Source organism: Callorhinus ursinus, unplaced genomic scaffold, assembly GCF_003265705.2.
Source record: "Callorhinus ursinus isolate GAN/ISIS: 27379988/994484 unplaced genomic scaffold, GSC_fseal_2.0 scaffold5, whole genome shotgun sequence".
Lineage (NCBI taxonomy): Eukaryota > Metazoa > Chordata > Mammalia > Carnivora > Otariidae > Callorhinus > Callorhinus ursinus.
Genome location: NW_027397067.1, coordinates 30,824,738 through 30,935,156, shown reverse-complemented (window position 1 = coordinate 30,935,156; position 110,419 = coordinate 30,824,738). Strand labels below are relative to the sequence as shown.

General features: G+C 38.1%; 3 protein-coding genes across 6 annotated transcripts in view; 2 read left to right on the top strand and 1 right to left on the bottom strand.

Annotated features, from left to right (window-relative positions):
- Positions 1 to 8,602: 8,602 nt before the first annotated feature.
- Positions 8,603 to 47,775, top strand: SNX16 (sorting nexin 16). 3 transcript variants are annotated; one of them, XM_025870778.2, is made up of 9 exons: positions 8,603 to 8,800; positions 10,529 to 10,776; positions 10,864 to 11,003; positions 19,049 to 19,135; positions 22,521 to 22,669; positions 34,951 to 35,020; positions 44,723 to 44,859; positions 45,380 to 45,499; positions 46,635 to 47,775. In XM_025870778.2, the coding sequence occupies exons 2-9, from the start codon at positions 10,629 to 10,631 to the stop codon at positions 46,726 to 46,728; spliced, it is 945 nt and encodes a 314-aa protein (XP_025726563.1). In that variant the 5' UTR covers positions 8,603 to 8,800; positions 10,529 to 10,628; the 3' UTR covers positions 46,729 to 47,775. The 3 variants fall into 3 exon arrangements, with proteins under 3 accessions (XP_025726563.1, XP_025726564.1, XP_025726562.1); XM_025870777.2 differs by having other exon boundaries at positions 8,604 to 8,800; positions 10,529 to 11,003; XM_025870779.2 differs by lacking the exon at positions 19,049 to 19,135 and having other exon boundaries at positions 10,529 to 11,003.
- Positions 47,776 to 62,704: 14,929 nt separating this feature from the next.
- On the bottom strand, positions 62,705 to 89,304 carry CHMP4C (charged multivesicular body protein 4C). Its single transcript, XM_025871480.2, has 5 exons — positions 88,873 to 89,304; positions 71,764 to 71,941; positions 68,838 to 68,952; positions 65,712 to 65,877; positions 62,705 to 65,536 (listed from the first exon to the last, which is right to left on the bottom strand). Exons 1-5 carry the CDS (start codon positions 89,060 to 89,062, stop codon positions 65,475 to 65,477), a joined length of 711 nt encoding a protein of 236 aa, XP_025727265.1. The 5' UTR covers positions 89,063 to 89,304; the 3' UTR covers positions 62,705 to 65,474.
- Positions 89,305 to 100,416: 11,112 nt separating this feature from the next.
- Positions 100,417 to 110,419, top strand: part of ZFAND1 (zinc finger AN1-type containing 1) — a 25,874-nt gene continuing 15,871 nt past the window's right edge. Inside the window, exons 1-2 of one of the 2 annotated variants that reach the window (XM_025870775.2) lie at positions 100,417 to 100,501; positions 109,932 to 109,974. In XM_025870775.2, the coding sequence (XP_025726560.1) occupies positions 100,447 to 100,501; positions 109,932 to 109,974 (98 nt within the window). In that variant the 5' untranslated portion in view covers positions 100,417 to 100,446. The remainder of the gene's footprint in view (positions 100,502 to 109,931; positions 109,975 to 110,419) is intronic. The other variant, XM_025870776.1, reaches the window with a different exon arrangement.

Here is a 110,419-nt window from a genome sequence, read left to right as displayed (position 1 = left end):
ACCAGTCAGAATGGCTAAAATGAACAAGTCAGGAAACGACAGATGTTGGTGGGGCTGCGGAGAAAGGGGAACCCTCCTACACTGTTGGTGGGAATGCAAGTTGGTGCAGCCACTCTGGAAAACAGTATGGAGGTTCCTCAAACAGTTGAAAATAGAGCTACCCTATGACCCAGCAATTGCACTATTGGGTATTTACCCCAAAGATACAAATGTAGTGACCTGAAGGGGTACGTGCACCCCGATGTTTATAGCAGCAATGTCCACAACAGCCAAACTATGGAAAGAGCCAAGATGTCCATCGACAGATGAATGGATAATGAAGATGTGGTATGTGTATATATATATATATATATATGTATATGTGTATATATGTGGTATGTATACACACACACACACACACACAGGAATATTATTCAGCCATCAAAAGGAATGAAATCTTGCCATTTGCAAAGACGTGGATAGAACTGGAGGGTAGTATGCTGAGCGAAATAAGTCAGTCAGAGAAAGACATCTATCATATGACCTCACTGATATGAGGAATTCTTAATCTCAGGAAACAAACTGAGGGTTGCTGGAGTGGTGGGGGGTGGGAGGGATGGGGTGGCTGGGTGATAGACATTGGGGAGGGTATGTGCTATGGTGAGCGCTGTGAATTGTGCAAGACTGTTGAATCACAGACGTGTACCTCTGAAACAAATAATACATTATATGTTAAAAAGAAAAAGAAGATAGTAGGAAGGGTAAAATGAAGGGGGGGAAATCGGAGGGGGAGATGAACCATGAGAGACTATGGACTCTGAGAAACAAACTGAGGGTTCTAGAGGGGAGGGGGGTGGGGGGATGGGTTAGCCTGGTGCTGGGTATTAAAGAGGGCACGTATTGAATGGAGCACTGGTGTTATATGCAAACATTGAATCATGGAACACTCCATCAAAAACTAATGATGTAATGTATGGTGATTAACATAACCATAAAATTTAAAAAGAACTAATGATGTAATGTATGGTGATTAACATAACAATAAAATAAAATTTTTAAAAAAAGCATGATGACTCTTTACTTTTCACAACAACCCTCTGAGGAAAAACTATTATTGTTGCACATTACAGATGAAAAAAAGTTGGAAGTAATCCAAACAAAAGACCAGAGGTAACCCAGATGGAATTGGAGGTATGAAGAGGTAATGAAGCTCACCTACAAGATGAGCAGGAATCCTGGTGCTGATGTATTAGAGACTTACTACTTCTCCCAAATCTTTACTTTTCACCTGAAAACATTTTTATCTTTTTTAGAAGGATCTCTTACATACTGAGATGTTGGGACATGGCTCTAGGACTTCAGAAAACAGAATTCTTTCCCCCATGTTTATACCAGGAGTTGGAACATATCCCAAATTTAATTGAGATAAAGACTTAAATGGACAATAATATCAATTCATTGGTCTGTTGAATTTCAGGAGTTTAGCTTTTTCTCTTTTTTTTCCATTTTATTTTTGCTCAGCCTAATGCCTCTTATAGATCTTAGCATTGCTAAGGCGGTGATATCCATTCAGTTATCTGCTTCAGATTTCAAATGATACACATACATTTATATGACATTAGATCCTCAGTGACCTTAGAAATTATCTATCTAGTCCAGCAGTTTACAAATTACTCTGAACAAACAAAGGAACCCTTTCTCTTAACCAGAGCTGCTTCACTTTGTTTCACAGAGCAGGTGGTATTTCTTTGAAACCAAATGCCACTGAGAATATGTATGCATTTGTCTGTTCACATTAAACCAAGCTGATCCAGTAAGAAACCTTTATTCACACCTTTTCATTCATTGATTCATTCAGTGTGACCCCACATATGCCAGAGTTTCTGCCAACCAGCGAAGAAGAAGGACATGATCTCTGCCTCAAGAAACGTGCGTTCTAGTCAGGAAGACAGACACACGAGGACAACCACATCCAATACGAGGACGGCTCAGCAGACGCCTGTCGGGCATCTGTGAGGACATGGTTGAGAGGGATGAAGACAAGAATGGAGGTCACCTAGAGCTGGGACTCAGGAATGGGACGAGAGAAGTGGATGGTTCCCAGGCAAAAGCAACAACAAATGCCAGCAAGAGAGAAAACGAAGCGCTCAGAACGGGAAATAACGGATATGGCTGGACTGTGAGAGTCACTGCATGTCAGAGGCACTCAATAAAGAGCCGGTTAGTGGATTAATTAATTAAACTGGAGGAAACAGAAGTCAGTTCATGAAGGGGCTCACAGGCTGACCCAAAGAATTCAATTTTATTTTCTAAACTAGGAGTTGAAAAAACAAATGTCTAAAGGGATTTTATAGGAAATGTGAATAAGTAAAGTGGGCCAGGTTAAAAAAAAAATAGTAATCACGGGGACTATACATGAAGTACTTGCCTTATTCGGGTACAATATAAGGTACTATCAGCACACAGATGTCTAATTTATGATCCTGGCCCTTATGTTGCACACATAAATCAGTACCCACTGTATAATGTGATAATTGCCTCCATTCACATACCAAATACAATAGGATCATTGAGGAGGTACTTTACCTAATTCTATCAGATAGACATTACTGATGAGATTGTATCTGAGACAATTTGAGGAATGAATAGGAGCTCATCTTTCTACTTCCAGCTACACACCCTTCAACCCAATCAGGCTGGTCTCCTCACTGACCCACAACACCCTACACTCTGTTATGTTTTCTCTCAAGTCTTTGATTCTGCCTGGTGTGCCCTGTAACCCTTCTCTACTTACCCAATTCCTACCAACTCTTAAAGGCCCAATGCAGGCCTTCTCACGCATAAAATCCAAGAAGACTTCCCAGATATCAAATGTTACTTGAGAATATACCAGAGGCAAGACACTATTGAGAGGCTGGAAGACATTAGGACATAAAAGCATAGAGGTGTTCAGGAAAGGGTGTCTTATTATTATGTGTGGTGAGAAGCTTACTAGTTTGGGACTCAAGGATTCACTGGCTCCGTGATTATAGGCAGATCTTTGAGCCTCTGTTCTCCTCAGCAGTCTTAGCTCTAAAATAGAGGCTTATCTCCATGATCTTCTTGCTCTCTTTCAATTCTAAAATTGTAATGTGATTTTGTGAAAGAATTTGATCTCTTTTTTGTATTTCCAGTATAATTTCCACATATGCTTTCAAAATTTTCCTTATGTAATTTGATGGGTGGAAGTCACGAATCAATGGTAGGAGTACTGAACAGTGTCTTCTCTATACCATTACAAACGCCATATAATTCCTACCATGGATTTAGGAAACTGCAAAGGTCACAGGTTAATTGCAATAAAGTTGGCTGTCAGTGTTCCCCTGTCACTGCTTTGGTCACCACCTGTTACTTTAAGAATAGGTCACCTGTGGTTCTTTCTTTGGACCCTTCCAATTTCATGGCAGTGAGAAAAAGAGAAGGCCGGTAGATTACAGATCCTGAACATGAAGGCAAAGGGAATACAGAACGGGGAGTGGAAGAAGGTAGTTGAACATGAAATCACAGAAACACCACCTGTGGAAAACAACATACACAAATTAGGGAAGCCGTGAGAGTGTAACAAAACAATAACTGAAAAGGAGTTGCTTTTTATATTATTTTAGTTATTATAAGTCACTGAGAAGGAATGTTTACATTTTATCGGCTTTTAAAATTCATATTCAGTTTGCCTCCTTCCAACCTGCTGTAGTAGTTGTACTTTTGGTTATAAGAAGAACAAACTCTGGCTAGGTTTAAGCAAAAAGCAAATCTACTGCAAGTACACTAGGGTATCTCATAACTCCAGGTAAAAGTCAAGAATGGGGAAGGACCAGATCAACTCCAGTGACTTCAGCAGTGGGACTTTATTGACCTTCTTATCACAAAATTTTCTTTATCTGCCTTTACCTCCTGTGACTGCCAGTCTGTATCTTTCTCCCACCCCTTTTAATTCCTAGGAGAGAGCATCCTTTGGACACAATTTAGGTCAAATATCCTCCTCAGGTACAATTAACTGTGACAAAAAACATTTGTTTTAAGACTAATGCATTACAAACATGGCCACCAGGGGCCCAGCCTTATAGAAGACAGACCACCAGTTCCAGGGAAGGGGCAAATGCGGGACTCTAGGAAGCCACCTCAAGAGATGTCTGCCTAAGTATGTGGCACATACTTTTCTTCTGTTTTTTTTGTTTTGTTTTTTTGTTTCTTGTTTTACCATTCTTCCCTCTCTCCCCAAACCCTTCCCCCCACCATTACCAGTATCTATATATCATTGTATAAAACTGTTCCTAGAGTTGGCTCAAAATATCCTGCTAAATGTATATATTTTACATAAAATTAAAATAAAGGACATAAAAATGGTCTACTGTTACTCTACAAATTAAAATGTATACAGTGCCATTTGATTGTGTACACTATACAGAGTCATCCAAAATTAACTAAAATATTCCATAGAGACTAGCCATTACATATTCTCCGTCAAAATGTAACTTTCACTCTGACAACCACAGGTCATTCTTTCTTGATTATTAAAGTTGTTCAGGAGCCCAAAAATAAACCCATAAATACACAGTCAATTAAGTTATAACAAAGAAACCAAGAATATAAGATGGGGCAAGGAGAGTCTCTTCAATAAATGGTGTTGGAAAAACTGGACAGCCACATGTACAAGAATAAAACTAGACTACTATCTTTACACCATACACAAAAATTAACTCAAAATGGATTAGAGACTTGAATGTAAAACCTGAAACCATAAAACTCCTCAAAGAAAACAAAGGTGGTAAGCTCCCTGACCTGGGTCTTGGCAATGATTTTTTTTGGATCCAGCCTCAAAAGCAAAGGCACCAAAAGCAAGAATAAGCAAGTGGGACTATATCAAACGAAAAACCTTCTAAAGAGCAAAGGAAATTATCAATAAAATGAAAGGCAACCTCCTGAATGGGAGAAAAGATTTGTAAATCATGTGGGACCTGATAAGGGGTTAATATCCAAAATATACAAAGAACTCATACAATTCAATAACAACAACAAAAAATCCAATTAAAAATCGGGCAGAGGATCTAAATAGACATTTTTCCAAAGAAGACATATGGATGGCCAATAGGCTTATGCAAAAATATTCAACTGTCACTCATCTTCAGAGAAATGCAAATCAAAACCACAATGCGTGCAGGGGATTGCGGAACCACAATGAGTGCAGGGGATTGGGGAGATGGGTTAAATAGTAATGGGGATTAAGGAGTACACTTGTGATGAGCACTAGGTGTTACATGGAAGTGTTGAATCACTGTATTGTATAACTGAAACTAATATTACACTACATGTTAACTAACTGGAATTTAAATAAAAACTTAAAATTTTTCTAAAAAATTAAAAAAAACCCACAATGAGATATCACCCACCGCACACTTGTCAGAATGGCTATTATCAAAAAGACAAGAAATAGGGATGCCTGGCTGGCTCAGTCAATACAGCATGCAACTCTTGATCTTGCGGTTGTGAGTTCGAGCCACACACTGGGTATAGAGATTACTTAAAAAAAATAAATTAAACTAACTCATTCATCATTTTAAAAAAAAGATAAGAAATAACAAGTGTTGGTGAGGATGTGGAGAAAAGCGAACTTTCATGCACTGTTGGTGGGAATGTAAATCGGTGCAGCCGCTGTGGAAAACAGTACGGAGGTTCCTAGAAAAATTAAAAATAGAATTACCATATAACCCAAAAATTCCACTTCTGGGTATTTATCCAAAGAAAACCAAAAACACTAATTCAAAAAGATATATGTACTCCCATGTTCACTGCACCATTATTTACAATAGCCAAGATTTGGAAACAACCTAAATGTCTATCAATAGACGAATGGATAAAGAAGATGTTTATATATACATATACATATACACATACACACACACACACACACACACACACACAATACTACACAGCCATAAAAAAGAATGAAATCTTGTCACTTGTGAAAACATGGATGGACCTAGAAGGCATTACACTAAGTGAAATAAGTCACAGAAAGACAAATATCGCTTTAGCTGCCATCCTGCGTCCCCGCGTGCATGCACCTAATCTCAGCTGGTCCGTCCGAAACCCCCTGAGCACCAACCCCATTCCCCCGCACGATCCCATTTCTGCTCCAACAAGATGAAAGAAACTATCATGAACCAGGAGAAACTCGCCAAACTGCAAGCACAAGTGCGCATTGGTGGGAAAGGAACTGCTCGCCGAAAGAAGAAGGTGGTTCGTAGAACGGCTACAGCAGATGATAAAAAACTTCAGTTCTCCTTAAAGAAGTTAGGGGTAAACAATATCTCTGGTATTGAAGAAGTGAATATGTTCACAAACCAAGGAACAGTGATCCATTTTAACAACCCCAAAGTTCAGGCATCACTGGCAGCGAACACTTTCACCATTACAGGCCATGCTGAGACAAAGCAGCTGACAGAAATGCTACCCAGTATCTTAAACCAACTTGGTGCAGACAGTCTGACTAGTTTAAGAAGACTGGCTGAAGCTCTGCCCAAACAATCTGTGGATGGAAAAGCACCACTTGCTACCGGAGAGGATGATGATAATGAAGTTCCAGATCTTGTGGAGAATTTTGATGAAGCTTCCAAGAATGAAGCAAACTGAATTGAGTCAACTTCTGAAGAACATAAAACTTGAAGAAGTTACTGGGAGCTGCTATTTTATATTATGACTGCTTTTTAAAATTTTGTTCATGGATCTGATAAAATCTAGATCTCTAATATTTTTAAGCCCAAGCCCCTTGGACACTACAGTTCTTTTCAGTTTTTGCTTATACACAATTCATTCTTTGCAGCTAATTAAGCTGAAGAAGCCTGGGAATAAAGTTTGAAACAAGGTTAATAAAGTTCTTTGCCTAGGAAAAAAAAAAAAGAAAGACAAATATCATATGATTTCACTTATATATGGAATTTAAAAAAACAAAAACAAAACAAGCTCATTGATACAGAGAATAGATTGGTGGTTGCCAGAAGTGGAGGTGAGCAAAATGAATAAAGGGGTCAAAAGGTACAAACTTCTAGTTATAAACTATGTAAGTTATGAGGATATAATGTAGAGCATGGCAACTATAGTTCATACTACTGTATTGACTGAATATCTGAAAATTGCTAAGAAAGTAAATCTTACAGTCCTCATCACATGAAAAAACTTCTGGAACTATGTATGGTGACAGATGTTAACTAGATTTATCGTGATGAGCATTTTCTCAATATATACAAATGTCAAATAATTATGTTTCACACCTAAAGCTAATGTAATGTGATATGTAAATTATACCTCAACTTTAAAAACTCTTGGTCTTGAAGTGGCAAGGATATAGAGAGAAAAGAAAGAAAAAAATGAGCCTTGGAGTATTTCCTTCACTTGTGGACAGAGCTGCAGGTGGTAGCAAAAGATAGTTATAATGAGGAAAACGTGATAGTCCAATATCAAGGAAGCCAAGGCAAATTAAACTTTCAAGAGACAGAAGTGTACAAATACCACAGTTAGGAGGAGGAAGGATCTAGAAAAGTTGAAATTGTCCAAGAAGAACTTCCTTTACAAATTATTGAAAGGAGCATACAGGGTATAGATAGTATATATATTCTTTATCTTGCAGACTACTTGGTATAGATAAATGTCTAGATTTTACTTACAGAAAATGAACTGAACATCTTTTTTTTTTTAAATAAAAGATTGCCAACTCTGAACTGAAAACTACCTCATGTTTTAGTCCACTGTTTCCACAAAATTCTCTTTTTATGTCTCACTCACACAAGAAGGGCAATATCATCAACCAAAACCATTATTATGCCACAAACCAGATTATCTTCCTATGCTCATTTTGAAATTACAACTATCAATTTTTCCCAGTCTTGGGAATGTTCCAAAGCCTTAGAAATCATGGGATGATCTTTAAATCAAAATGCACAATTCTAATGATAAACAACCCTGTAAACTGTCTAAATTTTGGTATTTGACTATCAAAAAACAGCTTTCCCGGTAACTTTACAGGTCTTCAGATGTGCAAGTCTAACAAGCCTAATATTGTATCATTTGAGATAAAACTGCTCCCTGGGCTGTAAAAAAACAAACAATACCACTCAGCAATTTCAATTATCTGCCAATGATAGGGCGAATAAGCTTAAGTGCAGTGTTCTGTCTTCCCAATCTTAGAATCTATTGTCATCCCTTAAAGCGCTAATTCTAGAAAACAATCTATAATCTACTAGAACCAGCCCAAGTTAGTGACGACTACAAGTCCCATGATGCAAAGCAGAGCCTGGACCAGTGCTGGCCGTAGTTCTTCCTAGGAACTGTAATCTTCTGATCACCTGTGCGACAAACTGGGAGTTTTAACCCCCATTTCTCAGTTAGTTTATAAAAATAAAGCTAGGGCAGAGAAGGCAGAATTCTCACCACAAAACAAGGCCCAACCCGGCTGCCAAAGAGCCCTGTCAGGACAACTCCAGTCCGCGCCTCTGGGGTTGGGGGGTTATTGAGCGGGGAGGGAAGAAAAAAAAAAAAAAAATCGCCCTTGCGTGACGTCACTTCCGGGAGAGGCGGCCGGGCTTGGCCCCACCCTCCACCTCGCTAGGATCCGGGGCCGGACGGCCAGGGTAGAACCCGGCTGAGGCTGGGAGCCGCTGCTTTGGGGGCGGAAAGTCACGTGAGACTTCTTGGTCCTGTGGGTGGAGAGGAAAAGCTGCAGTTAAGGAGGGTCGGATTTAACCGTCACAGGGAAGTGCGCTCAAACGGAATCGCGGAGTGGGCTGAGGTAGGGACAAGGCAGCGGGCGCTGTTCTGGGCGCTCATGCGAGTGACACCTGCACCCCCGTGGCTGGCGGGCGGCGGGCGGACTCCACCGGAGGGTGGAGGGGCCCCGCGGGAGCCTCCGGGCCATCCTCAGGCCACCGCAGACTCCGCCGAGCGTGTGGGAGGCGCTGGCCTCGCACCGGGCGGCGGAGGTGGCTCCGTCTTGGGGCTCCTGGGAGCCCCGGGAGCAGAGGGTCTCCCCGTCCACTGAGCCGAAGACCCGTGGACTGCTCTGACACCGACCCGGCGCTCCTAGGGTCGAGCTGCGCCTGGGTTTCTCCACTTTTCTCTCGCCACCCACTTCTCTCTCCTACCGCGTTGCTCAGGCTCGGGCCACCTCACCTGACCGAGCTTTTCCAGTGTAGGACGAAGATGTTAGTCCTTGGAGCATCTCCATGCTAAGGCAAAAGTGAAGACGCTATTAATGATCCCAATACATTTTCTTAAAAGTTTGGGTAGCGCTCACGGCTTTGCACGTCAGTGATTGTATTGATACGCGTCCTCTCTCCCCAGCCCTGGGGCCTCAGGTAGTTGGGTGGCAAGGGCAGGGCTATCCCACAGGCCTTGAAAAGGATAAGATTTCAGACTTTTATTTACTTCTTTTGGGGGGAGGCCACCAAGCAGAACCGAGGAGCAGTGAATCAGCAGTTCAAGTTTCTTGAATCTTTGATGATGAGGAAGGTTGCCGAGAGCCACGTGCTGGATTAAAAAAATCTTACTTCAGCATCTTTCCAAGTCCGGGCGGCTCTGTGCCTACCTTTCTCACCAGCAGAGTTGCCTAGATGTAGTTAAGATAGGCAGGCCCCCCTTGTTATGTGCCATTTCACAGCTCTGTAGTTATTACAATTTCTTAGTTTATTATTTAACAACTTGGTGGTAAACCTTTTCTTCATTGTATAACTATGAGATTCTGAGACAAGATAAACCAGTCCTTTTGACAACAGGGATTACTGGGTATGAGTGATAAGGATTTGTTAAGTTCCCTCAGTTTCTGGCATAGTAGCATTGCTGATGATCTGGAAACTATGAAGAACATTTTAACTTTCAATCATTTCATCTTGTTGGATGTAAGTTTGGGTCTTACTTGATTAATTTAATTTGACCACTTTTTTTCAAATACATTTGATCCTGGGTTTAATAAACTTACCTTAAGAACAATTGATATTTACCTTGTAGCATCTAAGCTTGTGGTTCACTGTTACTACTCTGGGTAATTCTTTAGAGTTTCACTAATTAAAAGGAAATGTGAATAATTCTCCCTTTCTTTTCTCCCCTCCTTCCCTCCTTGTACTGTATGGGGAGCTGTCAGGACCCTAAGTAGACAATAAAGCTTCAGAAAGTCTTTACCACTCTTCCTGTTCCCAACTCTAATGTATAGATGATATCAGATTAAAATGAACATTACAGAAATCTATCACAAGGAAAGAAAGTGAAGATTAAAAAGGATGACATGTAATATGAAGGTCAAGAAAAAGAGTGTGGAGTAATTCTGCTCTCTTTACCTTGCAAATGGGAATCCTTAGAGATGATATCTTGGGATTAAATGAAGAGGTTTGAGGTGTGTTTTCATTCCAAACGAAGTAATGGAGTGTCACAAAATCAAAAGAAATGGATGTGAACATTCTGAGGTTTTTTTGGATAATACTCCAAATTAAAGACTAACCTATCAACATGTTCTTCTCGTTTTTAGATAGTGAATTCCTAAGAAGAAAATAATGGATTTCATATTAGTTGTTCTCTGAGTGTTTGGACTCAGCATTGTGCAGGATTTTTGCAAAGGCCAAAAGAAGATGGCAACTCCTTATGTCCCAGTTCCTATGCCCATAGGGAACTCTGCTTCCAGTTTTGCAACCAACAGAAACCAAAGAAGTTCTTCTTTTGGGAGTATCTCAACAAGCTCAAACTCTTCCAGAGGCCAGTTAGAGGACTCAAATATGGGTAATTTTAAACAGACAAGTGTACCCGATCAAATGGATAGTACTTCATCTGTCTGTAGCAGTCCCCTCATTAGGACTAAATTTACAGGTGCAGATTCTTCCATTGAGTATTCTGCTAGACCAAGAGAAAGTGAGGAACAAAATCCTGAAACAGTATATTTGGAAGATAGACCTTCTACACCTACTATACTAGGTTATGAAGTGATGGAAGAAAGAGCTAAATTTACTGTGAGTATTGACTTCTGCTGTACATCAGTAGAAAGTGAAAAATTGACTAACCTGTGTTCTATATATGAGTTAAATTGTTACCTGTCTTATAATTTCTTGAACATAAAATTCGAGTAGATTTTACACCTGTAAATTCTGTCATGCTATAGTAAACTTCATTTTACTTGAATGAATTTTCACAAACCAGACACATCCGTGAAACTAGCACACAGATCAAGAAACAGAACATTACCAGCATCCAAAAAGCAGCCCCCCACCATGCTCTCTGTCAGTCAATACCCACTCTCCTGATAGCCTGCATTAATTTTGCCTATTTTTCTACTTTATGCAAATGGAATTACAGAATATGTACTCTTGGTTATGGTCTCCAGCATTGTGTTTGTAAGATCCATCCTTAATCTTGCATGTGATTGTAGGTAGCTCACTTTTATTACTGATAGTATTCCTCTATGTGAATATACTACAATTTATCTGTTGTACTGTTGAAGAACATATGGATAACTTCTAGTTTGGGCTCTTACAAATGCTACTGCTATGAACTTTTTAGTATTTATCACTCATTAAACACATTAACACATTTCTGTTTTACATCTGCCTAGGAGTAAAATTGCTGGATCATATACCTAGCTTTAAAAGATACGAACAATGTGTCAGAGTAGTTGTACTAGTTTATACTCCTTTAAGCAGTGTATGAGTGTTCCAGTCACTCCACACCTGCCCAACATGTGGTATTTTTTCATCTTTTTCACTATTATTTTCTATCCCGGTGGGGAGAGTCATATCACATTGTGGTCTTCATTTGCATTTTTATTGACTAATTAAATTGAAGACTTTTTGGGCCATTGGATATTCTCTTTTGTGAAGTGTCTGTTCAAGACCTTTATTCATTTTTCTTTGAAAGAGTTTTTCCCACTTTGATTTATAATTTTCTATGCATTTTGGACAAATTCTTTGTTAGAGCATACATTGTGACTCTAACATTATCTCTTTGATAATAGTCACAATGTATGATAATCCCTGTGGCTTGCCTTTTCACTTAATGATGCATAAGATAAACAAAAATTTATAGTTTTAATATAGTCCAATTTATTAATTTTTCTTTTATGGTTAGCACTTTTTAAAATTACTCCCAGCTTACAAAGATGTTGTCCTATGTTTTCTTCTAAAAGCTTTCTTGTTGGACCTTCCACATTTAGATCTGTAAACTCACTGGAATTGATTTTTGTCCATGGTGTGAAACAAGGGTTAAGATACTTTTTTTCCCTCCATATGGGATCAAGTAATCAGGCTTTTATTGAAAAAAACACTCTCTCTACATTTGCACTGTTGCCTATGTCATAAATCAGGCAACCATTTAAATATATGGGTTTGTTTCTGTGTTCCATTTTTCCCTCATTTGCCAATTCCACATTGTCTTTAATTACTAATGCATTATGAGAGGCCTTGATACCTGCTAGCTTAAGTAATCTAGCTTTGTTGTTCTTCAGAATTGTCTTGGCTATCCTTGACTCTTTGTTCTGGGATTATATTGACTCTATAGACTGATCTAAAGAGATCTGACATTTTACAATACTGAGTCTCTGAATCTAAACCTAATCCATTTACTGAAGTCTTTAACGTCCTTTTGTAGTTTTCAGAGCGGAGGTCTTAGGTTTTTTAGTTAGAGGTTTTTTGTTTTTTGTTTTTTGTTAAGTAATCTCTATACCCAATGTGGGGCTTGAACTCATGACCCTGAGATTAAGAGTCACATACTCTACTAACTGAGCCAGCCAGGGGCCCTCTAGTTAGATTTATTTCCAAGTATGTATGTTGTTTGATGTTCTTGATACTTTGTTCTGTTTTCTGTTTATTCATTGCTAGTTTATATATTTTGGTCTTATGTATCAATGTGTGTTTATGTATCCAGAGACCTTGCTAAATTCTTATAATTGAAATAGTTTGTTCTTCCTCTTGGATTTTCTTGATGTAAAGTTTTTATGTTTAGTTCAATATTTCATGCTGTAAGCCTACAAGCAGTATAGAAGGACCTCTGAGAAAACAATTGTTGAGATAATTTTTGTTGTCTTTAGGGAAATGTTTAATTTTTAAAAAGTTTTTTATCTAAGTATATTTGACACACAATGTTACAGGTATACAACATAGTGATTCCCCTTCTCTATACATTATGCTATGCTCACTGTAGGTGTCGCTACCCTTTGTCACCACATAACGCTATTGCAGTATCACTGACTATTTTTGCTCTGCTGTACCTTTTTTCCCTATGACTTATTCATCCATAACTGAAGTCCTGTATCTCCCACTCCCCTTCACCCATTTTGCACTTTCCCCTACCCCCTTCCTCTGACGGTCACCAGTTTGTTCTCTGTATTTACAGATCTGATTCTGCTTTTTGTTTATTTGTTTTGTTTTTTAGATTCCACATATGAGTAAAATCATACGGTATTTGTCTTTCTCACTCTGACTTATTTCACTTACATTATACCCTCTAGGTTTATTCATGTTGTTGCAGATGGCAAGATCTCATCCTTTTTTGTGGCTGCATGATACTCCAGTGTGTATGTGTGTGTATGTGTGTACACACACCACATTTTCTTTTTCCATTCATCTATCAGTGGACACTTAGGTTACATCCATATCTTGGCTATTGTAAATGATGCTGCAGGAAACCTAGGGGTGCAAATACCTTTTTGAATTAGTGTGTTCATTTTCTCTGGGTAAATACCCGGAAGTGGAATGACTGGATCATATGGTAATTCTATTTTTAATTTTTTTATTTTTTTTTCTATTTTTTTCTGTTTTTAATTTTTTGAGGAAACTTCATACTGTTTTCCTCAGTGGATGCATCAAATTTACATTCCCACCAACAGTGTATAGGGTTGCTTTTTCTCCACATCTTTGGTAACACTTGTTATTCCTTATCTTTTTTTATTTTAGCCACTCTGACAGATATAAAGTGCTATCTCATTCTGGTTTTGATTTGCATCTCCCTGATGATTAGTGATGTTGATCATCTTTTCTTTTGTCTGTTGGCCATCTGTATGTCTTCTTTGGAAAAAATGTCTATTCAAGTCCTCTGCCCATTTTTAATTGGATTATTTGTGGGTTTTCTTGGTGTGGATCTTTATATATTTTGGATATTAACCCCTTATCAGATACATCATTTGCAAATATCTTCTCTCATTCAGTAGGTTGTTTTTTAGGTTTTTTTTTTCATGGTTTCCTTTGCTTTGCAAAAGTTTCTTATTTTTATGTAGTCCCAATAGTTTGTTTTAGCTTTTATTTCCCCTGCCTCAAGAGACATATCTAGAAAAATGTTGCTAAGGCTGATGTCAGAAAAATTACTGCATGTGTTCTCTTTTTTTATGGGTTCAGGTCTCACATTTAGGGCTTTAATCCGTTCTGAGTTTATTTTTGTGTAAGGTCTTAGAGAGTGATACAGTTTCTTTCTTTGACATGTTGCTGTCCAGTTTTCCAAGCACCATTTATTGAAGAGACTATCTTTTTCCCATTGTATATTCTTGCCTCCTTTGTCATAGATTAATTGACTGTATAAGCATGGGTTTATTTCTGGGCTCTCTATTCTGTTCTGTTGGTTTGTGTGTCTATTTTTGTGCCAGTACTATTTGTTTTGATTAGTACAGCTTTGTAGTATATCTTGAAATCTGGAATTGTGATACCTCCAGTTTTGTTCTTTCTCAAAGTGCTTTGACCATGCAGAGTCTTTTGTGATTCTAAACAAATTTTAGGATTATTTGGTCTAGTTCTGTGGAAAATGCTATTGGTATTTTGATAGGGATTGCACTGAATCTGTAGATAGCTTTAGGTAGTATGGACATTTTAACACCATTAATTCTTTCAGTTCATGAGCATGGAATATCTTTCCATTTATTTGTGTTGTCTTTAATTTCTTTCCTCAGTGTTTTATAGTTTTCAAAATTCAAGTCTTTAACTTCTTATTTCTAGGTATTTTATTCTGTTTGGCACAATTGTAAATAGAATTGTTTTCTTAATTTCTCTTTCTGCTACTTTGTTATTAGTATATAGAAACACAACCAAAAAAAAAAAAACCCAACCAATTTCTGTGTATTTAATATTGTATCCTGCAACTTTACAGGATTTATTACTTCTAGTAGTTTTTTGGTGGAATCTTTAAGGTTTTCTGCATACTGTATCATTTCATCTGCAAATAGTGACAATTTAACTTCTTCCTTACCATTGTTTCTTTTTCTCTGATTGCTGTGGCTAGCACTTCTAGTACTTTGTTGAATTAAAGTGACAAGAGTGGACATTCTTGTCTTGTTCCTGATCTTAGAGGAAAAGCTCTGTTTTTCACCATTGAGTATGATGTTAGCTCTGGGTTTTTCATATATGGGCTTTATTATGTTGAGGCACGTTTTTTTCTAAACCTTTTCTGTTGAGAATTTTTATCATGAATAGATGTTGAATTTTGTCAGATGCTTTTTCTGCATCTATTGAAGTGATCATATGATTTTTATCCTTCATGTTGTTGATGTGCTATATCACACTGATTTGCAAATGTTGAACCATTCTTGCATCCCCAGAATAAATCTCACTTGATTATAGTGAATGATCCTTACAATGTGTTGTTTAATGCAATTTGTTAATATTTTGTTGATTTTTAGCATCTATGTACAACTGAGATATTTTATGAAGAGAGACATCTTTAGAGTTAAATTATCATAAGACTGATGATGTGATGGGAAATTTGCATGGACCTGACTTTTTTTGGAAATTATGATAAACTGGTGGCCCATTTTCTTACATTGACCTACCTTATGCTGGATGAGCATTCATTGAAATGATGTGTGTGAAAATACAAGTTCATAGGCAAATTTAAGGCAGCTATACATAAAGTCTAAAAACACTTTAGAGGGGGTGCCTGGGTGACTCATTTGGTTAAGCGACTGCCTTCGGCTCAGGTCATGATCCTGGAGTCCCGGGATCGAGTCCCACATTGGGCTCCCTGCTCAGCGGGGAGTCTGCTTCTCCCTCTGACCCTCTTCCCACTCGTGCTCTCTATCTCTCATTCTCTCTCTCTCAAATAAATAAAATCTTGAAAAAAAAATAACACTTTAGAGGAAGAAGTAAATAACGGGTATGAAGTTATTACTATTCATTTATTCATTTAATTCATGTTGGGGGTACCTATTGTGTGTCATGCACTCTTTTAGGTAATAGCGGTACAGCAACTCGAATGAATGAATGATAGATGAGTAAGCATTTTAAAATGCTGGTATGTCATAGGTGGTAAGTGGTATAAAGAGAAATAAAAGAGTGAAGGGAGATAGTTTCCCCGCAACTGGAGTTGCAATTTAAATAACATTGTCAGTCGTGGCCTCACAGAAAAGATGTTAGCACTAAGAGGCAATGAGCCACGAGAATATCTGGGGGAAGAACCTTCCTGACAGGTGAGACAACGCAGAGGCCCTTGTGGCTGACAGCAGAAGCAGCCATGGGGAAAGGTGTAAGAACTGAAATAACAGGTAAAGACAAGGGAGTGTGACACACAGATCAGGTAGAGCATGTAGGCCATTGTAAGGCCATTAGATTTTACTCTGCACAAGATGGCAATCTTTGAAAAGGTTTTAAAGGAAGTGTTACATGATCTGACTTAAGGTTTAAAGACTCATCTGGCTGCTGAGTTAAGACTAGATTTTGTGGAGGAAGGAATGGAAACAGGAAGTATTAAGTTCTTACAGTAATCCACGGAAGACATGATGGTGGTGTGGACAGGGTGGTGGAAGAAGTCCTAAGAAGTGATCAGATTCTGGGGATATTTTGAAGGTAAAACCTTTAGATGTGGGATAAAGAGAAATCAACGATGATCCCAAAGTTTTTGGGTGAACAGTAGGGTTGCTGTTTAATTCGGTGGCAGGTTTTGAGGGCAAGATCAGGATTTGTTTTTGGACATGCTAGGCTTGAGATGTCTAGTAGACATCAAAATGGAGATGTCAGGTGTGTGTATATATGTGCATGTGTGTCCCAAGCTTATGTATTATGTATGTGTATGTAAATATAAGTTGAGTTTAGGGGAGAGGTCTGAGCTGAATATACACGTTAGGGAGTCTTAGGTTTGTAAGATAATTTTTTTTTAGGTATATTTCTTTGAATTGAGCTCTTAACTGAATAAAATATTAGGAATGACTGGTAAGTTCTTGTCATTAGCGTGTCAAGCCTTTGAAAAGTGTTTAAGAACAAAAGTGACTAGGAGGGGTGATAAGTCAGTTTGGGAAGGAGCCATGAGGTGGGCTTCTTCAAGTGGTAATGTTTTGTTTCTTGTACTTGGTACTAGTTACATGAGTGTGTTTGTTTTATGAAAATTCATCAAGTTGTATACTAATGATTTTTGTGCTTTTCTGTATGTATTCTGTAATTAGGTGTGTGCTCCTGCATAATTTACTTAAAAATCCTATAATAAGGGCTATATAAAAAGCACAAAGTAGTATATACTAAGTTTCCAGTAAAGAGTAGAAACCATAACTACTGTTAGAACATAGAAGAGGGAATGATCAGTAGTGTCCATAAACTTTTCATTGAAAGCACTACTTATACAAGTAGAAACATAGGAGAGCTTTCTAGAGAAGATAAAACACAAAAATCTGTACTTTGTCTTTACTAGAGAAATAGGAGTGCTCAGGGGCCACTGGAGAAAAACTTGAAAGGAGGATTCATTTTTTAAAACAGGAAAATAAAGTCAATATGGATTATGTGTAGATAAACCTTATTATCATATGAAGTTGACTTTTATTATGCATCAGTTATTCATACTCAAACGTTTTGAAGTCAGGTTATTCCTTTTGTTTCTATTAGTAACTCCTAAAAAGAATGTTTCATTAGTATCCCCTTTACAATTATCTTAGATAAGGACTTTCTGCAGACTTTAAAGGATATCCAAATAATCTTCCTCATCTTTATATGTTACAAAGATGAATTATTTATATTTACTTCAAAGCTAAAGGAGTCATCCTTAACCCTTGCTGATTCTCCCCCTTAAAAGCTGAAAGAGAGTGGTCCTGGGTGGCTCAGTTGGTTAAGCGGCTGCCTTCGGCTCAGGTCATGATCCCAGGGTCCTGGGATCGAGCCCCATGTCAGGATCCCTGCTCAGCGGGGAACCTGCTTCTCCCTCTCCCTCTGCTGCTTCCCCTGCTTGCGCTCTCTCTCTCTCTGTCAAATAAATAAATAAAATATTTTTTAAAAAAAAAGCTGAAAGAGAGGTCTGTAAGGAAGAAAAATAAGGATGATCTAGTACCTAAACAATGAGTCTTCTCTACAGCATCCAGTAAGACTAGGTGAGCCACAAATGTGAGTCATCTTTGTAATTTAAAATTTCCTTGTAGCCATGTTTAAAAAAGTGAAAAGAACAAATGAAATTATATTTAATAATATATTTTATTTAATCCAAAGCCATTTTAATGAAGTATTTTTACATCTTTTTTTTTTTGTTCTCAGTCTTTTAAATCTGGTGTGTATTTACACTCAAGCACATGTCAGTTAGGATTTGTCACATTTCAAGTTTTCAGTAGCCACTTGTGGCTAGAGAGCAACTCCACAGGGCAACTGTGTCTCTCTCTGTCAAATAAATAAATAAAATATTTTAAAAAAGAAAAGAAAAAGAAACAAATCTTGCTTTTGGTGCCTACATTGATTATTTGTACATTTGATGTTCCAAATGATTTCTTTTTTTTTTTAAGATTTTTATTTATTTTTTGACAGAGAGAGAGAGACAGCAAGAGAGGGAACACAAGCAGGGGGAGTGGGAGAGGGAGAAGCAGACTTCCCTGCTGAGCAAGGAGCCCGATGTGGGGCTCAATCCCAGGACCCTGGGATCATGACCTGAGCTGAAGGCAGATGCTAAATGACTGAGCCACCCAGGTGCCCCAAATGATTTCTGATATTTTTTACATACTAATTGTTATGACCTGGGTTGTCAAGTAAAAGTTTTAAAAATATTTGGTTTGGTTCGAAATTTTAAATATCTTTATATACATTTTTTTTCACCTCTCTCTCTCTCTCTCTCTGCATAGGTATATAAAATACTAGTAAAGAAAACCCCAGAAGAAAGTTGGGTAGTTTTCAGAAGATACACTGACTTCTCTAGACTTAATGATAAAGTAAGTACTTTAATAAATCTAAAACGGACTTTTCAGTTTCAAATTATTATCTGTTCCTGACAGTTCTACTGTTAAATATTTGTGGGTTCTCCTTGTTAGTTATCTGAGTGAAGTCAAATTTTGCTAGTTCCTAAGAAAATTAACTATTTTATTTCATTTTAATAGCCTAAAGACCCATCTTTACACATAACTTCCTTTTTTTAGAAACAAAAAATTATTTTTAGTATAAAAGTATGAAAATCTTAAAACTGCTAACAGAAATATAAATGATTATATGGGGGCGCCTGGGTGGCTCAGTCGTTAAGTGTCTGCCTTCATCTCAGGTCATGATCCCAGGGTCCTGGGATCGAGCCCCGCATCGGGCTCCCTGCTCGGCGGGAAGCCTGCTTCTCCCTCTCCCACTCCCCTTGCTTGTGTTCCTGTTCTCGCTATCTCTGTCTCTGTCAAATAAATAAATAAAATCTTTAAAAATAAATAAATAAATAAATAAAATGATTATATAATCTTGTGAATTTGATAAAGGTGTATATGATTCCCCAAATCATATGACTATAAGGGAATGAACAACAACAAAAAATATTTCTAACATAGTGTATTAGTTTTCTATTGCTGTTAACAAATTACCACAAACTTTGTGACCTAAAACATACCTGTTTTTTATCTAGTGATTTAGGTGCGCTCAGCTGGGTTTTCCACTTACGGTTAAAGTCAAAGTCAAGCTGTTGGCTAGACTGGGCTCTTCTCTGGAGGCTCTGAGAAAGTTCAGCTTTTGGGTTCATTCAGGTTGTTGGCAGAGTTCAGTTTCTTGTAGTTCTAAGACCAGGGTCCCCATTTCCTTGCTGGTTGTCAGCCAGAGGTTGTTCTTAGTTCATAGAGTGCTGTCCAGTCTTTGCACATGGCCCCTGCACCTTCAAAGTCAGCAGTAGCAGGTCAAGTCCTTTTTGTGTTTTGAATCTCTCTGACTTTCTCTTCTGCCGTCAGCCAGGGGGAAAACTAGACTTTTAAAGGGCTCATGATAAGATCAGGCTTACCGAGATAATCTCTCTATTTTAAGGCCATTTGAAAAGTAACCCTAATTACGTCTGCATAATCTCTTTTAATGTGTGACATAACAGAATCACAGAAGCAACACCAGGGACAAAGATCATGGGGCCGTCTGGAAATCTGCTTACTGCACATATGAAACAAAGAAAATAATAAAAACCCTCAATGTATTAAAAACTCTTAAAAGTAAATTAGAGTAAACCCAAAAGTAGAAAATACTACAAATTATGTGAACAAGGCAAACCACAGAAGAAATATAAGTGACCAATAAATTTGGAAAACATTTGGTATCACAAGGACTCAAAGGAAAATTAAGAAACTATTTTTCACCCATCATGTTAACAGACATTTAAGTGGTATTATCCATTGTTGGAAATATGAATCTTCCTAGGGGACACAACTTCCTAAAGTTGTGCATAATTTTGATACAATAATCACATTTCTGGGATTTATCCAATATAAGAAATCATGGATATGGACAATATTTAGCTCTAAGGATACTTTTCACTGTGTTTTATTCACTGTTCTTTTCTTTGTGTTTTAATTTGTTTTTAATAGTTAAAAATTAGAACCAACCTAAATTTGGGGAATTGATAGGGAATTGATTGAGTAAATTGCAGTACGAATGTAGTAAAGAAAGAGCTGAGATATCCACAGAGCTAGAGGGAAATCAATTGAGGCAGGTGAGGGTGGTAGTATTTTAGAAACCAGGAGCATTTCTCCAAAAGAAGAAAGTGGTTTATGATGTTTCTAAGAGGCTAAGTAACCTTGGATTTTGTCTTTGGATCAGAAATCACTCACTAATTTTGACAGGTGTTTAGTAGAGGAAACTACTGGTCCTATTTTCTGCCATCTGCCACCTTCACTCTCAAAACTTCTAAAGTTAGTATATCCTTATCATTTTTGGTGGTAGGAAACCTATTTATGTGATTTTGCAGTTGCCTGGCTGCCAAAAAGTTTCTGCCATTCTAAAAACCTCAATTTGAATGAAAGGTAAAATATAAAATGCTAAGCTATTTTATCCTTTATTTAGGTATTTATCAAGATGACTTTTTGTAGTATGCCAAAATAAAGTATTATTTGTAATGTATTTCCATCATTAAATATGAATTTTACTTACTTTTCCTGATTTCTTATTATTACACTGATGAATTAAAAACCTATAATTCTGTACTTAAAATTAAATAATAATTAATAATTAAATAAGAAGATCACAGTAATTCATTAAGTTACCAGATACTTAGGTGGAATTCTTAACTTTTGAAATTGTTACAATTTTTGTTCATGAAGACTAATTTCTAACAGTTTCAATTTAGAGCTATTTAATCCTTTATGACTTGTTATTTTTCTTTTGAGGGCTCAATTATTATTCAATGTTTACTTCTCTTTACCTCTCTGGATTCATCTTTATATTGCTATAATAGTTCTTACCTTAGGCAAGTTGAGATTTAGATAACTCTAAAGCTTTTAAAGAAGGATGTTCATAGGAATTTAAGTTAGTAAATATCTCCTACGTATTCCAAGTTGGGCACTCAAAATTAATAAGTATCTATGTCAGTGTTCTAGGTACCAGAAAGAGCTCTACCCATCACCTGCTTTTACTGGCAAGAATCAAAAAAATGTGTGTAAAAGACCACAGTCTGGGGGAAAATATTTGTCATACTTACATCTCACAGAGGACTTGTATCCAGAATATATAAAGAACTCTTGCAAGTTAATAAAAAGATAAATAACCCAATTTTTTTAAACGGAGGGGTTAGAAGAGTTGAATAGATAATTCACCAAAGATATGCAAATCCAAAAAAGCCCATAAGGAAATAGTTAACATCATTTGTCAACAGAGAAATGCATATTAAAGCCACAGTGAAATACTACTACATACCCACCAGAATGGCTGACATTACAAGGATGGACAATGCCAGGTGTTGGCAAGGATATGGAGCAACTGTAACGCCTGTGTATATACAACTGGTAGAAATCAACAAGTAAACAATTCAGACATAAAAAGTTTAGATGAGGGGCGCCTGAGTGGCTCAATCGTTAAGCATCTGCCTTCGGCTCAGGTCATGATCCCAGGGTCCTGGGATCGAGCCCCACATTGGGCTCCCTGCTCTGCAGGGAGCCTGCTTCTCCCTCTCCCACTCCCCCTGCTTGTGTTCCCGCTCTTGCTGTGTCTGTCTCTGTCAAATAAATAAATAAAATCTTTTAAAAAAAAAAAGTTTAGCTGAATTTCATTACTTTAAGTTTATTTCATGAACAAGTCCATATAGTTAACAGGATAGATTTTATAGAATTGATATGTTGAGTTGAACATTGTATTTTCTTTTTTCTTCTTTTTCAGTTAAAAGAGATGTTTCCAGGCTTTCGATTAGCACTTCCACCAAAACGCTGGTTCAAAGATAATTACAATGCTGACTTTTTAGAAGATAGACAACTAGGATTACAAGCATTTCTTCAAAATTTAGTGGCTCACAAAGACATTGCTAACTGGTATGTAACAAACTGAAACAACTTGTTTAAACTAAAGAACAAATATAGGACCATAGTTATTCAAGCACAAAAATACAAAGTAGGAATATAATTACATGTCCTCTCTAATAAGGTAGTACTTGGAATTTTCTTGCTTTTTATCAATAAGAATTTTATTTGGCATTTGATTTGTATTAACCCTTTTAAAAAGTCAGCAAAGTTAAAAATTTTTCAATGTAAAAAAAAATTAAGGGGCGCCTGGATGGCTCAGTTGGTTAAGTGTCTGTCTGCCTTCGGCTCAGGTCATGATCTCCCAGTCTTGGGATCAAGCCCCATGTTGGCTCCCTGCTCAGTGGGGAGTCTGCTTCTCCCTCTCCCTCTGCCCCTCCCCACCCCCTGCTTGTGTGTGCACTCTCTCTCTCTCTCTCTCTCTCTCTCAAATAAATAAAGTCTTTAAAAAAATCTTTAAGTTAAAAATTCAGTGTACCATATACTCAAACCACCCAACAATAAACTTGATTTTAGTATTTAGTATTTTAGCAATCATTTAAACAAAGTGGCCCACATATTAGATTTTTGGTTAATATAACATTATATAATTGTGAAGGTAATATTTTTACATTTCTCCAAAGTAATGCAAAAATATGAAGATTGTGAAGTTGGGTTAATGTATATAGAGGGTAAAGTGTGAAAATAAAAACCATTAAAGAGGGAGAGAAAAGATCTATACAGTTTTTTGCTTCTGAAAATATTTATAAGAAAATTGCTTTATGATTTAATATCAGCTGAGTGTCTGATTTTGGAATTTACATTATCAGATAAATTCGAACTCTTGATAGTTACAAGGCAGCATTTACAAGGCAGCAATAGCATATTGTTTAACTACCTATATCTATAACTGTCTTTAGCAGTTTTTCACATAAGATGGAAAACAAGGCAACCATCCTGTCTCACTTTTTCTCCCCTTTTTTCTCAGTCTTTTTATTTTAATGTATATCACCTTGTGTTACACATAACACAAATGCCATGCATATACATCTTGTTTCCTAATGTGTGCTACCCAAGCTTGATGGCTACTGCTTGAGATCTCTGCCAGTCCCCCTCATTTTCCTCTATGAAAGGAACTACAAACTAGACCCCTTCTCTCAACTCCAGATTCGTATCTGCATTTGCCTCCTTGACATCTCCTTCAGATATCTCAAAGTGACATCAAACCCAGGTAAAAGCTTACTCTCCAGACTTTTCCCAATGTTCAGCAGCAGCATTTACCCAGAACCTGGGAGTCATCCTTCACACAACCCTCTCTACCCTTATCCCTTCCTTTATATTTTAAATTCCACTCAAATCTACTTTTTTCCACTCCTGCCATCACCACCCTAGTCTAAGCCGTTATCTCTTACCTGAATCACTGCAGAAGGTTTTCCTCTGGTCTTCCTCATCTGCTCTTATTTCTGTAGCCTGTTGGAGCCACAGTGATCTTTTTTAATGCAGTTGAAGTCATTTTTTCTGGTCCCTGCCTACCTGCCTGTCTTTCCAACTTCATGTTTTATTATTCCTCCCTGACCTTGTTCTCTGTACTTAGCTGTATTGGTCTTTTAATTCTTCAAAATCACCTTGTTCCTTTGTCCCTTAGGGCCTTCAAAGGAAAGACAGTGTTTGTTCCCTGGAAAGATAATGTTTCACACTACCACCCCACCCAGCCCTGGCCTAGATAATTAATACCTATATATCCTTCATATTTCAGTTAAAGACTTCACTTCCTTGGGCTTTTCTAACCATCCCCCCACTACCAAAGTTCAGTTCTTTCTCATAGAATCTGTACCAGTCCTTCTCAGCTGGTTCTGAGAGACAAATCCTGGTGCCTTAAGTGAAACACCCATTGTATGTATGAATTAACTTCTCACCTGTACTTCCAGGATGGTACTAGCTATGTGCCAGTCTTAAGGGAATTGAGAAAATAGTCCCTCAAATCATTGTCCTTAGCATCTGATTCTCTCATGGAATCCCAGCTGAGAAAGGCTGGTTGGTACTTTAATCTCAGCATTTCAGTTTGTAAGTATTTCTCTGATTATTTGATTGTGTTTCTCCTACCAGGTTGTAAGGTACATATGTAATTGTAGGTCATTTGGCTGTTTAGCTCACGATTCAGTGTGCAGCACTTAACACAGTGCTAATACAAGTCTGTGCTCAATAAGAGTACCTGTTAAACAAATGGCTGGATATTTGCTCTTGTATTATTTACAAGAAACAAGTTTGAAGCAAATATGACAATATTAGTGATTGTGTGTTCTAGGTGGGGGAACGTGGGTGCTCCCTACTTTTCAAAATTTTTACATCTCAAAAGAAAAAAAAAAGGCTAGTGTTAATTCAGATACACAAAGCAGGAATAAAAACCAACAAACTCTAAAATCATAGCGAGAGCCTTTTGAAGAACATCTATCTTAGACCATACCAAAAGAAGACTTTTACAGCTAAAAAGTCAACATATATATCTTATCCCCTTTATCTTCTCTTTTATTCAGTAAACCTTTATGTCTTAGTATTAAAAATATTGTGGTGACTTAAAATCAAATTTATTCTATAAATGACTATGCTCTATTTTTATATAGTGAAATATTAAGTAATATAAACCACATTAATAAACTGATTTTGTGATATCTTGATTTTTTAAATAGTGAAGGCATATCTTAGTTTTGTCTCATTTTTTTAAAAAATTATGGGTAGTAGATCTCTGTCTCTAAGATAGGCATACAAGGGACATTTGAGATCCTGTTGTTACTAAAACTGTACACTTTTTTTTAAAGATTTATTTATTTATTTGAGGCTGAGAGGGGCAGAGGGAGAGAATCTTCAAACAGACTCCCTTGCTGAGTGCGGAGCCAGACGTGGGGCTTGATCTTACCACCCATGAGATCATGACCTGAGCCAAAACCAGGAATAGTACACTCAGCTAGCTGAGTCACCCAGGCACCTGTAAGACTGAAGAACAGTGGTAGTGGTCTTGCTCAACTCATAAATAGGTGTTTCAGAGAAACAAATTTTCTTGGCCAAATAAATTAGAAAAGGTTTTATTTGACATTCCTAGAGTATTGAAAGTTCTAAGAAGTCTTATATGAAAGAATGTATTGTGCCCCACATTTGCCTACTTGCCTTTGTCATGTTGCATCATCAAACATTTAGGGATTACTGTTAGATAAATTGAACTCAAGATGAAGTATTTATGCCTTGTTTATTCTAGAGTAACCACTATCTTTTTTTGTGGGTTATGGGTACCATTATTTATTTCACAGTTTAAAAAGCTTCTGTTTAAAGCTTGAGTAAAGGGAGGAGAAGAAGAGTTATTTATCTGTATCTTAAGCATTTGCTCTGTGTCGACCCAAGAAGGATATGAAAGAAGCTGAGGGTGTACTCATTGGTCTTAAAATTCACTGGAAGAAATTAGGCTTCTGTATGAACAAAATAAAGGAAGTTTATGAAAGGCTACTTTGTATGATATGGATTATAAAAGTAGTAGGAACTCAGAGAAGGGGAAGATTGGTCCTTTGTTCAGTTCAAGCAATACTGGAAGTAGGAAGTAGGATTTGAGAACATTGAAGGCTAAATTAAAATTCTGGGTAGGAAGATAAATATGAGCCATAAACAAATAACTAGAAGATATCTAGGAAGTCTAGGATTGCCAAAAGGCATTTATGAATTTCCCCTAAGGGAGAAAAGGAAAAAAGAAAAAATCTCAACACATCTGTATGAAAACCTAAAACAACATTTAAGAATCAGTATTTAGGGGGCCTGAGTGGCTCAGTCGGTTAAGCGTCCACCTCTTGGTTTTAGCTCAGGGTTGTGAAATCATGCCCCCCTCTGTGGGCTCCATGCTCAGCACGGAGTGTGCTTGACGCTCTCTCTCACCCTCTTCCTCTGCCCCTCCTCGCCACACGCATGCTCGTGCTCTCTCTCTCTCTCTCTCAAATAAATAAATAAATCTTAAGAAAAAAAAGAATCACTTAAAACATCAATTAGTTGTAAATTACCTGTTGATATACCTATTAGCATCCTTTTAGAGTTGTAATGGCAGCATAGAAAAATTACTATCTTTACATGGCCAAGTAATTATTTGATATTCTTTATGATTTATAATTGTAGTCCTTTCACTTTCCTTTTTATATCCTTAACACTTCAAACACTTACTTCTTAACATTCATGTTGGCTAAGAGCTTGCCATTACACAACTGGCAGCTCTTAATATGGTAACCTCTCTAACTGTAACAAAGCAGAAGAAATAAGAACTGAAGGGATACTAAGGATTGTTGGTCTGAAAGTTTTAAGATAATATTATTTTCAGATGCATTTAGAAAATACAAAGTAAGAAAACAGATTAAAAACTTAATATTTTTAAGATTTCAATAAATCAAAGGATTTATTATTAATTTTTTCTGTTAATTAAATTAATTAATTTAATTTATTAATTTTGTCTGTTCCATAAATATTTATTTAGGTCTTACTCTATATAAGGTAGTGTAGTACACAAAGGTGTATTAGATACTGATCCTTTACTCAAGAAAATTGAATAGGAGGAATAGTCACCGCAAAAAAACAATCATGAGTAAAGTTAGATCTCTTTCTGAGGGGGAAGAGAGAGAGAACTGTTGACTGGGACAATTATAGGAGGCTTCCTAGAGGGTGACATTTGAGCTGGATTTTAAAGAATTAATGACATTTGGACCGACAAGGAGAAGGTGAATAAGGACCTTACAAATGAGAAGGAAATGAGAGGGAGTATGCTATCAAAATGCAGAAACAAGAAGGCACAGGTCCTGAGCCAGCAGCATGTGACTGTCAAGGTGAAGGATATCTAAAGATGGATGGAGGGGAAAAGTCTTATACTGCACAATTTGGTTATAGTTATTTGCTATATATAGTTATTTACAAATTATATATTATAAATGACATATTTTATGTAAGTATAGTTATTTACTGGTTTATACTATCTTATGCTACTTTGAAATTGTTGCATCATTTAATCAGCACAGCAAATATTTTACTATTCTCTGTTTTCAGAAGCACTACACAAATATCCTGATTTACCAAATTTTTTTCTTCTTTTTAATTCTTTAAAATAGAGGGGTTAAATTATATAATTTTTTCATATTACCATCCATCTATAAGGACTTCAGTGCCAAAAATTCATGTTTTAAATTCTATATGTGTTTAAAAAAAAAAAGTTCAGGATGGATTTGCATTAACAGCAGTTCATAGTAAAAAAAAAAAAATAGTATAGAAGAATTTACATGAGGAGCAGTTGAAAAAAATGATAATATTTACCCTTTAAAAAGCAAAAGTACTTGGGGGATAAAATAGCCATCTTCACAAATTTGAAAGATTGTGATGGGGAGGAAGATTAATCAGACGATACTTAGCTTTAAAACAGTGTATCTCCAACTGTAGTGTATCTTGTTAAAGTGAAGCCCTGAATCAGCAGGTCTGGAGCGAAGAGTCTGCATTTCTAACAGGTTTCTAGGTGATGCTGATCCAAGGACCTCATTTTTAATAGCAAGACTAACATGTAAAACTAGGAATAATAGTGAGAAATTAGAGGAAGACCCTATCAGTTCAGATAAGAAAGAATTACATATCATTTCAGGCTATTGAATATAAAAATATTCTGCTTTTTTTTTTTGAGAAAGTGAGTTTCTCTTTACCGTAAGTATTTAAAAAGGCTAAATAACCATTAGTGGTATTGAAGGGGGATTATTAAATGGGATATATTGGATTAGATGACTTCTTGGGTCTCTTCTAATGGTAAAATTCAGTAATTCTATAATTCTTGAACAAGAATACTTAAACTATTTTTAAGCATTTTCAACCTGAACTATGTTCTCACGGGAAATTTTTTTAACATATGTAAGTTGTTTTTATATATAAAGATATTATCAAGAGAGGTTAGTCTTAGTATTTTTATAACGAACGAAGAATTCAGTTATATATGCAATAGTTCATATAATGCCAACTCATGAGAACCAACACATTATTGCTAAGATTGGTCAAGTGATTTTCACCACTAATGTTAGTTTGGTAGACATTCAATTATGGACAGTTTTTAAAAATGCAATAAAGCTAAATATTTTGTATTCAGATACCTCTAAACTCCTATCTAATTAAATTGGGTGTCAGAGACCTTATGCAAAATTCGTTTTTTGGGGCTTAGTAGTGAAATAATTTTAGTCAATTACTTACCTGATTTTAATCAATGTCTTCAATTGGAAAATGAGGTAATTGAGCTAAGTAGCTTCTAAAAGTTCCCTTTCAATTCTAAATTTCTCATATCCTATTCTTTTTATTGTACTCCTCATGAATCTTAAGGTCACACCATCAGAAACAACCAGATTTTGACCTTTTAACTCTTAAGACTTTTGGTCTTGTTGCTATCCAGAGTTTACCTTCTTGTGAAAGTAGGAGTATCTGTTAAAACCTAAAATCCGTCTCAAATTTGAGAATTGTAGTAGAGTGTTTGTCTGCAACAGTGGATAGAAATTTGTTCTGATGCTCTTAACAGTTGCATTAATTTTTTTTCTAATTGTATAACTCTTACAAATAAAGTCATTATTTGTGGAATACTTATTCTGTGATGTGCTAATTGGTTTGAATATGGTCTCTACAGTCCAGAAACATCATCTACCTTTTGGTGAAGCAGACAATACTTGATACTGATAAACAGACAATACTTGGCTTGGTAAACAGACAATACTAATAATACAGTGTCATAAGTGCTGTGAAAGGGATCTCTTCAAGGTGCTATGGTAATACATATAAGAATATTGAACCTAGGGGCTCCTGGGTGACTCAGTCGCTTAAGAGACTGATTCCGGCTCAGGTCATGATCTCAGAGTCGTGAGATCGAGCCCCACATGGGGCTTTGAGCTGGGCATGGACCCTGCTTGAGATTCTCTCTCTCCCTCTCCCTCTGCACCCCCCACCAGTTCACACACCCATTCATGCACCTGCCTGCTCACGCACCTGGCTCCCTTGCACACACACGCACACGTGCGTTCTCTCTCTCAGTCTCTCTCTGAAAAAAAACTTTAAAAAAGAATACTGAACCTAACATGGGTAGGAAAGGGGATCTAGTCAGAAAAGACTCCATGAGGAGATAATAGATAAGCTTGAGTCACAAAGAATAAATACAAGTTAGCCAGATAAGGTGGGAAGGATGGGCCAGGAAAATAGCAGCAAGCATGAGTAGAGGTATGGAGGCATGAAATGGACATGATGTACTATTTTTGAAGTGTCAGTTAGGAAAGACAGTTAAAACTGAAATGTAGGCAGGTGTTTTATGCCAACACAAAGATCTTGGCTTTGTTCCCTCTTGCTAGAGGAGGCATAGATGGGTTTTAAGCTGGGTTTGACATAAAACGTTTGTTTTTTAAGTACTCTGGATTAGAAGGAATAAAACTGAACATGGGGACAAAAGTGGGCTAGTAATTAGGCAAGAGATAATCAAGGTCTAAACTGGTTCCCCACTGCCTCCATATTCCACCACAGGAGTCTAAATGTGAGCCCTTCAGCCTCACACCCAACCAGTCCATCTCCATTGTGACCGTCACTGTCACCAGCCTTGATCTCTGAGTCCTTATTCTCCAGGCTGTGTTTAATGTCAATTTTTTGTCAATTATTTTATTTTAGCTGGCAGAGAAAACTGAAGAGAAATACTAACCGATATAACATTTCTGTCTGAAATCCTTGAGGAATATTTTCATGCAGTAGCCTTTTTGTGCTTAATCTGATTTTGATAGAATTGGCATCTAGTATTTTTAGTGCACTTTTTACTTAGTTCTTGATTGACCTTTTAATGAATTGTAGGCATTAGTTTTAAGGGTTTTTTTCTTTTAAAATATACATTTCAAGATGAAAGTACATTTAGCTATTAAATTACTGGGTTTTTTTAAAAAAATTGAAATATAAACAGATACATATTTATGAAAGAAAAAAGTAAAATATAATAGTAAATAGAAGATGAAATTCCCCGGATGAAATAGTTTTTTAAGAAGTTCAGAAATGTAGTAAAACTGAAAGAAAACTTTTTTAGAGAATCAGAGGAAGAGATAAAGTTATAGGGCAAATTTGCTCAGATAAAAAAATGCTGAGGGATACCATCTGTGGTCTTCTTATCTTCAGGCAAGCTAAGTCAACAACTGATCTCAATTTTAAAATAGAGTTTTCCCAAACACACTAAAAAGCTACTCTAGGTAATAAAGGGTATAGAAAGATACAAAGTGTTTCTTTACCTTTTAATTCCAGATTATTGGATTTTTCTCTTAGATAGGTTTCTCTTTTATCCTGTTTTTCTTACTTTTATTATCATAGCCAAATGGAAGCAAAAGTATTAAAGATTGAATATGGAGGAGAGATGGGGGGCTATACCGAACCTTTCATTGAACAAGGAGGAAAAAAAGAAAGACTTTCTTCTTAAAAATTGACTTCTAGGGGTAACAGGGTGATGGGTATTAAGGGGGGCACAGGTTGTGATATGCACTGGGTGTTATACGTAACTAAGGCATCTTTGAACACTACATCAAAAACTAATGATGTACTATACAGTGGCTAACTGAACATAATAAAAAAAATAAAAACTTCAATTCTCTGGAAAAAAATTAACTTCTATTTAATTTATAGACCATTTAATAATAATAGGCTGATGTTTACATTTTATTTGAATCAGTTAATTTGCTTATAAATTATACATTGATAATATGTAGGAAATCATTGAGCAGAACCATGGCACACATAAGCAGTCAAATATTTATCAAATCTAAATAAAGTTCTCTAGTCAGGGATTCTCATGCAGGGGTAAAGGTTTCCTTTTCTAGGGGGGATAAAAAGGTATCAGAATGTCTGTGAAAGAAATTGTTTTCTCAAACATTACCATCTCCCAGAGATTCTTGTGTGTCCCTCTCCTATGGAAATAGAGTTTGAGCATATTGACTGTCTTCCTCTGCCACCTGAGTCCTGTTGAAACCGAGGAAATGTAGTGAAACCCTGAGAAAGTATTTTATAAGTCAGAGTTGTATGGCCAGTTTTAAATTTCATTCTTATGTTACAGATTAAAGAAGGTGGGGCATGGAATATGACCTTGAGCTATATTGGAAAAAAACTTAGGGAATCCATTGGATTTTGTTTGAGTAGCACTCTAGTGAGCTATATAGATCATAAAGATTTTTCTCTTTTTACTGAAGTATTAATTGATATATAATATCCCATTAGTTTCAAGTGTACATCATAGAGATTCAGTATTTTTATACATTATAAAATGATTCCCACAGAAAGTCTAGTTGCCATCTGTCACTACAGAGTTATTGCCAAGTTACTGACTCTATTCCCTATGCTATATATTAGATGAAGGGGATTAAGAGCTACAGACTTCCAGTTGTAAAATAAATAAGTCATGGGGAGGTAATATAGATCATAAAGATGTTTAGGGAAGGAGAATGAAATAGAAAAGCCACTCCAAAAAAGATATACAGCTGGGTACATTGTCAACATCACTGTGGATCTTGGGCTAAATTTCTACTACAAGTCAAAGGTATAAAAAGAGATACATATATTCCCTTAACTACTTTGTCTCATAGCAGCAGCATTTCAATAATTAGAGTAATTTGCAAACATAAAAATGTTCCTAAAGAATGAGGAAGTCTGGGTATAAAGCTATAAGAAAACAATGTCTCACATTGAGTTATCATATACTGAAAGTATTAAAAAGAAAAAAAGACCCTTCTGTAAACTTCTGTGCACTTTCCTTATCAATCTTAAAGGCTGTTCTCAGGGTTTCATCTAGACTTTTGACCTCTCAGTCCCAAGATCAGTTTATTTCCTGTGACTCATTTTTTGCCTAATAGTTGGTTCTCTAATAATGGGAGGATAGGAGTATAAATAGCTAAACCAAAAGAATGTGTGGTGGTCCTGTTCTTCTCTGTGCTTTTAGACCAATTGCAGTGTTCTAGGGGCCGTGGTTAAAGGATACAGACAAGTTCAATGTTTTCTGAGGGAAGTGACCAGCAAGGGGAAAGGATCCAAGTGAACCATAATATAACAGAAAAGAATTTAAAGATGAAAGGCACATTTTTTTGCTCGGAAGACAGATTTAAGGTCTTGCTCTACCACTTGCACTTGTATGGATCATTTTAACTCTCTGAACTTTGGTGTCATTTGTAAAATGGAAATGTAATGCCTGTCTTCACCTCACATGATTATTGTGAAAATTAAATGAAATAGGATATATGAAAGCCCTGTGTGTGAAATGTACTTTAAATTAGAAATGATAACTTTGTGGGGTGATAGATATGTTAATTAACTTGATTGTAGTTCACATTTCACAGTGTATACTTAAATCAAGTTGTACACCTTAAATATACAATTTTTAATTGTCAGTTACACCTCAGTAAAACTGGGGGAAAATGTTGGTTCCATAAGTGCAGAGACCATACAGGCTGTAAGTACACAGTAAATTTTGTTACAGGATAAAAAAAAAAGAAAATATTAGTGTATTAGTATTGCTTTGGGGGAATATAAGGTTAGAGGAACTGTAACATTCTCAACGTGCTTTTAGGGTTATCAGGTGAAAAAGGACTTAGATTTGCCCTGAATGACTCAAAAGCAGAACTAAGATTCATAAGTAGAAGCTGCAGGGAGAAAAATTTTAGCTCAGTAGAAGAAATAATTCTCTAATTTTTAGTGTTTTTCAAACATAAGATGGTTTATTCTAAGAGGTGGAACATTCCCTATTCCTGGAGGTGTTTAGGTATACTCTTGGCTGAACACATGAAAAGGATAAAAAGCATACTATGGATCACATTTTTTAAAAAGCAGCTGGATCACATTTAAGATCCTTGCCATATCTATTATTTCATGATTATGAATACTCAAGTTTTTTCTCGGTTTCCCTAAATCTGTGTCCTTTATTACTTGTATTGTCAAGATGTTATCATCCACAGATTTACTCCTCTTTGTTCTGTCTTTGTGATCTTCTGGATTAATTTCTTAACACCACTCTCTATACTAATTCACATTATTTTTACTTTTGAAAGGCTTCACTGTATATTCCACCCATTTGTCTCTTCAAGACCATCCCCTGTCATCATCGACCCATCTGACCCAGTATGAACCCCAACATACATCCCCTTTTCAGCATAGGTTGACATCTATACAGTACATCAAAATATATTTTTATCCTTTTATACCTAAAAATTTTAAGTCTCCATATTTGTTCTGACATGCACACAGAGTTGCCTCTCAGTCCAAAATTGCTTTTAGAAAGGTGAATATTTTTGTAACAAGGAAGTTAATAAGTTTTCTACTGTTTTAACCTATTTCTGATAATTGCCAAAGACAACAATACCATATTACAGTTGCTCCCTTGAATAACACAGCTTTGAACTGCACAGATCCTCTCATACACAGATTTTTTTACAGCATAATACTATAAATGTATTTTCCTTATGATTTTCTAAATAACATTTTCCTTTCTCTAGCTTACTTTATTGTAAAAATGCAGTATATAATATACAATATATGGGTTAATTGACCATTTATGTTAAGGAGAAGGCTTCCAGTCAACAGTAGGCTATTAGTAGTTAACTTTTTGAAGAGTCAAAAGTTATATGCAGATTTTCAGCTACACAGGGGGTCAGCACCCCTAACCCCTGTGTGGTTGAAGGGTCAACTGTATTTCATTATTTTTAAATTTATGGTAATTCAGAAATGAGTTATTCAGTACTTTTTTCTCTTAAACTCTTCAGGGAAAATATTTATGTAAATTACTGTAATAAACATGATTGCAAGAAAAATCTTTAACTCGTTTCAGAGTAAATACTTTTCAGTTACTTTAGAAGCATCGCCTGACAATGAAACAAATAAAGTATAAATTAGAAATTGTATTTCTTCATAACAAGATAATGACATTTTTAGATTAGTTTAAATTAATAATTTTGGAAGTAATACTGTTTCTATTCATCATTTAGGTTGGTTTCCTGTACCGTTATTCTGACTTATATTTTATCTCCTGCAGTATGAATTTACAGTCTCTATGTTCATAAGATCTTAGAAAATGGCTTAAAATCTTTGTATCTTCTATAGATTTTATATTTGTATTTGGTTGGTTGTGTGAAAACACATAAACCAACTTGCTGCTTTTGGTATATCCCCAAAACCAACTTGCTTAAAACACTGTATATCTTCAAAGTAACTTTCGCTTTCTGTCTTTGGTAAACTTATTTGTACCCCAGCTTACCTTTTTTTTTTTTTTCCCCTTTGAAAAGCCTTGCAGTGAGAGAATTTCTTTGTCTGGATGATCCACCAGGCCCATTTGATAGCCTAGAAGAAAGCAGGGTAAGTGCTGTATTATATATCACATGGAAAGGGGAACAAATAACACAGTACAATAACTACATTGTTTCTTGAATGGGATAGCAAACAGCAAAATATTATAATTTCACACCATCATAGTTTTACACAGAAAGCTTTTAATGTTTGAGTCAAAGGTGACTTTCATTGAAATACATGAACCTAGTTCAGTGAAAAAAATAAAAGTTCATACATGTCATGCCATCGATGAAGCTCTAAAATTAAATCTTGCATTTTTTTCTCATTTTTACTATTTGAAAAAAAAGAAAAAATCATACAGAAATTTATTTTACTGCATTGAAAAATGCTATTTGTATGCTGAGTTTTCTTCCATCTAAATATCAAAGTAAAGAACCTACAATTAAAATCAATTAAAATGTACCTTCAGAAGTAGAACTTATTGTCTTGTTATCAGTTCAACTCAAGCTCGATGCTCCTCAAATTACGTTAATTGACGTGTTAGAGTGGCCTATTTCTTGAAGCAATTGGCTAGATTCACAAAACAGATTTGGTAATAATAGATTAGGAAGGATTTTATGCAAGTTTTTTTCCCCAAATGTTCAATGGCATTTAAATGGAACAGATTTAATTGGTAGATTTGTAATGTTTTCAGTTAAACTGAATCTGTTCTTTCAATTAGAGTGAATGCCATAGCTTTTTGGAAATAGCTTTATTGAAGTAAAAATTTCATCCATAAAATTAGCTATTTGCTATTCCATTGTAAATGTACAATTTAATAATTTTTAGTAAATTTATAGAACTATGCCACCATCACCATAATTCAGTTTTAGAAATTCCCTTGAAAAAAATTCCTGCAAGCCGTTTTGTAATCAGTCCAACACTCCCAGCTCCAGACAACTACTGATCTGCTTTCAGTTTCTACAAATGTGCCTTTTCTGGACATTTTATGTAAATAGAGTCGTGTGTGAGTGAGTGTGTGTGTGTGTGTGTGATCAGTGTTCAATATACATAATATTTTACAAATGCAGTATGCATAACATATACAGTATATAATCTTTACATCTACATTCTTTCACTTAGCATCATGTTTTTGAGGGTCAACCATGATATAGCTTCTATGAACATATAGAATATATAGCAATACTTTTTGTTGCTGCATGGTTTTTCATTGTATGCATACACCACATTTTGGTTATCTAGTCACCAGTTGGACATTTGAATAGTTTCCAGTTTTGTGCTATTTTGAATAATGCTGCTGTGAACAATTTCATAGAGGCTTTGTGTTGACATTTGTCTTCATTCCTCTTGGATTGATCCCTAGAAATGGAAGATTTGCTTATATGGCAAATTATGTTTAACTTTTTAAAGAAACTTACAAACTGTTTTTGAAGTAGCTACACCATTTTACATTCCCACCACTAGTATTTGAGAGTTCCAGTTTATCCGTGTCCTCGTAAATGTGATTTATCTGTCTTTGGAGTGTAGTCATTCTTGTGGGTGTGTAGTGGTATTGTACTATAGTTTTAATTTGCATTTCCCTAATTTTTTATGTTGGTCACTTTTTTTTAATTTGATCACTTTTTCATGTGTCTTTTAGCCAGTTATATGTTTGATGAATTGTCCGTTTAAGTCTTTTGCCCCCCCCCTTTTTTTTGGTTTGGCTGTTTTATTGAGTTGTAAGACTTCTTTATTTTGAATAGAAGTCCTTTATCAGATATCTGATTTGCAAATATGTTCTCCTGATCTGTATGTGTCTTTTCATCTTCTTAATGATGTCTTTTAAAGTACTAATGACTTTAATTTTAATGAAGTTCATTTTATCACTTTTTTTATGGCTTATGGTGTTGTATCATTATGAGCTCTTTACCCAGGGGCACCTGGCTATCTCAGTCGGTAGAGCATCCAACTCTTGAACTCGGGCTCATGAGTTCAAGTTCCATGCTGGGTGTGGAACCTACGTTAAAAAAAAAAAAGAACTCTTTACCTAACACAGGATCACAAAAGTTTTCTCCTTCATTTTTATTCTAGAAGTTTTATAGTTTCAGCTCTTACATTTAGTCTGTAATCTATCCTGACCTGATAGATGCATACTATAAGGTATGAGGTAAGGGTCTTAAGTTCCTGTAGATACCTAATTGTACCAATACCCTTTACTGTGTTGGCACCTTTATCAAAAATCAAATAAACAAAGGAATGGGTTTGTTTCTGGACTCTTAATTCTCTTCCATTGATCTAGTTACCTGTCCTTGTGCCAGTACCACACAGTCTTGTTTATTATAGCTTTCTTATGGCTACTCTTTACATAGTATATCTCCCCCTCCCCTTTTTTTTTTTTGCTTTCAGTTTGTGTCTTTCAATCCAAGGTCTGTCTCTTGTATATAGCATATAGTTGGGTCTTGGTCTTTTGTTCAGTCTGACATCTTTACCTTTTACATCTGCCATTTTGCAGTTTATTTCTATCTGTCTCATCTGTTTTGGTCCTCGTACTCATTTACTGCCTACTATTGTGTGAAATAAATATTTTTTGTATGCCAGTTTGATTCCTCTATAGCAATTTTTACTTTTTTATTTTTTAATGGTTGCTCTAGGTATTACAGTATGCATCTTAACAGTCTACTTCAGAGTAATGCTTAATTCCAGGGAATTATAAACTTAGCTCCAGTACATCTTTTGCGTCCCCCCACTTGGTGTTGCTATAATTACATATTTTTTTAAGTAAGCTCTAGGCCCAGCATGGTCCTGAGATGAAGAGTCACATGCTCCACTGACTGAACCAGTCAGACACCCCTATTATTTATAACATATTTTAAATCTATGTCATAAACCCAGTAATACAGTGTAATAGTTATTTCTTTATACAGTCTTTTCTCTTATAAAGAAATTAAGAGAAGAAATGAGAAAAATATGTTATAAACTCTTTTATATTTATCCATATATTTACTATTTCCAGCCCTCTTCATTCCTTGCTGTGGATTGATATTATCATCTGGTATCACATTCTTTCAGCTTCAAGGCCTTCCTTCCATTAGTATTTTTTGTAAGGCAGGTCTGATGGCAACAAATTCTCAGTCTTTGTTTACTGGGAATGTTCATTTATGAAGGATAGTTTTATTGATAGTTTTTTTTCTTTCACTACTTTGTGTCATTCCTCTGTCTTCTGGCTTCCATTGTTTCTGATGAAAAGTCAGCCTTTAATTATATTGCTTCCATGGACATGATGAGCCATTCTGCCCTTGCTACTTTCAAGACTTTTTTCTTTGACTTTCAGCAGTTTGATTATGATATATCAAGGTGTTTATCAAAATTTGGCTTCATTGAGCTTCTTGGATTTTGCAGATTAATGCTCTACGTCAGACTTAGGAAGTTGTTGGCCATTATTTCTTCAAATAATTTTTCAGTCCTTTTCTCTTACCCTTCTCCTTCTGGGATTCCCATTATCCATATGTTTGTATACTTCACATTGTACTACATGTTTCTGAAGTACTGTTCATTTTCTTTTCAATCATTTTTCCTCTGTTCTTCAGACTGAATAATTTCTATTGATCTATGTTCAAGCTCACTGACTCATTTTTCTGTCATTTCAATTCTGCTGTTCAGCCCCTCATGTTAATTTTTCACTTCAGATATTGTGCTTTTCAATTTCAGAATTTCTATTTGCTTTTATTATTATGATAATTATTCTCTTTCTTTATTGAATCCATACTGTGTTAATTACTGTGGCTTTATAATTTTTGAATCTGGCAAGACAAGGTTTCCCTTCCTTGTTCGTCTTCAAAATTGACTATTTGTTTTTCCATATGAATTTTAGAATCAACTTGTGAGTTTCATGAAAGATCCAGGTGGCATTTTGTTTGGAATTATAGTACATTTATTGATTAATTTTGAAGAGGAGAGTCATTATAGAATTGAATCTTCCTATCAAGAAGATCTTTGCTTTATTTAGGTCTTTTTTAAAAGTCTTCAGTAAAGGTTAAATTTTTTCCTGAAACTTTTAGGGAAATCTGTAGAATTTATTATGTTGGGGTTTTTTAATCATAATTGGTATTTTTATTATATTCTTTTTTTTTAAGATTTTATTATTTATTTGACCGAGAGAGAGAGAACAAATAGGGGGAGTGGCAGGCAGAGAGAGAAACAGGCTCCCCACTGATCAGGGAGCCCAATGTGGGGCTCAGTCCCAGGACCCTAAGATCATGACCTGAGCCAAAGGCAGACACTCAGTGACTGAGCCACCCAGGTGCCCCTATTATATTTTAATTTATTACTGTTCCATTATTGTTTTATATATATTTTATATGTTGCATCTTCGGTGAAATCTCTCATTAGTTTGTAGATCCTTTTAGGTTTTCTATATATATAATCCTTTCCCTTGAAATACTAACAATTGTGGTTTTCCTTTTTAATCCTTAATACTTTTCATTCATTTTCATATTTTTTTGTGCTACCTGGGATCTTTAGAGTTAAATAGAAGCAGTTATGGCAAACATCCTTTTCCTCTGCTCTGACTTTAAAGGAAATTATCCTGTTTTTCACCATTGGATATGATGTTTCCTACAAGCAGCTGGAAGTTGTGGGTTGTGTTTGTTTATATCTTTGTTTTTAGGTTAAAGAAGTTCTATTCCTACTTTGCTAGAGGTTGTGGTATGTGTATGTTATTAATACTTTTGCTGCTGTCTATAAAGATGATCATATGGGGTTTTTTTAATATGATATGTCATAAATCACACTGATAGATTCTCAAATGATAAAACATTCACTTCTGGGATTAACTCATTAATTCAGCATTTTTTTAAATTGCTGGATTTGGATTATAATGATTTTATTTGAATTTTTACAATATAATTTTCCTCTCTGTTATTGTCATTGGATCTGGCATCAGGATTATACTAGTCTTACAAGTTGAGGAATAGTCTCTTTTTCTTTTCTCCAGAACCATTTGAGTAAGATCAGTATTGTTCGGTCCTTGAGTATTCATTAGAACTCACCTGTAAAACAACCTGAGTCTGATATTTTCTTTAGTTTGTTCAGTAGTTTTATGGGTAGATTACAGCTGATTAAGTTTCTTTAATGAATAGAGTTTATTCAGATTGTCTGTTTCTTTAGGGCTCAATTTTGATGTATTTTTTTTTTAGAAAATTGGCCAATTTGTGGGCGCCTGGGTGGCTCAGATGCTTAAGCGTCTGCCTTCGGCTCAGGTCATGATCCCAGGGTCCTGGAATCGAGTCCCGCATCGGGCTCCCTGCTCCTTGGGAGCCTGCTTCTCCCTCTGCTTCTCTCTCTCTCTCTCTCTCTCTCCCTCTGTCTCTCATGAATAAATAAATAAAATCTTTAAAAAAAAAAAAAAGAAAATTGGCCAATTTGTACAGATTTTATTTTTTTTTAAGATTTTATTTATTTATTTGAGAGAGAGAGCACATGAGAGGGGGGAGGGTCAGAGGGAGAAGCAGACTCCCTGCTGAGCAGGGAGCCCGATGCGGGACTCGATCCTGGGTCTCCAGGATCATGACCTGAGCTGAAGGCAGTCGCTTAACCAACTGAGCCACCCAGGCGCCCCAATTTATACAGATTTTAAAATACATTGATGTAAGGCTGTTTTCTCATGATTTTTAAAAATCTCTTAACATATCTTTAATTACCAAAAGTAGGTATATTGAATTCACTCATAATGGTTGGTTGTTAATTCTTTTTTTTTTTTTTTTTGGAATTCGCTAGTTGAAATATCCCTAGTGAATCATTCCTTTTATTATTAGGTAGTGACTCTTTTTGTGCCTCAAGTTTTCCACTTGAAATGCATTGCTCTGAGATTAATAAAACTATGCCTTCTGTGGGGGAGAAAGCAGATTTGCCTGTTGCCTGAGAAATATTTTTCTATCTTTATATTTAAAGTGTGTTTCTTGGGGCACCTGGGTGGCTCAGATGGTTGGGCATCTGCCTTCAGCTTGGGTCATGATCTCCAGGTCCTGGGATTGAGCCCCACGTCAAGCCCAGCATCGAGCTCCCGGCTCATTGGGGAGTCTACTTCTCCCTCTCCCTTTGCCTCTCCCCCCTGCTCCTGCTCTTTCTTTCTCTGTATCTCTCTGTCTCAAATGAATAAATAAAATCTTTTAAAATAATAATAATAAAGTGTGTTTCTTGGGGAGCCTGGGTGGCTCAGTCAGTTGAGTCCGCCTTCAGCTCAGGTCATGATCTCAGGGTGCTGGAATCGAGCCCCAAGTTGGGCTCTCTGCTCAGCGGGGAGTCTGCTTCTCCTTGTGCTCTCCCTCTCTCTCTGTCTCAAATAAATAAATAATCTTAAAAAAAAAAAGTGTGTTTCTTGTCAGCAACAGAGAAGTAAGGTTTTGGTTTTTGATACAAACAGAAAAATCTGTTTTTCAAGTGGTGAGTTTATTGTGATGTGTCCAATAATTACCAATATATGTGTATTTATTTCTGCCATTTTATTTTGTACCTTTTATTTACCTTGCTTTTTCTCCTTTCCTTCCTTTTATATACTTAATGAGTTTCCTTTCTTCCCTTTTTCCCCTCTACTCTTGGCTTCTAAGCTCTATATTCACTGTCTTTTATTTAATGGCCATATATTGTTCTCATCAAATAATTTAGAACCAAGTTATTTACAGCCTCCCGAAAGTGAACCATTGCTTCCTTTAATTACCTGCACACTTGTCACTTCCTTTCGTCACCATTCCTAGTTCTTTCATCTCACTCCTCCCATTGGGGCTCAGTTAACTCCTCTTAAAGTACATCGTTTAATAGTTGTTTCAGTGAATGTGTGTTGGTAATGTTTAGGTCTTTAATGTCTGAAATTTTTTAATCTTGCTCTCATTCTTGAAGTATGGTTTAACTGGGTCTAGAATTCCACTTGGATAGTCCTTCTTCTCAGTGCTTTGAGGTCTTTCCTGCTGCCTTTGCTGTAGACTGCTGCTGTGAAACATCTATTCTCAGTTCATTGTTGTCCCCTTCTAGTAAACTGTTTTTGCTTCCTAGTATTTTAGAGACCTTCTCTTTGATTTTACCATTTGCAGTTTTACTATTTTGTGTGTGGGTGGTGTTTTGTTTTGTTTTGTTTTGTTTGTCTTCATTGGGATGCATTATTCTTCCCAAATCTGAAAATGCTAGTATTTAATCAGTTCTGAAAATTTTCTGCTGTTTTCTCACTGAGTATTGCTTCTCCTCATTCTCTCCATTCTCTATTTTAGGAACTCAATTTATAAATATTATGTGTTATTTTCCTTTTCCATCTGTCTTAACCTTTCTTTCATGTTACCTGTCTCCATCTCCCTATGTTTTATTCTTCAATGAATAAATTCTGTAATTTTCTTAGTTCTAGCTTCCAGTTCACTCCGTTGTCTTCAGACAAGATTATTCTATTTGATACTTCCATTAAGATCATAATAATATTGGGACACCTGGGTGGCTCAATCGGTTAAGCATCTGCCTTCAGCTTAGGTCGTGATCTCAGGGTCCTGGGACCGAGCCCTGCATCGGTCTCCCTTCTCAGCTGGGAGCCTGCTTCTCCCTCTCCATCTGCCTGACATTCCCCCTGCTTGTGCTCTCTCACTTTATCTGTCAAATAAGTAAGTAAAATCTTTAAAAAAAATGGGGGGGGGGATCTTAATAATATTGACTGTACTTTTCATGTCGACATTCTTTTATTTTATCTCAGATATACTTGATTTTTTTTAAAGATTTTTTATTTATTTATTGAGAGAGAGGGGGAAGAAGGGAGAGGGAGAGGCAGACTCCCTGCTGAGCAGGGAGCCCGATGCGGGACTCAATCCCGGGACTCCAGGATCATGACCTGAGCTGAAGGCAGTCGCTTAACCAATTGAGCCACCCAGGCACCCAGTATACTTGATATTTTTAATAGTGGCTTTAAAAATGTATTTTCACGTCGTTCTACATGTTCATATTTTATAATCTTTTTCTAGTAATATGCTATTTGAAGTTTATGGAATTCTAATCCTTCTTTTCAGTGGACGATATCCTAATGTGTTTTGTAATTTTGAATTATAAATTTACTTTGATTATACTTTGTCTCCAGGAACACTGAACAGCCAAAGTTGAGGGTACATCCTTCCATAGAAGTTTGTTTGCTTCTGCAGAGATACCTTTAGTATCATTGTTCCTGGACCATTTTTATACTATTTTCTAAGCTTGGGTATTTCTGACTAATTGTGATAGTATAAATTCAATCCAAAGTCCACATGAGGCATTAGCCCATGGTTAGAGATTCTTCCGGGAAGACTTTACCTCTCCCATGTAGAGGCCAGGATGAGACAAACATTCTTCCTTGATGTATTCCTATGTTGATGAGTGACTTTTATTAATGGCTTAGCTCTTTAGAGTCCTTACTTTATTCCTGAGTATCTCATTTTTCTTGTCACTAGCCTTTAAAATGTGCCTGACTCATCTCTTGTTCCCTCTTGGTGTTTTAAAGTTCAAAGTTACCAAAAAGAAACCTCTCATCACTCCTCCTTTGCCCCCTACCCAAAGCTATGTCAGTACACATGCTGGTGGCACTTGTTTTCATTTCTCTTCATTTTTGTTCCCTGAGACTTACCTCTATTTCTTGCCCACATAGCTGTTTTAAAAGTTGGGTTTTTTAGCTAGGTGTTTTATAGCCAGAGGCCTTAGTTTGTCTGGTCACCCATACTGTTCTCAATGGAAGTTATGTGTGGTTCATTTATTTTGTTTTTCTCTGTGTTCCTAGGTTCTATTTGCATGATAGTTGAACACTGTTCAGTTTTTTTCATAATGTGAATATACCCAGATTTTTATATTTGGAAATGTTTATAAGGTTCATCTTATGTCATTAGGTAAAAAGCAAGCTGCAGAATGATATGTATTATATACTTCCATCTATATAAAGACAAATATTTGAGAAACTGAAAGTAATTCAGTTGGGTGGAACATGGGGTTATGCAGAGGACCAGAGGAAAGAAAAGGTAAATACAGCAAGCTATGAAGTTGGGGTAAAAGGCATATGTCACATCATAAGGTACTTCATTTGCCAAGGTAAGATATTTGGCCTTATTATTTAGGCAGTATTAAATCATAGGTAACATGATCAGATCTATTTGTAAGAAAGCCAACTTAGTTTGCCAAAGTAAACATAGGTAAGCCAGTTAGTTTACTGGTGATGTAGTTTGGTTAAGAACTGAAGACTGTAGAAATGAGAACAAATGACAAAAACCCAAGAGGTATTGATGAGGCAGTAGGGGATGAGGGGAAGGGAAAGGTGGAAAGTCTTAGTTATCCTTGGGCCATAGAAATTAGGGAAATGGACTGATCTAAGATGCCTGCCTGGTGGCTTTGATGATGAGGTAGTAGAATAGATATTCCCTTGTGAACACTATTTGACTTGCCATTGGTACATCTAATTGAAGAGGAACAGTAGATATATGAATGATGTCAATGCACTCAGGAAAGGTTGAGGGCTGGAGATTAACAACAACAACAACAAACACATTGGAGGATGATCGCATATAGTAGAGATGAGAGCTGAAGTGTTAACAGTAAGTGCAATTGCCCAGGGATGACATATAGAGCAAGAGAATATATAACCAAGGGCAAAACATTGATGAATGCCCACATGCAAAGAACAAATTGTTGAGGCTGCATACATACTATTTTGATTATGTTCCTTAACTCTTCAAATAAATACTCTTGAGGACGATACTGCATAAGTAATTAATTTTTTTTTTGCATTTTTTGTTTGTTTTTAAGGCTTTCTGTGAAACTTTAGAAGAGACAAACTACCGTTTTCAAAAAGAACTACTTGAAAAACAGAAAGAGGTGGAATCACTGAAGAAACTGCTAAATGAAAAGCAACTTCGTATAGAAACTCTAGAGAGCAGAATCAGGTGTATTGTGATACTTGCATTTTTAGACTTACTCATTAAACTGTTACTACTCTGGGCTAAATGCCCTTTGCATTTTAATATGACTTAGGAAATTTCCAATTCCAAAAGTCTTAGACTCTTGGTGTACCTTTTTTGTAGATTAGGAAAATTGCCTTTTGATGATTTATTTAGAAGGTTGAACATTTGAAGGATAGGAAACATCAGAAATATAAGCCTCTAGCTGTTCAAGATAAACATTATTCATTTTAACCTGTTTAAATGGTATCTTTGTTTCTAGGCATTTCTGCCAACTTTTCACATATGAAAGTTGTAGTTTACGTTCTTGTCAACATACATTGAATTGATATTAAAATCATTTTACATTAATCATAAGTACTAATTTCTCTGCTGACTCCCAGAGTCAGCAATCTATTAGCCATATTAAGAATAGCTAGACTACTACAGTTACATGTATTCACAAAAATAAACCAATACATACTTTATTTGTAGAAAATAACTTGTTGCTCTAATTTGCTTTTAGAACATTGTCTTTAGAACCTGAAGAATCACTGCACATGTCAGAAACAGAAGGTGGACACATCCCAAAGGTGGAGTCCTCCACACTTGAGGTTGATCAAGATGTTTTGCATGAAGAATCTAGGTAAATAATATTTGGTTTATTATGGCCTAATCATCTGAATAATTAGAGGGAAATAGTCAATAACACTCTAGAGAGTATTTTTTTGTGTGAACTCAGTGTCATTCTATCGGGAATCTGCTGAGCAAATAAAGACTATAGATATTGTAGGCTCTCCCTAAAAATGAGTCTTTGTCATCTAGGCTGTAAACATTATTACTTACTTTGAAGATATGTCTAAATTAACCATTCAGTTAATTCCTTAATTTTGTAAAGCTTGACAAATTAATCTCCCTCAGTCTTTTTCCATTCAAAAAGTAGGATAGTGTAATAGCAACAAGCCTGCCTACCTAACAGGAATGATGAAAAGATAGTATATTTGAAAGCACATAGAATATTTATTACCTATAAATCCAAAGTCATTATTAATACTTTAGTGGTAGCAGCTAAGCTATAATTATGAGAACAGATTTATGTTGGTAAAGGTCATTATAAACTGGATTTTTAGTGATAAATGGTAGTTGGGAGAGCTGAAAAAGTTAAAAGTATATCTCCAAAGGTGTTGTCTGGTAATGACAACTTAAAAATATAAAATTTCTTGGAGCGCCTGGGTGGCTTAGTCGGTTAAGCGGCTGCTTTTGGCTTGGGTCATGATCTCGGGGTCCTGGGATCAAGCCCCATGTTGGGCTCCCTTCTCAGTGGGGAGCCTGCTTCTCCCTCTCCCGCTCCCCCTACTTGTGGTCTCTCTCTCTCTGTCAAATAAATAAATAAAATCGTTAAAAATATCTATATAGGGGCACCTGGGTGGCTCAGTTGGTTAAGCGGCTGCCTTCGGCTCAGGTCATGATCCTGGGGTCCTGGGATCGAGCCCCACGTCTGGCTCCCTGCTCAGCGGAGAGCCTGCTTCTCCCTCTCCCTCTGCCTGCCACTCTGCCTACTTGTGCTATCTCTCTATCTCTCTGTCAAATAAATAAAAAAATAAATAAAAATAAAAATATACAAAATTTCTGATCAAATATTTAAATATTCTTTTCCATTAAATATTTTCCCATTAATATTTAAATAATCTCTACATTAGATTAAAAAATTTTAAAGGTAATAGCAAAGTGAAATAGCATGTATCTTATCTCTTCGTTGACATCTTTCTCTTTTCTTGCAGAACTGATGATAAGCCATGCTTAAGTTTTAGTGAACCTGAAAATTCTGTATCGGACATAGAAGTTGCAGAAGTGGCATACAATGCAGAAGACTAATACATGACAAGCAGTTCCTTCCATGTATATGTTTAAGCAAATTTAGAATAGAGTGGCAAATATTTAAAAAGAAAAAAGACTGAAGCATTTACAGAAAACAGAAAGATTGCACATGTATTAAAGTTTACATAAAGAAAAGTTTTTTTAAGTTATTGGGATAGAAATGTATTCACTGCTGCTTTAAATTGCCTTTTATCCAACCTTTGTATTTGATACACTAAAAAAAAAAAATCTAATTAGAGTTCTGTTACCAAGACTCAATTCTTAAATAATATGCATAAGTTATTTTGGTATTTTGCTATATATTGCTCCAAACGAATATGTGTGTGAGCCCTCTTGTGTGTGGTGTACGTGTTTGTGTTTGTGTTTAAAATGCCAATTTTATCAGTTAAATGGACATTAAATGCATGTTACTATCTGGTTGATATATACTTCTTTGTATCTCTGACATAATGTATTTTCATTAGTGGTTTAAATCAGTGGTAAAGATGAATTAAGTTTTAAATATTGACACGTTTACCATTTGTAAATAAAAATTGCCTGTTTGCAATGTTATTGCTATTTAAAAAAAAGAAAACTTTCTAATACCAAAGGAAAACTATTACAGAGAGCTATAGTAACATATAATAATGTAGCTAAAGTGATAAAATAGCCTTGTTTTTAAAAGCTGATTCATTATCAGAGTGCTATAGTGTCTAGTTTATTATAATATGTTGTACTTGTTTATTTTCCACATATCTTTATCTCAAATCTCTACCTGTAGAATCAGTGAGTTGTCCTCTTTTGGAATACTACCTCTTTTTGCTAATCAAGGTATACTCTTTTGAAAATAAAGATTCTAAGCAAATAGAGAGTTATACAAAAAAATACAAAATAAAAAGCCATATATACTATAAAGTTCCTTAACTACATTGACTCCTGGGATTGCATTTTTATTTCTGTATATGTGAATATGTTGCTATAATGTATTAAGGCTGATTTTCCTTTTAATATATTTAGCCAAGTGATGCACTTTATGATAATTAAACTCCTTTGTGCCAAGTTTAATTGGTGAATTTCTTTAGTAAGTGGAGTTAAGAAAAAGAATTATGTAGTGCCTTCACTATTTCACTTTTATACCAGTCTGCTAGGGTCTGTGAGTCAGCTTTATGAAAAAGTGTTTATTTCAGATTTGCTTATATTTGTTGAAAGTGCCTTGTTTCATTTTTACTATATGAAGTTACTCATTTATTTTCTATTTCCACTGCTTTGCATATTGCTGTTAATAAGCGTTGTTATCCTACTAGCATTTTGAAATCCCGGTTGGTATATTGAACTGCATGTGCTTTCTAAAAGCTGAGGGAAACTTACTGGGAAAATAGAATAACAATCTCCAGTTTTGTTTTCTTCACTATCTAAAAGTTTATCAGTATCTTGATGTACATATTAAAATGTTAAAACTCTATTTATGTAGATTAGAAGATCAAGTGGCTGTTGTCAACTTTTGATCTAAAAAGGAAACTGCTTCTTACCAAAGTACCAAAAATTTTAAAAGCCTTTGTCAAAATGCACATGTTCTCAGAGTATTTTCCACAAAGTATACAAGAAGTGTGTTTACTATCCTGGGAGATAGGAAGAATATAATAAACTATTCTCTTTGTTCATTTCAAAATATTCTAGACTTAAAAAGGCTTACAAAGAACAATCATTTAAATTAATATAATTTTTAGTCTAATGACAAGATGATATTTGCTAAATTCCAGATATTATAGTGCTACGTACATGTCTGTTTTAAAGTGAACCATACACTTTCAAAATCTGGCCTTTCAGAAGATTGTATGTAAAGTTTGGGATGGGTGAAGAAAACCTCTTGTTAATTAAATAAAACACTATTTATATTTAGAATTTACTTTTTTTACTTTTATGAGGCATTTTATTCCCAGTACTATATTCATTTAATAAATTATTTTTTCAGTGTAGCAGTAGCTGTGTTGTTTAGATCTTGAATATCATTTTTCCCTTCAATTTCAGTGTTCTCTCTATCCCTTGTAATTATTTGTAAATTTCATTGTACTTAACTGCATTTCACAGATGTGGAATGACTATGATTTTTTTTAGGTTTACATTTTATATTACTGATCATTTTAAGTCTTTGTGAATAGGTGCAGTGTACTTCAAATGTAACCAAAATTAATAAAAAAAATTGAACATAATTCAAACAGGAAACACTTTTGTGAATAATCTTTTAACTTAACCTTTTAAAAATTAAGTTCATGTGTAGGTAGTAAAACCATAAACCAGCATTTTAAAATGTGCTTTATTTGTCTACTATTCTGAGAGTAGACATTTAAAGCACATTTATTTAGAAAACCCTGTTCCTCAGATAAACAGTCTATGTAGTCTACTTCAACTATTTGTGGTATTAGAAGGGAATAGTGGTCTTAGGTCTAAAAATAATTTGTGTAGTTTTGAAATGGGTTTTCTTACAGGAATAGAGGAGTTTGAGGATTATGTTAAAAACAAGTCTGTATTCTCAACCAGTAAAGAGAGGCATCTAAATTGTATCCTCTGGGAGATTTTCAAAGAGCTACATATTTGATCCACATTTTAGTTCTTCCAAAAGATAATAGAATTATGTTTACTGCATTGCACTTTGCTTCTGTGCGGCTGGCTTCTACTAGCAAAACAATCATCAGAACTTGGATTTTCAACACGTGGGTTTTTAAGCTGCTATACCACACTCTGCCCTTTATGAGGACTCATGAGAGAAAATTCTCTTAGGTTTCAGCAGCAGGAAAACCAGTGCTTTTCTTAAAGAATTGATTTGTTTTTATCTTAAAGACTCTATTACTGTCTTTCTCTTTTTTGATTTTTTTTTTGTTTTTTTGGGCAGCCTTAAGCCAAATTGTAGTTTGCCTGTAGCTTCCATATAGAACCTTAGGAGCTGTACTTTTGTGTAGTAAACATAACTTTATTTTTCTTATTTTCTCAACCCCAATTTTCCTCCCTATTTAAGATCTTCAATTAGAACAGATGTATTTTTGTTCTGATAAAGTCTCAGAATTGAATGATATTTTAGACTACATTAGGTAAGAACTTGTCAAGGCCTGTACTAACACAATTACTGCACCATTAAGGATGGCACTAATAACACAAAGCTAAATTATTCTTCCCTTTAAAAGATGTTCTTAAGTAGGACCAATGAATATGGAATGCAAACTTAGAAATGCTAGCTAGTGGTAAGCTATGTTCTTGGTCAAAACACAATATTGATAAACTCTGTTTATGGTTTTAACCATAGCCTCAAATTAGAAGACCCCACTTACCACTTCCCTGTGTATCACTTACAGAAAAGTACAATAATGTCATTAGCGCCACACAAAACAATAATAAACAATACGGCTAATGTATACTCAATAGCTAAAGTTAGTGTTTTATAGTAATAGATACAGATAAGACTTGGTATAGACTTTGCTCTAATGAAATGTTTGCAACCTAGCTAATTGTAATCAAAGAAGTATTAGTGAAATGCTGGCTCAAGTTCTTTGCTAACATGTGAAATGAAAAGCCCACCTTGGGGTGATTAAGCCCGTATCTGGAGGATTATTAGTATTAGCTCATCTGCCAGTCCAGTTTTCCAGTAACCCTCTATAGCAAATACCACCATTGATTGACTAACCCAAAAGTTTCTTTACCCCCTCCAGAATAGGAATGTGATAAACCAAATAAGTTATTTTTCTCAGCTCCCCTTGCAACTAGGTCTGAGCCTGTGACACGATTATGGCCAGTGAGATGGATAGAAGTATGCTGATAGCTTCTGGGAAATCACTCGCTTTTCCTGTAAGAGGGTAAGTTTGCTGCTCTTACAGCCTCTCCCCCTTCCTCTTGTTTTGATCTCAGGTAATGTGCAGGGGTACTCTGGAAACCATCTTGCAAATAGGATGTGTGACAAGTATGAGGGAAGAGCAAGGGAATCAGACTAGCCACCTGTGAAACCACTAAAAAAAATTTTTTTTTGTTAATTGTACCAAGATAAATTAAAAATAAAGATAATTTTTAATTTGAATTATAGGTTTAACCTTAGGGGTAAAATGCTTTTCAAACAAAAAGACTTCTACCTGTGATGATATTGTATATTTTGTTAGTAAAGAAAAATAATCAAAGGAGAAACACTTTTTTTCTTGAAAGCTAAAAGAGAACCATCTATTAGACCTATCAAAGATTGCTTACCAACAGAAATTTATTTTCTCACAGCTCTTGAGGCTGAGTGCCAAGATCAAGGTACCAGCAGAGTTGGTGTCTGGTGAGGACACTCTGGGTTACAGAGAACAAGCTCTCTGGTATCTCTCATAAGGACATTAGTCCTGTTGGATCAGGACCCCACCTTTAGAAGTCATTTAACCTTAATCACTTCCTTGGAGGCCCCATTTCCAAATACATTAACACGAGGGGGTTAGGGCTTCAACATATGAATTTGAGGGAGGCACAAACATTCACATAACAGTATAGGATAGATCATTTAAATGCTTACAAAGATATTTCTCAGTTCAAAAGATTAAAGTAGATAGCCTGTTCTTTCATTTGTCCATTGAACAAACGTTGACCATCTACCATGTGTCAGCTCTGGGTTATAAAAATTGTTAAGCACATGAGCCCTTCAAGGACTTGAGACCAATACAGCTTTTTATACAGGCTGGTCTGTACATTGTGCAGCATTGTGGCAAGTGTGGTGGTAATTGTGGTATTTGTGATGAATTACGGGAATGAGAAGGCTGGAAAGAAGGGCAGATATTGGTCAGCAGTAGAAGTGTGGAGCTTCAGCTGCTGCTTAAAAGTAGAAAGGCATGCCAAGCAGAAGAGTCTGCTTCAGCCTGTGCAAGTGGCAAGGACCATTATTCTCCCTAATTCTTTTTCCCCAGTCCAATAATCAATTCTAGTTCCAAAGTAGAAGCCCGCTTCCCGGCTGTGATAGGCCGAAGAGGGACACAGGAACCACACTGCATACCTTAAACATTTTATTTTAACTTAATGCACATATATTCATTTGCCAAAGCTCAAATGGAGATACAAAGCCCTTCTTTGGCATGGTTTTACTGATGAGTGCTTCTGATTTTCTCTCTTGCTAAGCCATATCCCTAATTCATTTTCTGATTCCTAGCTTTAGTTTCTGTACAGTGAAGGCATAAGATGTGTATGAAGGAATCTATGGCAGAAGGCACAATTTTTACCGTTTTTTTTCTCAATCCTCTACTGCTATCTTGCCTACACTTTTACCAAGTCTTTCCAAACTGACTACTTTTCCCTAGAATTGATCATTTGTTCTCATATTTCATTGTTTTATATAATATTAATAACCTTATTTAAAATTTAATTTTAGGGGCGCCTGAGTGGATCAGTCAGTTAAGCGTCTGCCTTCGGCTCAGGTCATGATCTCAGGGTCCTGGGATAGAGTCCTGCATCGGGCTCCCTGCTCAGCGGGGAGTCGGCTTCTCCCTCTCCTTCTGCCTCTCTCCCTGCTTGTGTGCCCTCTTTCTCTCTCTCTGTCTCTCTGTCTCAAATAATAAAATCTTAAAAATAAAATAAGCTAAAATTTAATTTTAAATATAGCTAGCCTGCACAAATTTGGAAGCCAACAGGTGCTTGGAAATCACACAGTTCTCCTGGGAAGAAAGAGGAGTGTGCAGGTGTTCTAAGAAGAAACCAACTAGCCACAAGCATTCAGGGTGTCCTGGGTGTCAGCACATTTTATATAGAAGATGCCGAACTTCGGCAGGTCAGTTATGAATTGATCACCAGGATCTCCCTTCCCTGCATCCACCTTCCCCCCACTATAATCGTCTCCTATGGCAGCCATGGTTTTCTTTTTGAAAAACATAAATCACAGCATTTTTTTCTCTATTTAAAAGCTTTCAAAGGTTTCCCATCATATTTAATATTACAGCATTCAGACTTACATGGCCTTCAAACATGATTTCACTCTGCCAATTACTCTCCTTAATGGCAGTGCACATGGCCCCTTTTCTGTTCCTTGAGTCTATTAAGGTCTTCTTCCTCCTAACCTGGCCATATCTCCTGTCTACAGTGCTCCTCCCAGAATCCTGGCAGGCTCTTCTCTTAAGTCAGATTAAATATTACCTCTGTAGGCAACCTAAAATAGTTCAAAGCAATCACCTCCATCTTAGATTTCTTTTTTTTAAGATGTTATTTATTTTAGAAAGAGAGCACGAGCGGGGAGAGGAGGAGAGGGGAAGGGAGATGGAGGCGGGGAAGGAAGCTCAAGCAGACTCTGTGCTGAGTGCAGAGCCCCAGGTGGGGCTCCATCTCACAGCCCTGAGGTCATGACCTGAGTCGAAACCAAGAGTTGGTCACTTAACCAACTAAGCAACCCACTCGCCCCTTAGATTTCTTACTTTTTTACCTACCTCCCCAGTGCATCCCAAAAAGCAAGGCTTTGTCTTTTGGGGTCATGACCCCAGGGTCCTGGGATCGAGCTCCGCATCAGGCTCCCTTTCTCCTCTAATCCTTGCTCTCCCCCATCACCACCAAGCTTAGGGGAAGATCTGGCACATAGTAAGCGCTCAAAAGTACTCTTTGAATGAGGGCGCCTGGGTGGCTCAGTCAGTTGGGCGACTGCCTTCGGCTCAGGTCATGATCCTGGAGTCCCGGGATCGACTCCCGCATCGGGTTCCCTGCCCGGCGGGGAGTCTGCTTCCCCCTCTGACCCTCCCCCCTCTCATATGCTCTCTCTCTCTCTCTCTCTCTCATTCTCACTCTCTCAAATAAATAAAATCTTTAATAAAAAATTTTTTTTTAAAAAGTACTTATTGAATGATTAAGATAGAGGGCTAAATTAGGGAAATATTAGAGAAAATAGAGGTATTTGAAATAAAATTGAGTCTTGGGGATTGATACTCTGTGGGTAGATTGATATGCTACTAACTGAGGAAGAGAAAGACAACAGTGAGATTTAGGGAGGCAGGTGGTAGATTGGGACATGCTGGATTTGAAATACTATAGGCAATCCAAGGCAGTTGGATACAACCATCCAGAAATCGGGGAAGGCCTTATAGAACTCAAATCAGATTAATTAGGAGATATTACCCGTTTTGTTCTTCATCTCCCTTGTCCATAATACAGTGGTCTAAAACCTATTAGGGACTCCTACATTAGCAGTACTGAAATGAAGAAGACCCACAGTGCATGACTTCATGTGTACTATGGTGACAAGTGTCATGGAGATATGTCTGATGGGCCCAGGTGTCTCATTCAGTTAATTTGTTTTTCATTCCATAAGTAATTTGTTATCAGAGAAGATTATGTTTTTCTTCTTCCTGTAGAGGAGATGCAATAATAGCACAATATCACAGAGTTTGTCTTTTTTTGTTTAATATTTAGTAATTCTTTTTTAGATTTATTTATTTATTTATTTGACAGAGAGAGACACAGGAAAAGAGAGAACAAAAGCATGGGGAGAAGGAGAGAGAGAAGCAGGCTTCCCGCCGAGCAGGGAGCCCGATGTGGGACTCGATCCCAGGACCCTGGGATCATGACCTGAGCCGAAGGCAGATGCTTAATGACTGAGCCACCCAGGCGCCCTACCCTATATTTTATTTATTTTTTAAAGATTTACTGATTTATTTTAGAGAGAGTGTGAGGGGGGAGGGGCAGAGAGAGAGGGAGAGAGAATCTCCAGCAGACTCCCCACTGAGTGCAGAGCCCAACACAGGGCTCAGTCTCACAACCCATGAGATCATCACCTGAACCAAAACCAAGAGTTGGACGCTCCACCAACTGAGCCACCCAGGGGACCCATACCCTATATTTTTAAATTTGGAAGACTCGAATAGGCTTTATCTGGTTTACAAATGGTTTATGTTCTAACCACATTTCCAAGTGCTGCATTCGATAAATGGCAGCTTATCAAACTAAACTTAAAATGACATTTAGATTAATCTATACTATCCTGGAAATTTGTATAATGTTTGCAATGGGACAGAATGGTTTTGAACTGGTAATTAAATCATAATGTAATGACATACTTATCTAGACACACGGGGCTTGAGGGAAGCAGTTTAATTAGTGATGAAAAGTAAGTAGAAATTTCTGTAAAGAATCTAATAGGAGATTGCAAAGTGAGCCAGGCCAAACACAAAGAGATGATGCAGTTTTGAAGTCTGCTTAAAAAGGGACAACTCTGACCACTTCAACTAAATAAGCCAATGAGCAGTGCAAAAGATTTGCATAAGGATACAAGTGAGCAAGGAGATGGCTCTCCTTGTCCTCCCCGGCTCCTCATGAAGGCGCACCTCCTCCGTAGTGGTTCCTGCAGCACACGTGGGGTGACTGAGTGCACCAGGTCACAGGAGTAAAGAAAGCACTGGCCTTCTGTGCCTTCCGTGCCTTCCGTGCCGTCAGCCTGCAGTAGGACCACGTCAAGCCGTAAAAGTCTAACTCATGCCATATAAGGAAATTCCTCGCAGTTCCAAAATACCTGACAGTGCTGTTTTTTAAGTGTCTTCTTGCATGCAGCGGGCCAAGTCCTGGCCTGCCCGCCCCTGGCTCATAAGAAGGTGGCTGGCATGGAATTTCTTTGTTTAGCCTAAGTCTATCAATCATCAGCTCTAATATTATGCTTATTAATCAAAATAAGGTCTGTTTTTGCTTAAAACAGAATAATATTTTTACCGTGGTAACTAGACAGGAATTAGAAGACAGCATGGAAGGAATGACAGTTGGCCCACAGTTGGATTAATTCAAGTCTACATGTAAAAGAAGACAAAGCAACCACAGCTCATGGGCTCAAGCCCCCGTGGGTACGGAAAGCTGAGCAGAGGAGTATGCTGGATGCACCAGGCAGACAAAAGCAGCCGGGCACTCCGTCTGGGACATCCATAATGTGGTACGCGGTAGACCCTTCAGATACTCAGTCAATGGTTAATTTAATTGGCTCTTGGAGAAGTTGGTTTTATAATATGTGAACAACTGTATGTTCAAAATACTTTAACTGTAGGTACTGAAAGAGAAATACATTTAGGAACATCTTTAATTTTTTTAGCCAGATAATACATGAATTCCTCAATAAAAGTTGATGTAGTTTACATCGATACATATTTACAATGCCTTCCTCAAAATAGTTTTTTAAAAATCTTTTGGGTTTTACTTTTCTAAGCATTTCATATCTACAAAATATTTCCTAATTTTCTCCAGTTCTTAGAGCCCCAGAACTTTGCAAGTTCACTTGCCTCTTACTCCATTTAAGAATATACCTTAAGGGGCACCTGAGTGGCTCAGTCGTTAAGCGTCTGCTTTAGGCTCAGGTCATGATCCCAGAGTCCGGGCTCCCTACTCCGCAGGAGGCCTCCTTCTCCCTCTTCCACTTCCCCGCTTGTGTTCCCTCTCTCGCTGTGTCTCTCTGTCAAATGAATAAATGAAATCTTAAAAAAAAAAAAAAAAACCTCTAAAAAAAAAGAATACACCTTAAAATTGAACAGACCCGTGTTTGAGTTTTGGTTCTGCTTCTTACCAAGTGGAGCGGATTATTTTGCTTCTCCGAGCCTCGGTGCTCATATAAAATGAAGATAATAGTGCTCACTGGTTTGGTATGCTAAAAGGAGGACCTATGAAAGCAGGTGTCAAGTGCTCAGAAACATTTTAGGCATTGTCCTCAATTACCCAACACTTTGTCACCTGTATACATGCAGGCATTTAAATCAGCAAACGTTACCAGCCATCTACTGCATAGTAGGGCACGTGCTTGGCACTTGCTGCAATGAACAAGGCCCTTTATGACCCAGCTCTTTGTGTGACCTTCTTTCTGGGATGCCCAGGAAGTTAGACCCATAGTGCCTGGTACATTCCTCCAGCAGAGTACTTACTACTTTGCATTGTACTCCTTTGTTTTCGGTCCGTCCACCACACAGACTCTAAGCAGCCCTTGACTGCTTATGCCATAGTGCTGGGATACACATGCCAAGGGCTCAATATATTTGTTGCACATGAATGGATTGTGACCACCCTTGGAAATAACATTTTAAGATAAGGTATTTGGAACTCCTAACCCCCAGTCAATTAATACTTTATAAACTACTCACAAGTAATATGGACCCAGAGGGTCTATTCTAACTAGGAGCACTTCAGAAATTAGCTGGTCCAAACAGCCTCAAGCACAAAGCCCCTCTGTAGAAAGTCCACTATGCCCACAGAAGCAACAGTGATCAGGAAAGCTCTCCTGCAGTGGTTGTAATGTGGCCGTTTGCAGACAGACTCTACCTCCCTAGACACGAATCCTAGAACTTGTATGCCTGAAAGCCCATCAAGTCTTCTGCTCCAAACCTCTCATTTTGCAGATGAAACCTCAAACCAGAAAAAAATCTCAGGAATGCAGTAAGCAAGTGGTGGAGCATCATGGAAAAAAGTCTCTGTGGCTCCCAATCTAGGGCTTCTCTTTCCTATGTTTGGTTATAGCTCTAAAGACTTCATGAATGATGTTTCATAGCCATTATCTGTGAATTCTTCTTCTCCACAGCCAGTGAAGGGAGGGTTCTCAATTTTGTCCCTGAGCCCAGATTCCAGTTCTCCCTCCTGGGTTGAGGCTGACAAAGGATGTTAGAGAAGAAGGGTCATGCGTCACACTTTAATACCAACAGCAAGGATGAAGGACTTCTGACATGAACCTAGCTGCATGCATCATACCCACTTCTCTGGAGTCTTTGAAAATCGCTGCCCCTTCCAATGCCTGGAACCTCATAAGTAAGGAGAACTGTTCCTCTGAAGTAATGGAAATGGGAGTCACTGCCACAATACTGCAGTCTTTCTGTCAACGAGCACTTCCCTCTGAGGCTGCTTGTTAGAGAAGTTACCTCTGTTGTGTAACTTGTGGCTGAGCAAGGTTGTTGGGTCCTATAAATTCTGTGAGTAGACCAGGGCATCTCCTGAGGGCCACCCCAGGCCTCACTGCAACCCTGATCCATTTGTTGCCCCTGGCAGCGTCGCCGCACAGGTCTGCCAGACGCCCTGGAGTGCGAGATGAAGCAAAAGCAAGGATTCCAAAGACTACTTACTTTCAGTTAAACCATATGGCCTGTCTAGTTGCCTAGTTTATAAAGACCCATTTTCAATTCTAAAGTTTCAATTAATAAAATCCAAACTGCTATCAATTTCCCACAAACGGAGCCTCCCTACGGCGGATTTCAGCAGACGCTAGTCGTCGCCATTCCGATGAGCTTAGAGTGCCGCCTAGTGGGAAGGATGTGTAGTAGCGCTTGATAACATGCTCCGTAGAAGAAAACATCACCAGGGGAGGGGAGAAGTCAGGAACACGACAAATTGAAAATCCCAACAGTCTCAGTACTCCACTGCTGTTTTACGGGTTTGTCAGACCTAAAGGAGATATATTCCAAGATTTATCTCGACTATCTCACTTAAGAAAGTGTACTACCTGAATGAGGGTATTCATCTCACCAGATCTCAACTAGCCTAAATGGGATTCTATTTCATTTACCATAGAATATTTTGGTAAATTTGTCTGTTTAACTTCATAAGGTAGGAACATGAAATTGACCCACGTCTTACCCATTTTTTTAAATCTGAAATGCTTAAAAGTCATTATCAGTCATTATCAGCTAAAAAGTCATTATCAGGGCTCCTGGGTGGCTCAGTCAGTTAAGCATCTGCCTCCGGATCAGGCATGATCCCAGGGTCCTGGGATGGAGTCCTGCATCAGGCTCCCTGCTCGGCAGGGGACCCTCCTTCTCCCTCTACCTGCTGCTACCCCTGCTTGTGCTCTCTCTCTCTCTGACAAATAAATAAATAAAATCTTTTAAAAAATAAAAATTAAAATAAGTCATTATCAAGTTTTAATAAGCTTTTCTATTTATTCAATTCTGTTATTTCACCTATTTAATAGGTACACAACATTGACAGGTGCCTGTTTAAGTTCTTTTTTTTTTTTTTTTTAGTTTTTGTTTTTTTATTTGACAGAGAGAGAGAGCACAAGTAGGCGGAGCGGCAGACAGCAGGAGAGGGAGAGGCAGGCTCCCGCCGAGCCGGGAGCCCAACGCGGGGCTGGATCCCAGGACCCTGGGATCATGACCTGAGCTGAAGGCAGACGCTTAACGACTGAGCCACCCAGGCGCCCCTCTTTAGGTCCTTAATTGTTCTGTATCAGAACTCTTCCCTACATTTTCATTTTCTCACGCGCTCTTTATTCCTTTACAGAACCTTTTTCTTGTTCTTTATTTTTTTTACTTCAGCTAGTTTTCTAAAAGTGGCATTTTGAAATGCCTTATTTTGAAAAAATAATTTTTTTTCTCTTACTCCATATCTTCCTTTTGAGGAGGAGTTTGATAATCCGAGAGCAGTAGCTTTGTTCGAATAATTAAAAGATGGAAAGCTGCTATTTTACTAGATAGAAATGGGACATTTTCCCATACTGTCAAAACCTGTCCCAGAAGCTAGAAAGCCTCCTGGATTTTCTACTATTCTCCTGCTCCTTCCTCAGTTGAATTTCCACTCACGGGATGTTCGCCTTCCTCTTCTCGCCACAGCTGCAATTTTTCACTCCAAACTCCGACTCTTCTACAGGTTATCCTTCGCTCTACAGCCCTCTAATGATCAAGTGGCTCTGAACACCTCAACTTTGATGTCCAGAGCCAGACTGACCCTTTTCTTCCCCAGCTGTCACCCCAGGACTGCTCCTCTCCTGCTATCCCTTATCTCATAGAAAATGGCCCAACTATATGCCAAGTCACTCAAACAAGAAATCAAGGAATATCTGTGACTCCTTAGTCCCCTTTGACCTTCCTCTATCTCGAAACCCCATTGCCATGCTCTCAACTCATGCCAGCCTCTCAGTAGATGTCCCTGTGTTCAATTTGCCCCTCTCCAATCTTTTCTCTATTTTTGTGATAGATTAAACTTTGTAAAATGCAAATTGATCAACACTTAAGAGTCCTCCATTGAATCCCAAACACTTTCAGCATAAATCCACACTCCTACACCAGGGTATTTGAAGCCTTCATCATCTGGCTCCTTGTCTTCCCAATCACTGCCCTCCACCCCGTGTTCCAGCCGTCCCAGATGCCAGCCTCCACTTTCCTATCCCCTTGCCTTAGCCACTGCCCACTGCCTCCTCAGACGAGTTCCTTCTGGACTCAACTCAGGGAACAGGTTGTCCACAAAGCCAGCCTCAGGCATCCATGCAACATTGAAACACTTCCCACATTGCATCGCACTGTCTTTTTAGGCGCTGGCCCTCCCCCAGCTAGACTTCTAGGGCAGGGACTGTTGTTAGCCCTTTTTGAAAACCTAATGCCCTACAGAGTGATTGTTATATTTGTCAGAGAAGTTGTGACCGAGACGATAATGGAGAACCTCCGTGACTTCTTACCGTGTGCCAGGCATGACATGGATGTTACATGGATGTATTGGTATATTTAATCTTCTTCTTGACTCTATAAAGATATTTTTTAAATATTTATTTTACAAATGAAGAAAATGAGAGTCAACAAAGTTAAACAAAATATCTGAGGTAACTGTGGTGGAAGCTGCAGTTCCAAATCCCCTTTTAAGAAAGGACTTACCCCTCATCTGTTGACGAGTCATCTATGGCACTGCTCAACCAGGACTATGCCCTCTCTCCAAGGCAACCACATTCAATGGGGGGAGCACGTCCACTCAGTCTCCCTTCAGATCATCTCATGGGGTCAGCTAAAGCCTCCTTGAGACTGCATTGCACCTCAACTTCTAGTCAATCGTCCTTCCCCTCTATCCTTCCTTGGGTGTCGATGCCACAAGCATTCCTAAACCAACCTGTCTACTCTCCATCTCCCAGTCAGCTTCCCAGGGACCCTGGCTGGTACCAGCCACACAGCTAGTAAATGATGGAGCCAGCAGTTGGACCGGATAATCAGCAGCTGTGCTTTAGGCCCGCTAGACCACCTGCCTCCTCTGATAAATAAGCCTTGCTTATTTTTGTATCCTTGGAATTAAGCATGGGTACTCAGTAAATATTTGCCAATTCACTTTTCCATCTGACTTTGGAGCCATCTGTTTATAGTTCTTGACCACAAACTTCACAATCTAGTCTGTTGCCGTGAAGAAGCAGGCAAAATTCTAAAGTTCATGATTCTAGGATCAAGTCAATCGATGGTAAATGTAATTACTTCAAACAGTACAAAAACATTCCCTAATTTCAGACTTTTTTAAAATTTATCGATACTTTAGGAAACTCAAAATTTTAGCAATTATACTTCTACTCCTCAAATACAAGCCCAATCCAAGTCGTATTTATGTTATTTTACTAAATACCTTTAAGGCTATTAAAAAGCAAAATGTTTTAAAAGTCTGGCTTATTCAGAAGAGCATGTGACTCTTGATCTCAGGGTCATGAGTTCGAGCCCCACGCTGGGTGTAGAGATGACTAAAAAAAAATAAACAAACTTAAACAAAAAAAAGGGATCCTGGGTGTACAGGGAGTGTCCATGTCACACATTTAGCCTCCCTGCCCTTTAAAATCTGCAGGGGGTGACTTCAAGCACCACAGCCATCTGAAGCCTTTGGCTACGACAGAGCTCTAGGTGCTGCCAACAAACATTTTTGGGTAAAACAGCTCAAATTCCTTTTAACTTTAGTTTTAAGATATGATCTTGAACTCTTCGATCTTGACTAAGACCTAAGCTACAGTAGGGCTAACTTTTCAAATAGGGACTTGGGGAGCATTCTTTACAAGTGTTTGAACTGTTATTGGCTTAATCTTTTTTTTTATGTTATGTCAATCACCATACATTACATCATTAGTTTTTGATGTAGTGTTCCATGATTCATTGTTTGCATATAACACCCAGGGCTCCATGCAGTACGTGCCCTCCTTAATACCCATCACCAGGCTAACCCATCCCCCACCCCCCTCCCCTCTAGAGCCCTCAGTTTGTTTTTCAGAGTCCATAGTCTCTCATGGTTCATCTCTCCCTCCGATTTCCCCCTCCCTTCATTTTTCCCTTCCTTTTTGGCTGAAGTTTGCTCTCTTTCTCTGCAAAGAGGAGGAAACGTCCTTTAAAAAAAAACTATCAGATAAAAAGATTAGATAGATAGATAAATAAGTTTTAAGAATGCTATGTGGCTCAGTTTCCTAGGAGCTCATTACAGAGTTTTAGGCTTCTGCAACTTTTCATTATCTAAATTAAAATAACCTGGGAGAAATACCAATAAGAGTCTAAGGTTAAACTATGAAGTGTTCACCCTTTTCACAGTCTGGCTCTCTGCTGCCCTCTACAGCCAAGGAAAGGCAAGGAACGGTCCTTTCTTAGGTCCTACTACTGGCCTGGGACTATTTCCTCAAGTATTTTATGCCTGTGTGTGTCATCTTGTGAGGGAAGCACTAGTATCAGCAGAGATGTAGGGAAGAGTTTAAGGAGATAGGTATTAAATGAAAGGAGACCTGAATTCAAATTCTTAATTTTAATTTAGCAATTATGTGGCCTCAGGAAGTTGCTTAATGTCTTTGAGCCACTTTCAAGCTTACTATTAATGGCTATTCATTTTATTACCTACTATATTAAAACCTATTCCATAACCATGTTTTACAAACTAAATGAAATATTAAATAAGACCCTTTGCACTTAGTGGCATGTAGATAGCATAGACAGATGGTGATAATTGTTATTTAAGATACCTCTGTTGCTCTGAGAATTGACAAGAGCATGAAGAAAACATTTGTTAAGCATTAACTTTGTACCAAGTACTGCACTAGCTTTACATACATATTCCAATTCTTATGACAATCTGATGAGATTAATGATAGTATTCCTATTATTTCATTAAAGAATTTCAGCCTCAGAAAGATTAGGAAAGTTTCCCAAGGTCACACTGCTAGACTGTGACCTACCTAAGAGCAGGATCTGTGTCTTGTTTAAATTCCCACCATCTATCATGGAGTAGTCTTTGGTGAATGAACACATGAACAAATGAATGAATGAATTGGGCAACATATAAATGAAATATAAGCCTTATTTTCCAGGTAGTGCAGACTTTACATATGTCACATTCAAGGAAACAAGTCTTACTGAAATATTAAGAATCATGTAGATCATTATTATGGATTCATAAAAGGTACAGAGTGTTACCCATGACCTTATGCTGAATCTGTTGGTTTATACAATATATTTTGGTTCCAAGTGTTTCATGAAGTCTGTGGCCAATTATTAGCTGACCATTATTGGAATAGAGACTTCAATGGACACATACAACAAAGAATACAGACTTCATAAAATTAGTTCAGAAAAGTAACTAAACAAACAAGTACAAGAATCAACAACAACAAACACTAAAAGTGGGTTATACTATTCAAATATATAATATTCAAAATGTCTTGTTTTCAACAAAAAATTGTGAAACACACAAAGGAACAAAAACGTACGGTCAACACACAGAGGAAAAAAACAAAAACAAAAACCCACAGTGGTATAGAATAGAAACTGTGCTTTAAAAAGCCCGGATGTTAAACTTACTAGATGAAGACTTTAAATTGGCTATTTTAAATATGTTCAAAGAGCTAAAACAATTTCTAAAGAACTAAAGGAAATGATTAAACTCTCCAGTTAAAAGGCAGAGATTGGTGAATGGATTTTTAAGAGCAATATCCAATTATATGCTGTCTACAAAGGACTCACTTTAGATTGAAGCCCAGGTACAGATTGAGAATAAAAAGATGGAAGAAGATATTCCATGCAAACTGTAACCAAGAGAGACCTGGAGTGGCTATACTAATATCAAAGAAAGTAGGCTGTAACACAAAGATGTTGATACTGAAGGGATGGCAGGAAAACCAGAGGAAACCTCTAACTTGTACTTGACTGGAGCTTGGGATAGAGCTCATGGCGAGAAATACACATGACGACAGGACCACGGTTTATTAAACTGTGTGTGTGTGTGTGTGTGTGTCCACGCGTGCGCACGCACATACACGTGCAGTTACCTTCCCCACAAATTTCCTCTACTCAGGAAGACCACCAAGCTATCCCTGCAAAGGCAGCAAGCAGAGGTTCGCAGGTGGGGGGGTGGCACCAGAAGTGCTCACTTCATTTGTCATTTGTCTCCCTCTCAGGAATCTCAGTCTAGTGCTGCCTGTTGTCCAATGTCTGTAAACTATTGTTTCGTGTATTTTGTCCAGTTGTCTAGTTCTTTGAGAGTGGGAAGTAAATCCAGTTCCTGGATTTCTATCATGGCCCAAAAGATGTAAAAAGTTCATAGTCATTCATTCAGTAAATATTTATTGAATACCTACTGTATATTAGGAACTGTGCAGAGTCCTGGGATGCACTATCGAACTGGAAGAGGCACAGTTCATGCCCTCATGGGGCATGAAGGGAAGAACAAAAACAAGTAAGCATTCAAGCAATATAAACCCTGATAGGTGATTAGAGAGAGAGCAGAGTACTGTGAAAGCATGTAATAGGGAGACTTGATTTCATCGGTGCAATCAAGAAAAGCTTCCCAAAAATAAAGAACATTTTAACTAAGATTTAAGGAATAAGTTTTGGTATGTGTGTGTGGACAATGGGAAGACTGCTAAGAACAGCATATGCAAAAGGCCTGTGGCAGGATGGACCCATTAGAGATCAAGTCCAACCCTTAGAGTTCCCAATGAAGAAACAGAGGCTCAGAGTTTATGACATGGCTGATCATACTGCATTAGCAGCAGAGCAGGGGCTGGGATCCAGGACTCTTACCCCCAGCTGTCGTGTTCTATCCATTCCAGTATGTAGCCCAGCAGATGTAGGGAATACTAGAACATTTTATATGATGACATTTGTCATTTTTATGGTCCATGACATATTATGGGCAATACATAATTTTGTCATTTATTTTCACTTAAAAATAATTATGACCAAAATTTTATTCATGATATACTTTTAATTGCCTCTATTTTTATGTATTTACAAGGAATATGCCATAAAGGGTAACTAAATGTACAAGAAAGCACAGAATAGAAAAAACATGAACATTCACACATTCAGCACGCTGAAGCCACAACAGCATCATGATGGCCTGGGAGTGTTAACATGGCTTCCTAAGTAGCTAAATTATACCCAGGAGATCCTCGCTCAGCAGTGTAAGCTGTTAGTGCTCTCAAACATTTTGGGAAATGCATCCATTGCCCCATTCCAAGCTTCATTGCCATAATAAATGTCAATTAAAGCTCCTGTAAGATTTTAAACTGCAAAACTCAAGTGCAACTACTTGTGTATAGACTCACACAAGACTTCCCTAAATGAAGTGTCTCCTACAAGAGACATGGTATATTTGCATTTACCATGGGATAGATATGTTCCAACAGATACACACAACCAACTTGCATTCACTTAGAAAAGAAAGTTATTTTCTCTAGCTATCAACACAACCCTTTTACATGGCTTATAAACTGTTACATGTTTTATATGTTAATAGAAATCCATTTTCTTTCAACAAATGTATAGAGAGCACTACTATGTGCCGGGACTGGAAATACAGTAGCATGTAACAAGATAGAATGCCCCATCCCATCAGCATGGGGAGATCCTCCAAGATGCTAGCAGAAAGTCCCTTTCCATCCCTGACTGGATGTCTACACATGATTCTTTATAACTTTTATTTATAAGGCTTAAAAGACAATTACTCATCCAGTGCAAATATAAAACAGGGTCTTTGTTAACTTCTGAACATGGCAAAAACATTTTTTTATGTCTTATGTACAGCTCACTGATTTGGGTGTCAACGAATTCCATTTTAGTTTAAGTAGCCCAAGCTGCCAATTGTTTGATATCATCATCCTCTTCTGCCCTCCTGGAAGACGCTGGAACATAAAATGGATAAAAATTAGCAAGTGGTGACATTCACACCTGCAGGTTTGCATATGGATATTAAAAGGTATATATTTATGAAACAAAAAATAAGTGCTAAAAGGGATCGACCTGGCTACTTATTTCAGGGAACTATCTGACCACAGGCAGTTGAGGTGGGTGACAGACCTGCTCGGGATCGATGTGCAGCGGAGGACGCGCCTGACATTCTCCCTGGCATTCTATCCGGCTGTGCTGGGAGGGAGGAAGAAGGCACATTTGGAAGCCGGATATTTGTCATCTTCTTATTTAATTCTTCCTGCTCCAATTCTTCAAGTTCTGCCATCAACTCATCCTGAACATAGGAGAAAGAAAGAATTATGGAATTAACGTTTCAAGAAGTGGGTTTCCTCAAACACGATAATAAGAACATCTGCTACCCAATTGATATGTGAGAACCCAGTGAAATGGAATATTTATTTTAAGACTAAGTCTTTTTTGCAACACTGAGCAATGATTAAAAAATGAATATTTTGGGTTGTGCAAATTTGTCATAGTTAATCTTATAATACTTCAGTAAACAGTTATTCAACTAATTTGTGCTAGCTGAATATATAACCTCCACAGTTTCTAGGAAGTTTACACCTTGCCTGTCATTTTCCAACCTATCTTTTCCTTTCTACTGTAACAAATTAAGAATCTGTAAAACTTTAATTGGAGCAAATATTTTCATCTTGGCTAATGCTTTTGAAAATAAAATAATAGGTATAGCAAAACCATAATGTACAGAAAGTAAAAAGAATCAGAGATACTACGGTTTCTCTGTAAAATTACCAAAGCCAATATAAATCATGCTGTGTTGTTTGGGTTTAGAAAACTTCCAAGTCAACCTAGGTACACTGAACTTCCTTCTTTTAGCTATAGTCTCAGAGAGTCTGGTTTAATTCTAAACTGTTCTCTGCCTGAAGAAACTTAGACAAGACCAGTTTGAGACTTTAAAGGCATAAGTCACCTTATGTCAGATATGAGATAACTGCAGTAGTTCAGATCTAACTGGCTCCATGAGTACTCAGGTAGAGTCCAACCCCCCCCCCCCCAACTCTGAGAGAGGTTGGGAGTCGAAACTAAACTTGTCATTATGAGGATTCTAACACTGTCATTATTAGAAATGACCTAAGGCGCTCTTATACTCAACCAAGGAGATTCTTTGTTTATTCATTCATTCATCATTGAACAAATTTATTGAAAGCTCATTCGTGGTCAGGTGCTGAGTTCAATGCTGGGGATGAAAAGTTGAATCAACAGTCTCTACACTTAAGGAACTCATTATCGAATGTGGGAGAAAGGTAATAAATCATTATCTTATATTAAAGTGAGAGTAACAATACCCTGGGCCAAGACAGGAGATACCGAAGTCAACCACAACATCTGATCAAGTCAATTTATACCAGATGTGCAGCAAGCTTAACGATTGTCTGACCACTGTTAAATCTACCTCATGAAAAGGAAATAAATCCTAAAAGTGTATGTCATCACTTTCACAGGCCATGTGAAATAATATGGCCAGTGTACTTGTGTGCTTTAGGTTTTCCACAGGCAATATGAATAAAGTGCCCTCAGAATGAATACTCTGATGCCTACTTCTGCTCACAAAATAAATGGGAACAAATATAGTAAATACAGTAATGGCAGCACACACCATCTACACTGAATGGGTGCCCAGAACTGCCGATAGCACTTGATAGTTATCAACAGCACCGAGAAGATATTGATATTTTCTCTTCAGCAAATATGACAGAATAATCATCTCTTCCATCAATTATAGACTTTGAGTACCGAACACTTGTTCACTAATAAAATAATTTTAGAATTTAAGAAACTTCAGAGATAATCTAGCAATACAGCAATTTTTCTTTTACAGATGAGAAAACTAAGGGTCAGAAAAGTGAAGAGACTTACACAAAGTTGAGTAACAAATGGCAGAACCCAGATGTCCTTGTGAGCCCAGAGCCCTTTCCACCGCATCGAAATGCACTCATTAGATGCTTATTAGTCTAACCAGGGCTAGGCAACATTTTCTGTAAAGCACCAGATAGTGATATTTTAGGCTTGCTGGTCACATACAGTCTCTGTTGCACAGCCTTCTTTGTTTCTATTGTTATTGCTCTTATTTTCTGCAGTCCTTTAAACATGTAACATCCTTAGCTCAGACACCATACAAAAAGACCACGGGAAGGATTTGGCCTAAAAGCCAAATTTTCTAACCCCTGGTCTACACCATTTGGGGAGGGGGGGGATACATATTTTTTATTTCAATTCCAGTATAATTAACATACAGTGTTTTATTAATATCAGGTGTGTAGTATAGCGATTCAATAATTGTAGGCATTACTCAGAGCTCCTAATGATAAATGCACTCTTAATCCCCTTCACCTGTCTCAACCCCTGCCCCCATCCACCTGCCCCCTGGCAACCACCAGTTTGTTCTCTATAAGAGCCTGGTTTTTTGTTGTTGGTGGGTTTTTTTTTTTTTGTCTCTTTTTTTTCTTTGTTTTGTTTCTTAAGTCCCACATGTGATGGTCTACACCATTTTTAAAAGTTGTTGACACTCGTTCCAAATGTTTCAGGTTTCCATGGAACCACATCCTACTTAGTAGATACATCATTTTTAATACCACATAGATGTAGGAAGTCAGATTCTTTCCCATACTAATCAGAGAACTGGAAACATTTCAAAACATATAGTAGTCCTACTTACGTGTGCTTTGAGTAGAACAATTGAAATTCACAGTACAGACACTACCATTATAATTATAGTCTTTATTATTGGATTGATTAATCTAAATGGAATGTGTGTGTTAATAATGCCACTCTACATTTATTTTGTCTCACAGCCTGGGTAATAAACAGAGGCAGACTAACCTCTAATTTAACAACTACATGATATGTCTGTTCCTTGCAGAGTGACACAATCTGCTTTGTTTTGCCCAGATGTGTGAGCACTTGATTCCTTGTAATGGTGCCATTTAGGTTTCAACCATTAAAAGTCACTAACTCTACATAATCACATGCTGCCTTGCTTTAATAGCTGAAAACTTAATTAGGGGGTGGTTTGCTAAACCATATTAATCTTTCTTTTAAAACAGGGTTACCAGCACTTCATTTCCCCCTTAAGACAAGTACATCACTAACAAATATCACTTATTCTTTAATGATATTTAAGAAAATATTTAAGAAACACCGCCAGCTATATATGGGAGGAAGTTATCCTTTTCAGCAACCACAACACTCTGTTCTTTACACTGTGTTACCTACCTCATCAAAGTCATCACCAAATCCAACCCGCTGAGAAAAGGCCTCTGAGATTTCTTGGGCAATATCCTGCTGCTCTGTGATCTCTTGCATCAAATCATCTATTTTGTTCAGATCCCTGGGAGATAATATACTATTGAAATCTTTTAGAAGTTTACTTTAAAATTATGAGTTTAGATATAATCCCATATGAAAAATGAGTCAATTTAATGTAAACTCTTAGTTATTTCAGTAGGATAACAAAATTTTCTGGTGATAAGATTTATCAACTTTAAAAATAACTTGCATTTCGGGTGCCTGGGTGGTTCAGTTGGGTTAAGCAACTGCCTTCAGCTCAGGTCATGATCCTGGAGTCCCAGGATCCAAGTCCCACATCGGGCTCCCTGCTCAGCAGGGAGTCTGCTTCTCCCTCTGACCTTCCCCCCCTCATGCTCTCTCTCTCTCAAATAAATAAGTCTTTAAAAAAAATAAAAATAACTTGCATTTCAAGAAAATTAATAATCCTATATTTGCACATGTATTTTAAATATCTGATAAATAGCCATTACATTTGGGAGTCACTAGAGACTAAAACTAACAATATTTGTAGATGCATTTTGAAATTTTGACTGGTAGGTAGGGCATATGTAGAATTTAATAATATATGCTGCTGTGTATCAAGTCAGCAGGAAATGGTGCCATGGACCACCAAGGATCACCATGACCAAGATAAGCTGTGGCAACATTGAACAGTCACTGACAGCAGCCTTTTAGAGAAGCTGGACTCTGGAACCAGAGATTTTTCTAGAATGCCTCATGGCTCTGAGATCCTGACTCCCTGAGGGCTTTCCCATAGGTGCTGATGCCAGAGGGAGAACACTAATGAGAACAGGGTGAGGCCTAGGAAGTTTCTAGCACCTGAGCGCCAACCCCCACCCCCGCCAGCCCCCTGGACCCTAACCACCAGCCTAAGCTGTCAGGGTCTGAAGGCCAGGATCTGGACTGCTTCTCTACCACCCTGTCTCTGAATCATTCCTCCAGCTCTGAAACTTGGCCAAACTGACGGAATACCAGAGAAGTGACAACTTCCCTTATTATTAAGCAACCTAAACACTGAAACTGTGACTCCCAGTGGAATACTTTGCAAGTTTCCCAGACTCTATATATGGGAAAAGCCAAGAAGTTTTACATAAAAAGTTTTCTTTTAGCATCCTCCTATCATCCCTTATTTCCAATTATTATAATTACATTTATAACAAATACACAAGGAACTTATTTATGACAAGGAATAAAGTCTGGGCCTGAGATTGAATTTTTCTCAAAAGGCATACAGTGGAATGGGCTGCTCAACTACCTGGGGTGAAAGGCTGTGATTCTGTGATGCAGTTAGCACCCCGCTTATAGCAGTGAGAGAGGATTTTGACTCTGATAATGACTCTAATGATCTTTCTGAAGCTGTCAAAATGACATCTGATTGTCAATGAATTATCAAGGCAAGAAAATGTCAGCAAAGATGTCTTCACTGGCCCCAGCCTCCCACTTTCCCACTTTTCCTATCCATGGACACTTGTCTATATCCCTCAGGCACTCATTGTTCTTGTGCATCTTTGACCCAGATGTCACTCTCATATCCAATCTCAGGAAAGGATCAGGTCCCAGGCATAGATTTCCTAGTGTAGATGTAAAGCAAATTATCACCAGCCCCACTACCACTATGAATATTGACACTGAGGGCTTACTCTGTGTCAGAAACTATGCTAGGTGTATTGTATCTAGTATCTCACTGACTTTCACAATGACTACACAAGGTAAGTACTATTATTATCTCCAATTTACAGCTAAGGAAATTGAATCAGGGAAAGGCAAAGTAATTTGCTCAAGGACAGCTGGTAATGAAACTGGAATTATAACTCAGAAAATCTGACCTCAAATCCATCTCATAGCTATTATTCTAGGTCAGTGTTTCCCAAACACCTGTTAGTATCAGAATCACCTGGGGAACTTGGTGATAAAAACAAAAAGGCCCAATCCCTACCTTTCTTCAAGGAGCCTGGGCATCTGTGTTTTCTTTTGTAGTTTTCCAGGTTTGATAACCAAAGTTTGACAACCATTATTTGATAATTCTAACACTCTCGCACATGTTGACATTTAGGCCTTTTTAAAAATATAGTGTGATTCATGGAACACTACATCAAAAACTAATGATGTAATGTATGGTGATTAACACAACAATAAAAAAAATTAAAAAAAAATATATAGTGTGAGGGGCACCCGGGTGGCTCAGTTGGTTAAGCATCTGACTTCAGCTTAGGTCGTGATCTCGAGTCTTGGGATTGAGCCCTGCATTGGGCTCCCTGCTCAGTGAGGAGTCTGCTTGTCTCTCTCCCTCTGCCCCTCCCCCTGCTCATGCTCTCTCTCTTTCTGTCTGAAATAAATAAAATCTTTAAAAAAATTTTTAGGGTGCCTGGATGGCTCAGTGGTTAAGCGACTGCCTTCAGCTCAAGTCATGATCCTGGAGTTCTGGGATCGAGGCCCACGTCAGGCTCCCTGCTCAGCGGGGAGTCTGCTTCTCCCTCTGACCCTCCCCCCTCTCATGCTCTCTCTCTCGATCTCTCACTCTCATTCTCTCTCTTGCTCTCAAATAAAATCTTTAAAAAAAATTTTTTTAAAGCCTATAGCATGAAAGTGGTGGAGACAGGTGGAGTATCAGACACTATTGAGACAACTGGGAAACATAAGGGCAAAATGAATGTCTTCATTTTCTCATGGTCTTTTTTTTTTCCTAGTCTAACTTCTAATCTTTCTTTGATGGGGCATTCCATTCCAACATGTCAAAAAACATCAAATGAGTAACTCCATTCCTGCCAAAATCATCATATAGCTCCAAAGGCTCTTCTCAACATTGAGGGAATTTATGACTTGGAGGGAGACCAAAGTCAAAGTCACTCACATGTTTTCATGAACCGCTTTCATCGCTTTTGCCGCAAAGCCCATGTTTCTTAACACCTCAGTGTTGGTGTGTGAATTTTCCAGGGCTTCTCTCTGGAACTCAATCGTGGAAAGTGTGCCATCAATCTGAGTGAGCTGCTTCTCAAACCTCTTCTTTCTCTTTAGTGCCTGCAATGCAGCTAAATAAGGGAGAAGCCACATTTATAAGGAGAAAGCCCAAGCCACTTACTCAAGAGACATTTGCTCAACACCAACCATAGACTCAGCATTCTTGATCCCTACAGACACCGAGGATGCCAAATACAGCTGACAAACTACACTAACATTTGTCCTTTCAATCACCTGCACCAACTACCACTCCCTCAAACATTTTGCTATTCTTTTCTTCCAAAGATCTGGCAAGAGGATGAAAGTGTCAGTTTTCATATTCCATTAAAATATATCTCAGAAGTATTTCTGTCAGTATAGGATTTTAGAAAAAGAATAGACAAAAATATGAGTAAAAATCATGCAGTAGAAAAATAAAACTTTAGAGGAAGAAAAAAGTCATAGTAACTGTCTATTCTAGCCCAATTTCTTTATTTCAGAGACAAGCTAAGTTATGTGACTTTCTTGAAGGTAGACAGTGACTGGCAGCTGGAACCAAACCTAGGATGATGAGGTTCATGTCTTGGTCTAAAATGATTATGAGACGGTCAGCAAGTTTACATCTAACCATGAGCATCCATAAAATCAACACTGTTAGAGTCATACTCAAGGATTAGATGGCATGCTGGTAATAGAAAAGAGTGTTGCTTTCAGCGAAATATCAAAATACCCTCCTGTTTAGCTCTTTACCTGCTTCATTTGAAAAATCACAAAACTGAGTCTTTTTGACTCTGGCACTCCCGCCAAAAAAAGACCTTAAAATAGGAGTTTTGATAGGGTATTTAAGGAGAGTGAAGGAAAACAGCAGCAGAAGAATGTTAATATAAACATAATTAAATGGAATTGGCAAAAGAACTCCAAATAGCTTTAAGGTTTCAGAGTGAAGCACGTAAGTTACTGCAACAGAGATCTGAGAGAAGGGTCTCTTTGAACTCTGTTTTGATCGATTTATTCTTATAATTCCAAGAGATTTGGTTTACTTATTCTAATGCTTTTTGTTTGGTGCACAAAGACTCATAGTCATTACAGTTTCTTGTCAGATTTTACTGGCATCAATATGAAATATTACTCTACGTCCCATTTAATCCTCTTTGCCTTAAATTCCATTTTGTTTTATATTAATGTTTTGGCTTTTTGTTACAATTTGCCTATAATAATTATGGGGACCTCTATTTCAAAATTGTTTTCCATTTGCTCTATTGCACCTATTACAGATAGCATATACTTGAATATGTAGTTTGTGTGACTATTTTCAACCCATTCAGATAGTCTCTATCTTTTAATGTAAGATTTTAACTCATGTTTATTTATTGTGATAACTGATACGTTACCTAATATCGTCTTTTTATTATCATCTTTTTGTGTTTTCTGTTGTATTTTTTGTTTACTTCTGCTGTCTTATCTTTATGTATATTGATCAAATTTGTTCATTTTCCCCCCTTTAATTTGTTGGACAGTTATATATACTAAATTTATTCTCCTGGGAATACTCTTATATTTTAAAAAGACACATACAATTGAGTTTTCTATCCACGTTGAAAATTAATCAGTATTGATAATTTACTGTTCCCAAATAAGATTCCTTTCTCACCCCAGACCTTCCAATGTTTGACTGAAATAACTGCAATTTTATTAGTTCTAGATGATTACTAGCTGTTTTCACTATCCTTTCAACTTTTAAGGAAACTTTTCTTAACAATTGCATTAAGTTTGACAGATTTTCTTACTAATGATTCTTGTATCCTACATCATCCTTTCATGAATATTTTTACTTTGCTGGAATAAATATTAAAGTGGGTTTTTTTTTTTTTCCAGAAAAGGTGCATAGATATAAATTCTCTAAATACCTATAGGTCCAAAGATGTCATCTTGTTTCAAACTTGAATAATAGTTTGGAATTGTTTTTACAGAACTCTAGGTTTAAAATATTCCAAAAATTTTAACTATTCCATTGTCATTGGGTAATCAATATTCCAAAGTTTGATAATAATATTATTTTTATCCCTTTGTAGAAAATTTGTTAGCCTATTTCCTCTTTGGAAATGTTTAAGATTTTCTTTTTTACCTTAGAGTTATGAAATTTCACCAGCATAGGGCTAAGTGTGTGCCTTTTATTTTTTGCTTCCCCCAACTAAATATTCGGTGAGTTGTTTTTTTTTTTTTTTTTTTCTGAAAAATTAAGTCTTCCTTCAGCTTGGGGAAACTGTATTCTTTAATGTTTTTTATTACTTCTTCCCCCTCCATTATTTCTCACTACTTTCTTCTTATTTTTTTCTTAAGATTTTATTTATTTGAGAAAGAGGGAGAGAGAGAAAGAGAACACAAGAGAACATGAGCAGGGGAAGAGGGAGAGGGAGAAGCAGGCTCCCCACAGAGCCTGAACCAAACCCAGATGCTTAACAGACTGAGCCACCCAGGTGCCCCTGCCTACTTTCTTCTGAAATCCCTATTTATTTTTGTTATTTTTTTTTTTGAAATCCTTATATGATGGATGTTGGATTCCTTGGCTCTATCCTCCAATCTAATAATTTTTTGTTCTATGTTCTGGGATAATTCCTTAACTTTATATTCTGAATTACTAATTAGTCTTCAACTACATTTATTCTACTTTTTTACCCTCATTTGTTTTTAATTATGTTTTTCAATTTGTAAGACCTTTTTCTTCTAGTGGCTCATTTTTATGGCAGCCCATTCTTGTCTTATAATTCAATAGCCTCTTGAATCTCCCTGAAGATACCAACACAAGTTTTGTCTCTAACATTTTTTATTTCCTACATTATCTCTCTTCTCTTGGGTTTGGTTGTTTGCTTTGCTTATCTTAACCCTTTCTTGCAATTACCTTTCATCAAAATTCTTTTGAGTCTGTGTTAAAAGCTTTCATTCATAAATGAAAGACTAGAATAGTTAGTGTAAGTAGCTGGGCTTCTTGCAGTTACATAAGTGTGTTTTCCCAGGAGGTCTTGAAAGGCAAGGTTGCCCGGAAGCTCTGTAGAAGTGGGTGTGGTATTCCAAAGGAGGGAGCAAGTAGATGGACTTGACAAAGAAAGGCTTTTTTTTTAGGTGTGGAACATTGTTCTCTATCTCCCTGGTGAGTGGTAACTATCTTCCCATCCCTCCCTGCCCACTGTGGAAGTCCAGGGTTATCAGGTTCTGCTTGGCTTCCCTCTCCAGGTGCAAAAATCACAACTGAAGTCCCTGCTAAATAGCACTGACATTTATTTAGAAAACAGTTTTTATTTGCTTAACCTGTCCTTTAGGAAAGAACTAAAACAATTTTTAAAAAATTATCTGCGTAAAGGCCTTTCTATGATATCACACAATATCCCCTGTAGAGAGGCTCATCACATTAATGACCAGAGCTGTGCAAGGGCTTTCCCCCCGACATGGGAAGAATGGTCAATTGAGCCCCCATGCTTACACCCTACCTGTGGATCCATATCTACTGCTGCATTTATCACACTGTATTATAATTATTTGTAAAACCTATTGTACCCCATCTCTACTACACCAGTTATAAGCCCTTTGAAGAAAAATGTAGTATCCTATTCTATTTCCCCAGTACCTGGCCCAGGTCCTGGCACACAGCCAATAAAATACATAACAAAAATTAACATTGAGTATTTGTGATATGCCAAACTAGTGCTAAGTGCTTTATGTGAACTGTCATTAACTCTCACAAAAACTCCAAGAGTAGATGCTATTATTGGTCTACTTTCCAGAAGATGAAATGAATGAATATTAAATAAATAAATCTGGTAATTTTGTAAAAATAGAAATGACAGCATGGTAGGGGCGCCTGGGTGGCTCAGATGGTTAAGCGTCTACCTTCAGCTCAGGTCATGATCCCAGGGCCTGGGATCGAGCCCCGCATTGGGCTCTCTGCTTGGTGGGGAACCTGCTTCTCCCTCTCCCTCTACTGTTCCCCCTGCTTGTGCTCTCTCTCTCTCTCTATCAAATAAATAAATAAAATCTAAAAAAAGAAAGAAATGACAGCATGGTATAATAGAAAAAGTATGGCCTTCAAGGCCAGAGTGTGACTTCTGTCAACAGGAAGAAGCAGGAACTCTAGCAACAAGGCAAGCATTAAACCTGATCTACCGGAAGCAACCCCGTAGGCTCGGGTCCATGGTCACCCTGCCCCGTCTCCCACAGCTCAAAAGAAGCAAGAAATCTGGATTTGCATGCAAAGTCCTCCAAATTTAAAATCTGACTTCCATGTTTCAAATCACCTTGGGTGAGCAAACCCAGTGATTTCTGCAGAGCTGGATCTGGCCCCAGGACACCGGACACCTCCTGTGACTTCTGCCTGGCACAGGATGCTTCTCCCAAACACAAAGACAAGAGCCGTATGTTCCAAAGAACCAGGAAATATACGTGAAGAGTCTCCTCGTGAGCTGGTTCTCACATGAATGATGATACCTCAGGCCCACCAGGAGTTAGACGGGCTTTGATTTTGTTTTCTAATACACAATTTGGGAAAAGAAAACAGCTGCCTATTTTCAAAGACAAGGAAAAAATATTGCAAATTTAGCAGTGCTCCTGATTTGGCAAAGAAGGACGTTTTCAGAGCCATGTAATTTAACCTGTGTAGGAGGTGCAATTCAATGTTCAAACTCCTGTATGTGCTTTTAAGCAGCGGGTGAGACCTGGAGAGCATTCTTTCTAAAACAAAGGAATCTACTGTATTCTTTTGTGGTGGAGAAACAGCCAGGGGTTTTGTCACTTCGCTTCAAAGTGACGTTCCTTCAGCAATGGAATTGCAGAACAATGCCCTGTATGGACTGCTGTTAAGGATACATGAAGAGTCCTTACTACTGCCCAGTGAGCATGGCGGCTGAAACTTAAGAATTACTCACTTGAACCAAAATTCCACCAGCCTTAAGTCACTTTACTCCACTACTACATGGCCAGAGGAGGAAGGCTTTCAGTCACCTATGAAAAATGACTAGAAATGGCAGAAAAAAGTTACAGTTTCATTGTTCATGTAATATATAGGGCATCTTGGTTTTAAAGGTCAGTCTGTTCTTCACTCCTTGACAGCATATACATGTGTGCATTGTTAATCCATTAGTTGGCAAAAAAAGAAGAACCTTTTAGAAACCATCATCTCTAGTGACGATGGACAAACCCGTGTGTGAAATATGAAACTGCATTATGACAGCTCTTCTCTCTACCAGGAATGGATGATCTTTAGAGAAGTCCTAAAAGATGGGGCCTAGAAGAAAAATCCCAGAGAGTGCTTGAGAGACATATGTCACACATAATTGGTCACCTCGTCTTCTGCTTTTAACTGCAAAGTGTCATAATCATGTTGTTTTATTTGAGACCCTTTAAGGTGAGCCCTGTTCTTACTCACATACAAATCACTTCATTAATTAAAGAATACCTTCTATTTATGGCACCTTGCTTTAGTTCTTGAAAAACACAATCTGAATAAGCATCATTCATGGTAAGCATTCTACAAATGGAATGAAAACAAAGTGTCTCTGTTCAAAGTCACAGGCTAGATTGAAAACAGCTGGGAGAATACTAGAAAATTGTAAGGTTCATTTGGCCCGGACCACCCCATCATGAATTTCCCTGGCCTTCTTCAGTTTAAGAAAATATTCTCATCCATTCATGTCAGCCAGCCCAAGAATATATACTGAAGATCTACCATGCGGCCAGTACTATGTTAGGTACTGCAGGGACAAAGAAATAAGACTATAATCTCAGAGGGTCAAATACAAAGTGGGTGTTCAACCACTTACTCATCATTGAAGAAGCATTTAGTAAGCATCCATTATCTTCCAGAAACTGTGACTGCAGATAGTAACGTGTGTAAGTTACATTTCAGTAGCTGAGGAGACACAGAGGGAGAATAAAAGGGGCCATGTAGAAGGTAGGTGGGTGCACAGAGGGAATGGACAAGCTCTCTCTGGAGGGTAAGGGAAGGTGCCACAGAGGAGGCAAAATGGATGAAGCCTGGGTGACGGTCTACACGTAGATGCAAACAGCAAACATGACGCTCAGGAAGGAGCACAAATGATAAAAGGTGTCATAGGATGGATTCCTCCTGGATATAGGATATAGGAGAAGCCAGAAACCTTAAACCCCAAAATAGAGCAATTCACACCAGCTTGCCACACTGACTGGATCTTATAAGTAACCTCCATATTTTCAGAGGTCTCACCAATATTAAATGTCATAAAAAGGGTAAAGAGCAAGCTAAAAGACTAGAACACAGCAGTGATGTGGCGTATTATACAGTGGCACAGCAGATGCCTGAGAAAACAGTAGAAAGGAAGGAGATTGGAGAAAGTAAATAAGAGATATTCTGAGGAAAAGGACATTAGGAAGCGGAATAGTGCTGTAAGCAAGCCAGTAATGTTGGACTGAAATCTGTAGAAAAAAAGAGAAATGGTGATTGATTAATATTCTAAAGTATAAAAGATTAGAAAGAGGATAATTAGCACCCTCTCCCATCTCCAGAAAGATAGGAAAGGACAAAGGAAGTTAAATGACTTTCCAACAGAAATGACACAACTCTTTTTTCTAAAAAGCTCACAGCTACTTTTGGAGATGAAGCAGTTCTTACCACCAGGATGTTGCACAAGAGATTATTAAATCTGAGAGTGAAAAGTCATGACCAAAAAGTGCTATCAGCCTTGAGTTGTCAAAAAAGGAGGAATGCTTGCATAAGACTCATTTTATATATCCACTGGAATTCTTATTTCTTATAATTAATTGCTTCTAAGGTCGATTGCCAGGCAAGTTGAATTAACCTGCTATTGGAACAACATACCAATGTAGTAATTAAAATATACTTGATATTCTTTGTAAAAACCCAATTAAATGTTTGACCAGGCAGAATATATAACTGACTCAATGGATGAGTTTTTTTACTGGCTACTGGTATTATTAGTAATCTCACACATTGGTAACCTCCAGGGCCTGCTACTGCCTAAAATGTAGGGAAAATAGTATGAGTATGAAACTAGCGAATGTTAAATAGAAAAAGTCCAAAATAGCAATTATGCTTAATTCTAGAGGGTAGACATATGCACCTATAAATGTAATTCTATATTGTGTGGGTACATATATACATGTGTATATGTACCTGTGTGTATTTATATGTGTGTATATGTGTGTATGAATATGCACATATGTATGAATGCGTATATACATATGTACGTATAACACAGTTCTATTTTCTACTTATAGGAAGTATTCCTTGTTCATATGATGCACCAATATCTCCTACTACTGTATCCGTGGCTTACAGGTGCTCCTGAGAACCAACAAACTATATCCCTACAGCGCCCTTCAACTCTCACCGCCTATGATTCTATGATTATTGCCTTGAGATCCTATGATCAACAAATCATTAAAAATATATAGCTCCTACCTTCAAGACCACTATTCCTATTTGAAATTCTTTAAGAATAGGTTTACCTTGCAATGGGTGATGAACTACATTATTCTTTAACTTTGCAAGTTTAAGTGGCTGAACAATACTCAACAAATGAAGGTAGTTTATATAAATAAAATTTTTCAAACTGCTCACAAAAAGATAAACCAAAGGCTCTTATATATGTGATCTTTAAAATATGTATAAACTGGTTTAATATAATTATAATATCTTTTCTTGCTGCAGTTAACAGAGTATAAGTTTTGAGTCAGGATAATATCTTTGTTCAAACTCCAAGGTTATATTGACTTTCACTTACACGTACTAAGTATATGGCAAGAATCGGTCATGGAATTTGCACTGCTCACTGAGAAAGGCCTATTCAACAATGTTTTTACTGCTAAAGCAAATAAGACACACCCATTATGGATATGTAGCATATAACACTATATGAAAGAACCAAAAAGATTCACCAGAAATTCATATTTAGAGAATAAAATGTCAAAAGTGTTTGTCGAATATTTGGTTGCAGGATTTTATTCCTCTAAATTTATATGTGAGCCAAAGGTAAAAGTATACCTTTTATTTCATTTAACCTGGATGGTTGACATTAAATTTTAATTTTCAAATATTTTAACTTCTACTGCAAATATCCCCAACTCTTAACAGAGGATAATCATCTTCTCCTTTCCTGTCATTTTTATACCACCATTCTTGTTTGCTTGCTTTTGGGGGGTGGTTTTGTTTTGAGGGTAGTAATCACAGCATTGGCATTTAAGTTACTAGGTCACTAGATTGAGGGAGAGTTGATAGAGGCTGCCCAGAGCAGGTGACAGTGGGGCTTTAGCGAGACCCCATCCTCTCACTGGAAATACCCACAAGTTAGAGATACCTGGGAGAAGGGCTTAGCAATGGGCTCAAAGATTCATTGGTTTGGGTTTAGGAGCTCTCACTGCTTAGTCCAAAGCATAAACTTTGGACTAAGTCCTAAATATTTCCAATAAGCAATTCCCTATTAGAACCATTTGTTTGAGGTAAGAAATCAAGATCTCTGGTATAGGAAAGTCAGTTATTCAGGAAATAGATTACTATTTGCTTTATATTTATTCCAGACTCTTGCTTTTTTGTTCCTCCTCCTTCTGCAAACTTTTAAGCCAATTGTGTGTTTTTTGAACTTCTATCAAACAATAGTCAAAAGAAAATAGGAGAAACTAAATTACCAGTTTGTACTAAAAGTTCTGGTTATAGTTTACTAAGACAAAAGATTGAAAATGGAGTTTTAAAAAATAAATCCTCAATATTACCTATATACTTTAAGTACCTGTGATAATTTTGTTCCTTAAAAGTACAAATAGAGGGGCACCTGACTCAGTCGGTTGAGCATTGGACTCTTGATTTTGGCTCAGGTCATGATCTCAGGGTCATGGGATGGAGCCTGTGTCAGGCTCTGTGCTCAGTGGGGAATCTGTTTGAGATTCTCTCCCTCTGCCCCTCCCCCTGCTGTGTGCTCTCTCTCTCTTTCTTAAAAAAAAAAAAAATCTTAAAAAAAAAGTACAAATAGATTCACATGTACTTAAACATATTACAAAAAAATGAATCCCAAAATAAGTCACTCTCGCCTTTTCCAAACCTGATTGCCAAGCAAAGCACTGAAAACTTAAAAAATTCAGTATTAGACCTTGCCTTATGTCTCATTAGACTATCATGCATTTGTCCCATTTTCTTGAAAATGAAATCTGATCTGAAATTAGTAGTTCTAAGTACTGAGAAACACACAAGTAATTCTAAGTACATCTGAGGGCAAGCTTACAATGATCTCCTGCTATGGTTTCTCAAAATGTATAAATCATATGACTTTGGCATAATCATGGTGTTGATAATAAATTTTCTACCTTGTTGTGGCTAATTCAATTAACTGCAAAATAACATATATCAAGGAAAATTGTATTCTTTGTATAATGTAAGTATTTTGTGAAAAGCTCTATTATCCAGCTTTGTGAAACTTAAATGAAGAACAATAATATTGACTACTCCAGAATATATAATGCTGCTCCAAATTCATGAAGAGGAAAAAAAAAAAACAACAACAAAACTTGATGTAGTTACATAACACAAGAAACAGTACCAATTACCCTTCTATAAGTAGCTACAACACATCAGCAAACTGTCAAAATCTGTGCCACAGATACTTGAAAGAACGCTTCTAGAACAGAAACACCCTACACTCTAGTTTCTGAGAAATTAGAAAAGAAGACCATGATAACTAGAAGCCAATATAAGTTCACAAAGATGAAAAATATCAAACTAATCTCATTGGCCTGTTTTCTTTGGATTACTAGATGCTGACTCAAGGAAAAAACCATAGACCACCTGCTAGCCTTCTAACATTATGCACATTGAAATCAACCAGAAAGGCTTGAGTATCACAATCCTGAACTTATCCCAGATTTCTCAAAATAAAATCTCCTGGCGTGGCATTTTAAAAAGCTCTCCAGGTGAATCTGGTGAAGCTAATATACTCTCAGTTCATAAATCAGCATTTGTGAAGCAGAGGGTGTGTGAATATAGTTTGGTTTTAGGAATATAATCCACAAGGTATACTGAAGCATTATAAGGGAAAAGAGAAAAAGTTGGAGAAATAAGATGATACCAGCTAGAAATGTAGATCAGGTATCTTCATAGCTAGATGAATAACTTAACTCACTGAGTGCTGATCTATCAAATTGGTAATCATGCCTTACTTGAATCCTAGATGAAATGTTACTATAATGTAGAGGTTATCCTGGAATGAAGTCTCTAGAAGCATATCATCAGGGTCTGTCCTTGGGTTCTGTCTTATTCAATATATTTTAACAAAGACCTTGACAGGAAAAAAAAAAGCTGTTGATCCAATTTGTGACTGGTTCAACAAAAAGAAATAGCTCATACATAAGACAGTAAAATTAGAATTTTAAGACTTAACTGAAAATAAGGATATTTAAGGATATTTAACAGAAATAAATGTAAAATACTGAATGCAAGCTTAACATATTGATTTAAATGGGGAGACGGTAAATCCGGCTGGGATTTTTCACTCTTTCCAAATCCACTGGGGAAAAGCAACTGATCCGCATCTGAAAAAGCACAGGCAAACTGAGGCTGTATTAACAGAGCAAAAGAGATAAGAAGTCCAGGACATTCTGCTGGTGGTATCTAAGTGGATGCATGAGGATGTAAGTCTACTAGGATCCCTGCCAGGGCTCAGAGGGGAAAGGGAGGTAGTAGGAAAGTGAGAAGTTTTAATACTACAGATTAAGTGAATAGACTCCCAGGGCCCATTCAGATATTTTAGGTTTCCCCACCATGGGGTAAAAACCCCATGGGAGTTCCTGAGGTTGGGGGAAAGAAACTGGGGGTGAAAACTGAGGAAGTGTCACATTTCCATTGATCTATGTTTTCCAGAAGAGGGAAGAGCAGTTGACTGGAGAATAAGACCTGACTCGCATATGGGTTCTTAATGCCCCAGGAATAAAACTTTCTTTTCGGGATGCCTGGGAGGCTCAGTCAGTAAAGCAGTTACCTTCGGCTCAGGTCACGATCCCAGGATCCTGGGATTGAGTCCCACATCGGCCTCCTTGCAGGGAGCCTGCTTCTCTCTCTGCCTGCCGCTCCCCCTGCTTGTGCTCTTTCTCTCTGACAAATAAATAAAATCTTTAACAACAAAAAAACTCTTTTCTCTGGCCCCAGAATACACGGAGTATGGTACAAAAGAATCAGATAATCAGGGGCACCTGGGTGGCTCAGTTTGTTAAGCGTTTGCCTTTGGATCAGGTCATGATCCCAGAGTCCCTGGATCCAGACCCATGTCAGGCTCCCTGCTCGGTGGGCAGTCTGCTTCTCCCTCTCCCTTTGCCCCTCCCCCCTGCTCGTGCTCACGTGCTCTCTCTCGCTCTCTCGCTCTCTCACACACACATTCTCTCTTTCTCAAATAAATAAATAAAATCTTTAAAAAAATCAGATAATCAGAGGCAAGCAAACACTCTAAGATGATGCTTGGTTGTAATTTGAATACTGGAGAACTCTGAGACTCTTCAAAAGGACTACGGAGTCACAGTACCATGTGAACTTCCCTCAAGAAAACTAATTCAGGCTGGCTAATGAGGATCTGTCAGAAGCTTCAGAAATGTGTCTTCAGCAGGAAACAGAAGGGAGGTGGGTAGATATTTCTCATCTGGGTCCCTGAGAAATGGAGGAGGAAGGAAGCAACACCAAGCACGGTGAGGGAAGAAAACAGTAGAGGGTTGATGTTTCCAGGTTAGCAGCTCACCGAATACTAAATGCCTCCTCAGTTCCCAAGCTTTAGTGGGCATCAGAATCACAGTGTTATCTGTTCAAAGTTCAGATTTCTGGACCCTACACTCAACCTACTATGTTAGAACTTTGAGGGGGTCCTTGTGAGTGCACATTTTAACAAACACCCTCAAGGAATTCTGATGCAGGTGATCTGAGGGCCACATTTTGAGAAACTCTCTTTTAAGAAAGAAGGTCACCAGGTAAGTGATATCTCCCAAGGGAGCTTCCCTCCATCAGGGCCTTCTGCATTCTGCATCAGTCTCTTATTACCTGAGCCATGCGTGCTTTGCCCCGAGTACTTTGGCAACAAAGCTGATACCCAGCTGACACAGATGTGATTCTTTTTATACAGAAGTCCTTCTGATCCTGTGTCTGAGACTGAAGAATTCAACTCCATGATGACTATAATAAAAAGCAAACTTAAGAGCACAAGGAGGTTTGTACACTAGGTTAAAACAATGCGATCATGCTCACACCCCCAACTCCAAGGAAGACCAAGTCTGCATCATGACTCTGAAAACAAATTCAGACTTGCCAAAAAAATAAAAATAAAAATGGAAATAAAAGATCCCGGGCTTTGAAGTGAGCTGGCTTACTCAAATAAAAGCCTCTCTGCCTTAGGGTCTCATTCATCAGCTACCTGATGAAGAGTTGGAAGGGCCTCAGCTGCCAGGTTTCACCAGAATCATGTATAATGATACTGAGGAGGGTTGTGGCCAAATTCACTCCTTCCTAGTCTCAACCTTTCATCTCGCTCAGCCCACTTCCTACAGCCTGAGGCCTATGGGTAACCCAGACTGGATCCAGCCCCTCCATATAATTACATATTTGACGTTCCTGCTCAGCCTAGGACAAGGTAAGGAACAGAGGCACCTAGGATGGAAATTTAAGAGGCCAATCACTCTCAGGGTCACACAGGTGTGTGCTAGGGGTCTCTCTCACCTCCCCCTAGACCGGGCCCTGGGAGGCAAACCTCAGCACAGTAAGGGGTAACTGAGAAGTGCCTGAGGGAGTTGAGGTCACAGAACAGGAGATACAGAGAAATGACTGCTGTCCTCAAATATGTGAAGGGTCTTCACATGACAGATGGAGTGCATTTATTCTATGTTATTCCAGAAGACAACAAAATTTGGACCACCAGTAAGTGGAACTTAGTAGGAAGCCAATTTCAGCTGAAAAAAAAATTACTGTGATTACAATGGCTGCTAGTCCCTGGTTATCCCAGTGAAGTACACAAGTATCAGCACCATAGATGCCATGTGAAAAAAAGTCAGGAAGCATTTCAAGACGAAAGGACCATGTATTCCTAGCTTGTTAACATTACTATGGATTTAAGTTCCCCATCCTTAACCCTGGCCACAGGGAAGAATCGCCTGGGGGCATTTTTTTTTTTTTTTTAAGATTGATTGATTGAGAGAGAGAGTGTGTGAGTGAGCAGGGAGGAGCAGAGGGGGAGAGAGAGGGAGAAAGAATCTGAAGCCAACTCCACACTGAGCATGGAGCCCAAGAAAGGGCTGGATCCCACGACCCTAATATCTTGACCTGAATGGAAACCCAAGTCAGACGCTTAACTGAGTGAGCCACCCAGGCACTCCCTGGGGGCACTTTTTAAAAAAGACTGGTGCCTGGGTGCCTGGGTGGCTCAGTTGGTTAAGCGACTGCCTTCGGCTCAGGTCATGATCCTGGAGTCCTGGGATCGGAGTCCCGCATCGGACTCCCTGCTCAGCAGGGAGTCTGCTTCTCCCTCTGACCCTCTCCCCTCTCGTGCTCTCTATCTCTCATTCTCTCTCTCTCTCAAATAAATAAATAAAAAATCTTTATAAAAAAAAAAAAGACTGGTGCCTGAGCCCCAGCCCAGTCAATTATATCAGAATCTATGGGGTTGGGACCTGGGCATCAGGGTGACTTAATATACAGCCAGGATTGAAAACTGCTCTTGATGACAGTGCTCAAAAGAAAAAGATTAAGTGGTTTGCAAAAAGTTTGCTTTTCCACAAAGCAGATGACCAGTTATAAACAAAGGGTAATCTACGTAAATTGCATTTAAAAAATCTCTGACCTCCAATTTTTTTTTCTTTCTTCTTTTTCTAATATGGCTACTAGAAAATTTTTTTATTAGTTTCAAAGGTAGAATGTAGTGATTCATCAGTTGCATATAATACCCCGTGCTCATTCCATCAAGTGCCTTCCTTAATGCCCATCACCCAGTCACCCCATCCCCCCACCTCCAAAATTGTTAACCAAATTATAAATCTCATTCCAAGTGTTAATCTTTTAGATCAACAGGGCCTTTAATATCATCCGTGTTGCAAAGCCAGTTTGGTCGTGCACACTCAGGTTCTTTTTGGTAGATTACGGTAACTACCAAAGAAGTTTAAGGTAAGAATTAGCCATGCCTGCCCAACTTGGTATGAGATACAGTAACAGCAAGTTTCAGACTAAATTCTGCATAAACAAACATACACTGGCAAGCAAAAACAGTTTGTTAGCTTGTCCCATTAGCTCAATGAAGTCCTGACTGGACATCCTTTCAGGAGCTCCAATACACCCCATATGAAAGGCTCATTGAAGGCAGCAACATTCCCTGATAGGGTGTTGAGCCCTGTGGGAGGTGCACTCTGTCAAAAATACACTTGAACAAAGAACTGGACATGGCACTGATCTAAGATCAAGCTTCAGGTACCCTTCCCTTCTAATGTTAGGTTAGTTATACACCTAGTAGATTTTTATCACCTGTTCTTACAATGGGAAGCAAGGAGGTGTCTCTAAACTATTTTAGCCAATCAACATATTTAGAATATCTGTAATTTCACCAATGAGATTTCATTTCTAACATTTATTATGCTAACTTAGAAGTTACTTGCTTTACCAATAAAACCCATTTTTGACATTCAGAATGCTGTCAAAACTTCTGCTGTAGAAAAATAGGTCACTGAAGAATTTGTAGTGGCCAGGACTGTGGCCCTTTCTGATACAATGCTACTTGACCATTCAACTTACTATTCTTGGCAGCATGCTAGCTGACCAACCATGTCTAGAAGTAAAACTTTAACTGCACATATATTATGTCACTCAGATTATAAATTACAGCCCTTATAGCACAATATACAGTCCTGTATAATATATAGCCTTGTATAACACAAGGCCCATTTTGTACTAACTATATTGGGCCTGATAACACTATGAATGTGAAAGAAAATATTTCTTGGTAGCTAGTGGAAAACAGAAACTATGTGTATATTGAAGTTATCTGATTTATTTGGAAAATGCTGATATTGACAGGGTTTCTAATACATGGGCCTGTAAATGAGTTCTTTCCATAGCTTAGAATACAGACGAACTCATGCTAAGTAGCCTCTTTCTACTCCCAGAACCACTGTAGAACCAGGCCTGGGCTAATAGCAGTGAAGTTCCCAAGGATAAAGGATAAAGAATAAGTGGCTTTTCTAACCTCAATTGGTTATTTGCACATGATACATGCATCTGTTACTTCTCTGATTTAAGGAAGTTAGATTGATGCTCTTAAATTAATGTTCTCTTTAATTTTGGGGGGTCTTAATAAAGCCAATTTGTAATATATACTTTAGTGCACTGCCAATTGGAGAACATTTCCGAAAAAAATCAGTAAAATGTATATTACCTTATATTTTTGTCTTCCAAAAGCAAATCTACATTTTCTCCACTTCCTAGAAGCAGATGTTCAATTTTTAAGATTTTTTAAAAACCAGTATTTACTGAAGATAAAGCGATATACAGACCAGAAAGGATGACAGAGAGACATCCCTTGACAGACATTATGCAAATTTCAGAGTGCATATCAAACTGAAGAGGAAGAACAGAGAAGCAGAGCTGCCCATGACTTTTTAGCAGGCCATAATGGCATGGTATCTCTTTAGAAATTGCCATTAAATAGCTCCCCAAAACATTTTCAGACAGAAAGTAAAAATAGAAACCAGCATTTAACTGTAAAACAGGCTAGAATGTCGGAGCAGAGCAGCGGCAGAGAAAAATGAAACTTGGCCTTTTTATCGTTGGTGGTAAGTGGACACAAATGTATCAGGCATGTGGACACAAATGTATCAGGCACATTTTTTATGGGAAACAGCAGGGTTTTCAAGGTCAGCTCCAGAAGATGTTATTCCTTTCCTGCATTAAACAATGGCAGCGTCATTTAGGGCTAAGTAAATCTTCCCAGGGCTTTGTTATGACTAAAGAAGCCTGACTTGTGGATGCAAGTTCAGGGTTAGGTGGTGGGCAGAGTCCTGGACTGCAGCTTCTATTTGAGTCTGCCATTACAAAACCACTTTTTTTTTTCTAGTGTTACAAGACCAAATCATTTCAACCTTTCCCTGGGTTTTTATACGTGTCACTGTGCTGTTACATCTATTCTCTATAAAGAGAGCAGTACACTGAAAAAACCAATTAACTCTGGAAAATAACAAAGGGTTCAAGGTGCGACAGGAGCACCAAGAATTCTTACTGGTTCAAAGTCCCTTGCGCAGTAAAAACCAATGATACGAAATATAATATTTAGGTCCCTGACTTTTTTTTTTTTAATAATATCTCAACTGCAGAACAGCCAACTAAACTCGTCAATGGCTTGGGAGCAAGGCAAACCAGAACATACTAGAATATACTTCACTGGAGATTTCCAGGCACGTTAAAATGTGTGATTCAATATATATAAACACACAACGGAAAACTTGATATTTGAGGTCAGCGGGGCTGGACTAGGGTAAGGCAAGACAGGAGTCAAATTTAACGGGGAGGGGCAAAAAAGTCAGTAATCAAGATAAATAATATTTTAATGTTTTTAAAATTCAAAAATAATGCAACAGAATTCACGATGGACAAAATATCACATTTTTTAAAAAGAAAGTTAAGCAAAAATGTGCCTTGTAGAACGACATAAGAGCCAGAGGTAAAAAGAAAAAAAAATCAATAATACCGATTCTGTCTTTATTTAAAATTTTGATATTTTGTTATTATCGTTTTTTGAATTAATTCTGAGCTTTTTTGTTGTTCGGCCTCATTGGAACTCCCAAACATTTTGCCATCCAGTATTATGCCTTGTTCAGCTGACTCAAGTTTTGGCCCTGGGGGTCAATACCAGTTCCTAGAAAGGCTGTGGGAGTAAATCTGGCCTCCTGGGGAACAGGTGCTGTGGGCCGGATTGTCCCCAAGGAAAGCGCTGGAGGCGAAGGGTGAGAGCTCACTCCTGCGGCCAGACCCCAAGCCTACCTCGCTTATTCTGCGTGCCGTGCTTCTTGGCCAGGGTGAGTTCCCTCTGGATTCGATTTTCCAGGTACTCTTGTTTCTTGCTCAGCATCTCTTCGGTCTCCCGAAGTCGGGCCAGGGCCTCCTGGGGGCTTGGAGCAGCTCGGCTTTTAGAAGAGCCTCCCCCTTTAAAGAACTTGCCCAACTTGCTCATGGCTGTGGATTTGAGGGGTGAGCGGTCCCGGGAGTGTCTCAGGAGCTCCCCGGGCCGCGTCGGGGTAGCAGGTAAGCGAGATCGTCCTCTGGTCTCGGCGCGGGGGGCGGGGGGCGGGTGGAGGCAGAACTAAAAGGCAGCGCTCCTGGGAATCAACAAGTCTTCGGGGGCAGGTGACACAGACTCCTGGGCATTTCCTGGCGGCCGGCTGGGCCCCGCCCCTCGGCGCGACTGGGGCGGGGAGGGCACTGGAGTCGGAGGTGCCTGTCCCGGCCGGCGCCACGCGGCCCTCTGGGAGTTAAAGGAGAGCAGGGGGAAAGAAGGTTGAACAGATTGACAAGAGTGCAACTAAGTTGCCGCTTGATCCACACTGAGGACACACACAGGGTTGAAGGATTGACTAGTTGGCAAATGGCTCACAGAAAAGCGAACCAATTTCCTAGGGGTCTCCTCTGAGTCCTGAAAGTGTGCTTTACCGACCCAGATTAAATTAAACAAACAAACAAAACTTGATTCCACACATGTGTTTTTGCTTGCGAGTGTGTGCGAGCACAGTGTTTCTGTATTCAGGTCTCTGTCCTTGTGAATGAGAATATTCAGGTATGTTCGTGTAGCTGTATATTATGTGTGAGGCAAGGGCTTCCAGGCCATTTATCTGACACTTTGAAGCAGGTCTGTGGGCAAGTGGTTTACTCTAGGAGCAACTGGTCTGACTGGGCTTGTCTCTGCAGATATAGACTCTGGGCAGACTGATGTGTGCCTGGCTGCCAGTTGGCATGGATCGATTCTAGATCATCCTCACATGGCTTGAAGTGGGTGAAAGATGGTATTCCTCTTTTCCTAATGTCAGGACTGAGTGTGATTGCTGCATTCAATTCTGTAATTAAGCATCTGAAGCTTTCAGTGTGGATGTTGGTGTATCAAAAACCTTTAATGAAATGCCCTTGTGTTTGTAAATATCTTCACAAAGACACCTAAGAACAAAAAGGAGAGAGCATCCTAGAAAAAAGAAACATTCTGTTCATGCTCACTATCTCAGTCCCGTTTATTAGAGCTGCAAGCAAAGAGTTTGGTAAGATGAAAGGACAGCAGTAGATAATGATTATGGATGATGTAATACAACTGAAAACCTGTGCTGAGCATGCTACAAAGATATGGAATATGGAATTGAGCCTATGTTCTAGTTTTGAAGGGCTAGTATATACTCCCACATAATACACCCCTATTTGAGCAACATTACCCAACATCATCAGAACCTATTTGTGATGTCAGCTAGCCACTGATTGTTAAAGGGGAAAAAAGCATCCATTACTATAACAAAGACACCGTGATACCCACGATCAATAACCCAATTTTGTCTGCCATTATAGTAACACAGAAGCAGCAGGTTGATCCATTTTATCCAACATTGGTGTAGCCAGCATCAAATTTTGACAAAGAAATAGAACATTTTCACAGGAGGCTCACTGGTATAGATCTTACACACACAAACATGTGAACTTATCATTTCCCAATAACTCTAGCCAGCCACCTCTGATCATTTCCTGCCTGGCCTTGTAAAGCGCTTATGGTCTGTGACACATATGTTACTATAATCTCGTATGTATCATAAAATATAGTATTGTATTTCATTATTATCTAAATATTTCATGAATCTGTCTCGCAACTTATTTTCCTGCTTAGCTTTTAAGTCCCATGAGAGTTCAGAAGGAGCACATATTTTGCTATGGTTCCCATTGCTGGTTAGTTAAACCACTCTTTATTAAAAGTATTCTATATATAAGGTACTAGAAAGGTAAGTATAATCTGCCTTCTAGGAGCTTACCTTCTAGATAGTAGTAACAACTGCCATCTTTTGAGCACTTACTTTGTGGCAGGCACACTACATGCATCATTAATAACCCCTATATAAGCCACAAGAAATAGATATTGCTATTTCTATTCAACAGATAAGGAACCAAAGGCTCAACTGGTAACTTTGCTAAGCTCACACAGGCAGTTAGAGGGTAAGAGATCTTTCTATTTTAAGCTTATGGTCTTCTCATTATTTACATGATCTTCTTTCCCTCTATGTGGCTTGGTCCAGAGGAGAAACACATTAAGTACTTACTTAATTAAATAAAATGAGGGATGAAGAGGCTGGTATGATGCATTAATATTAAGGGATCCTCCAAGCATTACTGAATTCACTGAGGGGTATATTTGAAAAGAACTTCTCTAGTATAGCAAAACTTTCTTTTGTAGTTCACTAACAACTACTTCTTGTTGGGAGAACATTGAACAAGAGGAACAGAGGACTGAAAGTTATAATGAGGAGTTGCTTACTCATCCTTCCCTCCATGTTTTCATTTAACAGATATTTATTGAGCATTGAGCATCCTTTTGTTCCAGGCATTATGTTAGATGTTGGAAAGACTATTAAGAACAAGATAGAGGGGCACCTGGGTGGCTCATTCGGTTAAGCGGCTGCCTTCAGCTCAGGTCATGATCCCAGAATCCTGGGATTGAGTCCGGCATCAGGCTCCCTGCTAAGCAGGGAGTCTGCTTCTCCCTCTAACCCTCACCATGCTCTTGTGCTTTCTCTCTCAAATAAATAAATAAAATCTTTTTAAAGAAAAAGATAGAGATATTTTATAGTTTAGGGGAGAAGATAAGAGTTAAGCAAATTATCTCACAAAAAGTAGACTTTATAAGCTAAAATTCTAATAAGTTCTAAGGAGAACTTAGACATACAGAGAACTGTAAGAACAAAAAGTAAAGAAAGCTGAGCTTGTCTTAGGGATCCACAAGAGCCAAACTGCGGAAGGAGTCATGATGTCCTTCAACAGACGAATGGATAAAGAAGATGTGGTCCATATATACAATGGAATATTACTCAGCCATCAGAAAGGATGAATACCTACCATTTGCATTGACATGGATGGAAATGGAGGGAATTATGCTAAGTGAAATAAGTCAAGCAGAGAAAGACAATTATCATATGGTTTCACTCATATGTGGAACATAAGCAATAGCACGGAGGACCATAAGGGAAGGGAGGGAAATCCAAAGGGGGAGAAATCAGAGAGGTAGACAAACCATGAGAGACTCTGGACTCTGTGAAACAAACTGAGGGTTACAGAAGGGAGGTGGGGTGGGAGGATGGGGTAACCAGGTGATGAGTATTAAGAAGGGCACGTGCTGTGACGAGCACTGAGTGTTACACGCAACTAATGAATTGTTAGCTCTAAACTAATGATGCACTATGTTTTGGCTAACTAAACATGATAAAATAAATTTTTTAAAAAGGTGGCCTGAAAAAGTGACATTTAAGCTGGAATTTGGATGATGAATAGAAGTTTCCTAGATGTAGAGAAGGAAAGTTGGTATTCCAGGATAAAGAATCATTCATCCATTCATTATTTTTCCTGAGTACATACTATATACCCAACACAATTCTAGATGCTAGAAATTCAGCAGTGAAAAAGAAAGACTAAAATCCATGTATTTTTTGGAGTCTACTTTTGAGTTAGGAGAAGACAGGCAATTAATTAATTAAGAAAGTAATAAAGCAGGCAGGGCTAAAGAACTAAAATTTTAGACAATATGTGCAAATATCTTGAATGTGAAATATTAGGATTTGAAAGAAGGCCAGGGTAGCTGGGGTTTGGAGACAGAAGAGGACAGTACTGTAAGACTGCCTTTAAAGGTAGGCAGAGTCCTGATCACATAGGGTCCACATGATGGACTAAGCATCATGTATTTTATCCAAAGAGCAAATGAAAATCAATCAGAAATTAAAACAAAGGATTTAGTCATTAATTTATAATTCAATAAAAAATCAGTTTTAACCAATTTAATGTGTAGAAATGCATGTGGTGTGCAAAGCAAGATACATTTAAACTAAAAATTATTCCCTTCCATTAATACATAACCTCAATAGGGAAAAGATAATACTTGTAAGCAAGTAAACCATCCAAATATAGATTAGTGTTTAATCCAGCAATGGGATATAGAGAATAAATTTTTAAATCAATGATGTGGAAGCTGAAAATAACACATTTATCTTCATTCAATACTCATCCTACAACTGTGGTTTCATAAAGAGTTCTCAGCATCTAGTGTATTTTTCATTTTCTAATCTCAATTGATCTAAGTCAATAAGGAGGCTGCTGTTCAAAAGAATGATCTTGTTCAGGATGATTTACCATGGTTAAGATGACAAAGGAAATTGGAAATTTATAGATCTGTTAAAAAGACCTAGATGTCAGGCTAATTGATACATTTTGGCCACTGCTTGAAATTACATCCATTTTTAGAATGCCAAATGAATTCTCTAAAGCAACAGAAGAAGAATTACCCTTTAAACAGACTGCAGAATCATCATCAAATAGTTATTTAAGCAGCTCAACAAGCATGTACACATTCTTTTCATCAGCAGTTCCTTTTGTTTCTTAGAACCAAATATTCATTGTATATAATAATCACAATAATGAGTACAAAAGTAGCCCTTGTGAAAAAATAAAAATTTTGCAAAAATAACTTTTATTGCCCTCATTCATAATGAAGATATATGGTGCCTGTGACTCAGTTTTGCCTGCATAGCTCTTTATCCATGTTTTCCCATATCTCTGCCTATCCCTGATCAGAAAGAAGTTACAGAATCTAAGAGTTACCAGACTTGGCTGTAGAATGTTTTCTATACCAACTGCTTAATGGATATAAAATGAGATGTAGCCCTCCTACCTCAGTATCACCCTTATTGCATAATCTACCCTAAGTTGATTCTTATGCCTTCCTTTACCTCCAGAATTTCCTTATACCTGAGTGCAATCACATGAGATTTTGTATCTCATCGAGGAACACACAAATTGTTTCTAATTCAGCTCCTTCCCTTCTCAAATAATGATGCCTGCCTTTTGCTCAGGCCAAAAGCCCTGGAGTCATCCTTCACACCTCTCTTTCTCTCACTCCATCTAATCCATCAGCAAGCCCCATGTGCTGTAACTCCTAGAGAAACCTGATCACTCCACCACCACTAACCCTGCTAATAACCTGCTCCCAGCCACTCTCATCTCTCAGCTAGATATCACAGACTTCTAACTGACCTCCCTGTGATGATCTTGACCTTACTGCTATTTCCCTATAAAGCAGCCAGAGTGAGCCTGGGTCAGACCTCCCCACCCCCAACTGACTTCCCATCTCACTTCAGTAAAAAGACAAGCCCTTCACAATTATCTTCAAGTCCCTATAGGGAGTGCTACTGTCACATCACTGTCACATCACCAGGACCTCCCTGCCCACATATCCAGCCATTCTACACCCCCCCCCAACCCCAACCCTGTCCACTCTGCTCCAGTCACACTGGCCTCCCCAGTCTGACTGGAATTCACCACGCACATTCTCACTGCAGAGCCTTTGCATGGCTCTTCTGCCTTGAAACCTGTCCCAGACACCCATGTTGTTCACTCCTTCATGTTCTGTAGGTCTTGATTTATGTCTCACCTTCTCGCTCCACCCTATTTAAAATTGCAGGCCTCTCCCCTCACCCTCCTACTCCTACAGAACTCTTACTCACTTTCCCAGCTTTATTTTTCTCATAGCACTTACCACCATCCATGATATGCTGTTTTGGTTTTGTTATTCTGTTTATTTTCCATGCCCCTCCCCATGAGAGCAGGGATCTTTGTTTTGTTTACCAGTGTATTCCCAGTTTCTAGAACAGATCTCGGCACATCAAAGGCTCTCTATCAATATTTGTTTAATAAGTGAATGAAGAAATACAACATAAGTGAGAAAATATTCAAATGGTGGTATAAAATATGAAAATATCGGGAAGCACATTCTCTAGATCCAGTAATCTGTGTTATCATTCTGATGCAGAAGAGAAACCTATATTTTGCTTTAAATCTCTGAGGCCAGTATGCAAAGGTTCTCACAAAATTTCTGACCATATTAATTGGGGCAATGGAAAAAACTCTGGACAGATGTTGCACCTAGCACTTGAGAAGGAGGTAATCACTTTCTCATATTTTAAAAATGTACACTCTAGAAACTAATTCACATCTTAAAATATTTGATTCCTATTTATTGGTGAGAATTTCAAGGAGTAAAGTTAATAATAGCTGTTATTACACATCAAAAAATCTTTTTTTTAAAGATTTTAAAGATTATTTATTTATTTGAGAGAGAGAGAGAGAGCACGAGTGGGGGGAAGGGCAGAGGAAGAGGGAAAAGCAAACTCCCCACTGAGCGTGGAGCTGGGTTCGGGGGCTTGCTTCCAGGACCCTGAGATCATGACCTTAGCCGAAGGCGGACACTTAACTAATTGAGCCACCAGGTACCCCTACACATCAAACAAAAATCTTATAGTTAGCACCCTGCAGGCCAATGTAGAGGGGCTTTTCCCTTCCCCACTATCTCTGCCTGAGGGGTACAGGTGTTTAGTAAGAAATGATTCCTGGGGTGCCTGGGTGGTTCAGTGCCTGGGTGGTAGTCTGACTCTTGGTCTCAGCTCAGGTCTTGATCTCAGGGTTGTGAGTTCAAGCCCCATGTTGGGCTCCATGCTGGGCGTGGAGCCTATGGGAAAAAAATAAATAAAAAATAAAGGGTAAAAAAAAAAAAAGAAATGACTCCCCATCTGGGTCTGAGGGGGAAAGATGTTGATGTGCCAGTCTTGGAAGCCCAGACTTGTTTTGGAGGAAAAATAAAGCTTCATGAATGTAAAAAAACAAAGAAAACTTTACAGTTAATTAATGTGAATATCCAATTTGTGCCCAAATACAATTTAAGTCATCATTTCAAAATAATTTTATGTATGTTTATCAGGACAACTAAATTACCCCTCTAAAAAGTAATCACTTATGAAAATGTTACAAAGTTTCCTTCTGGAACAAACTGTTGCTAAAAAAGATGATGCTTTCCAAAACACACATGCACATTGGCTGCTATAATAATAGTGGTCATGGTAGTCTTGATGATGGGGGTGGTTTTCTTTGCTTCACATCTTTCCTCAATTCTGCTGATTAAGCCCTAAGCATTAGCCCTTTTACATAATACTGTTTCTCATTCTTCACTATCCTTTTGCCTTCCTTTTTAAAAAAAAAAAAAAAAAGATTTACCTATTTATTTGAGAGTAAGAGAGAGAGAGAACAAGTGAGCAGGGTGAAAAAACAGTTACAGATTTCAGGGATTAGAGTGTGGACAACTTTATGGGACCATTATTTTACCTACTCCAATACACGTTTTCATACTTCCCAGAATTGAAACATGGTAAGGCCTCAAAAAATGTCTACTGAATCAGTGAATGAACAAGTCAACATTGACATACAACCCCTCCAAAAGCATTTTATTTTATTTATTTTTTTATTTAAATTCAATTAGCCAACATCATTGCCTGAAACCTGTAACTGTTTCTTTATATATCAAAAAGGACTTTGCAGATGTGATTGAGTTAAGGCTCTTGAGATGGGGAGAGTAGCCTGAAATATCCAGGTGGGCCCAATGTAACCACAAGGCTTCTTAAGAGAGGAAGGCAGAAGGGTCAGAGCGAGAGGAGACTGATGGAAGTGGGGAAGCATGAAGGGCAGGAAGAGAGACATTCAAGGATGCCATTTTGTCCTCAAAGATAGAGGAAGGGATTGTTATGAGCCAAGGAACACAGGTTGTTTTTAGAAGCTGAAAAAGACAAGAAATTGGAGCCTCCCTTTGAACTTTCATAAGGAACACAGCCGTGCCAACACACGGGTTTTATGACTTCTGACCTCCAGTAAGGTAAGGTAAAAAATTTAGTGTTTAAAGCTACTAAATTTGTGGTAATTTGTTACAGCAACAATAGGAAACCGGCGGGGGGCAGGGGGCAGGTCTTAAAAGCCTCTTTTGAGAGCTGAAAGATGAGGAGGAGATAGCCAGGTAAATTGGGGAAAGGAGAAAGAATTCCAGATTAAGAGATTAGTTTATGAGGTTCACCAGGAAGATAGCTGGTAAATATAATTGATTAAGTCAGTGAGGAGATGAAGAGGGAGAGTAGTTTCTGATGCTGGAGACAAGGAGGCAGGAGGTGAATAATTTTTATAAGGAAATTCTATGAAATGGGAACAATAATATCTGAAAGTGTGAAGATTAAATGATCAATCTAAGTGCCTGGTACATAATAAAGTACTCAAAGAATTTTAGCTGTTATAACTGTTAAGGTTTGAACTTAGGATGTTCAAAGATTTAATGTAGAATATGGTATGCAAAATAAACTTATTCAGAGATATAAGAAATCTGCAGAAGACTGCATAAACATAGGGAGACAGATTAACAAAGAGTGCTACAGTGAATATATAGTCACAAAACCAGGCCCCTGTCCTCATGGAGCTTACAGCTTAGACGGGGAGACAAATGCTAATCAAATAATCATACAAATACAAAATCAAATCTGGGACAAATGCTTTGAAGGAGATACAGAATGTAGTAACAGCAGGATTTGTCCTAGTCAGGAGAACAAAGAATTTCCTAAGGAAAAGATACTCGAGGTAACCGCTAAAGGAAAAGTAGAAACAAACCAGCTCAAATGGGAAAGTGAAAGAGCATTCCAAATAGAAGGAGCAGCACCTTTAGGGGTCTGAGGCTATGGTGAGCACAGACTACGGAGAGGCCTTCAAGCGATAATTAGAAAGGTAGGTTGGGCAAAAAATTTGAAAGACTTTAAATGCCAAGCAGAGATATTCTTCCCTAGACTTTGTGAGCTCCTTGAGGTCAGAGACCATGTCTTATTCAATTTTGTATCAAATCTAGGATAGGTTTGCTAAATTGAGTGCCGATTTTATTTGCTAGCTAATAGAATCCACTGAAGGTTTTTGTTTTTGTTTTTGGTCAGGTGAATTACAATATTGCTGGCTAGTACATAGCGATTGCTACCATAGCAGGTGTTGGAGGGCTGAATTTTGTTTGAGCACTCAAAGCTTTCCCAGTTGAAAGGATAATAATTATATTCTGAAGGTGGAGTAAAAGAGAAACCTTTTTTTTTTTTTTAAACTGATCTGATAAGAATGAACGTGAGAGCACTTGTTAAAGATCTAGCTTCCCAAGACCCATCCCAGACCCTCTAAATTAGACCCAGGGAGGGGTATGGACAGCTGTACTTACTAACAAGCACCCCACCTGATTCTTATTCTCAAAGTTTGGAAGACTGGTATAGAGTACATTCAAGGGACAAGGAAAGGCATGTACATATGAAAGAAGCAGAAGATACATTTAGGAAATTATTGGAGAGTAGGGCGCTTGAGGGGAAGTAGTTATTGCTGAGGCTGAGATTGTGAAAAGCTTTACCAATAAAGCTTTTCCTTACTAAATTAATCTCTTGTGAATAATGGAGAACCATCAGAAGATCTTAGGTAAGGGAGTGAGTTTTTTGGGGAGGAAATAACCTGAACAGTTGAAGAGTATACATGTGAGAACTTTCTGAGGCATAATTGATAGAGTTTAATGGCTACTTCCATGAGAGAAATAAGAACGGAGTGGCAAAGAATAAATTCAGGGTTTCCAATGTGGTAGACTGCCTTTGTTAGGGAGGGGTGAGAAAGCATCCCATTTTGTTTTAAGTTTTGTTTTTGTTTTTGCTTAAAGATTTTATTTATTTGACAGAGACAGGGAACACAAGCAGGGGGAGTGGGAGAGGGAACACAAGCAGGGGGAGTGGGAGAGGGAGAAGCAGCCTTCCCGCTGAGCAGGGAGCCCGATGCAGGACTCTATCCTGGGATCCTGCGATCATGACCTGAGCCGGAGGTAGACGCTTAACCGCTGAGCCACCCAGGAGGCCCTGGTTTAAGTTTTATATGACAGACAACACTAAGTGAATATGCCTACAGACAGAACCTTTCAGTCTGGGAGAAAGTTCTCAAGATAAAGAATATGGTTATGGGAGTCATTTGGAACCAGAGGAATTTCACTTTTATGAGTATGTAAATTGATAAATGGACCAAGCACAAAATTAAGGGGAAACACATGTTGAAGTAGCACCTAGAGGAGAAACTGGCAAAGGAGACTAGAGATGAAAGAGCTAGCAACTGCAACCTTGGCTACTCTATCTGATGCTCCTTATACTCCCAGGGTAAGTGAACTGAAAAAATAAGAGTATTTTAATTTTATGATTGGACTGATAAAATATTTGCCACCTATTTAGGACATTCTAAACACTTAGTAAAACTCTAGAAAACCTGCTATTGGTTGACCCAACCAGCTAAAAGAAACATAAAAATCAGGTAAGCTGCTGATTCTTAAATTCAAGAATACCAGAAGTCTTTGATACTTGAATTTTAGTCCTGGCTCTTCCACTAATTTGGGCAAATCATTTGAATGCTATGAACATGTTTTCTCATCTTAAAACAAAAACAAAACTGATGCTGGGATAACTAAATGATCGGTTGCTTCTAGCTCTAAAATCTAGTTTCTCCAGAGACCCAAGCAAGTCTTTAATGGAAATCTTAAACAGATTTATGCAAGAGCAAATCTTGAAGTAATAACTATTTCCCAATCTCACCCTTTCCCCTTCTCAATGAATATTGATTTGGATAGACCCTGTTATATACGAGGCATTGAATATTTTTTCCAGTTCCTGTCATGAGTACATTTTTGATTGCCGCTCATCCCACTCTGAGTCATGTCTGGTGTCACATCAATGGAATGGCATCCATTTGTACCCCACCTAGAAGAGCCTTTACTTCCTTGGTGCCTTTGAAGTGGCTCATCAAATACATGAGATTGCCCTTCTGCCCAATGGAATCAAAAGCTTTCTTCAGTTGTGTTAAATGAGACGGGGCTCTCTAAACTGAGGAACTCAATGCGGTTCAGTACACACTTGGGACCTCAAGAGCTACAGACTCCCCCCTCCCCCATTAAAAAAACAAATAAAAAACCTTTACTTTTCAACAAGCCTAATGAATCCCTTGCAAGAGGGATCTACTGTAAACCATATTAAGTAACTAACACTGGTGCAGGACAAATACGGAATTGAATAAGGTCCTTCACTTGATTATTGCAAATGCTTGTGCCAAGCACTGTGCCGGTTCGGAGATTTACATCAATTAAAAAAAGACCATCTTTGTGAAGTCGTCCCCAGGTGGGTTGCAGCACGGAGGGAACTTCAGCACGCAGCCTTCCAGAAGGGTAACTGGGTATTTCCTTAAGGACTGGCCGCGAAGACTTCCGCCCAGGAAAAAGACAAACAGACCAACTCCCTTTTCTTCACGCCGCCTAGCTAGACGCCTAAATCGCATATACACTCACAACTCACCGCACTCACAATAGCTTGACTTCTTCCGGTGGACGCGTCAGCTAGGCGGCAGGCTCCGCCCAGAGGTCGGCCACACTCCCAGGAGGCGCCGCGCGTGCGCCGTAGCCCCGCCTCTTGCGGCGCTGTGATGGCGGAGTTGGACGTAGGTCAGCACTGTCAGGTGGAGCATTGCCGGCAGCGAGGTGATCTAGCAGTCCTTAGCCACGGGCATGGTAGACTTGGATCCCACTATGCCTTCATGGAGAGTGGTGGCGGGTGAGGGGAGGTGGTGGGGCGCGGTGAAGTCTGAGGAGGCAGGGTGGGTTCGTCCCTCCTGGGTCTGCAGTGAGATGTGTTGGTATTTTTTCTTGCCCCTGGGTCTTTGGAAGAGAGTTTGGTCTCTTTAGAAGCGAACCATGCAATTTCCGAAAACATGCCTTGCATGCCTGGCTAAGAACTTTTGCCCCTCCCACTCCTTTCTGATGTCAGGAGACGTGTTCCCCTCTGATCCCGCCACTACGACCTTGGGCAAGCTACTTTTCTTTCCAAACTTTCTGTTACTTACCTGTCAGATGGAGTTGGGCGAGATTACTTTTTCACCTGGTCTTCGCGGCTTCTCGTGCGAATGCCCTTAGCTTTTAGCAGATTCTCATCCTCAGACTATTCTGCTAGATGATCATTATGCTCACTCAGTACTGTCATTCTTTGAATATTACTGACTCAACAAATATTTACCAAGCATCAATTTTGGTGCTGGAACTACATAGGAGGGTATAAAATACAGTCTTTTCCATAGAAGAGCTTTGAGAATAATCTGTATTTTGGAGCATTAATAAGGCGATCTTCTCTCTACAGTGAACTGAGAGACTGTGATACACCTTGCCCAATCTAATAGCCAGTGGTAGTGTGGCACAAGCTTTAGGATGTCCTACATCTGGACAGGCAAGTTTCCAAAGCATTAGAGCGATACAGAATGCTCAGTCTTTGGTACCTGGGTTTTGCTCCAAATGTGTGCTGTCACAGTTGATTGTTACTACATAGGGTGGCAAATAGGTTTCATCTCTCACTGCAGCTTCAGTTATTGGTTGTAGGTACCCGGTGAAAGGAGAACTCTCGAGATTTAGCCCAGTTTTAGTGAAAATGCCACAATTGATTAGTGATATCTGCTGTGGGCAAAAGGGCACAATCCCTTCTAGGTTCTTGTCACTTACAGTCTGTATGTGTATATTTTACCACCCGCTGTCATGGCTAGCCATTCAGGAAACCCATATTTCCTTGTAGATCTTTCATAGAGAAGCTTAGCCAATTGGGTTTTGACTGTAATGTTTATTTCTGGTATACCTGATTACTACATCCATGGTATCTGCCAACTTCAGGGATCTCTTAAAATACAAATACATATGAAATGAGGCCAGGGCTTAGCTCTTTTGGAGTAGTGGAGAGGGGGGTTAGGATTTAGGGGGTATTGAGTATCCTAAATTTCGTTTATCTTCTGGATGGTTACAAAGATAGAAAACTATCTTGATCTTAACTCTTCCCTCTAGGTCCTCTTGGTTTGTATTTAATATCTAATCACCAGAAGTTTCAAAATAGCAAGCATGTACATTTTTTCTAATTTGAAAGAGACATAAAAGAGCATTATATGCTTCAGTTTCCTCCTGCTTACAAATGAATACATAGTTTTTTGGTATGAAACATGCTCACAGTATCATACCTTCAGAACAACAGTGTCAATTCACTTGGCCTCCTTCTGCAGTAGAGGAAGAACTGTATTCAGCCCCCCTTGTCCCACAAGCACAATTATCCAGGGATCCCTTTGGGTTATGATAGGACTTCTTTCTGTTTTGGTTAAGGTCCCCTGTAGCATGAGACCTTTTGGGGGGCAATTGTACTCTTCTCTAAAGTGCAGTGCCTTTTGTTTTCACTTTGTAAAAGTTGCACAATTGGACACATCCAGCTTCACTTGACTGTATACTGTAGTATGAGGTACAAGCAAAACAATTTAGAGAGTGATTATATCTAGTGGATACTTTTGGTGTGCTTTTCAAAAATCCATTTCCTAACAACTACCTGCTCTTCCTCAACAGAGAGGAAGGAAACAACTCAGGATTAAATTTGGCAGTATCAATCAATTTATCTATTGAATTTCTGAAATTCTTTCAACACATTTCCCCCAAATCACCACAGGATTTTTCTCAGAGTTCACTATATTCAAAACAAGTTAATTGTTGCAATGATTCTTATTAGTTACTTACTATTCTCATCTTTTACATATATCTCGTTTGGTTTTTGCAGTGACTCTATGAAGTAGGTGTGACATACAGTCTAGAAATATATATACACACATATATATGTACACAGACCTGATATGCTTATATCTATATCTATTACCTAATAGAGCTTTGGTTTTGTATGCATACACAGACATAACATACTACACTACATTCTATATCAAATATATATATACCCAAAGCTCTACTAAATTTTTTACTGAGTAATATAGATGATTCATCTTATTTTTCTGTAACTTTTTAATTGACATAATTAACATACAATGTTATATTAGTTTCAGGTGCATAATCTATAGATTCAGCAATTCACCGTTGTCGTCATCCAATGTTATTATATTACTGACTATATTCCCTATGCTTTTCATTTCTGTGACTTAATTATTTTATAACTAGAAGTTTGTACCTCTTAATCCCCTTTATCCATTTCGCCCAATTCCCCAACCCACTGGGGAATTCCTGTGGTAACCAGCAGTTTGTGTATTTAAGAACCAGTTTTTTGATTTGTTTAAGTTCCACGTGTAAGTGAAATCATATGGTCTGTTCTGTCTTACTTCATTTAGCATGATACCCTCTAGTCCATGCATGTTGTCACAAATGACAAGATCTGTTTTTATGGTTGACTGCTATTCCATAGTATATTTACATACCGCATCTTCTTTTTTTAATTTTTTATTATGTTCATCACCATACATTCCATCATTAGTTTTTGATGTAGTGGTCCATGATTCATTGTTTGTGCATAACACCCAGTGCTCCATGCAGCACGTGCCCTCTTTAATACCCATCACCAGGCTAACCCATCCCCCCACACCCCTCCCCTCTAGAACCCTCAGTTTGTTTTTCAGAGTCCATAGTCTCTCATGGTTCTGCTCCCCCTCCGACTTACTCCCCTTCATTCTTCCCCTCCTATCTTCTTTTTTTTTTCTTAAAATGTTGCGTTATTTGTCTCAGAGGTACAGATCTGTGATTCAACAGTCTTGCACAATTCACAGCGCTCACCATAGCACATACCCTCCCCAGTGCCTATCACCCAGCCACCCCATCCCTCCCACCCCCACCACTCCAGCAACCCTCAGTTTCCTAAGATTAAGAATTCCTCATATCAGTGAGGTCATATGATACATGTTTTTCTCTGACTTATTTCACTCAGCATAACACCCTCCAGTTCCATCCACGTTGTTGCAAATGGCGAGATCTCATTCCTTTTGACGGCTGCATAATATTCCATTCTGTATATATACCACATCTTCTTTATCCATTCATCTGTCGATGGACATCTTGGCTCTTTCCACAGTTTGGCTATTGTGGACACTGCTGCTGTAAACATCGGGGTGCACGTACCCCTTCGGATCCCTACATTGGTATCTTTGGGGTAAATACCCAGTAGTGCAATTGCTGGATCATAGGGTAGCTCTATTTTCAACTGTTTGAGAAACCTCCATACTGTTTTCCAGAGTGGTTGCACCAGCTTGCATTCCCACCAACAGTGTAGGAGGGTTCCCCTTTCTCTGCATCCCTGCCAACATCTGTCGTTTCCTGACTTGTTCATTTTAGCCATTCTGACTGGTGTGAGGTGGTATCTCATTGAGGTTTTGATTTGGATTTACCTGATGCCGAGCGATGTTGAACACTTTTTCATGTGTCTGTTTGGCCATTTGGATGTCTTCTTTGGAAAAATGTCTGTTCATGTCTGCTGCCCATTTCTTGATTGGATTATTCTTTGGGTGTTGAGTTTGATAAGTTCTTTATAGATTTTGGATACTAGCCCTTTATCTGAGATGTCATTTGCAAATATTTTCTCCCATTCTGTCGGTTGTCTTTTGGTTTTGTGGACTGTTTCTTTTGCTGTGCAAAAGCTTTTTATCTTGATGAAATCCCAATAGTTCATTTTTGCCCTGGCTTCCCTTGCCTTTGGTGATGTTTCTAGGAAGAAGTTGCTGCGGCTGAGGTCGAAGAGGTTGCTGCCTGTGTTCTCCTTTAGGATGTTGATGGACTCCTGTCTCACATTTAGGTCTTTCAACCATTTGGAGTCTATTTTTGTGTGTGGTGTAAGGAAATGGTCCAGTGTCATTCTTCTGCATGTGGCTGTCCAATTTTCCCAACACCATTTGTTGAAGAGACTGTCTTTTTTCCATTGGACATTCTTTCCTGCTTTGTCGAAGATGAGTTGACCATAGAGTTGAGGGTCCATTTCTGGGGTCTCTATTCTGTTCCATTGATCTATGTGTCTGTTTTTGTGCCAGTACCATACTGTCTTGATGATGACAGCTTTGTAATAGAGCTGGAAGTCCGGAATTGTGATGCCGCCAGCTTTGCTTTTCTTTTTCAATATTCCTCTGGCTATTCGGGTCTCTTCTGGTTCCATACAAATTTTAGGATTATTTGTTCCATTTCTTTGAAAAAAGTGGATGGTATTTTGACCGCATCTTCTTTATCCATTCATCTGTCATTGGACATTTGGGCTGCTTCCATATCTTGGCTATCGAAAATACTGCTGCAGTAAACATAGGGGTGCATATATCTATTCTAATTAGTGTTTTTATCTTTTTTTAGGTCCATAGCCAGTAGTGGAATGATTGGATCATGTAGTATTTCTACTTCAAATTTTTTAAAGAGCCTTTGTAACGAGTATAAGGTGATATCTCATTTGCGTTTTCCTGAGGCTTAATGACTTAAGCATCTTTTCATGTGTCTGTTGGCCATTTCTGTGTCTTCTTTGGAGAAAGGTCTGTTCAGGGCCTCTGCCCATTTTTTTAAAATCAGTTTGTTTGTTTGTTTTTGAGTTGTATAAGCTCTATATATCTTGGATATTAACTCCTTATCAGATGTATCATTTGCAAATATCTTCTCCCATTCAGTAGGTTGCCTTTTTGTTTTGCTAATGGTTTCCTTCAATTCACAAAAACTTTTTGTTATAATTCCAAGTTTATTTTTTGTTACCCTTGCCTTAGGAGACCTACCTAGAAAATGTTGCTAATGCTGATGGAAGTCAAAGAAATTACTGCCAATATTTTCTCCTAGGAGTTTTATGGTTTTAGGTCTCACATGTAGGTCTTAATACATTTTCAGTTTATTTTTGTGTCTGGCATAAGAAATTTTTTTGGTTTCATTATTTTACAGGTAGTTGTCTAGTTTTCCCCAACACCATTTGTTGAAGAGACTGTCTTTTTCCATTGTATATTCTTGCCTCCTTTGTTGTAGGTTACTTGACCATATAAGATTTTAGACCACTGTGTTTTCATTTTCATTTGTCTCCATGTATTTTTTTATTTCCTTCTTGATTTCTTGGTTACCTATTCATTGTTTGGTAGCATGTTATGTAGCCTCCAGGTATTTATGTTCTTTCCAGATTTTTTCTTGTAATTGATTTCTAGTTTCATACCTTTGTGGTTAAAAAAGATTCTTGATAATGATTTCAGTCTTCCTAAATTTATTGAAACTAGTCTTGTGGCCTAAGAGGTTATCTATCTTAGAGATATATAGATGCATGTGCACTTGAAAAGAATGTATCTGCTGTTTTTGGATAGAATATTCTATCTATCTATCCTCTGGTCTAATGCTTTGTTCAAAGTCACTGTTTCTATATTGATTTTCTGTTTGGATGCTCTACCCATTGATACAAGTGAGTTGTTAAGATGCCCCACTGGTATTGTATTGCTGTCAATTTCCCCCTTTGTTAGTAACTGCTTTATGTATTTGAGTGCTCCTATGTTGGGTATATAGATACTTGTTATATCCTCTTGTTGGATTGTTCCTTTTATCATTATGTAGTGCCATTCTTTATCTCTTGGTACAGTGCTTGTTTTGAAGTCTATTTTGTTTGTTCTAAGTATTTTGGCTTCCATTTGCATGGTATGTTTTTCCAGCCTTCACTCTCAGTTTGTATGTGTGTCCCTTAGGTCTGAAGAGAGTCCCTTGTAGGCAGCATATAGGTGGGTCTTGTTTTTAATCCATTTGGTCGCCCTATATCTTTTGATTGGAGCATGTAGTCCATTTACATTTAAAGTAATTGTTGATAAGTATGTACTTATTGCCATTTTGTTACTTATTTTATGGTTGTTTTTGTAGTTCTCCTGTTCTTTTCCTCTTCTCTTGCCCTCTTGTGGTTTGATGACTTTCTTTAGTGTTAGGCTTGGATTCCTTTCTTTTTATTATGTATTTGTGTATCTCTTAATAGGTTTTTGATTCGTGGTTATTATGAGGTTCATATATAACATACATATGACAGTTTATATTAAGTTGATGTGGTTGCTTACGCTTGAACACATTCTAACAGCATTATATTTTTACTCCCCCACCCACATTTTATGTATATTTCCTATCTTACATCATTTTGTGTGTATCTTGACTTTTGTAGATATAATTCATTTTACTGCTTTTTAACCTCCATGCTGGTTTTGTAAGTGATTTATCTACTACTTTATTATGTTTACTCTTACCTGTGAAATATTTTCCTAAGTTTCTTCTAGTTAGGGCCTTTTCTTTCTACTCACAATTCTCGTCAGTGTTTTGTGTAAAGCTCATGTAGTGGTGATGAACTCCTTTAAGTTTTATTTATCTGGGAGACTTGATCCCTCCTTCTACTCTGATAACCTTGCTGGGTAGAGTATTTTTGGTTGCAGGTTTTTTCTTTTCAGTACTTCGAATATATCATGCCACTATCTTTTTTTTTTTTTTTTTAAGATTTTATTTATTTATTTGACAGAGAAACAGCGAGAAAGGGAACACAAGCAGGGGGAGTGGGAGAGGGAGAAGCAGGCTTCCCGCCAAGCAGAGAGCTCGATGTGGGGCTTGATCCCAGGACCCTGGGATCATGACCTGAGCTGAAGGCAGACACTTAATGACTGAGCCACCCAGGCGCCCCATCATGCCACTATCTTGTGGCCTATAAAGTTTCTCCTGAAAAGTCAGCTAATAGCCTTATGGGGTTTTCCTTGTATACACCCGTTTTTTTTGTTTGTTTGTTTTTTCTGCTTTTAAAATTACCCTTTTTAGAGGGGACGGGTGGAAGGGGGAAAGGGAGAAGAAGAGAGAGAATATTAAGCAGCCTCCATGCCCAGCATGGATCCTGATGCAGAGCTCGATCTCACAACCCTGAGATCATGATCTGAGCAGAAATCAAGAGTCAGATGCTTAACTGAGCCACCCAGGTGCCCCTAAAATTATCTCTCTATTATTACTTTTTGTCATGTTTATTATTATGTGTCTTGGTATGGACCTCCTTGGGTTCATCTTGTTGGAGGTTCTCTTTGCTTCTTGGATATGGATGTCTGTTTCCTTCCTGAGATAAGTTTTCTGCCCCCTTCTCCCTTCTTCTGGGATCCCTGTAATATGAATGTTAGTACACTTGATGATGCTGAGTTCCCTTATCCTATTTTTTTTTTTTTTTTACTCTTCAGCTTGGTTGCTTTTCATTATCCTGTCTTCTAGAGTGTTGGTCTGTTCTTCTGCCTCCCCTTATCTGTTCTCTTTAGTGTGTTATTTCATCTATTGAATTCTTCATCTCTGACTGGTTCTGTTTTACATTTTCTCTATCAACGTTGAAGTTCTCACTGAATTCATCCACTCTTTTCTCAGGTCCAGTGAGTATCTTTGTGACTATTACTTGATTTCTTTATTGAGCATATTGCTTATCGCAGTTTCTTTTAACTCTTTTGCTATGATTTTTGTCCTCTTCTTTAATTTGGGACATATTCCTCTGTCTCATATTGTGTAACTCTGCTTCCATGAATTTGGGAGATCAGTTATCTATCTTGGTCTTGAAAGTTAGTGTTCTTGTGTTGAAGAGGTCCTGTGGTGCCTTGTAGTACAATGCCACTTGGTCACCAGAGCCAGGTGCTCCAGGGGTGTCTTCTCTATGGGCTGCATGCACACTACTGTTGTCGCTGAGCCCCATTTGCCTTCAGCCCCATTGGCTGCAGTGACCTACTTTGCTTGCTATGGGCACACTGGGCAGAGTTTGGCTCCTGCACTGTTGAGAGGCCTTGGTGGGCTTGTAAGTGGGTGAGCAAGCAATCAGACTAGGTGTGTGCAGTCAGCCTCTGAATGGCAGGGCTTTCTCCCTGTGTGGCCTGCTGAAAGTTGCTGGAACTTTGGGTGTGCTGGTGTGTGGGGTTATCCCCCTCTCCCCAGGGCAGGAGTCACTTTGGAGTGGCACTGGTCCCTGCTGGGACTGCTTGCAGGTATGGCAGGAGTGGAGCCACTTTGGAGGGAGTCTGCTGAGGTGAGCAGATTGGATGGGGTAGGAATGCAGGTGAATGCATGGGCAGACACACCATGCTAGCAAGGTAGTTGGCAAGTGTTAGTGCTGGTTTCTCCAAGTGTCCAGCTATCTAACCTGGGAGAGGAAAAGAAAAATGGTGCCCTTTAGCACTTCTGTTCTTGGAGAAGTCTGAAGATCCTGTCCCTCTGGCGCACATTCTGAGATTAGTAAATAAATTGCCTTCATGAATATCCCAGGTGTTTTTCAAACTGCTGTTTCTGTGCTGGTTGCCAGCAGTTATTTATTCTAGCTTTGTAAGGGTGGGGACTCAGTTTACTATTGCCTCCAGCTCTCAGATTTTTAAAATACCTGGAGGTGAGCCCCACTGATTTTAAAAGTTTGAAGTTTAGCCTCACTGATTTTCACAGCCCAATATTATGAGGACTCCTCTTCCCAGTGCAGGTTCCCAGTAGCTGGGGTGCCTGGTTTGGGCTCTGATCCTCTCTAGCTTTTCTGTGCTTGTGTTCCTCCTGTTTATGGTTAGTCTTACCACAGGCTTGGTTCCCAACTGTGTCTCCACCCCTCCTGCCCTTCCAGTGTGTTCTCCCTCTGTAGGATTAAGCGTTGGAAGGTCTGTTTCATGTTTTCAGGTGTTTTTCAGATGTAGCTGTTATCTTGGTGTGTCTGTGGGAGGAGATGAGCTCAGGATCCTCCTATGCTGACATCTTCCTCTTATCCCCCACAAAACTTTACTATTAAACAGTTTGCTTAGCATTGCTAGATTAGTAACTGTGGAATCAGAATTGAAACCCAGGATTTTCACTTCAAATACAAGATTTTTGCAGCATACAGTACTCAGAAACAACACATAATAAATCTGGGCATCCAAAAAATCCCAGTGCTTTTTTTTCCTGATCTAGCACACTACTACAAGGAACATTTCTCCTGATAATCCAGTCATTCCCAGAGTGCTTGAGGTTTTGATAGCTTTGGTTTAACCACGAATTCCTACACTAGGATATTGGTCAAAAAGAAGAGTTCTCCTATAGATGTAGTTCAGTACCTTAAGAATCTTTTTAAGAAAACTAAATCAAAATCACATACTGACCAGTGCATATAACATTTTCCCCTCGATTTTAGATTTTCTTCCATTTGTATGTGATGGTTGTTCAGGAGTATTTTGGTAAGTTAAATTTTTATACAGGATTTGGAAGTAATTTTAGTGTTTTTAATAAGAAATTTATTTCTGAAAAGCAGAATGATTTAAAATAGTTTTTACTTAGGCCATTAATATTTTATATTATAGTAATTACTTAGAAAATATAGTCCTAGGCTCTAATTACTTGTGTATCTATGTGGGTAAACTTTAAACTTTCAGAAATGAATTTGTGTGTGATTTTTTTTGCATAAAACTTAACATTTGTGTCTTGAAATCACAAGAAGAGAACATATCCACAGTATAAAGAATATGATAGAAGAGATGCCTGGGTGGCTCACTCAGTTGAACATCTGCCTTTGGCTCAGGTCATGATCCCAGGGTCCTGGGATTCAGTCTGGCATCTGGCTTCTTGCTCAGCGGGGAGCCTGCTTTTCCCTTTGCCTGCCACTCTCCTCCCCCCCCCCCCCCC

Coding starts and splice junctions, on each gene's coding strand:
- SNX16 (XM_025870777.2), top strand. CDS start 10,629: ATGGCAACTCCTTATGTCCCAGTTCCTATGCCCATAGGGAACTCTGCT. Junction 22,670..34,950: donor CACAAAGACATTGCTAACTG/GTATGTAACAAA, acceptor CCCTTTGAAAAG/CCTTGCAGTGAGAGAATTTC. Junction 45,500..46,634: donor GTTTTGCATGAAGAATCTAG/GTAAATAATATT, acceptor CTTTTCTTGCAG/AACTGATGATAAGCCATGCT.
- CHMP4C (XM_025871480.2), bottom strand. CDS start 89,062: ATGAGCAAGTTGGGCAAGTTCTTTAAAGGGGGAGGCTCTTCTAAAAGC. Junction 65,878..68,837: donor TTGGTGATGACTTTGATGAG/GTAGGTAACACA, acceptor TCCTATGTTCAG/GATGAGTTGATGGCAGAACT. Junction 65,537..65,711: donor TGCACATCGATCCCGAGCAG/GTCTGTCACCCA, acceptor TTTATGTTCCAG/CGTCTTCCAGGAGGGCAGAA.